Here is a 141358-nt window from a genome sequence, read left to right as displayed (position 1 = left end):
CCGAGAGGCCTAGGAGTCCTCAGACGTGTACTTCCTTTAAAGTAAAGCATATAAGGGACTAAGAACTCATGGAAACAGCTGCATGCCTCCCTTTCTGCACGGCTACTAAGGGCCTAACCTGGAGGCAAGTTTTCACGTTGAGATTCCCTTTAGCTCTAGAGCTTGTCAGGCTGACCACCACCGCGGCCATGGAAGCCCCTGGTTTAGACAGAGCAAACTCATTTTCTCCCCAGAAGCATTCTTACAGTGTTTACAGGCCTGTCAAGAGGAGGGAATGGCAGGCACTTTCAATGCAGCGTGAACGCTGCCTTCAAAACGGGAAAGCAAGGCTAGTTCCAGCAGGTCCCCTTTTCCAGGGGCACACTCAGCATGCACCCCTGTGGCTTCTAAGAAGTCCGAGGAGACACAGGTTACCCTGTGTTTCCTTCCCTGACTCAACTTCTCGAAGTAGGGTGTTCTGCATCATGCGAACTGCCTCAACCAAGGAACGCCGTAAGCTGCTCCTCTGGGCCTGTGGCTATTCGAAAGCCTGCAGTGCCACAGGAAGAACAGGACTTCAACTGCAGTAAGAACGCAAGCTGACTTCCTCTAGGAGGCACGGTGACTTCAGGCAGGACGTCTTAGATGGAATGCGAAGACGAGGGTTACCCTGAGTGCAGCTCAGGCTAGGGCAACGCGTAAGACTTGCACGCCGTGTGGGACGTGCCAGAACGCTGTTCGTGAACGTGTGCGAGGGCTGAGGAAATGAAGCTGCTCCAAAAGAGAGGGCAGTGCGTTTCCCTACACCCGGCATGCACAGAGGGGCTGTAACGGGCTCCGGGTCTGGAAGTTGCTTAGCTGACCCAGGTGAGCCTGGGGTACTCAAGTGTTCCTGTGGGAATAGGGTGCCCAGGCTAGCGTCCTTGGTGTCCAGAAAACTGTGCTGCCGTTCAAGGAACGCAGAGCAGAGGCCGGCGCCTCATGGAAACTGCTGCACGCCTCTGCTTCTGCACGGCAAATCAGGGCCTTACTTCCAGGCATGTGTTCATGCTGGGTGTGCCGGTAGCGATATAGCAGGGTAAGATGCTGACTTTCTCCTCGAGCAGAGTGACTTCACGTACGAGGGCCTCGAAGTACTCCAAGCACAGTGTTCTCTCATGGCAGCTCACACAAGGACCATGAGAAGTTTCCTGTGCACTTCGGACTCACCAGCAATGTTGTCCTGAGGCCGTTCGAGGACTCTGGAAATGTAGCTCTCCTCAAGGAACGTACAGTGTGTTGCCCATCCCTGGGCACGCACAGAGGGCCTCCGAGGGATGCACCAATGGGCCTCGAACTTGCTCAGCCGGCCCACAGGTGTCTGGAGGTACTCAGTGAACTTGCAGGGAAAACGAGGTCTACCCGAGAGGCCTAGGTGTCCTCAGACGTGTACTTCCTTTAAAGTAAAGCATATAAGGGACTAAGAACTCATGGAAACAGCTGCATGCCTCCCTTTCTGCACGGCTACTAAGGGCCTAACCTGGAGGCAAGTTTTCACGTTGAGATTCCCTTTAGCTCTAGAGCTTGTCAGGCTGACCACCACCGCGGCCATGGAAGCCCCTGGTTTAAACAGAGCAAACTCATTTTCTCCCCAGAAGCATTCTTACAGTGTTTACAGGCCTGTCAAGAGGAGGGAATGGCAGGCACTTTCAATGCAGCGTGAACGCTGCCTTCAAAACGGGAAAGCAAGGCTAGTTCCAGCAGGTCCCCTTTTCCAGGGGCACACTCAGCATGCACCCCTGTGGCTTCTAAGAAGTCCGAGGAGACACAGGTTACCCTGTGTTTCCTTCCCTGACTCAACTTCTCGAAGTAGGGTGTTCTGCATCATGCGAACTGCCTCAACCAAGGAACGCCGTAAGCTGCTCCTCTGGGCCTGTGGCTATTCGAAAGCCTGCAGTGCCACAGGAAGAACAGGACTTCAACTGCAGTAAGAACGCAAGCTGACTTCCTCTAGGAGGCACGGTGACTTCAGGCAGGACGTCTTAGATGGAATGCGAAGACGAGGGTTACCCTGAGTGCAGCTCAGGCTAGGGCAACGCGTAAGACTTGCACGCCGTGTGGGACGTGCCAGAACGCTGTTCGTGAACGTGTGCGAGGGCTGAGGAAATGAAGCTGCTCCAAAAGAGAGGGCAGTGTGTTTCCCTACACCCGGCATGCACAGAGGGGCTGTAACGGGCTCCGGGTCTGGACGTTGCTTAGCTGACCCAGGTGAGCCTGGGGTACTCAAGTGTTCCTGCGGGAATAGGGTGCCCAGGCTAGCGTCCTAGGTGTCCAGAAAACTGTGCTGCCGTTCAAGGAACGCAGAGCAGAGGCCAGCGCCTCATGGAAACTGCTGCACGCCTCTGCTTCTGCACGGCAAATCAGGGCCTTACTTCCAGGCATGTGTTCATGCTGGGTGTGCCGGTAGCGATATAGCAGGGTAAGATGCTGACTTTCTCCTCGAGCAGAGTGACTTCACGTACGAGGGCCTCGAAGTACTCCAAGCACAGTGTTCTCTCATGGCAGCTCACACAAGGACCATGAGAAGTTTCCTGTGCACTTCGGACTCACCAGCAATGTGGTCCTGAGGCCGTTCGAGGACTCTGGAAATGTAGCTCTCCTCAAGGAACGTACAGTGTGTTGCCCATCACTGGGCACGCACAGAGGGCCTCCGAGGGATGCACCAATGGGCCTCGAACTTGCTCAGCCGGCCCACAGGGGTCTGGAGGTACTCAGTGAACTTGCAGGGAAAACGAGGTCTACCCGAGAGGCCTAGGAGTCCTCAGACGTGTACTTCCTTTAAAGTAAAGCATATAAGGGACTAAGAACTCATGGAAACAGCTGCATGCCTCCCTTTCTGCACGGCTACTAAGGGCCTAACCTGGAGGCAAGTTTTCACGTTGAGATTCCCTTTAGCTCTAGAGCTTGTCAGGCTGACCACCACCGCGGCCATGGAAGCCCCTGGTTTAAACAGAGCAAACTCATTTTCTCCCCAGAAGCATTCTTACAGTGTTTACAGGCCTGTCAAGAGGAGGGAATGGCAGGCACTTTCAATGCAGCGTGAACGCTGCCTTCAAAATGGGAAAGCAAGGCTAGTTCCAGCAGGTCCCCTTTTCCAGGGGCACACTCAGCATGCACCCCTGTGGCTTCTAAGAAGTCCGAGGAGACACAGGTTACCCTGTGTTTCCTTCCGTGACTCAACTTCTCGAGGAAGGGTTTTCTGCATCATGCGAACTGCCTCAACCAAGGAACGCCGTAAGCTGCTCCTCTGGGCCTGTGGCTATTCGAAAGCCTGCAGTGCCACAGGAAGAACAGGACTTCAACTGCAGTAAGAACGCAAGCTGACTTCCTCTAGGAGGCACGGTGACTTCAGGCAGGACGTCTTAGATGGAATGGAAGACGAGGGTTACCCTGAGTGCAGCTCAGGCTAGGGCAACGCGTAAGACTTGCACGCCGTGTGGGACGTGCCAGAACGCTGTTCGTGAACGTGTGCGAGGGCTGAGGAAATGAAGCTGCTCCAAAAGAGAGGGCAGTGCGTTTCCCTACACCCGGCATGCACAGAGGGGCTGTAACGGGCTCCGGGTCTGGACGTTGCTTAGCTGACCCAGGTGAGCCTGGGGTACTCAAGTGTTCCTGCGGGAATAGGGTGCCCAGGCTAGCGTCCTAGGTGTCCAGAAAACTGTGCTGCCGTTCAAGGAACGCAGAGCAGAGGCCAGCGCCTCATGGAGACTGCTGCACGCCTCTGCTTCTGCACGGCAAATCAGGGCCTTACTTCCAGGCATGTGTTCATGCTGGGTGTGCCGGTAGCGATATAGCAGGGTAAGATGCTGACTTTCTCCTCGAGCAGAGTGACTTCACGTACGAGGGCCTCGAAGTACTCCAAGCACAGTGTTCTCTCATTGCAGCTCACACAAGGACCATGAGAAGTTTCCTGTGCACTTCGGACTCACCAGCAATGTTGTCCTGAGGCCGTTCGAGGACTCTGGAAATGTAGCTCTCCTCAAGGAACGTACAGTGTGTTGCCCATCACTGGGCACGCACAGAGGGCCTCCGAGGGATGCACCAATGGGCCTCGAACTTGCTCAGCCGGCCCACAGGGGTCTGGAGGTGCTCAGTGAACTTGCAGGGAAAACGAGGCCTACCCGAGAGGCCTAGGAGTCCTCAGACGTGTACTTCCTTTAAAGTAAAGCATATAAGGGACTAAGAACTCATGGAAACAGCTGCATGCCTCCCTTTCTGCACGGCTACTAAGGGCCTAACCTGGAGGCAAGTTTTCACATTGAGATTCCCTTTAGCTCTAGAGCTTGTCAGGCTGACCACCACCGCGGCCATGGAAGCCCCTGGTTTAGACAGAGCAAACTCATTTTCTTCCCAGAAGCATTCTTACAGTGTTTACAGGCCTGTCAAGAGGAGGGAATGGCAGGCACTTTCAATGCAGCGTGAACGCTGCCTTCAAAACGGGAAAGCAAGGCTAGTTCCAGCAGGTCCCCTTTTCCAGGGGCACACTCAGCATGTACCCCTGTGGCTTCTAAGAAGTCCGAGGAGACACAGGTTACCCTGTGTTTCCTTCCCTGAGTCAACTTATCGAAGTAGGGTGTTCTGCATCATGCGAACTGCCTCAACCAAGGAACGCCGTAAGCTGCTCCTCTGGGCCTGTGGCTATTCGAAAGCCTGCAGTGCCACAGGAAGAACAGGACTTCAACTGCAGTAAGAACGCAAGCTGACTTCCTCTAGGAGGCACGGTGACTTCAGGCAGGACCTCTTAGATGGAATGCGAAGACGAGGGTTACCCTGAGTGCAGCTCAGGCTAGGGCAACGCGTAAGACTTGCACGCCGTGTGGGACGTGCCAGAACGCTGTTCGTGAACGTGTGCGAGGGCTGAGGAAATGAAGCTGCTCCCAAAGAGAGGGCAGTGCGTTTCCCTACACCCGGCATGCACAGAGGGGCTGTAACGGGCTCCGGGTCTGGACGTTGCTTAGCTGACCCAGGTGAGCCTGGGGTACTCAAGTGTTCCTGCGGGAATAGGGTGCCCAGGCTAGCGTCCTAGGTGTCCAGAAAACTGTGCTGCCCTTCAAGGAACGCAGAGCAGAGGCCAGCGCCTCATGGAAACTGCTGCACGACTCTGCTTCTGCACGGCAAATCAGGGCCTTACTTCCAGGCATGTGTTCATGCTGGGTGTGCCGGTAGCGATATAGCAGGGTAAGATGCTGACTTTCTCCTCGAGCAGAGTGACTTCACGTACGAGGGCCTCGAAGTACTCCAAGCACAGTGTTCTCTCATGGCAGCTCACACAAGGACCATGAGAAGTTTCCTGTGCACTTCGGACTCACCAGCAATGTTGTCCTGAGGCCGTTCGAGGACTCTGGAAATGTAGCTCTCCTCAAGGAACGTACAGTGTGTTGCCCATCACTGGGCACGCACAGAGGGCCTCCGAGGGATGCACCAATGGGCCTCGAAGTTGCTCAGCCGGCCCACAGGGGTCTGGAGGTGCTCAGTGAACTTGCAGGGAAAACGAGGCCTACCCGAGAGGCCTAGGAGTCCTCAGACGTGTACTTCCTTTAAAGTAAAGCATATAAGGGACTAAGAACTCATGGAAACAGCTGCATGCCTCCCTTTCTGCACGGCTACTAAGGGCCTAACCTGGAGGCAAGTTTTCACATTGAGATTCCCTTTAGCTCTAGAGCTTGTCAGGCTGACCACCACCGCGGCCATGGAAGCCCCTGGTTTAGACAGAGCAAACTCATTTTCTTCCCAGAAGCATTCTTACAGTGTTTACAGGCCTGTCAAGAGGAGGGAATGGCAGGCACTTTCAATGCAGCGTGAACGCTGCCTTCAAAACGGGAAAGCAAGGCTAGTTCCAGCAGGTCCCCTTTTCCAGGGGCACACTCAGCATGCACCCCTGTGGCTTCTAAGAAGTCCGAGGAGACACAGGTTACCCTGTGTTTCCTTCCCTGAGTCAACTTCTCGAAGTAGGGTGTTCTGCATCATGCGAACTGCCTCAACCAAGGAACGCCGTAAGCTGCTCCTCTGGGCCTGTGGCTATTCGAAAGCCTGCAGTGCCACAGGAAGAACAGGACTTCAACTGCAGTAAGAACGCAAGCTGACTTCCTCTAGGAGGCACCGTGACTTCAGGCAGGACGTCTTAGATGGAATGCGAAGACGAGGGTTACCCTGAGTGCAGCTCAGGCTAGGGCAACGCGTAAGACTTGCACGCCGTGTGGGACGTGCCAGAACGCTGTTCGTGAACGTGTGCGAGGGCTGAGGAAATGAAGCTGCTCCAAAAGAGAGGGCAGTGCGTTTCCCTACACCCGGCATGCACAGAGGGGCTGTAACGGGCTCTGGGTCTGGACGTTGCTTAGCTGACCCAGGTGAGCCTGGGGTACTCAAGTGTTCCTGCGGGAATAGGGTGCCCAGGCTAGCGTCCTAGGTGTCCAGAAAACTGTGCTGCCGTTCAAGGAACGCAGAGCAGAGGCCAGCGCCTCATGGAAACTGCTGCACGCCTCTGCTTCTGCACGGCAAATCAGGGCCTTACTTCCAGGCATGTGTTCATGCTGGGTGTGCCGGTAGCGATATAGCAGGGTAAGATGCTGACTTTCTCCTCGAGCAGAGTGACTTCACGTACGAGGGCCTCGAAGTACTCCAAGCACAGTGTTCTCTCATGGCAGCTCACACAAGGACCATGAGAAGTTTCCTGTGCACTTCGGACTCACCAGCAATGTTGTCCTGAGGCCGTTCGAGGACTCTGGAAATGTAGCTCTCCTCAAGGAACGTACAGTGTGTTGCCCATCACTGGGCACGCACAGAGGGCCTCCGAGGGATGCACCAATGGGCCTCGAAGTTGCTCAGCCGGCCCACAGGGGTCTGGAGGTGCTCAGTGAACTTGCAGGAAAACGAGGCCTACCCGAGAGGCCTAGGAGTCCTCAGACGTGTACTTCCTTTAAAGTAAAGCATATAAGGGACAAAGAACTCATGGAAACAGCTGCATGCCTCCCTTTCTGCACGGCTACTAAGGGCCTAACCTGGAGGCAAGTTTTCACGTTGAGATTCCCTTTAGCTCTAGAGCTTGTCAGGCTGACCACCACCGCGGCCATGGAAGCCCCTGGTTTAGACAGAGCAAACTCATTTTCTCCCCAGAAGCATTCTTACAGTGTTTACAGGCCTGTCAAGAGGAGGGAATGGCAGGCACTTTCAATGCAGCGTGAACGCTGCCTTCAAAATGGGAAAGCCAGGCTAGTTCCAGCAGGTCCCCTTTTCCAGGGGCACACTCAGCATGCACCCCTGTGGCTTCTAAGAAGTCCGAGGAGACACAGGTTACCCTGTGTTTCCTTCCCTGACTCAACTTCTCGAAGTAGGCTGTTCTGCATCATGCGAACTGCCTCAACGAAGGAACGCCGTAAGCTGCTCCTCTGGGCCTGTGGCTATTCGAAAGCCTGCAGTGCCACAGGAAAAACAGGACTTCAACTGCAGTAAGAACGCAAGCTGACTTCCTCTAGGAGGCACGGTGACTTCAGGCAGGACGTCTTAGATGGAATGCGAAGACGAGGGTTACCCTGAGTGCAGCTCAGGCTAGGGCAACGCGTAAGACTTGCACGCCGTGTGGGACGTGCCAGAACGCTGTTCGTGAACGTGTGCGAGGGCTGAGGAAATGAAGCTGCTCCAAAAGAGAGGGCAGTGCGTTTCCCTACACCCGGCATGCACAGAGGGGCTGTAACGGGCTCCGGGTCTGGACGTTGCTTAGCTGACCCAGGTGAGCCTGGGGTACTCAAGTGTTCCTGCGGGAATAGGGTGCCCAGGCTAGCGTCCTAGGTGTCCAGAAAACTGTGCTGCCGTTCAAGGAACGCAGAGCAGAGGCCAGCGCCTCATGGAAACTGCTGCACGCCTCTGCTTCTGCACGGCAAATCAGGGCCTTACTTCCAGGCATGTGTTCATGCTGGGTGTGCCGGTAGCGATATAGCAGGGTAAGATGCTGACTTTCTCCTCGAGCAGAGTGACTTCACGTACGAGGGCCTCGAAGTACTCCAAGCACAGTGTTCTCTCATGGCAGCTCACACAAGGACCATGAGAAGATTTCTGTGCACTTCGGACTCACCAGCAAAGTTGTCCTGAGGCCGTTCGAGGACTCTGGAAATGTAGCTCTCCTCAAGGAACGTACAGTGTGTTGCCCATCACTGGGCACGCACAGAGGGCCTCCGAGGGATGCACCAATGGGCCTCGAAGTTGCTCAGCCGGCCCACAGGGGTCTGGAGGTGCTCAGTGAACTTGCAGGAAAACGAGGCCTACCCGAGAGGCCTAGGAGTCCTCAGACGTGTACTTCCTTTAAAGTAAAGCATATAAGGGACAAAGAACTCATGGAAACAGCTGCATGCCTCCCTTTCTGCACGGCTACTAAGGGCCTAACCTGGAGGCAAGTTTTCACGTTGAGATTCCCTTTAGCTCTAGAGCTTGTCAGGCTGACCACCACCGCGGCCATGGAAGCCCCTGGTTTAGACAGAGCAAACTCATTTTCTCCCCAGAAGCATTCTTACAGTGTTTACAGGCCTGTCAAGAGGAGGGAATGGCAGGCACTTTCAATGCAGCGTGAACGCTGCCTTCAAAATGGGAAAGCAAGGCTAGTTCCAGCAGGTCCCCTTTTCCAGGGGCACACTCAGCATGCACCCCTGTGGCTTCTAAGAAGTCCGAGGAGACACAGGTTACCCTGTGTTTCCTTCCCTGACTCAACTTCTCGAAGTAGGGTGTTCTGCATCATGCGAACTGCCTCAACCAAGGAACGCCGTAAGCTGCTCCTCTGGGCCTGTGGCTATTCGAAAGCCTGCAGTGCCACAGGAAGAACAGGACTTCAACTGCAGTAAGAACGCAAGCTGACTTCCTCTAGGAGGCACGGTGACTTCAGGCAGGACGTCTTAGGTGGAATGCGAAGACGAGGGTTACCCTGAGTGCAGCTCAGGCTAGGGCAACGCGTAAGACTTGCACGCCGTGTGGGACGTGCCAGAACGGTGTTCGTGAACGTGTGCGAGGGCTGAGGAAATGAAGCTGCTCCCAAAGAGAGGGCAGTGCGTTTCCCTACACCCGGCATGCACAGAGGGGCTGTAACGGGCTCCGGGTCTGGACGTTGCTTAGCTGACCCAGGTGAGCCTGTGGTACTCAAGTGTTCCTGCGGGAATAGGGTGCCCAGGTTAGCGTCCTAGGTGTCCAGAAAACTGTGCTGCCGTTCAAGGAACGCAGAGCAGAGGCCAGCGCCTCATGGAAACTGCTGCACGCCTCTGCTTCTGCACGGCAAATCAGGGCCTTACTTCCAGGCATGTGTTCATGCTGGGTGTGCCGGTAGCGACATAGCAGGGTAAGATGCTGACTTTCTCCTCGAGCAGAGTGACTTCACGTACGAGGGCCTCGAAGCACTCCAAGCACAGTGTTCTCTCATGGCAGCTCACACAAGGACCATGAGAAGTTTCCTGTGCACTTCGGACTCACCAGCAATGTTGTCCTGAGGCCGTTCGAGGACTCTGGAAATGTAGCTCTCCTCAAGGAACGTACAGTGTGTTGCCCATCACTGGGCACGCACAGAGGGCCTCCGAGGGATGCACCAATGGGCCTCGAACTTGCTCAGCCGGCCCACAGGGGTCTGGAGGTGCTCAGTGAACTTGCAGGAAAACGAGGCCTAGCCGAGAGGCCTAGGAGTCCTCAGACGTGTACTTCCTTTAAAGTAAAGCATATAAGGGACTAAGAACTCATGGAAACAGCTGCATGCCTCCCTTTCTGCACGGCTACTAAGGGCCTAACCTGGAGGCAAGTTTTCACGTTGAGATTCCCTTTAGCTCTAGAGCTTGTCAGGCTGACCACCACCGCGGCCATGGAAGCCCCTGGTTTAGACAGAGCAAACTCATTTTCTCCCCAGAAGCATTCTTACAGTGTTTACAGGCCTGTCAAGAGGAGGGAATGGCAGGCACTTTCAATGCAGCGTGAACGCTGCCTTCAAAACGGGAAAGCAAGGCTAGATCCAGCAGGTCCCCTTTTCCAGGGGCACACTCAGCATGCACCCCTGTGGCTTCTAAGAAGTCCGAGGAGACACAGGTTACCCTGTGTTTCCTTCCCTGACTCAACTTCTCGAAGTAGGGTTTTCTGCATCATGCGAACTGCCTCAACCAAGGAACGCCGTAAGCTGCTCCTCTGGGCCTGTGGCTATTCGAAAGCCTGCAGTGCCACAGGAAGAACAGGACTTCAACTGCAGTAAGAACGCAAGCTGACTTCCTCTAGGAGGCACGGTGACTTCAGGCAGGACGTCTTAGATGGAATGCGAAGACGAGGGTTACCCTGAGTGCAGCTCAGGCTAGGGCAACGCGTAAGACTTGCACGCCGTGTGGGACGTGCCAGAACGCTGTTCGTGAACGTGTGCGAGGGCTGAGGAAATGAAGCTGCTCCAAAAGAGAGGGCAGTGCGTTTCCCTACACCCGGCATGCACAGAGGGGCTGTAACGGGCTCCGGGTCTGGACGTTGCTTAGCTGACCCAGGTGAGCCTGTGGTACTCAAGTGTTCCTGCGGGAATAGGGTGCCCAGGCTAGCGTCCTAGGTGTCCAGAAAACTGTGCTGCCGTTCAAGGAACGCAGAGCAGAGGCCAGCGCCTCATGGAAACTGCTGCACGCCTCTGCTTCTGCACGGCAAATCAGGGCCTTACTTCCAGGCATGTGTTCATGCTGGGTGTGCCGGTAGCGACATAGCAGGGTAAGATGCTGACTTTCTCCTCGAGCAGAGTGACTTCACGTACGAGGGCCTCGAAGCACTCCAAGCACAGTGTTCTCTCATGGCAGCTCACACAAGGACCATGAGAAGTTTCCTGTGCACTTCGGACTCACCAGCAATGTTGTCCTGAGGCCGTTCGAGGACTCTGGAAATGTAGCTCTCCTCAAGGAACGTACAGTGTGTTGCCCATCACTGGGCACGCACAGAGGGCCTCCGAGGGATGCACCAATGGGCCTCCAAGTTGCTCAGCCGGCCCACAGGGGTCTGGAGGTGCTCAGTGAACTTGCAGGGAAAACGAGGGCTAGCCGAGAGGCCTAGGAGTCCTCAGACGTGTACTTCCTTTAAAGTAAAGCATATAAGGGACTAAGAACTCATGGAAACAGCTGCATGCCTCCCTTTCTGCACGGCTACTAAGGGCCTAACCTGGAGGCAAGTTTTCACGTTGAGATTCCCTTTAGCTCTAGAGCTTGTCAGGCTGACCACCACCGCGGCCATGGAAGACCCTGGTTTAGACAGAGCAAACTCATTTTCTCCCCAGAAGCATTCTTACAGTGTTTACAGGCCTGTCAATAGGAGGGAATGGCAGGCACTTTCAATGCAGCGTGAACGCTGCCTTCAAAACGGGAAAGCAAGGCTAGATCCAGCAGGTCCCCTTTTCCAGGGGCACACTCAGCATGCACCCCTGTGGCTTCTAAGAAGTCCGAGGAGACACAGGTTACCCTGTGTTTCCTTCCCTGACTCAACTTCTCGAAGTAGGGTTTTCTGCATCATGCGAACTGCCTCAACCAAGGAACGCCGTAAGCTGCTCCTCTGGGCCTGTGGCTATTCGAAAGCCTGCAGTGCCACAGGAAGAACAGGACTTCAACTGCAGTAAGAACGCAAGCTGACATCCTCTAGGAGGCACGGTGACTTCAGGCAGGACGTCTTAGATGGAATGCGAAGACGAGGGTTACCCTGAGTGCAGCTCAGGCTAGGGCAACGCGTAAGACTTGCACACCGTGTGGGACGTGCCAGAACGCTGTTCTTGAACGTGTGCGAGGGCTGAGGAAATGAAGCTGCTCCAAAAGAGAGGGCAGTGCGTTTCCCTACACCCGGCATGCACAGAGGGGCTCTAACGGGCTCCGGGTCTGGACGTTGCTTAGCTGACCCAGGTGAGCCTGGGGTACTCAAGTGTTCCTGCGGGAATAGGGTGCCCAGGCTAGCGTCCTAGGTGTCCAGAAAACTGTGCTGTCGTTCAAGGAACGCAGAGCAGAGGCCAGCGCCTCATGGAAACTGCTGCACGCCTCTGCTTCTGCACGGCAAATCAGGGCCTTACTTCCAGGCATGGGTTCATGCTGGGTGTGCCGGTAGCGATATAGCAGGGTAAGATGCTGACTTTCTCCTCGAGCAGAGTGACTTCACGTACGAGGGCCTCGAAGTACTCCAAGGACAGTGTTCTCTCATGGCAGCTCACACAAGGACCATGAGAAGTTTCCTGTGCACTTCGGACTCACCAGCAATGTTGTCCTGAGGCCGTTCGAGGACTCTGGAAATGTAGCTCTCCTCAAGGAACGTACAGTGTGTTGCCCATCACTGGGCACGCACAGAGGGCCTCCGAGGGATGCACCAATGGGCCTCGAAGTTGCTCAGCCGGCCCAGAGGGGTCTGGAGGTGCTCAGTGAACTTTCAGGGAAAACGAGGCCTACCCGAGAGGCCTAGGAGTCCTCAGACGTGTACTTCCTTTAAAGTAAAGCATATAAGGGGCTAAGAACTCATGGAAACAGCTGCATGCCTCCCTTTCTGCACGGCTACTAAGGGCCACCCTGGAGGCAAGTTTTCACGTTGAGATTCCCTTTAGCTCTAGAGCTTGTCAGGCTGACCACCACCGCGGCCATGGAAGCCCCTGGTTTAGACAGAGCAAACTCATTTTCTCCCCAGAAGCATTCTTACAGTGTTTACAGGCCTGTCAAGAGGAGGGAATGGCAGGCACTTTCAATGCAGCGTGAACGCTGCCTTCAAAATGGGAAAGCAAGGCTAGTTCCAGCAGGTCCCCTTTTCCAGGGGCACACTCAGCATGCACCCCTGTGGCTTCTAAGAAGTCCGAGGAGACACAGGTTACCCTGTGTTTCCTTCCCTGACTCAACTTCTCGAAGTAGGGTGTTCTGCATCATGCGAACTGCCTCAACCAAGGAACGCCGTAAGCTGCTCCTCTGGGCCTGTGGCTATTCGAAAGCCTGCAGTGCCACAGGAAGAACAGGACTTCAACTGCAGTAAGAACGCAAGCTGACTTCCTCTAGGAGGCACGGTGACTTCAGGCAGGACGTCTTAGATGGAATGCGAAGACGAGGGTTACCCTGAGTGCAGCTCAGGCTAGGGCAACGCGTAAGACTTGCACGCCGTGTGGGACGTGCCAGAACGCTGTTCGTGAACGTGTGCGAGGGCTGAGGAAATGAAGCTGCTCCAAAAGAGAGGGCAGTGCGTTTCCCTACACCCGGCATGAACAGAGGGGCTGTAACGGGCTCCGGGTCTGGACGTTGCTTAGCTGACCCAGGTGAGCCTGGGGTACTCAAGTGTTCCTGCGGGAATAGGGTGCCCAGGCTAGCGTCCTAGGTGTCCAGAAAACTGTGCTGCCGTTCAAGGAACGCAGAGCAGAGGCCAGCGCCTCATGCAAACTGCTGCACGCCTCTGCTTCTGCACGGCAAATCAGGGCCTTACTTCCAGGCATGTGTTCATGCTGGGTGTGCCGGTAGCGATATAGCAGGGTAAGATGCTGACTTTCTCCTCGAGCAGAGTGACTTCACGTACGAGGGCCTCGAAGTACTCCAAGCACAGTGTTCTCTCATGGCAGCTCACACAAGGACCATGAGAAGTTTCCTGTGCACTTCGGACTCAACAGCAAAGTTGTCCTGTGGCCGTTCGAGGACTCTGGAAATGTAGCTCTCCTCAAGGAACGTACAGTGTGTTGCCCATCACTGGGCACGCACAGAGGGCCTCCGAGGGATGCACCAATGGGCCTTGAAGTTGCTCAGCCGGCCCACAGGGGTCTGGAGGTACTCAGTGAACATGCAGGGAAAACGAGGCCTACCCGAGAGGCCTAGGAGTCCTCAGACGTGTACTTCCTTTAAAGTAAAGCATATAAGGGACTAAGAACTCATGGAAACAGCTGCATGCCTCCCTTTCTGCACGGCTACTAAGGGCCTAACCTGGAGGCAAGTTTTCACGTTGAGATTCCCTTTAGCTCTAGAGCTTGTCAGGCTGACCACCACCGCGGCCATGGAAGCCCCTGGTTTAGACAGAGCAAACTCATTTTCTCCCCAGAAGCATTCTTACAGTGTTTACAGGCCTGTCAAGAGGAGGGAATGGCAGGCACTTTCAATGCAGCGTGAACGCTGCCTTCAAAACGGGAAAGCAAGGCTAGTTCCAGCAGGTCCCCTTTTCCAGGGGCACACTCAGCATGCACCCCTGTGGCTTCTAAGAAGTCCGAGGAGACACAGGTTACCCTGTGTTTCCTTCCCTGACTCAACTTCTCGAAGTAGGGTGTTCTGCATCATGCGAACTGCCTCAACCAAGGAACGCCGTAAGCTGCTCCTCTGGGCCTGTGGCTATTCGAAAGCCTGCAGTGCCACAGGAAGAACAGGACTTCAACTGCAGTAAGAACGCAAGCTGACTTCCTCTAGGAGGCACGGTGACTTCAGGCAGGACGTCTTAGATGGAATGCGAAGACGAGGGTTACCCTGAGTGCAGCTCAGGCTAGGGCAACGCGTAAGACTTGCACGCCGTGTGGGACGTGCCAGAACGGTGTTCGTGAACGTGTGCGAGGGCTGAGGAAATGAAGCTGCTCCCAAAGAGAGGGCAGTGCGTTTCCCTACACCCGGCATGCACAGAGGGGCTGTAACGGGCTCCGGGTCTGGACGTTGCTTAGCTGACCCAGGTGAGCCTGGGGTACTCAAGTGTTCCTGCGGGAATAGGGTGCCCAGGCTAGCGTCCTAGGTGTCCAGAAAACTGTGCTGCCGTTCAAGGAACGCAGAGCAGAGGCCAGCGCCTCATGGAAACTGCTGCACGCCTCTGCTTCTGCACGGCAAATCAGGGCCTTACTTCCAGGCATGTGTTCATGCTGGGTGTGCCGGTAGCGATATAGCAGGGTAAGATGCTGACTTTCTCCTCGAGCAGAGTGACTTCACGTACGAGGGCCTCGAAGTACTCCAAGCACAGTGTTCTCTCATGGCAGCTCACACAAGGACCATGAGAAGTTTCCTGTGCACTTCGGACTCACCAGCAATGTTGTCCTGAGGCCGTTCGAGGACTCTGGAAATGTAGCTCTCCTCAAGGAACGTACAGTGTGTTGCCCATCACTGGGCACGCACAGAGGGCCTCCGAGGGATGCACCAATGGGCCTCGAAGTTGCTCAGCCGGCCCACAGGGGTCTGGAGGTACTCAGTGAACTTGCAGGGAGAACGAGGCCTACCCGAGAGGCCTAGGAGTCCTCAGACGTGTACTTCCTTTAAAGTAAAGCATATAAGGGACTAAGAACTCATGGAAACAGCTGCATGCCTCCCTTTCTGCACGGCTACTAAGGGCCTAACCTGGAGGCAAGTTTTCACGTTGAGATTCCCTTTAGCTCTAGAGCTTGTCAGGCTGACCACCACCGCGGCCATGGAAGCCCCTGGTTTAGACAGAGCAAACTCATTTTCTCCCCAGAAGCATTCTTACAGTGTTTACAGGCCTGTCAAGAGGAGGGAATGGCAGGCACTTTCAATGCAGCGTGAACGCTGCCCTCAAAACGGGAAAGCAAGGTTAGTTCCAGCAGGTCCCCTTTTCCAGGGGCACACTCAGCATGCACCCCTGTGACTTCTAAGAAGTCCGAGGAGACACAGGTTACCCTGTGTTTCCTTCCCTGACTCAACTTCTCGAAGTAGGGTGTTCTGCATCATGCGAACTGCCTCAACCAAGGAACGCCATAAGCTGCTCATCTGGGCCTGTGGCTATTCGAAAGCCTGCAGTGCCACAGGAAGAACAGGACTTCAACTGCAGTAAGAACGCAAGCTGACTTCCTCTAGGAGGCACGGTGACTTCAGGCAGGACGTCTCAGATGGAATGCGAAGACGAGGGTTACCCTGAGTGCAGCTCAGGCTAGGGCAACGCGTAAGACTTGCACGCCGTGTGGGACGTGCCAGAACGCTGTTCGTGAACGTGTGCGAGGGCTGAGGAAATGAAGCTGCTCCAAAAGAGAGGGCAGTGCGTTTCCCTACACCCGGCATGCACAGAGGGGTTGTAACGGGCTCCGGGTCTGGACGTTGCTTAGCTGACCCAGGTGAGCCTGGGGTACTCAAGTGTTCCTGCGGGAATAGGGTGCCCAGGCTAGCGTCCTAGGTGTCCAGAAAACTGTGCTGCCGTTCAAGGAACGCAGAGCAGAGGCCAGCGCCTCATGGAAACTGCTGCACGCCTCTGCTTCTGCACGGCAAATCAGGGCCTTACTTCCAGGCATGTGTTCATGCTGGGTGTGCCGGTAGCGATATAGCAGGGTAAGATGCTGACTTTCTCCTCGAACAGAGTGACTTCACGTACGAGGGCCTCGAAGTACTCCAAGCACAGTGTTCTCTCATGGCAGCTCACACAAGGACCATGAGAAGTTTCCTGTGCACTTCGGACTCACCAGCAATGTTGTCCTGAGGCCGTTCGAGGACTCTGGAAATGTAGCTCTCCTCAAGGAACGTACAGTGTGTTGCCCATCACTGGGCACGCACAGAGGGCCTCCGAGGGATGCACCAATGGGCCTCGAAGTTGCTCAGCCGGCCCACAGGGGTCTGGAGGTGCTCAGTGAACTTTCAGGGAAAACGAGGCCTACCCGAGAGGCCTAGGAGTCCTCAGACGTGTACTTCCTTTAAAGTAAAGCATATAAGGGACTAAGAACTCATGGAAACAGCTGCATGCCTCCCTTTCTGCACGGCTACTAAGGGCCTAACCTGGAGGCAAGTTTTCACGTTGAGATTCCCTTTAGCTCTAGAGCTTGTCAGGCTGACCACCACCGCGGCCATGGAAGCCCCTGGTTTAGACAGAGCAAACTCATTTTCTCCCCAGAAGCATTCTTACAGTGTTTACAGGCCTGTCAAGAGGAGGGAATGGCAGGCACTTTCAATGCAGCGTGTACGCTGCCTTCAAAACGGGAAAGCAAGGCTAGTTCCAGCAGGTCCCCTTTTCCAGGGGCACACTCAGCATGCACCCCTGTGACTTCTAAGAAGTCCGAGGAGACACAGGTTACCCTGTGTTTCCTTCCCTGACTCAACTTCTCGAAGTAGGGTGTTCTGCATCATGCGAACTGCCTCAACCAAGGAACGCCATAAGCTGCTCATCTGGGCCTGTGGCTATTCGAAAGCCTGCAGTGCCACAGGAAGAACAGGACTTCAACTGCAGTAAGAACGCAAGCTGACTTCCTCTAGGAGGCACGGTGACTTCAGGCAGGACGTCTCAGATGGAATGCGAAGACGAGGGTTACCCTGAGTGCAGCTCAGGCTAGGGCAACGCGTAAGACTTGCACGCCGTGTGGGACGTGCCAGAACGCTGTTCGTGAACGTGTGCGAGGGCTGAGGAAATGAAGCTGCTCCAAAAGAGAGGGCAGTGCGTTTCCCTACACCCGGCATGCACAGAGGGGTTGTAACGGGCTCCGGGTCTGGACGTTGCTTAGCTGACCCAGGTGAGCCTGGGGTACTCAAGTGTTCCTGCGGGAATAGGGTGCCCAGGCTAGCGTCCTAGGTGTCCAGAAAACTGTGCTGCCGTTCAAGGAACGCAGAGCAGAGGCCAGCGCCTCATGGAAACTGCTGCACGCCTCTGCTTCTGCACGGCAAATCAGGGCCTTACTTCCAGGCATGTGTTCATGCTGGGTGTGCCGGTAGCGACATAGCAGGGTAAGATGCTGACTTTCTCCTCGAGCAGAGTGACTTCACGTACGAGGGCCTCGAAGTACTCCAAGCACAGTGTTCTCTCATGGCAGCTCACACAAGGACCATGAGAAGTTTCCTGTGCACTTCGGACTCACCAGCAATATTGTCCTGAGGCCGTTCGAGGACTCTGGAAATGTAGCTCTCCTCAAGGAACGTACAGTGTGTTGCCCATCACTGGGCACGCACAGAGTGCCTCCGAGGGATGCACCAATGGGCCTCGAAGTTGCTCAGCCGGCCCACAGGGGTCTGGAGGTGCTCAGTGAACTTGCAGGGAAAACGAGGCCTACCCGAGAGGCCTAGGAGTCCTCAGACGTGTACTTCCTTTAAAGTAAAGCATATAAGGGACTAAGAACTCATGGAAACAGCTGCATGCCTCCCTTTCTGCACGGCTACTAAGGGCCTAACCTGGAGGCAAGCTTTCCCGTTGAGATTCCCTTTAGCTCTAGAGCTTGTCAGGCTGACCACCACCGCGGCCATGGAAGCCCCTGGTTTAGACAGAGCAAACTCATTTTCTCCCCAGAAGCATTCTTACAGTGTTTACAGGCCTGTCAAGAGGAGGGAATGGCAGGCACTTTCAATGCAGCGTGAACGCTGCCTTCAAAACGGGAAAGCAAGGCTAGTTCCAGCAGGTCCCCTTTTCCAGGGGCACACTCAGCATGCACCCCTGTGGCTTCTAAGAAGTCCGAGGAGACACAGGTTACCCTGTGTTTCCTTCCCTGACTCAACTTCTCGAAGTAGGCTGTTCTGCATCATGCGAACTGCCTCAACCAAGGAACGCCGTAAGCTGCTCCTCTGGGCCTGTGGCTATTCGAAAGCCTGCAGTGCCACAGGAAGAACAGGACTTCAACTGCAGTAAGAACGCAAGCTGACTTCCTCTAGGAGGCACGGTGACTTCAGGCAGGACGTCTTAGATGGCATGCGAAGACGAGGGATACCCTGTGTGCAGCTCAGGCTAGGGCAACGCGTAAGACTTGCACGCCGTGTGGGACGTGCCAGAACGCTGTTCGTGAACGTGTGCGAGGACTGAGGAAATGAAGCTGCTCCAAAAGAGAGGGCAGTGCGTTTCCCTACACCCGGCATGCACAGAGGGGCTGTAACGGGCTCCGGGTCTGGACGTTGCTTAGCTGACCCAGGTGAGCCTGGGGTACTCAAGTGTTCCTGCGGGAATAGGGTGCCCAGGCTAGCGTCCTAGGTGTCCAGAAAACTGTGCTGCCGTTCAAGGAACGCAGAGCAGAGGCCAGCGCCTCATGGAAACTGCTGCACGCCTCTGCTTCTGCACGGCAAATCAGGGCCTTACTTCCAGGCATGTGTTCATGCTGGGTGTGCCGGTAGCGATATAGCAGGGTAAGATGCTGACTTTCTCCTCGAGCAGAGTGACTTCACGTACGAGGGCCTCGAAGTACTCCAAGCACAGTGTTCTCTCATGGCAGCTCACACAAGGACCATGAGAAGTTTCCTGTGCACTTCGGACTCACCAGCAATGTTGTCCTGAGGCCGTTCGAGGACTCTGGAAATGTAGCTCTCCTCAAGGAACGTACAGTGTGTTGCCCATCACTGGGCACGCACAGAGGGCCTCCGAGGGATGCACCAATGGGCCTCGAACTTGCTCAGCCGGCCCACAGGGGTCTGGAGGTGCTCAGTGAACTTGCAGGGAAAACGAGGCCTACCCGAGAGGCCTAGGAGTCCTCAGACGTGTACTTCCTTTAAAGTAAAGCATATAAGGGACTAAGAACTCATGGAAACAGCTGCATGCCTCCCTTTCTGCACGGCTACTAAGGGCCTAACCTGGAGGCAAGTTTTCACGTTGAGATTCCCTTTAGCTCTAGAGCTTGTCAGGCTGACCACCATCGCGGCCATGGAAGCCCCTGGTTTAGACAGAGCAAACTCATTTTCTCCCCAGAAGCATTCTTACATAGTTTACAGGCCTGTCAATAGGAGGGAATGGCAGGCACTTTCAATGCAGCGTGAACGCTGCCTTCAAAATGGGAAAGCAAGGCTAGTTCCAGCAGGTCCCCTTTTCCAGGGGCACACTCAGCATGCACCCCTGTGGCTTCTAAGAAGTCCGAGGAGACACAGGTTACCCTGTGTTTCCTTCCCTGACTCAACTTCTCGAAGTAGGGTGTTCTGCATCATGCGAACTGCCTCAACCAAGGAACGCCGTAAGCTGCTCCTCTGGGCCTGTGGCTATTCGAAAGCCTGCAGTGCCACAGGAAGAACAGGACTTCAACTGCAGTAAGAACGCAAGCTGACTTCCTCTAGGAGGCACGGTGACTTCAGGCAGGACGTCTTAGATGGAATGCGAAGACGAGGGTTACCCTGAGTGCAGCTCAGGCTAGGGCAACGCGTAAGACTTGCACGCCGTGTGGGACGTGCCAGAACGCTGTTCGTGAACGTGTGCGAGGGCTGAGGAAATGAAGCTGCTCCAAAAGAGAGGGCAGTGCGTTTCCCTACACCCGGCATGAACAGAGGGGCTGTAACGGGCTCCGGGTCTGGACGTTGCTTAGCTGACCCAGGTGAGCCTGTGGTACTCAAGTGTTCCTGCGGGAATAGGGTGCCCAGGCTAGCGTCCTAGGTGTCCAGAAAACTGTGCTGCCGTTCAAGGAACGCAGAGCAGAGGCCAGCGCCTCATGCAAACTGCTGCACGCCTCTGCTTCTGCACGGCAAATCAGGGCCTTACTTCCAGGCATGTGTTCATGCTGGGTGTGCCGGTAGCGATATAGCAGGGTAAGATGCTGACTTTCTCCTCGAGCAGAGTGACTTCACGTACGAGGGCCTCGAAGTACTCCAAGCACAGTGTTCTCTCATGGCAGCTCACACAAGGACCATGAGAAGTTTCCTGTGCACTTCGGACTCACCAGCAAAGTTGTCCTGTGGCCGTTCGAGGACTCTGGAAATGTAGCTCTCCTCAAGGAACGTACAGTGTGTTGCCCATCACTGGGCACGCACAGAGGGCCTCCGAGGGATGCACCAATGGGCCTTGAAGTTGCTCAGCCGGCCCACAGGGGTCTGGAGGTACTCAGTGAACATGCAGGGAAAACGAGGCCTACCCGAGAGGCCTAGGAGTCCTCAGACGTGTACTTTCTTTAAAGTAAAGCATATAAGGGACTAAGAACTCATGGAAACAGCTGCATGCCTCCCTTTCTGCACGGCTACTAAGGGCCTAACCTGGAGGCAAGTTTTCCCGTTGAGATTCCCTTTAGCTCTAGAGCTTGTCAGGCTGACCACCACCGCGGCCATGGAAGCCCCTGGTTTAGACAGAGCAAACTCATTTTCTCCCCAGAAGCATTCTTACAGTGTTTACAGGCCTGTCAAGAGGAGGGAATGGCAGGCACTTTCAATGCAGCGTGAACGCTGCCTTCAAAATGGGAAAGCAAGGCTAGTTCCAGCAGGTCCCCTTTTCCAGGGGCACACACAGCATGCACCCCTGTGGCTTCTAAGAAGTCCGAGGAGACACAGGTTACCCTGTGTTTCCTTCCCTGACTCAACTTCTCGAAGTAGGGTGTTCTGCATCATGCGAACTGCCTCAACCAAGGAACGCCGTAAGCTGCTCCTCTGGGCCTGTGGCTATTCGAAAGCCTGCAGTGCCACAGGAAGAACAGGACTTCAACTGCAGTAAGAACGCAAGCTGACTTCCTCTAGGAGGCACGGTGACTTCAGGCAGGACGTCTTAGATGGAATGCGAAGACGAGGGTTACCCTGAGTGCAGCTCAGGCTAGGGCAACGCGTAAGACTTGCACGCCGTGTGGGACGTGCCAGAACGCTGTTCGTGAACGTGTGCGAGGGCTGAGGAAATGAAGCTGCTCCAAAAGAGAGGGCAGTGCGTTTCCCTACACCCGGCATGCACAGAGGGGCTGTAACGGGCTCCGGGTCTGGACGTTGCTTAGCTGACCCAGGTGAGCCTGGGGTACTCAAGTGTTCCTGCGGGAATAGGGTGCCCAGGCTAGCGTCCTAGGTGTCCAGAAAACTGTGCTGCCGTTCAAGGAACGCAGAGCAGAGGCCAGCGCCTCATGGAAACTGCTGCACGCCTCTGCTTCTGCACGGCAAATCAGGGCCTTACTTCCAGGCATGTGTTCATGCTGGGTGTGCCGGTAGCGACATAGCAGGGTAAGATGCTGACTTTCTCCTCGAGCAGAGTGGCTTCACGTACGAGGGCCTCGAAGCACTCCAAGCACAGTGTTCTCTCATGGCAGCTCACACAAGGACCATGAGAAGTTTCCTGTGCACTTCGGACTCACCAGCAATGTTGTCCTGAGGCCGTTCGAGGACTCTGGAAATGTAGCTCTCCTCAAGGAACGTACAGTGTGTTGCCCATCACTGGGCACGCACAGAGGGCCTCCGAGGGATGCACCAATGGGCCTCGAAGTTGCTCAGCCGGCCCACAGGGGTCTGGAGGTGCTCAGTGAACTTGCAGGGAAAACGAGGCCTACCCGAGAGGCCTAGGAGTCCTCAGACGTGTACTTCCTTTAAAGTAAAGCATATAAGGGACTAAGAACTCATGGAAACAGCTGCATGCCTCCCTTTCTGCACGGCTACTAAGGGCCTAACCTGGAGGCAAGTTTTCCCGTTGAGATTCCCTTTAGCTCTAGAGCTTGTCAGGCTGACCACCACCGCGGCCATGGAAGCCCCTGGTTTAGACAGAGCAAACTCATTTTCTACCCAGAAGCATTCTTACAGTGTTTACAGGCCTGTCGAGAGGAGGGAATGGCAGGCACTTTCAATGCAGCGTGAACGCTGCCTTCAAAATGGGAAAGCAAGGCTAGTTCCAGCAGGTCCCCTTTTCCAGGGGCACACTCAGCATGCACCCCTGTGGCTTCTAAGAAGTCCGAGGAGACACAGGTTACCCTGTGTTTCCTTCCCTGACTCAACTTCTCGAAGTAGGGTGTTCTGCATCATGCGAACTGCCTCAACCAAGGAACGCCGTAAGCTGCTCCTCTGGGCCTGTGGCTATTCGAAAGCCTGCAGTGCCACAGGAAGAACAGGACTTCAACTGCAGTAAGAACGCAAGCTGACTTCCTCTAGGAGGCACGGTGACTTCAGGCAGGACGTCTTAGATGGAATGCGAAGACGAGGGTTACCCTGAGTGCAGCTCAGGCTAGGGCAACGCGTAAGACTTGCACGCCGTGTGGGACGTGCCAGAACGCTGTTCGTGAACGTGTGCGAGGGCTGAGGAAATGAAGCTGCTCCAAAAGAGAGGGCAGTGCGTTTCCCTACACCCGGCATGCACAGAGGGGCTGTAACGGGCTCCGGGTCTGGACGTTGCTTAGCTGACCCAGGTGAGCCTGGGGTACTCAAGTGTTCCTGCGGGAATAGGGTGCCCAGGCTAGCGTCCTAGGTGTCCAGAAAACTGTGCTGCCGTTCAAGGAACGCAGAGCAGAGGCCAGCTCCTCATGGAGACTGCTGCACGCCTCTGCTTCTGCACGGCAAATCAGGGCCTTACTTCCAGGCATGTGTTCATGCTGGGTGTGCCGGTAGCGACATAGCAGGGTAAGATGCTGACTTTCTGCTCGAGCAGAGTGACTTCACGTACGAGGGCCTCGAAGTACTCCAAGCACAGTGTTCTCTCATGGCAGCTCACACAAGGACCATGAGAAGTTTCCTGTGCACTTCGGACTCACCAGCAATGTTGTCCTGAGGCCGTTCGAGGACTCTGGAAATGTAGCTCTCCTCAAGGAACGTACAGTGTGTTGCCCATCACTGGGCACGCACAGAGGGCCTCCGAGGGATGCACCAATGGGCCTCGAAGTTGCTCAGCCGGCCCACAGGGGTCTGGAGGTGCTCAGTGAACTTGCAGGGAAAACGAGGCCTACCCGAGAGGCCTAGGAGTCCTCAGACGTGTACTTCCTTTAAAGTAAAGCATATAAGGGACTAAGAACTCATGGAAACAGCTGCATGCCTCCCTTTCTGCACGGCTACTAAGGGCCTAACCTGGAGGCAAGTTTTCACGTTGAGATTCCCTTTAGCTCTAGAGCTTGTCAGGCTGACCACCACCGCGGCCATGGAAGCCCCTGGTTTAGACAGAGCAAACTCATTTTCTCCCCAGAAGCATTCTTACAGTGTTTACAGGCCTGTCAAGAGGAGGGAATGGCAGGCACATTCAATGCAGCGTGAACGCTGCCTTCAAAACGGGAAAGCAAGGCTAGTTCCAGCAGGTCCCCTTTTCCAGGGGCACACTCAGCATGCACCCCTGTGACTTCTAAGAAGTCCGAGGAGACACAGGTTACCCTGTGTTTCCTTCCCTGACTCAGCTTCTCGAAGTAGGGTGTTCTGCATCATGCGAACTGCCTCAACCAAGGAACGCCATAAGCTGCTCCTCTGGGCCTGTGGCTATTCGAAAGCCTGCAGTGCCACAGGAAGAACAGGACTTCAACTGCAGTAAGAACGCAAGCTGACTTCCTCTAGGAGGCACGGTGACTTCAGGCAGGACGTCTCAGATGGAATGCGAAGACGAGGGTTACCCTGAGTGCAGCTCAGGCTAGGGCAACGCGTAAGACTTGCACGCCGTGTGGGACGTGCCAGAACGCTGTTCGTGAACGTGTGCGAGGGCTGAGGAAATGAAGCTGCTCCAAAAGAGAGGGCAGTGCGTTTCCCTACACCCGGCATGCACAGAGGGGCTGTAACGGGCTCCGGGTCTGGACGTTGCTTAGCTGACCCAGGTGAGCCTGGGGTACTCAAGTGTTCCTGCGGGAATTGGGTGCCCAGGCTAGCGTCCTAGGTGTCCAGAAAACTGTGCTGCCGTTCAAGGAACGCAGAGCAGAGGCCAGCGCCTCATGGAAACTGCTGCACGCCTCTGCTTCTGCACGGCAAATCAGGGCCTTACTTCCAGGCATGTGTTCATGCTGGGTGTGCCGGTAGCGACATAGCAGGGTAAGATGCTGACTTTCTCCTCGAGCAGAGTGACTTCACGTACGAGGGCCTCGAAGTACTCCAAGCACAATGTTCTCTCATGGCAGCTCACACAAGGACCATGAGAAGTTTTCTGTGCACTTCGGACTCACCAGCAATGTTGTCCTGAGGCCGTTCGAGGACTCTGGAAATGTAGCTCTCCTCAAGGAACGTACAGTGTGTTGCCCATCACTGGGCACGCACAGAGTGCCTCCGAGGGATGCACCAATGGGCCTCGAAGTTGCTCAGCCGGCCCACAGGGGTCTGGAGGTGCTCAGTGAACTTGCAGGGAAAACGAGGCCTACCCGAGAGGCCTAGGAGTCCTCAGACGTGTACTTCCTTTAAAGTAAAGCATATAAGGGACTAAGAACTCATGGAAACAGCTGCATGCCTCCCTTTCTGCACGGCTACTAAGGGCCTAACCTGGAGGCAAGTTTTCACGTTGAGATTCCCTTTAGCTCTAGAGCTTGTCAGGCTGACCACCACCGCGGCCATGGAAGCCCCTGGTTTAGACAGAGCAAACTCATTTTCTCCCCAGAAGCATTCTTACAGTGTTTACAGGCCTGTCAAGAGGAGGGAATGGCAGGCACTTTCAATGCAGCGTGAACGCTGCCTTCAAAACGGGAAAGCAAGGCTAGTTCCAGCAGGTCCCCTTTTCCAGGGGCACACTCAGCATGCACCCCTGTGGCTTCTAAGAAGTCCGAGGAGACACAGGTTACCCTGTGTTTCCTTCCCTGACTCAACTTCTCGAAGTAGGCTGTTCTGCATCATACGAACTGCCTTAACCAAGGAACGCCGTAAGCTGCTCCTCTGGGCCTGTGGCTATTCGAAAGCCTGCAGTGCCACAGGAAGAACAGGACTTCAACTGCAGTAAGAACGCAAGCTGACTTCCTCTAGGAGGCACGGTGACTTCAGGCAGGACGTCTTAGATGGAATGCGAAGACGAGGGTTACCCTGAGTGCAGCTCAGGCTAGGGCAACGCGTAAGACTTGCACGCCGTGTGGGACGTGCCAGAACGGTGTTCGTGAACGTGTGCGAGGGCTGAGGAAATGAAGCTGCTCCAAAAGATAGGGCAGTGCGTTTCCCTACACCCGGCATGCACAGAGGGGCTGTAACGGGCTCCGGGTCTGGACGTTGCTTAGCTGACCCAGGTGAGCCTGGGGTACTCAAGTGTTCCTGCGGGAATAGGGTGCCCAGGCTAGCGTCCTAGGTGTCCAAAAAACTGTGCTGCCGTTCAAGGAACGCAGAGCAGAGGCCAGTGCCTCATGGAAACTGCTGCACGCCTCTGCTTCTGCACGGCAAATCAGGGCCTTACTTCCAGGCATGTGTTCATGCTGGGTGTGCCGGTAGCGACATAGCAGGGTAAGATGCTGACTTTCTCCTCGAGCAGAGTGACTTCACGTACGAGGGCCTCGAAGTACTCCAAGCACAATGTTCTCTCATGGCAGCTCACACAAGGACCATGAGAAGTTTTCTGTGCACTTCGGACTCACCAGCAATGTTGTCCTGAGGCCGTTCGAGGACTCTGGAAATGTAGCTCTCCTCAAGGAACGTACAGTGTGTTGCCCATCACTGGGCACGCACAGAGGGTCTCCGAGGGATGCACCAATGGGCCTCGAAGTTGCTCAGCCGGCCCACAGGGGTCTGGAGGTGCTCAGTGAACTTGCAGGGAAAACGAGGCCTACCCGAGAGGCCTAGGAGTCCTCAGACGTGTACTTCCTTTAAAGTAAAGCATATAAGGGACTAAGAACTCATGGAAACTGCTGCATGCCTCCCTTTCTGCACGGCTACTAAGGGCCTAACCTGGAGGCAAGTTTTCACGTTGAGATTCCCTTTAGCTCTAGAGCTTGTCAGGCTGACCACCACCGCGGCCATGGAAGCCCCTGGTTTAGACAGAGCAAACTCATTTTCTCCCCAGAAGCATTCTTACAGTGTTTACAGGCCTGTCAAGAGGAGGGAATGGCAGGCACTTTCAATGCAGCGTGAACGCTGCCTTCAAAATGGGAAAGCAAGGCTAGTTCCAGCAGGTCCCCTTTTCCAGGGGCACACTCAGCATGCACCCCTGTGGCTTCTAAGAAGTCCGAGGAGACACAGTTTTCCCTGTGTTTCCTTCCCTGACTCAACTTCTCGAAGTAGGCTGTTCTGCATCATGCGAACTGCCTCAACCAAGGAAGGCCGTAAGATGCTCCTCTGGGCCTGTGGCTATTCGAAAGCCTGCAGTGCCACAGGAAGAACAGGACTTCAACTGCAGTAAGAACGCAAGCTGACTTCCTCTAGGAGGCACGGTGACTTCAGGCAGGACGTCTTAGATGGAATGCGAAGACGAGGGTTACCCTGAGTGCAGCTCAGGCTAGGGCAACGCGTAAGACTTGCACGCCGTGTGGGACGTGCCAGAACGCTGTTCGTGAACGTGTGCGAGGGCTGAGGAAATGAAGCTGCTCCAAAAGAGAGGGCAGTGCGTTTCCCTACACCCGGCATGCACAGAGGGGCTGTAACGGGCTCCGGGTCTGGACGTTGCTTAGCTGACCCAGGTGAGCCTGGGGTACTCAAGTGTTCCTGCGGGAATAGGGTGCCCAGGCTAGCGTCCTAGGTGTCCAGAAAACTGTGCTGCCGTTCAAGGAACGCAGAGCAGAGGCCAGAGCCTCATGGAAACTGCTGCACGCCTCTGCTTCTGCACGGCAAATCAGGGCCTTACTTCCAGGCATGTGTTCATGCTGGGTGTGCCGGTAGCGACATAGCAGGGTAAGATGCTGACTTTCTCCTCGAGCAGAGTGACTTCACGTACGAGGGCCTCGAAGTACTCCAAGCACAGTGTTCTCTCATGGCAGCTCACACAAGGACCATGAGAAGTTTCCTGTGCACTTCGGACTCACCAGCAATGTTGTCCTGAGGCCGTTCGAGGACTCTGGAAATGTAGCTCTCCTCAAGGAACGTACAGTGTGTTGCCCATCACTGGGCACGCACAGAGGGCCTCCGAGGGATGCACCAATGGGCCTCGAAGTTGCTCAGCCGGCCCACAGGGGTCTGGAGGTGCTCAGTGAACTTGCAGGGAAAACGAGGCCTACCCGAGAGGCCTAGGAGTCCTCAGACGTGTACTTCCTTTAAAGTAAAGCATATAAGGGACTAAGAACTCATGGAAACAGCTGCATGCCTCCCTTTCTGCACGGCTACTAAGGGCCTAACCTGGAGGCAAGTTTTCACGTTGAGATTCCCTTTAGCTCTAGAGCTTGTCAGGCTGACCACCACCGCGGCCATGGAAGCCCCTGGTTTAGACAGAGCAAACTCATTTTCTCCCCAGAAGCATTCTTACAGTGTTTACAGGCCTGTCAAGAGGAGGGAATGGCAGGCACTTTCAATGCAGCGTGAACGCTGCCTTCAAAACGGGAAAGCAAGGCTAGTTCCAGCAGGTCCCCTTTTCCAGGGGCACACTCAGCATGCACCCCTGTGGCTTCTAAGAAGTCCGAGGAGACACAGGTTACCCTGTGTTTCCTTCCCTGACTCAACTTCTCGAAGTAGGGTGTTCTGCATCATGCGAACTGCCTCAACCAAGGAACGCCGTAAGCTGCTCCTCTGGGCCTGTGGCTATTCGAAAGCCTGCAGTGCCACAGGAAGAACAGGACTTCAACTGCAGTAAGAACGCAAGCTGACTTCCTCTAGGAGGCACGGTGACTTCAGGCAGGACGTCTCAGATGGAATGCGAAGACGAGGGTTACCCTGAGTGCAGCTCAGGCTAGGGCAACGCGTAAGACTTGCACGCCGTGTGGGACGTGCCAGAACGCTGTTCGTGAACGTGTGCGAGGGCTGAGGAAATGAAGCTGCTCCAAAAGAGAGGGCAGTGCGTTTCCCTACACCCGGCATGCACAGAGGGGCTGTAACGGGCTCCGGGTCTGGACGTTGCTTAGCTGACCCAGGTGAGCCTGGGGTACTCAAGTGTTCCTGCGGGAATAGGGTGCCCAGGCTAGCGTCCTAGGTGTCCAGAAAACTGTGCTGCCGTTCAAGGAACGCAGAGCAGAGGCCAGCGCCTCATGGAAACTGCTGCACGCCTCTGCTTCTGCACGGCAAATCAGGGCCTTACTTCCAGGCATGTGTTCATGCTGGGTGTGCCGGTAGCGATATAGCAGGGTAAGATGCTGACTTTCTCCTCGAGCAGAGTGACTTCACGTACGAGGGCCTCGAAGTACTCCAAGCACAGTGCTCTCTCATGGCAGCTCACACAAGGTCCATGAGAAGTTTCCTGTGCACTTCGGACTCACCAGCAATGTTGTCCTGAGGCCGTTCGAGGACTCTGGAAATGTAGCTCTCCTCAAGGAACGTGCAGTGTGTTGCCCATCACTGGGCACACACAGAGGGCCTCCGAGGGATGCACCAATGGACCTCGAAGTTGCTCAGCCGGCCCACAGGGGTCTGGAGGTGCTCAGTGAACTTGCAGGGAAAACGAGGCCTACCCGAGAGGCTTAGGAATCCTCAGACGTGTACTTCCTTTAAGGTAAAGCATATAAGGGACTAAGAACTCATGGAAACAGCTGCATGCCTCCCTTTCTGCACGGCTACTAAGGGCCTAACCTGGAGGCAAATTTTCACATTGAGATTCCCTTTAGCTCAAGAGCTTGTCAGGCTGACGACCACCGCGGCCATGGAAGCCCCTGGTTTAGACAGAGCAAACTCATTTTCTCCCCAGAAGCATTCTTACAGTGTTTACAGGCCTGTCAAGAGGAGGGAATGGCAGGCACTTTCAATGCAGCGTGAACGCTGCCTTCAAAATGGGAAAGCAAGGCTAGTTCCAGCAGGTCCCCTTTTCCAGGGGCACACTCAGCATGCACCCCTGTGGCTTCTAACAAGTCCAAGGAGACACAGGTTACCCTGTGTTTCCTTCCCTGACTCAACTTCTCGAATTAGGGTGTTCTGCATCATGCGAACTGCCTCAACCAAGGAACGCCGTAAGCTGCTCCTCTGGGCCTGTGGCTATTCGAAAGCCTGCAGTGCCACAGGAAGAACAGGACTTCAACTGCAGTAAGAACGCAAGCTGACTTCCTCTAGGAGGCACGGTGACTTCAGGCAGGATGTCTTAGATGGAATGCGAAGACGAGGGTTACCCTGAGTGCAGCTCAGGCTAGGTCAACGCGTAAGACTTGCACGCCGTGTGGGACGTGCCAGAACGCTGTTCGTGAACGTGTGCGAGGGCTGAGGAAATGAAGCTGCTCCCAAAGAGAGGGCAGTGCGTTTCCCTACACCCGGCATGCACAGAGGGGCTGTAACGGGCCCCGGGTCTGGACGTTGCTTAGCTGACCCAGGTGAGCCTGGGGTACTCAAGTGTTCCTGCGGGAATAGGGTGCCCAGGCTAGCGTCCTAGGTGTCCAGAAAACTGTGCTGCCGTTCAAGGAACGCAGAGCAGAGGCCAGCCCTCATGGAAACTGCTGCACGCCTCTGCTTCTGCACGGCAAATCAGGGCCTTACTTCCAGGCATGTGTTCATGCTGGGTGTGCCGGTAGCGATATAGCAGGGTAAGATGCTGACTTTCTCCTCGAGCAGAGTGACTTCACGTACGAGGGCCTCGAAGTACTCCAAGCACAGTGTTCTCTCATGGCAGCTCACACAAGGACCATGAGAAGTTTCCTGTGCACTTCGGACTCACCAGCAATGTTGTCCTGAGGCCGTTCGAGGACTCTGGAAATGTAGCTCTCCTTAAGGAACGTACAGTGTGTTGCCCATCACTGGGCACGCACAGAGGGCCTCCGAGGGATGCACCAATGGGCCTCGAAGTTGCTCAGCCGGCCCACAGTGGTCTGGAGGTACTCAGTGAACTTGCAGGGAAAACGAGGCCTACCCGAGAGGCCTAGGAGTCCTCAGACGTGTACTTCCTTTAAAGTAAAGCATATAAGGGACTAAGAACTCATGGAAACAGCTGCATGCCTCCCTTTCTGCACGGCTACTAAGGGCCTAACCTGGAGGCAAGTTTTCACGTTGAGATTCCCTTTAGCTCTAGAGCTTGTCAGGCTGACCACCACCGCGGCCATGGAAGCCCCTGGTTTAGACAGAGCAAACTCATTTTCTCCCCAGAAGCATTCTTACAGTGTTTACAGGCCTGTCAAGAGGAGGGAATGGCAGGCACTTTCAATGCAGCGTGAACGCTGCCTTCAAAATGGGAAAGCAAGGCTAGTTCCAGCAGGTCCCCTTTTCCAGGGGCACACTCAGCATGCACCTCTGTGGCTTCTAAGAAGTCCGAGGAGACACAGGTTACCCTGTGTTTCCTTCCCTGACTCAACTTCTCGAAGTAGGGTGTTCTGCATCATGCGAACTGCCTCAACCAAGGAACGCCGTAAGCTGCTCCTCTGGGCCTGTGGCTATTCGAAAGCCTGCAGTGCCACAGGAAGAACAGGACTTCAACTGCAGTAAGAACGCAAGCTGACTTCCTCTAGGAGGCACGGTGACTTCAGGCAGGACGTCTTAGATGGAATGCGAAGACGAGGGTTACCCTGAGTGCAGCTCAGGCTAGGTCAACGCGTAAGACTTGCACGCCGTGTGGGACGTGCCAGAACGGTGTTCGTGAACGTGTGCGAGGGCTGAGGAAATGAAGCTGCTACCAAAGAGAGGGCAGTGCGTTTCCCTACACCCGGCATGCACAGAGGGGCTGTAACGGGCTCCGGGTCTGGACGTTGCTTAGCTGACCCAGGTGAGCCTGGGGTACTCAAGTGTTCCTGCGGGAATAGGGTGCCCAGGCTAGCGTCCTAGGTGTCCAGAAAACTGTGCTGCCGTTCAAGGAACGCAGAGCAGAGGTCAGCGCCTCATGGAAACTGCTGCACGCCTCTGCTTCTGCACGGCAAATCAGGGCCTTACTTCCAGGCATGTGTTCATGCTGGGTGTGCCGGTAGCGATATAGCAGGGTAAGATGCTGACTTTCTCCTCGAGCAGAGTGACTTCACGTACGAGGGCCTCGAAGTACTCCAAGCACAGTGTTCTCTCATGGCAGCTCACACAAGGACCATGAGAAGTTGCCTGTGCACTTCGGACTCACCAGCAATGTTGTCCTGAGGCCGTTCGAGGACTCTGGAAATGTAGCTCTCCTCAAGGAACGTACAGTGTGTTGCCCATCACTGGGCATGCAAAGAGGGTCTCCGAGGGATGCACCAATGGGCCTCGAAGTTGCTCAGCCGGCTCACAGTGGTCTGGAGGTACTCAGTGTACTTGCAGGGAAAACGAGGCCTACCCGAGATGCCGAGGAGTCCTCAGACGTGTACTTCCTTTAAAGTAAATCATATAAGGGACTAAGAACTCATGGAAACAGCTGCATGCCTCCCTTTCTGCACGGCTACTAAGGGCCTAACCTGGAGGCAAGTTTTCACGTTGAGATTCCCTTTAGCTCTAGAGCTTGTCAGGCTGACGACCACCGCGGCCATGGAAGCCCCTGGTTTAGACAGAGCAAACTCATTTTCTCCCCAGAAGCATTCTTACAGTGTTTACAGGCCTGTCAAGAGGAGGGAATGGCAGGCACTTTCAATGCAGCGTGAACGCTGCCTTCAAAATGGGAAAGCAAGGCTAGTTCCAGCAGGTCCCCTTTTCCAGGGGCACACTCAGCATGCACCCCTGTGGCTTCTAACAAGTCCGAGGAGACACAGGTTACCCTGTGTTTCCTTCCCTGACTCAACTTCTCGAAGTAGGCTGTTCTGCATCATGCGAACTGCCTCAACCAAGGAACGCCGTAAGCTGCTCCTCTGGGCCTGTGGCTATTCGAAATTCTGCAGTGCCACAGGAAGAACAGGACTTCAACTGCAGTAAGAACGCAAGCTGACTTGTTCTCGGAGGCCCGGTGACTTCAGGCAGGACGTCTTATATGGAATGCGAAGACGAGGGTTACCCTGAGTGCAGCACAGGCTAGGGCAACGCGGAAGACTTGCACGCCGTGTGGGACGTGCCAGAACGCTGTTCGTGAACGTGTGCGAGGGCTGAGGAAATGAAGCTGCTCCAAAAGAGAGGGCAGTGCGTTTCCCTACACCCGGCATGCACAGAGGGGTTGTAACGGGCTCCGGGTCTGGACGTTGCTTAGCTGACCCAGGTGAGCCTGGGGTACTCAAGTGTTCCTGCGGGAATAGGGTGCCCAGGCTAGCGTCCTAGGTGTCCAGAAAACTGTGCTGCCGTTCAAGGAACGCAGAGCAGAGGCCAGAGCCTCATGGAAACTGCTGCACGCCTCTGCTTCTGCACGGCAAATCAGGGCCTTACTTCCAGGCATGTGTTCATGCTGGGTGTGCCGGTAGCGATATAGCAGGGTAAGATGCTGACTTTCTCCTCGAGCAGAGTGACTTCACGTACGAGGGCCTCGAAGTACTCCAAGCACAGTGTTCTCTCATGGCAGCTCTCACAAGGACCATGAGAAGTTTTCTGTGCACTTCGGACTCACCAGCAAAGTTGTCCTGTGGCCGTTCGAGGACTCTGGAAATGTAGCTCTCCTCAAGGAACGTACAGTGTGTTGCCCATCACTGGGCACGCACAGAGGGCCTCCGAGGGATGCACCAATGGGCCTCGAAGTTGCTCAGTCGGCTCACAGTGGTCTGGAGGTACTCAGTGTACTTGCAGGGAAAACGAGGCCTACCCGAGATGCCGAGGAGTCCTCAGACGTGTACTTCCTTTAAAGTAAAGCATATAAGGGACTAAGAACTCATGGAAACAGCTGCATGCCTCCCTTTCTGCACCCCTACTAAGGGCGTAACCTGGAGGCAAGTTTTCACGTTGAGATTCCCTTTAGCTCTAGAGCTTGTCAGGCTGACCACCACCGCGGCCATGGAAGCCCCTGGTTTAGACAGAGCAAACTCATTTTCTCCCCAGAAGCATTCTTACAGTGTTTACAGGCCTGTCAAGAGGAGGGAATGGCAGGCACTTTCAATGCAGCGTGAACGCTGCCTTCAAAACGGAAAAGCAAGGCTAGTTCCAGCAGGCCCCCTTTTCCAGGGGCACACTCAGCATGCACCCCTGTGGCTTCTAACAAGTCCGAGGAGACACAGGTTACCCTGTGTTTCCTTCCCTGACTCAACTTCTCGAAGTAGGCTGTTCTGCATCATGCGAACTGCCTCAACCAAGGAACGCCGTAAGCTGCTCCTCTGGGCCTGTGGATATTCGAAAGTCTGCAGTGCCACAGGAAGAACAGGACTTCAACTGCAGTAAGAACGCAAGCTGACTTGTTCTCGGAGGCCCGGTGACTTCAGGCAGGACGTCTTATATGGAATGCGAAGACGAGGGTTACCCTGAGTGCAGCACAGGCTAGGGCAACGCGTAAGACTTGCACGCCGTGTGGGACGTGCCAGAACGCTGTTCGTGAACGTGTGCGAGGGCTGAGGAAATGAAGCTGCTCCAAAAGAGAGGGCAGTGCGTTTCCCTACACCCGGCATGCACAGAGGGGCTGTAACGGGCTCCGGGTCTGGACGTTGCTTAGCTGACCCAGGTGAGCCTGGGGTACTCAAGTGTTCCTGCGGGAATAGGGTGCCCAGGCTAGCGTCCTAGGTGTCCAGAAAACTGTGCTGCCGTTCAAGGAACGCAGAGCAGAGGCCAGCGCCTCATGAAAACTGCTGCACGCCTCTGCTTCTGCACGGCAAATCAGGGCCTTACTTCCAGGCATGTGTTCATGCTGGGTGTGCCGGTAGCGATATAGCAGGGTAAGATGCTGACTTTCTCCTCGAGCAGAGTGACTTCACGTACGAGGGCCTCGAAGTACTCCAAGCACAGTGTTCTCTCATGGCAGCTCACACAAGGACCATGAGAAGTTTCCTGTGCACTTCGGACTCACCAGCAATGTGGTCCTGAGGCCGTTCGAGGACTCTGGAAATGTAGCTCTCCTCAAGGAACGTACAGTGTGTTGCCCATCACTGGGCACGCACAGAGGGCCTCCGAGGGATGCACCAATGGGCCTCGAACTTGCTCAGCCGGCCCACAGGGGTCTGGAGGTACTCAGTGAACTTGCAGGGAAAACGAGGTCTACCCGAGAGGCCTAGGAGTCCTCAGACGTGTACTTCCTTTAAAGTAAAGCATATAAGGGACTAAGAACTCATGGAAACAGCTGCATGCCTCCCTTTCTGCACGGCTACTAAGGGCCTAACCTGGAGGCAAGTTTTCACGTTGAGATTCCCTTTAGCTCTAGAGCTTGTCAGGCTGACCACCACCGCGGCCATGGAAGCCCCTGGTTTAAACAGAGCAAACTCATTTTCTCCCCAGAAGCATTCTTACAGTGTTTACAGGCCTGTCAAGAGGAGGGAATGGCAGGCACTTTCAATGCAGCGTGAACGCTGCCTTCAAAACGGGAAAGCAAGGCTAGTTCCAGCAGGTCCCCTTTTCCAGGGGCACACTCAGCATGCACCCCTGTGGCTTCTAAGAAGTCCGAGGAGACACAGGTTACCCTGTGTTTCCTTCCCTGACTCAACTTCTCGAAGTAGGGTGTTCTGCATCATGCGAACTGCCTCAACCAAGGAACGCCGTAAGCTGCTCCTCTGGGCCTGTGGCTATTCGAAAGCCTGCAGTGCCACAGGAAGAACAGGACTTCAACTGCAGTAAGAACGCAAGCTGACTTCCTCTAGGAGGCACGGTGACTTCAGGCAGGACGTCTTAGATGGAATGCGAAGACGAGGGTTACCCTGAGTGCAGCTCAGGCTAGGGCAACGCGTAAGACTTGCACGCCGTGTGGGACGTGCCAGAACGCTGTTCGTGAACGTGTGCGAGGGCTGAGGAAATGAAGCTGCTCCAAAAGAGAGGGCAGTGCGTTTCCCTACACCCGGCATGCACAGAGGGGCTCTAACGGGCTCCGGGTCTGGACGTTGCTTAGCTGACCCAGGTGAGCCTGGGGTACTCAAGTGTTCCTGCGGGAATAGGGTGCCCAGGCTAGCGTCCTAGGTGTCCAGAAAACTGTGCTGCCGTTCAAGGAACGCAGAGCAGAGGCCAGCGCCTCATGGAGACTGCTGCACGCCTCTGCTTCTGCACGGCAAATCAGGGCCTTACTTCCAGGCATGTGTTCATGCTGGGTGTGCCGGTAGCGATATAGCAGGGTAAGATGCTGACTTTCTCCTCGAGCAGAGTGACTTCACGTACGAGGGCCTCGAAGTACTCCAAGCACAGTGTTCTCTCATGGCAGCTCACACAAGGACCATGAGAAGTTTCCTGTGCACTTCGGACTCACCAGCAATGTGGTCCTGAGGCCGTTCGAGGACTCTGGAAATGTAGCTCTCCTCAAGGAACGTACAGTGTGTTGCCCATCACTGGGCACGCACAGAGGGCCTCCGAGGGATGCACCAATGGGCCTCGAACTTGCTCAGCCGGCCCACAGGTGTCTGCAGGTACTCAGTGAACTTGCAGGGAAAACGAGGTCTACCCGAGAGGCCTAGGAGTCCTCAGACGTGTACTTCCTTTAAAGTAAAGCATATAAGGGACTAAGAACTCATGGAAACAGCTGCATGCCTCCCTTTCTGCACGGCTACTAAGGGCCTAACCTGGAGGCAAGTTTTCACGTTGAGATTCCCTTTAGCTCTAGAGCTTGTCAGGCTGACCACCACCGCGGCCATGGAAGCCCCTGGTTTAAACAGAGCAAACTCATTTTCTCCCCAGAAGCATTCTTACAGTGTTTACAGGCCTGTCAAGAGGAGGGAATGGCAGGCACTTTCAATGCAGCGTGAACGCTGCCTTCAAAACGGGAAAGCAAGGCTAGTTCCAGCAGGTCCCCTTTTCCAGGGGCACACTCAGCATGCACCCCTGTGGCTTCTAAGAAGTCCGAGGAGACACAGGTTACCCTGTGTTTCCTTCCCTGACTCAACTTCTCGAAGTAGGGTGTTCTGCATCATGCGAACTGCCTCAACCAAGGAACGCCGTAAGCTGCTCCTCTGGGCCTGTGGCTATTCGAAAGCCTGCAGTGCCACAGGAAGAACAGGACTTCAACTGCAGTAAGAACGCAAGCTGACTTCCTCTAGGAGGCACGGTGACTTCAGGCAGGACGTCTTAGATGGAATGCGAAGACGAGGGTTACCCTGAGTGCAGCTCAGGCTAGGGCAACGCGTAAGACTTGCACGCCGTGTGGGACGTGCCAGAACGCTGTTCGTGAACGTGTGCGAGGGCTGAGGAAATGAAGCTGCTCCAAAAGAGAGGGCAGTGCGTTTCCCTACACCCGGCATGCACAGAGGGGCTGTAACGGGCTCCGGGTCTGGACGTTGCTTAGCTGACCCAGGTGAGCCTGGGGTACTCAAGTGTTCCTGCGGGAATAGGGTGCCCAGGCTAGCGTCCTAGGTGTCCAGAAAACTGTGCTGCCGTTCAAGGAACGCAGAGCAGAGGCCAGCGCCTCATGGAGACTGCTGCACGCCTCTGCTTCTGCACGGCAAATCAGGGCCTTACTTCCAGGCATGTGTTCATGCTGGGTGTGCCGGTAGCGATATAGCAGGGTAAGATGCTGACTTTCTCCTCGAGCAGAGTGACTTCACGTACGAGGGCCTCGAAGTACTCCAAGCACAGTGTTCTCTCATGGCAGCTCACACAAGGACCATGAGAAGTTTCCTGTGCACTTCGGACTCACCAGCAATGTGGTCCTGAGGCCGTTCGAGGACTCTGGAAATGTAGCTCTCCTCAAGGAACGTACAGTGTGTTGCCCATCACTGGGCACGCACAGAGGGCCTCCGAGGGATGCACCAATGGGCCTCGAACTTGCTCAGCCGGCCCACAGGGGTCTGGAGGTACTCAGTGAACTTGCAGGGAAAACGAGGTCTACCCGAGAGGCCTAGGAGTCCTCAGACGTGTACTTCCTTTAAAGTAAAGCATATAAGGGACTAAGAACTCATGGAAACAGCTGCATGCCTCCCTTTCTGCACGGCTACTAAGGGCCTAACCTGGAGGCAAGTTTTCACGTTGAGATTCCCTTTAGCTCTAGAGCTTGTCAGGCTGACCACCACCGCGGCCATGGAAGCCCCTGGTTTAAACAGAGCAAACTCATTTTCTCCCCAGAAGCATTCTTACAGTGTTTACAGGCCTGTCAAGAGGAGGGAATGGCAGGCACTTTCAATGCAGCGTGAACGCTGCCTTCAAAACGGGAAAGCAAGGCTAGTTCCAGCAGGTCCCCTTTTCCAGGGGCACACTCAGCATGCACCCCTGTGGCTTCTAAGAAGTCCGAGGAGACACAGGTTACCCTGTGTTTCCTTCCCTGACTCAACTTCTCGAAGTAGGGTGTTCTGCATCATGCGAACTGCCTCAACCAAGGAACGCCGTAAGCTGCTCCTCTGGGCCTGTGGCTATTCGAAAGCCTGCAGTGCCACAGGAAGAACAGGACTTCAACTGCAGTAAGAACGCAAGCTGACTTCCTCTAGGAGGCACGGTGACTTCAGGCAGGACGTCTTAGATGGAATGCGAAGACGAGGGTTACCCTGAGTGCAGCTCAGGCTAGGGCAACGCGTAAGACTTGCACGCCGTGTGGGACGTGCCAGAACGCTGTTCGTGAACGTGTGCGAGGGCTGAGGAAATGAAGCTGCTCCAAAAGAGAGGGCAGTGCGTTTCCCTACACCCGGCATGCACAGAGGGGCTGTAACGGGCTCCGGGTCTGGACGTTGCTTAGCTGACCCAGGTGAGCCTGGGGTACTCAAGTGTTCCTGCGGGAATAGGGTGCCCAGGCTAGCGTCCTAGGTGTCCAGAAAACTGTGCTGCCGTTCAAGGAACGCAGAGCAGAGGCCAGCGCCTCATGGAAACTGCTGCACGCCTCTGCTTCTGCACGGCAAATCAGGGCCTTACTTCCAGGCATGTGTTCATGCTGGGTGTGCCGGTAGCGATATAGCAGGGTAAGATGCTGACTTTCTCCTCGAGCAGAGTGACTTCACGTACGAGGGCCTCGAAGTACTCCAAGCACAGTGTTCTCTCATGGCAGCTCACACAAGGACCATGAGAAGTTTCCTGTGCACTTCGGACTCACCAGCAATGTTGTCCTGAGGCCGTTCGAGGACTCTGGAAATGTAGCTCTCCTCAAGGAACGTACAGTGTGTTGCCCATCACTGGGCACGCACAGAGGGCCTCCGAGGGATGCACCAATGGGCCTCGAACTTGCTCAGCCGGCCCACAGGTGTCTGCAGGTACTCAGTGAACTTGCAGGGAAAACGAGGTCTACCCGAGAGGCCTAGGAGTCCTCAGACGTGTACTTCCTTTAAAGTAAAGCATATAAGGGACTAAGAACTCATGGAAACAGCTGCATGCCTCCCTTTCTGCACGGCTACTAAGGGCCTAACCTGGAGGCAAGTTTTCACGTTGAGATTCCCTTTAGCTCTAGAGCTTGTCAGGCTGACCACCACCGCGGCCATGGAAGCCCCTGGTTTAAACAGAGCAAACTCATTTTCTCCCCAGAAGCATTCTTACAGTGTTTACAGGCCTGTCAAGAGGAGGGAATGGCAGGCACTTTCAATGCAGCGTGAACGCTGCCTTCAAAACGGGAAAGCAAGGCTAGTTCCAGCAGGTCCCCTTTTCCAGGGGCACACTCAGCATGCACCCCTGTGGCTTCTAAGAAGTCCGAGGAGACACAGGTTACCCTGTGTTTCCTTCCCTGACTCAACTTCTCGAAGTAGGGTGTTCTGCATCATGCGAACTGCCTCAACCAAGGAACGCCGTAAGCTGCTCCTCTGGGCCTGTGGCTATTCGAAAGCCTGCAGTGCCACAGGAAGAACAGGACTTCAACTGCAGTAAGAACGCAAGCTGACTTCCTCTAGGAGGCACGGTGACTTCAGGCAGGACGTCTTAGATGGAATGCGAAGACGAGGGTTACCCTGAGTGCAGCTCAGGCTAGGGCAACGCGTAAGACTTGCACGCCGTGTGGGACGTGCCAGAACGCTGTTCGTGAACGTGTGCGAGGGCTGAGGAAATGAAGCTGCTCCAAAAGAGAGGGCAGTGCGTTTCCCTACACCCGGCATGCACAGAGGGGCTGTAACGGGCTCCGGGTCTGGACGTTGCTTAGCTGACCCAGGTGAGCCTGGGGTACTCAAGTGTTCCTGCGGGAATAGGGTGCCCAGGCTAGCGTCCTAGGTGTCCAGAAAACTGTGCTGCCGTTCAAGGAACGCAGAGCAGAGGCCAGCGCCTCATGGAAACTGCTGCACGCCTCTGCTTCTGCACGGCAAATCAGGGCCTTACTTCCAGGCATGTGTTCATGCTGGGTGTGCCGGTAGCGATATAGCAGGGTAAGATGCTGACTTTCTCCTCGAGCAGAGTGACTTCACGTACGAGGGCCTCGAAGTACTCCAAGCACAGTGTTCTCTCATGGCAGCTCACACAAGGACCATGAGAAGTTTCCTGTGCACTTCGGACTCACCAGCAATGTGGTCCTGAGGCCGTTCGAGGACTCTGGAAATGTAGCTCTCCTCAAGGAACGTACAGTGTGTTGCCCATCACTGGGCACGCACAGAGGGCCTCCGAGGGATGCACCAATGGGCCTCGAAGTTGCTCAGCCGGCCCACAGGGGTCTGGAGGTACTCAGTGAACTTGCAGGGAAAACGAGGTCTACCCGAGAGGCCTAGGAGTCCTCAGACGTGTACTTCCTTTAAAGTAAAGCATATAAGGGACTAAGAACTCATGGAAACAGCTGCATGCCTCCCTTTCTGCACGGCTACTAAGGGCCTAACCTGGAGGCAAGTTTTCACGTTGAGATTCCCTTTAGCTCTAGAGCTTGTCAGGCTGACCACCACCGCGGCCATGGAAGCCCCTGGTTTAAACAGAGCAAACTCATTTTCTCCCCAGAAGCATTCTTACAGTGTTTACAGGCCTGTCAAGAGGAGGGAATGGCAGGCACTTTCAATGCAGCGTGAACGCTGCCTTCAAAACGGGAAAGCAAGGCTAGTTCCAGCAGGTCCCCTTTTCCAGGGGCACACTCAGCATGCACCCCTGTGGCTTCTAAGAAGTCCGAGGAGACACAGGTTACCCTGTGTTTCCTTCCCTGACTCAACTTCTCGAAGTAGGGTGTTCTGCATCATGCGAACTGCCTCAACCAAGGAACGCCGTAAGCTGCTCCTCTGGGCCTGTGGCTATTCGAAAGCCTGCAGTGCCACAGGAAGAACAGGACTTCAACTGCAGTAAGAACGCAAGCTGACTTCCTCTAGGAGGCACGGTGACTTCAGGCAGGACGTCTTAGATGGAATGCGAAGACGAGGGTTACCCTGAGTGCAGCTCAGGCTAGGGCAACGCGTAAGACTTGCACGCCGTGTGGGACGTGCCAGAACGCTGTTCGTGAACGTGTGCGAGGGCTGAGGAAATGAAGCTGCTCCAAAAGAGAGGGCAGTGCGTTTCCCTACACCCGGCATGCACAGAGGGGCTGTAACGGGCTCCGGGTCTGGACGTTGCTTAGCTGACCCAGGTGAGCCTGGGGTACTCAAGTGTTCCTGCGGGAATAGGGTGCCCAGGCTAGCGTCCTAGGTGTCCAGAAAACTGTGCTGCCGTTCAAGGAACGCAGAGCAGAGGCCAGCGCCTCATGGAGACTGCTGCACGCCTCTGCTTCTGCACGGCAAATCAGGGCCTTACTTCCAGGCATGTGTTCATGCTGGGTGTGCCGGTAGCGATATAGCAGGGTAAGATGCTGACTTTCTCCTCGAGCAGAGTGACTTCACGTACGAGGGCCTCGAAGAACTCCAAGCACAGTGTTCTCTCATGGCAGCTCACACAAGGACCATGAGAAGTTTTCTGAGCACTTCGGACTCACCAGCAAAGTTTTCCTGTGGCCGTTCGAGGACTCTGGAAATGTAGCTCTCCTCAAGGATCGTACAGTGTGTTGCCCATCACTGGGCACGCACAGAGGGCCTCCGAGGGATGCACCAATGGGCCTCGAATTTGCTCAGCCGGCCCACAGGGGTCTGGAGGTACTCAGTGAACTTGCAGGGAAAACGAGGCCTACCCGAGAGGCCTAGGAGTCCTCAGACGTGTACTTCCTTTAAAGTAAAGCATATAAGGGACTAAGAACTCATGGAAACAGCTGCATGCCTCCCTTTCTGCACGGCTACTAAGGGCCTAACCTGGAGGCAAGTTTTCACTTTGAGATTCCCTTTAGCTCTAGAGCTTGTCAGGCTGACCACCACCGCGGCCATGGAAGCCCCTGGTTTAGACAGAGCAAACTCATTTTCTCCCCAGAAGCATTCTTACAGTGTTTACAGGCCTGTCAAGAGGAGGGAATGGCAGGCACTTTCAATGCAGCGTGAACGCTGCCTTCAAAACGGGAAAGCAAGGCTAGTTCCAGCAGGTCCCCTTTTCCAGGGGCACACTCAGCATGCACCCCTGTGGCTTCTAAGAAGTCCGAGGAGACACAGGTTACCCTGTGTTTCCTTCCCTGACTCAACTTCTCGAAGTAGGGTGTTCTGCATCATGCGAACTGCCTCAACCAAGGAACGCCGTAAGCTGCTCCTCTGGGCCTGTGGCTATTCGAAAGCCTGCAGTGCCACAGGAAGAACAGGACTTCAACTGCAGTAAGAACGCAAGCTGACTTCCTCTAGGAGGCACGGTGACTTCAGGCAGGACGTCTTAGATGGAATGCGAAGACGAGGGTTACCCTGAGTGCAGCTCAGGCTAGGGCAACGCGTAAGACTTGCACGCCGTGTGGGACGTGCCAGAACGCTGTTCGTGAACGTGTGCGAGGGCTGAGGAAATGAAGCTGCTCCAAAAGAGAGGGCAGTGCGTTTCCCTACACCCGGCATGCACAGAGGGGCTGTAACGGGCTCCGGGTCTGGACGTTGCTTAGCTGACCCAGGTGAGCCTGGGGTACTCAAGTGTTCCTGCGGGAATAGGGTGCCCAGGCTAGCGTCCTAGGTGTCCAGAAAACTGTGCTGCCGTTCAAGGAACGCAGAGCAGAGGCCAGCGCCTCATGGAAACTGCTGCACGCCTCTGCTTCTGCACGGCAAATCAGGGCCTTACTTCCAGGCATGTGTTCATGCTGGGTGTGCCGGTAGCGATATAGCAGGGTAAGATGCTGACTTTCTCCTCGAGCAGAGTGACTTCACGTACGAGGGCCTCGAAGTACTCCAAGCACAGTGTTCTCTCATGGCAGCTCACACAAGGACCATGAGAAGTTTTCTGTGCACTTCGGACTCACCAGCAAAGTTGTCCTGAGGCCGTTCGAGGACTCTGGAAATGTAGCTCTCCTCAAGGAACGTACAGTGTGTTGCCCATCACTGGGCACGCACAGAGGGCCTCCGAGGGATGCACCAATGGGCCTCGAAGTTGCTCAATCGGCCCACAGGGGTCTGGAGGTGCTCAGTGAACTTGCAGGGAAAACGAGGCCTACCCGAGAGGCCTAGGAGTCCTCAGACGTGTACTTCCTTTAAAGTAAAGCATATAAGGGACTAAGAACTCATGGAAACAGCTGCATGCCTCCCTTTCTGCACGGCTACTAAGGGCCTAACCTGGAGGCAAGTTTTCACGTTGAGATTCCCTTTAGCTCTAGAGCTTGTCAGGCTGACCACCACCGCGGCCATGGAAGCCCCTGGTTTAGACAGAGCAAACTCATTTTCTCCCCAGAAGCATTCTTACAGTGTTTACAGGCCTGTCAAGAGGAGGGAATGGCAGGAACTTTCAATGCAGCGTGAACGCTGCCTTCAAAACGGGAAAGCAAGGCTAGTTCCAACAGGTCCCCTTTTCCAGGGGCACACTCAGCATGCACCCCTGTGCTTCTAACAAGTCCGAGGAGACACAGGTTACCCTGTGTTTCCTTCCCTGACTCAACTTCTCGAAGTAGGGTGTTCTGCATCATGCGAAGTGCCTCAACCAAGGAACGCCGTAAGCTGCTCCTCTGGGTCTGTGGCTATTCGAAAGCCTGCAGTGCCACAGGAAGAACAGGACTTCAACTGCAGTAAGAACGCAAGCTGACTTCCTCTAGGAGGCACGGTGACTTCAGGCAGGACGTCTTAGATGGAATGCGAAGACGAGGGTTACCCTGAGTGCAGCTCAGGCTAGGGCAACGCGTAAGACTTGCACGCCGTGTGGGACGTGCCAGAACGCTGTTCGTGAACGTGTGCGAGGGCTGAGGAAATGAAGCTGCTCCAAAAGAGAGGGCAGTGCGTTTCCCTACACCCGGCATGCACAGAGGGGCTGTAACGGGCTCCGGGTCTGGACGTTGCTTAGCTGACCCAGGTGAGCCTGGGGTACTCAAGTGTTCCTGCGGGAATAGGGTGCCCAGGCTAGCGTCCTAGGTGTCCAGAAAACTGTGATGCCGTTTAAGGAACGCAGAGCAGAGGCCAGCGCCTCATGGAAACTGCTGCACGCCTCTGCTTCTGCACGGCAAATCAGGGCCTTACTTCCAGGCATGTGTTCATGCTGGGTGTGCCGGTAGCGATATAGCAGGGTAAGATGCTGACTTTCTCCTCGAGCAGAGTGACTTCACATACGAGGGCCTCGAAGTACTCCAAGCACAGTGTTCTCTCATGGCAGCTCACACAAGGACCATGAGAAGTTTCCTGTGCACTTCGGACTCACCAGCAAAGTTGTCCTGAGGCCGTTCGAGGACTCTGGAAATGTAGCTCTCCTCAAGGATCGTACAGTGTGTTGCCCATCACTGGGCACGCACAGAGGGCCTCCGAGGGATGCACCAATGGGCCTCGAACTTGCTCAACCGGCCCACAGGGGTCTGGAGGTGCTCAGTGAACTTTCAGGAAAACGAGGCCTACCCGAGAGGCCTAGGAGTCCTCAGACGTGTACTTCCTTTAAAATGAAGCATATAAGGGACTAAGAACTCATGGAAACAGCTGCATGCCTCCCTTTCTGCACGGCTACTAAGGGCCTAACCTGGAGGCAAGTTTTCACGTTGAGATTCCCTTTAGCTCTAGAGCTTGTCAGGCTGACCACCACCGCGACCATGGAAGCCCCTGGTTTAGACAGAGCAAACTCATTTTCTCCCCAGAAGCATTCTTACAGTGTTTACAGGCCTGTCAAGAGGAGGGAATGGCAGGCACTTTCAATGCAGCGTGAACGCTGCCTTCAAAATGGGAAAGCAAGGCTAGTTCCAGCAGGTCCCCTTTTCCAGGGGCACACTCAGCATGCACCCCTGTGGCTTCTAACAAGTCCGAGGAGACACAGGTTACCCTGTGTTTCCTTCCCTGACTCAACTTCTCGAAGTAGGGTGTTCTGCATCATGCGAACTGCCTCAACCAAGGAACGCCGTAAGCTGCTCCTCTGGGCCTGTGGCTATTCGAAAGCCTGCAGTGCCACAGGAAGAACAGGACTTCAACTGCAGTAAGAACGCAAGCTGACTTCCACTAGGAGGCACGGTGACTTCAGGCAGGACGTCTTAGATGGAATGCGAAGACGAGGGTTACCCTGAGTGCAGCTCAGGCTAGGGCAACGCGTAAGACTTGCACGCCGTGTGGGACGTGCCAGAACGCTGTTCGTGAACGTGTGCGAGGGCTGAGGAAATGAAGCTGCTCCAAAAGAGAGGGCAGTGCGTTTCCCTACACCCGGCATGCACAGAGGGGCTGTAACGGGCTCCGGGTCTGGACGTTGCTTAGCTGACCCAGGTGAGCCTGGGGTACTCAAGTGTTCCTGCGGGAATAGGGTGCCCAGGCTAGCGTCCTAGGTGTCCAGAAAACTGTGCTGCCGTTCAAGGAACGCAGAGCAGAGGCCAGCGCCTCATGGAAACTGCTGCACGCCTCTGCTTCTGCACGGCAAATCAGGGCCTTACTTCCAGGCATGTGTTCATGCTGGGTGTGCCGGTAGCGATATAGCAGGGTAAGATGCTGACTTTCTCCTCGAGCAGAGTGACTTCACGTACGAGGGCCTCGAAGTACTCCAAGCACAGTGTTCTCTCATGGCAGCTCACACAAGGACCATGAGAAGTTTTCTGTGCACTTCGGACTCACCAGCAAAGTTGTCCTGTGGCCGTTCGAGGACTCTGGAAATGTAGCTCTCCTCAAGGAACGTACAGTGTGTTGCCCATCACTGGGCACGCACAGAGGGCCTCCGAGGGATGCACCAATGGGCCTCGAACTTGCTCAGCCGGCCCACAGGGGTCTGGAGGTACTCAGTGAATTTGCAGGGAAAACGAGGCCTACCCGAGAGGCCTAGGAGTCCTCAGACGTGTACTTCCTTTAAAGTAAAGCATATAAGGGACTAAGAACTCATGGAAACAGCTGCATGCCTCCCTTTCTGCACGGCTACTAAGGGCCTAACCTGGAGGCAAGTTTTCACGTTGAGATTCCCTTTAGCTCTAGAGCTTGTCAGGCTGACCACCACCGCGGCCATGGAAGCCCCTGGTTTAGACAGAGCAAACTCATTTTCTCCCCAGAAGCATTCTTACAGTGTTTACAGGCCTGTCAAGAGGAGGGAATGGCAGGCACTTTCAATGCAGCGTGAACGCTGCCTTCAAAACGGGAAAGCAAGGCTAGTTCCAGCAGGTCCCCTTTTCCAGGGGCACACTCAGCATGCACCCCTGTGGCTTCTAAGAAGTCCGAGGAGACACAGGTTACCCTGTGTTTCCTTCCCTGACTCAACTTCTCGAAGTAGGGTGTTCTGCATCATGCGAACTGCCTCAACCAAGGAACGCCGTAAGCTGCTCCTCTGGGCCTGTGGCTATTCGAAAGCCTGCAGTGCCACAGGAAGAACAGGACTTCAACTGCAGTAAGAACGCAAGCTGACTTCCTCTAGGAGGCACGGTGACTTCAGGCAGGACGTCTTAGATGGAATGCGAAGACGAGGGTTACCCTGAGTGCAGCTCAGGCTAGGGCAACGCGTAAGACTTGCACGCCGTGTGGGACGTGCCAGAACGCTGTTCGTGAACGTGTGCGAGGGCTGAGGAAATGAAGCTGCTCCAAAAGAGAGGGCAGTGCGTTTCCCTACACCCGGCATGCACAGAGGGGCTGTAACGGGCTCCGGGTCTGGAAGTTGCTTAGCTGACCCAGGTGAGCCTGGGGTACTCAAGTGTTCCTGTGGGAATAGGGTGCCCAGGCTAGCGTCCTTGGTGTCCAGAAAACTGTGCTGCCGTTCAAGGAACGCAGAGCAGAGGCCGGCGCCTCATGGAAACTGCTGCACGCCTCTGCTTCTGCACGGCAAATCAGGGCCTTACTTCCAGGCATGTGTTCATGCTGGGTGTGCCGGTAGCGATATAGCAGGGTAAGATGCTGACTTTCTCCTCGAGCAGAGTGACTTCACGTACGAGGGCCTCGAAGTACTCCAAGCACAGTGTTCTCTCATGGCAGCTCACACAAGGACCATGAGAAGTTTCCTGTGCACTTCGGACTCACCAGCAATGTTGTCCTGAGGCCGTTCGAGGACTCTGGAAATGTAGCTCTCCTCAAGGAACGTACAGTGTGTTGCCCATCCCTGGGCACGCACAGAGGGCCTCCGAGGGATGCACCAATGGGCCTCGAACTTGCTCAGCCGGCCCACAGGTGTCTGGAGGTACTCAGTGAACTTGCAGGGAAAACGAGGCCTACCCGAGAGGCCTAGGAGTCCTCAGACGTGTACTTCCTTTAAAGTAAAGCATATAAGGGACTAAGAACTCATGGAAACAGCTGCATGCCTCCCTTTCTGCACGGCTACTAAGGGCCTAACCTGGAGGCAAGTTTTCACATTGCGATTCCCTTTAGCTCTAGAGCTTGTCAGGCTGACCACCACCGCGGCCATGGAAGCCCCTGGTTTAGACAGAGCCAACTCATTTTCTCCCCAGAAGCATTCTTACAGTGTTTACAGGCCTGTCAAGAGGAGGGAATGGCAGGCACTTTCAATGCAGCGTGAACGCTGCCTTCAAAATGGGAAAGCAAGGCTAGTTCCAGCAGGTCCCCTTTTCCAGGGGCACACTCAGCATGCACCCCTGTGGCTTCTAAGAAGTCCGAGGAGACACAGGTTACCCTGTGTTTCCTTCCCTGACTCAACTTCTCGAAGTAGGGTGTTCTGCATCATGCGAACTGCCTCAACCAAGGAACGCCGTAAGCTGCTCCTCTGGGCCTGTGGCTATTCGAAAGCCTGCAGTGCCACAGGAAGAACAGGACTTCAACTGCAGTAAGAACGCAAGCTGACTTCCTCTAGGAGGCACGGTGACTTCAGGCAGGACGTCTTAGATGGAATGCGAAGACGAGGGTTACCCTGAGTGCAGCTCAGGCTAGGGCAATGCGTAAGACTTGCACGCCGTGTGGGACGTGCCAGAACGCTGTTCGTGAACGTGTGCGAGGGCTGAGGAAATGAAGCTGCTCCAAAAGAGAGGGCAGTGCGTTTCCCTACACCCGGCATGCACAGAGGGGCTGTAACGGGCTCCGGGTCTGGACGTTGCTTAGCTGACCCAGGTGAGCCTGGGGTACTCAAGTGTTCCTGCGGGAATAGGGTGCCCAGGCTAGCGTCCTAGGTGTCCAGAAAACTGTGCTGCCGTTTAAGGAACGCAGAGCAGAGGCCAGCGCCTCATGGAAACTGCTGCACACCTCTGCTTCTGCACGGCAAATCAGGGCCTTACTTCCAGGCATGTGTTCATGCTGGGTGTGCCGGTAGCGATATAGCAGGGTAAGATGCTGACTTTCTCCTCGAGCAGAGTGACTTCACGTACGAGGGCCTCGAAGTACTCCAAGCACAGTGTTCTCTCATGGCAGCTCACACAAGGACCATGAGAAGTTTTCTGTGCACTTCGGACTCACCAGCAAAGTTGTCCTGTGGCCGTTCGAGGACTCTGGAAATGTAGCTCTCCTCAAGGAACGTACAGTGTGTTGCCCATCACTGGGCACGCACAGAGGGCCTCCGAGGGATGCACCAATGGGCCTCGAACTTGCTCAGCCGGCCCACAGGGGTCTGGAGGTACTCAGTGAACTTGCAGGGAAAACGAGGCCTACCCGAGAGGCCTAGGAGTCCTCAGACGTGTACTTCCTTTAAAGTAAAGCATATAAGGGACTAAGAACTCATGGAAACAGCTGCATGCCTCCCTTTCTGCACGGCTACTAAGGGCCTAACCTGGAGGCAAGTTTTCACATTGCGATTCCCTTTAGCTCTAGAGCTTGTCAGGCTGACCACCACCGCGGCCATGGAAGACCCTGGTTTAGACAGAGCCAACTCATTTTCTCCCCAGAAGCATTCTTACAGTGTTTACAGGCCTGTCAAGAGGAGGGAATGGCAGGCACTTTCAATGCAGCGTGAACGCTGCCTTCAAAATGGGAAAGCAAGGCTAGTTCCAGCAGGTCCCCTTTTCCAGGGGCACCCTCAACATGCACCCCTGTGGCTTCTAAGAAGTCCGAGGAGACACAGGTTACCCTGTGTTTCCTTCCCTGACTCAACTTCTCGAAGTAGGGTGTTCTGCATCATGCGAACTGCCTCAACCAAGGAACGCCGTAAGCTGCTCCTCTGGGCCTGTGGCTATTCGAAAGCCTGCAGTGCCACAGGAAGAACAGGACTTCAACTGCAGTAAGAACGCAAGCTGACTTCCTCTAGGAGGCACGGTGACTTCAGGCAGGACGTCTTAGATGGAATGCGAAGACGAGGGTTACCCTGAGTGCAGCTCAGGCTAGGGCAATGCGTAAGACTTGCACGCCGTGTGGGACGTGCCAGAACGCTGTTCGTGAACGTGTGCGAGGGCTGAGGAAATGAAGCTGCTCCAAAAGAGAGGGCAGTGCGTTTCCCTACACCCGGCATGCACAGAGGGGCTGTAACGGGCTCCGGGTCTGGACGTTGTTTAGCTGACCCAGGTGAGCCTGGGGTACTCAAGTGTTCCTGCGGGAATAGGGTGCCCAGGCTAGCGTCCTAGGTGTCCAGAAAACTGTGCTGCCGTTTAAGGAACGCAGAGCAGAGGCCAGCGCCTAATGGAAACTGCTGCACACCTCTGCTTCTGCACGGCAAATCAGGGCCTTACTTCCAGGCATGTGTTCATGCTGGGTGTGCCGGTAGCGATATAGCAGGGTAAGATGCTGACTTTCTCCTCGAGCAGAGTGACTTCACGTACGAGGGCCTCGAAGTACTCCAAGCACAGTGTTCTCTCATGGCAGCTCACACAAGGACCATGAGAAGTTTTCTGTGCACTTCGGACTCACCAGCAAAGTTGTCCTGTGGCCGTTCGAGGACTCTGGAAATGTAGCTCTCCTCAAGGAACGTACAGTGTGTTGCCCATCACTGGGCACGCACAGAGGGCCTCCGAGGGATGCACCAATGGGCCTCGACGTTGCTCAGCCGGCCCACAGGGGTCTGGAGGTACTCAGTGAACTTGCAGGGAAAACGAGGCCTACCCGAGAGGCCTAGGAGTCCTCAGACGTGTACTTCCTTTAAAGTAAAGCATATAAGGGACTAAGAACTCATGGAAACAGCTGCATGCCTCCCTTTCTGCACGGCTACTAAGGGCCTAACCTGGAGGCAAGTTTTCACGTTGAGATTCCCTTTAGCTCTAGAGCTTGTCAGGCTGACCACCACCGCGGCCATGGAAGCCCCTGGTTTAGACAGAGCAAACTCATTTTCTCCCCAGAAGCATTCTTACAGTGTTTACAGGCCTGTCAAGAGGAGGGAATGGCAGGCACTTTCAATGCAGCGTGAACGCTGCCTTCAAAACGGGAAAGTAAGGCTAGTTCCAGAAGGTCCCCTTTTCCAGGGGAACACTCAGCATGCACCCCTGTGGCTTCTAAGAAGTCCGAGGAGACACAGGTTACCCTGTGTTTCCTTCCCTGACTCAACTTCTCGAAGTAGGGTGTTCTGCATCATGCGAACTGCCTCAACCAAGGAACGCCGTAAGCTGCTCCTCTGGGCCTGTGGCTATTCGAAAGCCTGCAATGCCACAGGAAGAACAGGACTTCAACTGCAGTAAGAACGCAAGCTGACTTCCTCTAGGAGGCACGGTGACTTCAGGCAGGACGTCTTAGATGGAATGCGAAGACGAGGGTTACCCTGAGTGCAGCTCAGGCTAGGGCAACGCGTAAGACTTGCACGCCGTGTGGGACGTGCCAGAACGCTGTTCGTGAACGTGTGCGAGGGCTGAGGAAATGAAGCTGCTCCAAAAGAGAGGGCAGTGCGTTTCCCTACACCCGGCATGCACAGAGGGGCTGTAACGGGCTCCGGGTCTGGACGTTGCTTAGCTGACCCAGGTGAGCCTGGGGTACTCAAGTGTTCCTGCGGGAATAGGGTGCCCAGGCTAGCGTCCTAGGTGTCCAGAAAACTGTGCTGCCGTTCAAGGAACGCAGAGTAGAGGCCAGCGCCTCATGGAAACTGCTGCACGCCTCTGCTTCTGCACGGCAAATCAGGGCCTTACTTCCAGGCATGTGTTCATGCTGGGTGTGCCGGTAGCGATATAGCAGGGTAAGATGCTGACTTTCTCCTCGAGCAGAGTGACTTCACGTACGAGGGCCTCGAAGTACTCCAAGCACAGTGTTCTCTCATGGCAGCTCACACAAGGACCATGAGAAGTTTCCTGTGCACTTCGGACTCACCAGCAATGTTGTCCTGAGGCCGTTCGAGGACTCTGGAAATGTAGCTCTCCTCAAGGAACGTACAGTGTGTTGCCCATCACTGGTCACGCACAGAGGGCCTCCGAGGGATGCACCAATGGGCCTCGAAGTTGCTCAGCCGGCCCACAGGGGTCTGGAGGTACTCAGTGAACTTGCAGGGAAAACGAGGCCTACCCGAGAGGCCTAGGAGTCCTCAGACGTGTACTTCCTTTAAAGTAAAGCATATAAGGGACTAAGAACTCATGGAAACAGCTGCATGCCTCCCTTTCTGCACGGCTACTAAGGGCCTAACCTGGAGGCAAGTTTTCACGTTGAGATTCCCTTTAGCTCTAGAGCTTGTCAGGCTGACCACCACCGCGGCCATGGAAGCCCCTGGTTTAGACAGAGCAAACTCATTTTCTCCCCAGAAGCATTCTTACAGTGTTTACAGGCCTGTCAAGAGGAGGGAATGGCAGGCACTTTCAATGCAGCGTGAACGCTGCCTTCAAAACGGGAAAGCAAGGCTAGTTCCAGCAGGTCCCCTTTTCCAGGGGCACACTCAGCATGCACCCCTGTGGCTTCTAAGAAGTCCGAGGAGACACAGGTTACCCTGTGTTTCCTTCCCTGACTCAACTTCTCGAAGTAGGGTGTTCTGCATCATGCGAACTGCCTCAACCAAGGAACGCCGTAAGCTGCTCCTCTGGGCATGTGGCTATTCGAAAGCCTGCAGTGCCACAGGAAGAACAGGACTTCAACTGCAGTAAGAACGCAAGCTGACTTCCTCTAGGAGGCACGCTGACTTCAGGCAGGACGTCTTAGATGGAATGCGAAGACGAGGGTTACCCTGAGTGCAGCTCAGGCTAGGGCAACGCGTAAGACTTGCACGCCGTGTGGGACGTTCCAGAACGCTGTTCGTGAACGTGTGCGAGGGCTGAGGAAATGAAGCTGCTCCAAAAGAGAGGGCAGTGCGTTTCCCTACACCCGGCATGCACAGAGGGGCTGTAACGGGCTCCGGGTCTGGACGTTGCTTAGCTGACCCAGGTGAGCCTGGGGTACTCAAGTGTTCATGCGGGAATAGGGTGCCCAGGCTAGCGTCCTAGGTGTCCAGAAAACTGTGCTGCCGTTCAAGGAACGCAGAGCAGAGGCCAGCGCCTCATGGAAACTGCTGCACGCCTCTGCTTCTGCACGGCAAATCAGGGCCTTACTTACAGGCATGTGTTCATGCTAGGTGTGCCGGTAGCGATATAGCAGGGTAAGATGCTGACTTTATCCTCGAGCAGAGTGACTTCACGTACGAGGGCCTCGAAGTACTCCAAGCACAGTGTTCTCTCATGGCAGCTCACACAAAGACCATGAGAAGTTTCCTGTGCACTTCGGACTCACCAGCAATGTGGTCCTGAGGCCGTTCGAGGACTCTGGAAATGTAGCTCTCCTCAAGGAACGTACAGTGTGTTGCCCATCAGTGGGCACGCACAGAGGGCCTCCGAGGGATGCACCAATGGGCCTCGAAGTTGCTCAGCCGGCCCACAGGGGTCTGGAGGTACTCAGTGAACTTGCAGGGAAAACGAGGCCTACCCGAGAGGCCTAGGAGTCCTCAGACGTGTACTTCCTTTAAAGTAAAGCATATAAGGGACTAAGAACTCATGGAAACAGCTGCATGCCTCCCTTTCTGCACGGCTACTAAGGGCCTAACCTGGAGGCAAGTTTTCACGTTGAGATTCCCTTTAGCTCTAGAGCTTGTCAGGCTGACCACCACCGCGGCCATGGAAGCCCCTGGTTTAAACAGAGCAAACTCATTTTCTCCCCAGAAGCATTCTTACAGTGTTTACAGGCCTGTCAACAGGAGGGAATGGCAGGCACTTTCAATGCAGCGTGAACGCTGCCTTCAAAACGGGAAAGCAAGGCTAGTTCCAGCAGGTCCCCTTTTCCAGGGGCACACTCAGCATGCACCCCTGTGGCTTCTAAGAAGTCCGAGGAGACACAGGTTACCCTGTGTTTCCTTCCCTGACTCAACTTCTCGAAGTAGGGTGTTCTGCATCATGCGAACTGCCTCAACCAAGGAACGCCGTAAGCTGCTCCTCTGGGCCTGTGGCTATTCGAAAGCCTGCAGTGCCACAGGAAGAACAGGACTTCAACTGCAGTAAGAACGCAAGCTGACTTCCTCTAGGAGGCACGGTGACTTCAGGCAGGACGTCTTAGATGGAATGCGAAGACGAGGGTTACCCTGAGTGCAGCTCAGGCTAGGGCAACGCGTAAGACTTGCACGCCGTGTGGGACGTGCCAGAACGGTGTTCGTGAACGTGTGCGAGGGCTGAGGAAATGAAGCTGCTCCAAAAGAGAGGGCAGTGCGTTTCCCTACACCCGGCATGCACAGAGGGGCTGTAACGGGCTCCGGGTCTGGACGTTGCTTAGCTGACCCAGGTGAGCCTGGGGTACTCAAGTGTTCCTGCGGGAATAGGGTGCCCAGGCTAGCGTCCTAGGTGTCCAGAAAACTGTGCTGCCGTTCAAGGAACGCAGAGCAGAGGCCAGCGCCTCATGGAGACTGCTGCACGCCTCTGCTTCTGCACGGCAAATCAGGGCCTTACTTCCAGGCATGTGTTCATGCTGGGTGTGCCGGTAGCGATATAGCAGGGTAAGATGCTGACTTTCTCCTCGAGCAGAGTGACTTCACGTACGAGGGCCTCGAAGTACTCCAAGCACAGTGTTCTCTCATGGGAGCTCACACAAGGACCATGAGAAGTTTTCTGTGCACTTCGGAATCACCAGCAAAGTTGTCCTGAGGCCGTTCGAGGACTCTGGAAATGTAGCTCTCCTCAAGGATCGTACAGTGTGTTGCCGATCACTGGGCACGCACAGAGGGCCTCCGAGGGATGCACCAATGGGCCTCGAAGTTGCTCAACCGACCCACAGGGGTCTGGAGGTACTCAGTGAACTTGCAGGGAAAACGAGGTCTACCCGAGAGGCCTAGGAGTCCTCAGACGTGTACTTCCTTTAAAGTAAAGCATATAAGGGACTAAGAACTCATGGAAACAGCTGCATGCCTCCCTTTCTGCACGGCTACTAAGGGCCTAACCTGGAGGCAAGTTTTCACGTTGAGATTCCCTTTAGCTCTAGAGCTTGTCAGGCTGACCACCACCGCGGCCATGGAAGCCCCTGGTTTAAACAGAGCAAACTCATTTTCTCCCCAGAAGCATTCTTACAGTGTTTACAGGCCTGTCAAGAGGAGGGAATGGCAGGCACTTTCAATGCAGCGTGAACGCTGCCTTCAAAACGGGAAAGCAAGGCTAGTTCCAGCAGGTCCCCTTTTCCAGGGGCACACTCAGCATGCACCCCTGTGGCTTCTAAGAAGTCCGAGGAGACACAGGTTACCCTGTGTTTCCTTCCCTGACTCAACTTCTCGAAGTAGGCTGTTCTGCATCATGCGAACTGCCTCAACCAAGGAACGCCGTAAGCTGCTCCTCTGGGCCTGTGGCTATTCGAAAGCCTGCAGTGCCACAGGAAGAACAGGACTTCAACTGCAGTAAGAACGCAAGCTGACTTCCTCTAGGAGGCACGGTGACTTCAGGCAGGACGTCTTAGATGGAATGCGAAGACGAGGGTTACCCTGAGTGCAGCTCAGGCTAGGGCAACGCGTAAGAATTGCACGCCGTGTGGGACGTGCCAGAACGCTGTTCGTGAACGTGTGCGAGGGCTGAGGAAATGAAGCTGCTCCAAAAGAGAGGGCAGTGCGTTTCCCTACACCCGGCATGCACAGAGGGGCTGTAACGGGCTCCGGGTCTGGACGTTGCTTAGCTGACCCAGGTGAGCCTGGGGTACTCAAGTGTTCCTGCGGGAATAGGGTGCCCAGGCTAGCGTCCTTGGTGTCCAGAAAACTGTGCTGCCGTTCAAGGAACGCAGAGCAGAGGCCAGCGCCTCATGGAGACTGCTGCACGCCTCTGCTTCTGCACGGCAAATCAGGGCCTTACTTCCAGGCATGTGTTCATGCTGGGTGTGCCGGTAGCGATATAGCAGGGTAAGATGCTGACTTTCTCCTCGAGCAGAGTGACTTCACGTACGAGGGCCTCGAAGTACTCCAAGCACAGTGTTCTCTCATGGCAGCTCACACAAGGACCATGAGAAATTTCCTGTGCACTTCGGACTCACCAGCAATGTTGTCCTGAGGCCGTTCGAGGACTCTGGAAATGTAGCTCTCCTCAAGGAACGTACAGTGTGTTGCCCATCACTGGGCACGCACAGAGGGCCTCCGAGGGATGCACCAATGGGCCTCGAACTTGCTCAGCCGGCCCACAGGGGTCTGGAGGTACTCAGTGAACTTGCAGGGAAAACGAGGTCTACCCGAGAGGCCTAGGAGTCCTCAGACGTGTACTTCCTTTAAAGTAAAGCATATAAGGGACTAAGAACTCATGGAAACAGCTGCATGCCTCCCTTTCTGCACGGCTACTAAGGGCCTAACCTGGAGGCAAGTTTTCACGTTGAGATTCCCTTTAGCTCTAGAGCTTGTCAGGCTGACCACCACCGCGGCCATGGAAGCCCCTGGTTTAAACAGAGCAAACTCATTTTCTCCCCAGAAGCATTCTTACAGTGTTTACAGGCCTGTCAAGAGGAGGGAATGGCAGGCACTTTCAATGCAGCGTGAACGCTGCCTTCAAAACGGGAAAGCAAGGCTAGTTCCAGCAGGTCCCCTTTTCCAGGGGCACACTCAGCATGCACCCCTGTGGCTTCTAAGAAGTCCGAGGAGACACAGGTTACCCTGTGTTTCCTTCCCTGACTCAACTTCTCGAAGTAGGCTGTTCTGCATCATGCGAACTGCCTCAACCAAGGAACGCCGTAAGCTGCTCCTCTGGGCCTGTGGCTATTCGAAAGCCTGCAGTGCCACAGGAAGAACAGGACTTCAACTGCAGTAAGAACGCAAGCTGACTTCCTCTAGGAGGCACGGTGACTTCAGGCAGGACGTCTTAGATGGAATGCGAAGACGAGGGTTACCCTGAGTGCAGCTCAGGCTAGGGCAACGCGTAAGACTTGCACGCCGTGTGGGACGTGCCAGAACGCTGTTCGTGAACGTGTGCGAGGGCTGAGGAAATGAAGCTGCTCCAAAAGAGAGGGCAGTGCGTTTCCCTACACCCGGCATGCACAGAGGGGCTGTAACGGGCTCCGGGTCTGGACGTTGCTTAGCTGACCCAGGTGAGCCTGGGGTACTCAAGTGTTCCTGCGGGAATAGGGTGCCCAGGCTAGCGTCCTAGGTGTCCAGAAAACTGTGCTGCCGTTCAAGGAACGCAGAGCAGAGGCCAGCGCCTCATGGAGACTGCTGCACGCCTCTGCTTCTGCACGGCAAATCAGGGCCTTACTTCCAGGCATGTGTTCATGCTGGGTGTGCCGGTAGCGATATAGCAGGGTAAGATGCTGACTTTCTCCTCGAGCAGAGTGACTTCACGTACGAGGGCCTCGAAGTACTCCAAGCACAGTGTTCTCTCATGGCAGCTCACACAAGGACCATGAGAAGTTTCCTGTGCACTTCGGACTCACCAGCAATGTGGTCCTGAGGCCGTTCGAGGACTCTGGAAATGTAGCTCTCCTCAAGGAACGTACAGTGTGTTGCCCATCACTGGGCACGCACAGAGGGCCTCCGAGGGATGCACCAATGGGCCTCGAACTTGCTCAGCCGGCCCACAGGGGTCTGGAGGTACTCAGTGAACTTGCAGGGAAAACGAGGTCTACCCGAGAGGCCTAGGAGTCCTCAGACGTGTACTTCCTTTAAAGTAAAGCATATAAGGGACTAAGAACTCATGGAAACAGCTGCATGCCTCCCTTTCTGCACGGCTACTAAGGGCCTAACCTGGAGGCAAGTTTTCACGTTGAGATTCCCTTTAGCTCTAGAGCTTGTCAGGCTGACCACCACCGCGGCCATGGAAGCCCCTGGTTTAAACAGAGCAAACTCATTTTCTCCCCAGAAGCATTCTTACAGTGTTTACAGGCCTGTCAAGAGGAGGGAATGGCAGGCACTTTCAATGCAGCGTGAACGCTGCCTTCAAAACGGGAAAGCAAGGCTAGTTCCAGCAGGTCCCCTTTTCCAGGGGCACACTCAGCATGCACCCCTGTGGCTTCTAAGAAGTCCGAGGAGACACAGGTTACCCTGTGTTTCCTTCCCTGACTCAACTTCTCGAAGTAGGGTGTTCTGCATCATGCGAACTGCCTCAACCAAGGAACGCCGTAAGCTGCTCCTCTGGGCCTGTGGCTATTCGAAAGCCTGCAGTGCCACAGGAAGAACAGGACTTCAACTGCAGTAAGAACGCAAGCTGACTTCCTCTAGGAGGCACGGTGACTTCAGGCAGGACGTCTTAGATGGAATGCGAAGACGAGGGTTACCCTGAGTGCAGCTCAGGCTAGGGCAACGCGTAAGACTTGCACGCCGTGTGGGACGTGCCAGAACGCTGTTCGTGAACGTGTGCGAGGGCTGAGGAAATGAAGCTGCTCCAAAAGAGAGGGCAGTGCGTTTCCCTACACCCGGCATGCACAGAGGGGCTGTAACGGGCTCCGGGTCTGGACGTTGCTTAGCTGACCCAGGTGAGCCTGGGGTACTCAAGTGTTCCTGCGGGAATAGGGTGCCCAGGCTAGCGTCCTAGGTGTCCAGAAAACTGTGCTGCCGTTCAAGGAACGCAGAGCAGAGGCCAGCGCCTCATGGAAACTGCTGCACGCCTCTGCTTCTGCACGGCAAATCAGGGCCTTACTTCCAGGCATGTGTTCATGCTGGGTGTGCCGGTAGCGATATAGCAGGGTAAGATGCTGACTTTCTCCTCGAGCAGAGTGACTTCACGTACGAGGGCCTCGAAGTACTCCAAGCACAGTGTTCTCTCATGGCAGCTCACACAAGGACCATGAGAAGTTTCCTGTGCACTTCGGACTCACCAGCAATGTTGTCCTGAGGCCGTTCGAGGACTCTGGAAATGTAGCTCTCCTCAAGGAACGTACAGTGTGTTGCCCATCACTGGGCACGCACAGAGGGCCTCCGAGGGATGCACCAATGGGCCTCGAACTTGCTCAGCCGGCCCACAGGGGTCTGGAGGTACTCAGTGAACTTGCAGGGAAAACGAGGTCTACCCGAGAGGCCTAGGAGTCCTCAGACGTGTACTTCCTTTAAAGTAAAGCATATAAGGGACTAAGAACTCATGGAAACAGCTGCATGCCTCCCTTTCTGCACGGCTACTAAGGGCCTAACCTGGAGGCAAGTTTTCACGTTGAGATTCCCTTTAGCTCTAGAGCTTGTCAGGCTGACCACCACCGCGGCCATGGAAGCCCCTGGTTTAAACAGAGCAAACTCATTTTCTCCCCAGAAGCATTCTTACAGTGTTTACAGGCCTGTCAAGAGGAGGGAATGGCAGGCACTTTCAATGCAGCGTGAACGCTGCCTTCAAAATGGGAAAGCAAGGCTAGTTCCAGCAGGTCCCCTTTTCCAGGGGCACACTCAGCATGCACCCCTGTGGCTTCTAAGAAGTCCGAGGAGACACAGGTTACCCTGTGTTTCCTTCCCTGACTCAACTTCTCGAAGTAGGGTGTTCTGCATCATGCGAACTGCCTCAACCAAGGAACGCCGTAAGCTGCTCCTCTGGGCCTGTGGCTATTCGAAAGCCTGCAGTGCCACAGGAAGAACAGGACTTCAACTGCAGTAAGAACGCAAGCTGACTTCCTCTAGGAGGCACGGTGACTTCAGGCAGGACGTCTTAGATGGAATGCGAAGACGAGGGTTACCCTGAGTGCAGCTCAGGCTAGGGCAACGCGTAAGACTTGCACGCCGTGTGGGACGTGCCAGAACGCTGTTCGTGAACGTGTGCGAGGGCTGAGGAAATGAAGCTGCTCCAAAAGAGAGGGCAGTGCGTTTCCCTACACCCGGCATGCACAGAGGGGCTGTAACGGGCTCCGGGTCTGGACGTTGCTTAGCTGACCCAGGTGAGCCTGGGGTACTCAAGTGTTCCTGCGGGAATAGGGTGCCCAGGCTAGCGTCCTAGGTGTCCAGAAAACTGTGCTGCCGTTTAAGGAACGCAGAGCAGAGGCCAGCGCCTCATGGAAACTGCTGCACGTCTCTGCTTCTGCACGGCAAATCAGGGCCTTACTTCCAGGCATGTGTTCATGCTGGGTGTGCCGGTAGCGATATAGCAGGGTAAGATGCTGACTTTCTCCTCGAGCAGACTGACTTCACGTACGAGGGCCTCGAAGAACTCCAAGCACAGTGTTCTCTCATGGCAGCTCACACAAGGACCATGAGAAGTTTTCCGTGCACTTCGGACTCACCAGCAAAGTTTTCCTGTGGCCGTTCGAGGACTCTGGAAATGTAGCTCTCCTCAAGGAACGTACAGTGTGTTGCCCATCACTGGGCACGCACAGAGGGCCTCCGAGGGATGCACCAATGGGCCTCGAAGTTGCTCAGCCGGCCCACAGGGGTCTGGAGGTACTCAGTGAACTTGCAGGGAAAACGAGGCCTACCCGAGAGGCCTAGGAGTCCTCAGACGTGTACTTCCTTTAAAGTAAAGCATATAAGGGACTAAGAACTCATGGAAACAGCTGCATGCCTCCCTTTCTGCACGGCTACTAAGGGCCTAACCTGGAGGCAAGTTTTCACATTGCGATTCCCTTTAGCTCTAGAGCTTGTCAGGCTGACCACCACCGCGGCCATGGAAGCCCCTGGTTTAGACAGAGCCAACTCATTTTCTCCCCAGAAGCATTCTTACAGTGTTTACAGGCCTGTCAAGAGGAGGGAATGGCAGGCACTTTCAATGCAGCGTGAACGCTGCCTTCAAAATGGGAAAGCAAGGCTAGTTCCAGCAGGTCCCCTTTTCCAGGGGCACCCTCAACATGCACCCCTGTGGCTTCTAAGAAGTCCGAGGAGACACAGGTTACCCTGTGTTTCCTTCCCTGACTCAACTTCTCGAAGTAGGGTGTTCTGCATCATGCGAACTGCCTCAACCAAGGAACGCCGTAAGCTGCTCCTCTGGGCCTGTGGCTATTCGAAAGCCTGCAGTGCCACAGGAAGAACAGGACTTCAACTGCAGTAAGAACGCAAGCTGACTTCCTCTAGGAGGCACGGTGACTTCAGGCAGGACGTCTTAGATGGAATGCGAAGACGAGGGTTACCCTGAGTGCAGCTCAGGCTAGGGCAACGCGTAAGACTTGCACGCCGTGTGGGACGTGCCAGAACGCTGTTCGTGAACGTGTGCGAGGGCTGAGGAAATGAAGCTGCTCCAAAAGAGAGGGCAGTGCGTTTCCCTACACCCGGCATGCACAGAGGGGCTGTAACGGGCTCCGGGTCTGGACGTTGCTTAGCTGACCCAGGTGAGCCTGGGGTACTCAAGTGTTCCTGCGGGAATAGGGTGCCCAGGCTAGCGTCCTAGGTGTCCAGAAAACTGTGCTGCCGTTTAAGGAACGCAGAGCAGAGGCCAGCGCCTCATGGAAACTGCTGCACACCTCTGCTTCTGCACGGCAAATCAGGGCCTTACTTCCAGGCATGTGTTCATGCTGGGTGTGCCGGTAGCGATATAGCAGGGTAAGATGCTGACTTTCTCCTCGAGCAGAGTGACTTCACGTACGAGGGCCTCGAAGTACTCCAAGCACAGTGTTCTCTCATGGCAGCTCACACAAGGACCATGAGAAGTTTTCTGTGCACTTCGGACTCACCAGCAAAGTTGTCCTGTGGCCGTTCGAGGACTCTGGAAATGTAGCTCTCCTCAAGGAACGTACAGTGTGTTGCCCATCACTGGGCACGCACAGAGGGCCTCCGAGGGATGCACCAATGGGCCTCGACGTTGCTCAGCCGGCCCACAGGGGTCTGGAGGTACTCAGTGAACTTGCAGGGAAAACGAGGCCTACCCGAGAGGCCTAGGAGTCCTCAGACGTGTACTTCCTTTAAAGTAAAGCATATAAGGGACTAAGAACTCATGGAAACAGCTGCATGCCTCCCTTTCTGCACGGCTACTAAGGGCCTAACCTGGAGGCAAGTTTTCACGTTGAGATTCCCTTTAGCTCTAGAGCTTGTCAGGCTGACCACCACCGCGGCCATGGAAGCCCCTGGTTTAGACAGAGCAAACTCATTTTCTCCCCAGAAGCATTCTTACAGTGTTTACAGGCCTGTCAAGAGGAGGGAATGGCAGGCACTTTCAATGCAGCGTGAACGCTGCCTTCAAAACGGGAAAGTAAGGCTAGTTCCAGAAGGTCCCCTTTTCCAGGGGCACACTCAGCATGCACCCCTGTGGCTTCTAAGAAGTCCGAGGAGACACAGGTTACCCTGTGTTTCCTTCCCTGACTCAACTTCTCGAAGTAGGGTGTTCTGCATCATGCGAACTGCCTCAACCAAGGAACGCCGTAAGCTGCTCCTCTGGGCCTGTGGCTATTCGAAAGCCTGCAATGCCACAGGAAGAACAGGACTTCAACTGCAGTAAGAACGCAAGCTGACTTCCTCTAGGAGGCACGGTGACTTCAGGCAGGACGTCTTAGATGGAATGCGAAGACGAGGGTTACCCTGAGTGCAGCTCAGGCTAGGGCAACGCGTAAGACTTGCACGCCGTGTGGGACGTGCCAGAACGCTGTTCGTGAACGTGTGCGAGGGCTGAGGAAATGAAGCTGCTCCAAAAGAGAGGGCAGTGCGTTTCCCTACACCCGGCATGCACAGAGGGGCTGTAACGGGCTCCGGGTCTGGACGTTGCTTAGCTGACCCAGGTGAGCCTGGGGTACTCAAGTGTTCCTGCGGGAATAGGGTGCCCAGGCTAGCGTCCTAGGTGTCCAGAAAACTGTGCTGCCGTTCAAGGAACGCAGAGCAGAGGCCAGCGCCTCATGGAAACTGCTGCACGCCTCTGCTTCTGCACGGCAAATCAGGGCCTTACTTCCAGGCATGTGTTCATGCTGGGTGTGCCGGTAGCGATATAGCAGGGTAAGATGCTGACTTTCTCCTCGAGCAGAGTGACTTCACGTACGAGGGCCTCGAAGTACTCCAAGCACAGTGTTCTCTCATGGCAGCTCACACAAAGACCATGAGAAGTTTCCTGTGCACTTCGGACTCACCAGCAATGTGGTCCTGAGGCCGTTCGAGGACTCTGGAAATGTAGCTCTCCTCAAGGAACGTACAGTGTGTTGCCCATCACTGGGCACGCACAGAGGGCCTCCGAGGGATGCACCAATGGGCCTCGAAGTTGCTCAGCCGGCCCACAGGGGTCTGGAGGTACTCAGTGAACTTGCAGGGAAAACGAGGTCTACCCGAGAGGCCTAGGAGTCCTCAGACGTGTACTTCCTTTAAAGTAAAGCATATAAGGGACTAAGAACTCATGGAAACAGCTGCATGCCTCCCTTTCTGCACGGCTACTAAGGGCCTAACCTGGAGGCAAGTTTTCACGTTGAGATTCCCTTTAGCTCTAGAGCTTGTCAGGCTGACCACCACCGCGGCCATGGAAGCCCCTGGTTTAAACAGAGCAAACTCATTTTCTCCCCAGAAGCATTCTTACAGTGTTTACAGGCCTGTCAAGAGGAGGGAATGGCAGGCACTTTCAATGCAGCGTGAACGCTGCCTTCAAAACGGGAAAGCAAGGCTAGTTCCAGCAGGTCCCCTTTTCCAGGGGCACACTCAGCATGCACCCCTGTGGCTTCTAAGAAGTCCGAGGAGACACAGGTTACCCTGTGTTTCCTTCCCTGACTCAACTTCTCGAAGTAGGGTGTTCTGCATCATGCGAACTGCCTCAACCAAGGAACGCCGTAAGCTGCTCCTCTGGGCCTGTGGCTATTCGAAAGCCTGCAGTGCCACAGGAAGAACAGGACTTCAACTGCAGTAAGAACGCAAGCTGACTTCCTCTAGGAGGCACGGTGACTTCAGGCAGGACGTCTTAGATGGAATGCGAAGACGAGGGTTACCCTGAGTGCAGCTCAGGCTAGGGTAACGCGTAAGACTTGCACGCCGTGTGGGACGTGCCAGAACGCTGTTCGTGAACGTGTGCGAGGGCTGAGGAAATACAGCTGCTCCAAAAGAGAGGGCAGTGCGTTTCCTTACACCCGGCATGCACAGAGGGGCTGTAACGGGCTCCGGGTCTGGACGTTGCTTAGCTGACCCAGGTGAGCCTGGGGTACTCAAGTGTTCCTGCGGGAATAGGGTGCCCAGGCTAGCGTCCTTGGTGTCCAGAAAACTGTGCTGCCGTTCAAGGAACGCAGAGCAGAGGCCAGCGCCTCATGGAAACTGCTGCACGCCTCTGCTTCTGCACGGCAAATCAGGGCCTTACTTCCAGGCATGTGTTCATGCTGGGTGTGCCGGTAGCGATATAGCAGGGTAAGATGCTGACTTTCTCCTCGAGCAGAGTGACTTCACGTACGAGGGCCTCGAAGTACTCCAAGCACAGTGTTCTCTCATGGCAGCTCACACAAGGACCATGAGAAGTTTTCCGTGCACTTCGGAATCACCAGCAAAGTTGTCCTGAGGCCGTTCGAGAACTCTGGAAATGTAGCTCTCCTTAAGGATCGTACAGTGTGTTGCCGATCACTGGGCACGCACAGAGGGCCTCCGAGGGATGCACCAATGGGCCTCGAAGTTGCTCAACCGGCCCACAGGGTTGTGGAGGTGCTCAGTGAACTTGCAGGAAAACGAGGCCTACCCGAGAGGCCTAGGAGTCCTCAGACGTGTACTTCCTTTAAAATAAAGCATATAAGGGACTAAGAACTCATGGAAACAGCTGCATGCCTCCCTTTCTGCACGGCTACTAAGGGCCTAACCTGGAGGCAAGTTTTCACGTTGAGATTCCCTTTAGCTCTAGAGCTTGTCAGGCTGACCACCACCGCGGCCATGGAAGCCCCTGGTTTAGACAGAGCAAACTCATTTTCTCCCCAGAAGCATTCTTACAGTGTTTACAGGCCTGTCAAGAGGAGGGAATGGCAGGCACTTTCAATGCAGCGTGAACGCTGCCTTCAAAACGGGAAAGCAAGGCTAGTTCCAGCAGGTCCCCTTTTCCAGGGGCACACTCAGCATGCACCCCTGTGGCTTCTAAGAAGTCCGAGGAGACACAGGTTACCCTGTGTTTCCTTCCCTGACTCAACTTCTCGAAGTAGGGTGTTCTGCATCATGCGAACTGCCTCAACCAAGGAACGCCGTAAGCTGCTCCTCTGGGCCTGTGGCTATTCGAAAGCCTGCAGTGCCACAGGAAGAACAGGACTTCAACTGCAGTAAGAACGCAAGCTGACTTCCTCTAGGAGGCACGGTGACTTCAGGCAGGACGTCTTAGATGGAATGCGAAGACGAGGGTTACCCTGAGTGCAGCTCAGGCTAGGGCAACGCGTAAGACTTGCACGCCGTGTGGGACGTGCCAGAACGCTGTTCGTGAACGTGTGCGAGGGCTGAGGAAATGAAGCTGCTCCAAAAGAGAGGGCAGTGCGTTTCCCTACACCCGGCATGCACAGAGGGGCTGTAACGGGCTCCGGGTCTGGACGTTGCTTAGCTGACCCAGGTGAGCCTGGGGTACTCAAGTGTTCCTGCGGGAATAGGGTGCCCAGGCTAGCGTCCTAGGTGTCCAGAAAACTGTGCTGCCGTTCAAGGAACGCAGAGCAGAGGCCAGCGCCTCATGGAAACTGCTGCACGCCTCTGCTTCTGCACGGCAAATCAGGGCCTTACTTCCAGGCACGTGTTCATGCTGGGTGTGCCGGTAGCGATATAGCAGGGTAAGATGCTGACTTTATCCTCGAGCAGAGTGACTTCACGTACGAGGGCCTCGAAGTACTCCAAGCACAGTGTTCTCTCATGGCAGCTCACACAAAGACCATGAGAAGTTTCCTGTGCACTTCGGACTCACCAGCAATGTGGTCCTGAGGCCGTTCGAGGACTCTGGAAATGTAGCTCTCCTCAAGGAACGTACAGTGTGTTGCCCATCACTGGGCACGCACAGAGGGCCTCCGAGGGATGCACCAATGGGCCTCGAACTTGCTCAGCCGGCCCACAGGGGTCTGGAGGTACTCAGTGAACTTGCAGGGAAAACGAGGTCTACCCGAGAGGCCTAGGAGTCCTCAGACGTGTACTTCCTTTAAAGTAAAGCATATAAGGGACTAAGAACTCATGGAAACAGCTGCATGCCTCCCTTTCTGCACGGCTACTAAGGGCCTAACCTGGAGGCAAGTTTTCACGTTGAGATTCCCTTTAGCTCTAGAGCTTGTCAGGCTGACCACCACCGCGGCCATGGAAGACCCTGGTTTAAACAGAGCAAACTCATTTTCTCCCCAGAAGCATTCTTACAGTGTTTACAGGCCTGTCAACAGGAGGGAATGGCAGGCACTTTCAATGCAGCGTGAACGCTGCCTTCAAAACGGGAAAGCAAGGCTAGTTCCAGCAGGTCCCCTTTTCCAGGGGCACACTCAGCATGCACCCCTGTGGCTTCTAAGAAGTCCGAGGAGACACAGGTTACCCTGTGTTTCCTTCCCTGACTCAACTTCTCGAAGTAGGGTGTTCTGCATCATGCGAACTGCCTCAACCAAGGAACGCCGTAAGCTGCTCCTCTGGGCCTGTGGCTATTCGAAAGCCTGCAATGCCACAGGAAGAACAGGACTTCAACTGCAGTAAGAACGCAAGCTGACTTCCTCTAGGAGGCACGGTGACTTCAGGCAGGACGTCTTAGATGGAATGCGAAGACGAGGGTTACCCTGAGTGCAGCTCAGGCTAGGGCAACGCGTAAGACTTCCACGCCGTGTGGGACGTGCCAGAACGCTGTTCGTGAACGTGTGCGAGGGCTGAGGAAATGAAGCTGCTCCAAAAGAGAGGGCAGTGCGTTTCCCTACACCCGGCATGCACAGAGGGGCTGTAACGGGCTCCGGGTCTGGACGTTGCTTAGCTGACCCAGGTGAGCCTGGGGTACTCAAGTGTTCCTGCGGGAATAGGGTGCCCAGGCTAGCGTCCTAGGTGTCCAGAAAACTGTGCTGCCGTTCAAGGAACGCAGAGCAGAGGCCAGCGCCTCATGGAGACTGCTGCATGCCTCTGCTTCTGCACGGCAAATCAGGGCCTTACTTCCAGGCATGTGTTCATGCTGGGTGTGCCGGTAGCGATATAGCAGGGTAAGATGCTGACTTTCTCCTCGAGCAGAGTGACTTCACGTACGAGGGCCTCGAAGTACTCCAAGCACAGTGTTCTCTCATGGCAGCTCACACAAGGACCATGAGAAGTTTCCTGTGCACTTCGGACTCACCAGCAATGTGGTCCAGAGGCCGTTCGAGGACTCTGGAAATGTAGCTCTCCTCAAGGAACGTACAGTGTGTTGCCCATCACTGGGCACGCACAGAGGGCCTCCGAGGGATGCACCAATGGGCCTCGAACTTGCTCAGCCGGCCCACAGGGGTCTGGAGGTACTCAGTGAACTTGCAGGGAAAACGAGGTCTACCCGAGAGGCCTAGGAGTCCTCAGACGTGTACTTCCTTTAAAGTAAAGCATATAAGGGACTAAGAACTCATGGAAACAGCTGCATGCCTCCCTTTCTGCACGGCTACTAAGGGCCTAACCTGGAGGCAAGTTTTCACGTTGAGATTCCCTTTAGCTCTAGAGCTTGTCAGGCTGACCACCACCGCGGCCATGGAAGCCCCTGGTTTAAACAGAGCAAACTCATTTTCTCCCCAGAAGCATTCTTACAGTGTTTACAGGCCTGTCAAGAGGAGGGAATGGCAGGCACTTTCAATGCAGCGTGAACGCTGCCTTCAAAACGGGAAAGCAAGGCTAGTTCCAACAGGTCCCCTTTTCCAGGGGCACACTCAGCATGCACCCCTGTGCTTCTAAAAAGTCCGAGGAGACACAGGTTACCCTGTGTTTCCTTCCCTGACTCAACTTTTCGAAGTAGGGTGTTCTGCATCATGCGAAGTGCCTCAACCAAGGAACGCCGTAAGCTGCTCCTCTGGGTCTGTGGCTATTCGAAAGCCTGCAGTGCCACAGGAAGAACAGGACTTCAACTGCAGTAAGAACGCAAGCTGACTTCCTCTAGGAGGCACGGTGACTTCAGGCAGGACGTCTTAGATGGAATGCGAAGACGAGGGTTACCCTGAGTGCAGCTCATGCTAGGGCAACGCGTAAGACTTGCACGCCGTGTGGGACGTGCCAGAACGCTGTTCGTGAACGTGTGCGAGGGCTGAGGAAATGAAGCTGCTCCAAAAGAGAGGGCAGTGCGTTTCCCTACACCAGGCATGCACAGAGGGGCTGTAACGGGCTCCGGGTCTGGACGTTGCTTAGCTGACCCAGGTGAGCCTGGGGTACTCAAGTGTTCCTGCGGGAATAGGGTGCCCAGGCTAGCGTCCTAGGTGTCCAGAAAACTGTGCTGCCGTTCAAGGAACGCAGAGCAGAGGCCAGCGCCTCATGGAAACTGCTGCACGCCTCTGCTTCTGCACAGCAAATCAGGGCCTTACTTCCAGGCATGTGTTCATGCTGGGTGTGCCGGTAGCGATATAGCAGGGTAAGATGCTGACTTTCTCCTCGAGCAGAGTGACTTCACGTACGAGGGCCTCGAAGTACTCCAAGCACAGTGTTCTCTCATGGCAGCTCACACAAGGACCATGAGAAGTTTTCTGTGCACTTCGGACTCACCAGCAAAGTTGTCCTGAGGCCGTTCGAGGACTCTGGAAATGTAGCTCTCCTCAAAGAACGTACAGTGTGTTGCCCATCACTGGGCACGCACAGAGGGCCTCCGAGGGATGCACCAATGGGCCTCGAATTTGCTCAATCGGCCCACAGGGGTCTGGAGGTGCTCAGTGAACTTGCAGGGAAAACGAGGCCTACCCGAGAGGCCTAGGAGTCCTCAGACGTGTACTTCCTTTAAAGTAAAGCATATAAGGGACTAAGAACTCATGGAAACAGCTGCATGCCTCCCTTTCTGCACGGCTACTAAGGGCCTAACCTGGAGGCAAGTTTTCACGTTGAGATTCCCTTTAGCTCTAGAGCTTGTCAGGCTGACCACCACCGCGGCCATGGAAGCCCCTGGTTTAAACAGAGCAAACTCATTTTCTCCCCAGAAGCATTCTTACAGTGTTTACAGGCCTGTCAAGAGGAGGGAATGGCAGGCACTTTCAATGCAGCGTGAACGCTGCCTTCAAAACGGGAAAGCAAGGCTAGTTCCAGCAGGTCCCCTTTTCCAGGGGCACACTCAGCATGCACCCCTGTGGCTTCTAAGAAGTCCGAGGAGACACAGGTTACCCTGTGTTTCCTTCCCTGACTCAACTTCTCGAAGTAGGGTGTTCTGCATCATGCGAACTGCCTCAACCAAGGAACGCCGTAAGCTGCTCCTCTGGGCCTGTGGCTATTCGAAAGCCTGCAGTGCCACAGGAAGAACAGGACTTCAACTGCAGTAAGAACGCAAGCTGACTTCCTCTAGGAGGCACGGTGACTTCAGGCAGGACGTCTTAGATGGAATGCGAAGACGAGGGTTACCCTGAGTGCAGCTCAGGCTAGGGCAACGCGTAAGACTTGCACGCCGTGTGGGACGTGCCAGAACGCTGTTCGTGAACGTGTGCGAGGGCTGAGGAAATGAAGCTGCTCCAAAAGAGAGGGCAGTGCGTTTCCCTACACCCGGCATGCACAGAGGGGCTGTAACGGGCTCCGGGTCTGGACGTTGCTTAGCTGACCCAGGTGAGCCTGGGGTACTCAAGTGTTCCTGCGGGAATAGGGTGCCCAGGCTAGCGTCCTAGGTGTCCAGAAAACTGTGCTGCCGTTCAAGGAACGCAGAGCAGAGGCCAGCGCCTCATGGAGACTGCTGCACGCCTCTGCTTCTGCACGGCAAATCAGGGCCTTACTTCCAGGCATGTGTTCATGCTGGGTGTGCCGGTAGCGATATAGCAGGGTAAGATGCTGACTTTCTCCTCGAGCAGAGTGACTTCACGTACGAGGGCCTCGAAGTACTCCAAGCACAGTGTTCTCTAATGGCAGCTCACACAAGGACCATGAGAAGTTTTCTGTGCACTTCGGACTCACCAGCAAATTTGTCCTGAGGCCGTTCGAGGACTCTGGAAATGTAGCTCTCCTCAAGGAACGTACAGTGTGTTGCCCATCACTGGGCACGCACAGAGGGCCTCCGAGTGATGCACCAATGGGCCTCGAACTTGCTCAGCCGGCCCACAGGGGTCTGGAGGTACTCAGTGAACTTGCAGGGAAAACGAGGTCTACCCGAGAGGCCTAGGAGTCCTCAGACGTGTACTTCCTTTAAAGTAAAGCATATAAGGGACTAAGAACTCATGGAAACAGCTGCATGCCTCCCTTTCTGCACGGCTACTAAGGGCCTAACCTGGAGGCAAGTTTTCACGTTGAGATTCCCTTTAGCTCTAGAGCTTGTCAGGCTGACCACCACCGCGGCCATGGAAGCCCCTGGTTTAGATAGAGCAAACTCATTTTCTCCCCAGAAGCATTCTTACAGTGTTTACAGGCCTGTCAAGAGGAGGGAATGGCAGGCACTTTCAATGCAGCGTGAACGCTGCCTTCAAAACGGGAAAGCAAGGCTAGTTCCAGCAGGTCCCCTTTTCCAGGGGCACACTCAGCATGCACCCCTGTGGCTTCTAAGAAGTCCGAGGAGACACAGGTTACCCTGTGTTTCCTTCCCTGACTCAACTTCTCGAGGAAGGGTTTTCTGCATCATGCGAACTGCCTCAACCAAGGAACGCCGTAAGCTGCTCCTCTGGGCCTGTGGCTATTCGAAAGCCTGCAGTGCCACAGGAAGAACAGGACTTCAACTGCAGTAAGAACGCAAGCTGACTTCCTCTAGGAGGCACGGTGACTTCAGGCAGGACGTCTTAGATGGAATGCGAAGACGAGGGTTACCCAGAGTGCAGCTCAGGCTAGGGCAACGCGTAAGACTTGCACGCCGTGTGGGACGTGCCAGAACGCTGTTCGTGAACGTGTGCGAGGGCTGAGGAAATGAAGCTGCTCCAAAAGAGAGGGCAGTACGTTTCCCTACACCCGGCATGCACAGAGGGGCTGTAACGGGCTCCGGGTCTGGACGTTGCTTAGCTGACCCAGGTGAGCCTGGGGTACTCAAGTGTTCCTTCGGGAATAGGGTGCCCAGGATAGCGTCCTAGGTGTCCATAAAACTGTGCTGCCGTTTAAGGAACGCAGAGCAGAGGCCAGCACCTCATGGAAACTGCTGCACGTCTCTGCTTCTGCACGGCAAATCAGGGCCTTACTTCCAGGCATGTGTTCATGCTGGGTGTGCCGGTAGCGATATAGCAGGGTAAGATGCTGACTTTCTCCTCGAGCAGACTGACTTCACGTACGAGGGCCTCGAAGAACTCCAAGCACAGTTTTCTCTCATGGCAGCTCACACAAGGACCATGAGAAGTTTTCTGTGCACTTCGGACTCACCAGCAAAGTTGTCCTGTGGCCGTTCGAGGACTCTGGAAATGTAGCTCTCCTCAAGGAACGTACAGTGTGTTGCCCATCACTGGGCACGCACAGAGGGCCTCCGAGGGATGCACCAATGGGCCTCGAAGTTGCTCAGCCGGCCCACAGGGGTCTGGAGGTACTCAGTGAACTTGCAGGGAAAACGAGGCCTACCCGAGAGGCCTAGGAGTCCTCAGACGTGTACTTCCTTTAAAGTAAAGCATATAAGGGACTAAGAACTCATGGAAACAGCTGCATGCCTCCCTTTCTGCACGGCTACTAAGGGCCTAACCTGGAGGCAAGTTTTCACGTTGAGATTCCCTTTAGCTCTAGAGCTTGTCAGGCTGACCACCACCGCGGCCATGGAAGACCCTGGTTTAGACAGAGCAAACTCATTTTCTCCCCAGAAGCATTCTTACAGTGTTTACAGGCCTGTCAAGAGGAGGGAATGGCAGGCACTTTCAATGCAGCGTGAACGCTGCCTTCAAAACGGGAAAGTAAGGCTAGTTCCAGAAGGTCCCCTTTTCCAGGGGCACACTCAGCATGCACCCCTGTGGCTTCTAAGAAGTCCGAGGAGACACAGGTTACCCTGTGTTTCCTTCCCTGACTCAACTTCTCGAAGTAGGGTGTTCTGCATCATGCGAACTGCCTCAACCAAGGAACGCCGTAAGCTGCTCCTCTGGGCCTGTGGCTATTCGAAAGCCTGCAGTGCCACAGGAAGAACAGGACTTCAACTGCAGTAAGAACGCAAGCTGACTTCCTCTAGGAGGCACGGTGACTTCAGGCAGGACGTCTTAGATGGAATGCGAAGACGAGGGTTACCCTGAGTGCAGCTCAGGCTAGGGCAACGCGTAAGACTTGCACGCCGTGTGGGACGTGCCAGAACGCTGTTCGTGAACGTGTGCGAGGGCTGAGGAAATGAAGCTGCTCCAAAAGAGAGGGCAGTGCGTTTCCCTACACCCGGCATGCACAGAGGGGCTGTAACGGGCTCCGGGTCTGGACGTTGCTTAGCTGACCCAGGTGAGCCTGGGGTACTCAAGTGTTCCTGCGGGAATAGGGTGCCCAGGCTAGCGTCCTAGGTGTCCAGAAAACTGTGCTGCCGTTCAAGGAACGCAGAGTAGAGGCCAGCGCCTCATGGAAACTGCTGCACGCCTCTGCTTCTGCACGGCAAATCAGGGCCTTACTTCCAGGCATGTGTTCATGCTGGGTGTGCCGGTAGCGATATAGCAGGGTAAGATGCTGACTTTCTCCTCGAGCAGAGTGACTTCACGTACGAGGGCCTCGAAGTACTCCAAGCACAGTGTTCTCTCATGGCAGCTCACACAAGGACCATGAGAAGTTTCCTGTGCACTTCGGACTCACCAGCAATGTTGTCCTGAGGCCGTTCGAGGACTCTGGAAATGTAGCTCTCCTCAAGGAACGTACAGTGTGTTGCCCATCACTGGGCACGCACAGAGGGCCTCCGAGGGATGCACCAATGGGCCTCGAAGTTGCTCAGCCGGCCCACAGGGGTCTGGAGGTACTCAGTGAACTTGCAGGAAAACGAGGCCTACCCGAGAGGCCTAGGAGTCCTCAGACGTGTACTTCCTTTAAAATAAAGCATATAAGGGACTAAGAACTCATGGAAACAGCTGCATGCCTCCCTTTCTGCACGGCTACTAAGGGCCTAACCTGGAGGCAAGTTTTCACGTTGAGATTCCCTTTAGCTCTAGAGCTTGTCAGGCTGACCACCACCGCGGCCATGGAAGCCCCTGGTTTAGACAGAGCAAACTCATTTTCTCCCCAGAAGCATTCTTACAGTGTTTACAGGCCTGTCAAGAGGAGGGAATGGCAGGCACTTTCAATGCAGCGTGAACGCTGCCTTCAAAACGGGAAAGCAAGGCTAGTTCCAAAAGGTCCCCTTTTCCAGGGGCACACTCAGCATGCACCCCTGTGGCTTCTAAGAAGTCCGAGGAGACACAGGTTACCCTGTGTTTCCTTCCCTGACTCAACTTCTCGAAGTAGGGTGTTCTGCATCATGCGAACTGCCTCAACCAAGGAACGCCGTAAGCTGCTCCTCTGGGCCTGTGGCTATTCGAAAGCCTGCAGTGCCACAGGAAGAACAGGACTTCAACTGCAGTAAGAACGCAAGCTGACTTCCTCTAGGAGGCACGGTGACTTCAGGCAGGACGTCTTAGATGGAATGCGAAGACGAGGGTTACCCTGAGTGCAGCTCAGGCTAGGGCAACGCGTAAGACTTGCACGCCGTGTGGGACGTGCCAGAACGCTGTTCGTGAACGTGTGCGAGGGCTGAGGAAATGAAGCTGCTCCAAAAGAGAGGGCAGTGCGTTTCCCTACACCCGGCATGCACAGAGGGGCTGTAACGGGCTCCGGGTCTGGACGTTGCTTAGCTGACCCAGGTGAGCCTGGGGTACTCAAGTGTTCCTGCGGGAATAGGGTGCCCAGGATAGAGTCCTAGGTGTCCAGAAAACTGTGCTGCCGTTTAACGAACGCAGAGCAGAGGCCAGCACCTCATGGAAACTGCTGCACGCCTCTGCTTCTGCACGGCAAATCAGGGCCTTACTTCCAGGCATGTGTTCATGCTGGGTGTGCCGGTAGCGATATAGCAGGGTAAGATGCTGACTTTCTCCTCGAGCAGGCTGACTTCACGTACGAGGGCCTCGAAGTACTCCAAGCACAGTGTTCTCTCATGGCAGCTCACACAAGGACCATGAGAAGTTTTCTGTGCACTTCGGACTCACCAGCAAAGTTGTCCTGAGGCCGTTCGAGGACTCTGGAAATGTAGCTCTCCTCAAGGAACGTACAGTGTGTTGCCCATCACTGGGCACGCACAGAGGGCCTTCGAGGGATGCACCAATGGGCCTCGAAGTTGCTCAGCCGGCCCACAGGGGTCTGGAGGTACTCAGTGAATTTGCAGGGAAAACGAGGTCTACCCGAGAGGCCTAGGAGTCCTCAGACGTGTACTTCCTTTAAAATGAAGCATATAAGGGACTAAGAACTCATGGAAACAGCTGCATGCCTCCCTTTCTGCACGGCTACTAAGGGCCTAACCTGGAGGCAAGTTTTCACGTTGAGATTCCCTTTAGCTCTAGAGCTTGTCAGGCTGACCACCACCGCGACCATGGAAGCCCCTGGTTTAGACAGAGCAAACTCATTTTCTCCCCAGAAGCATTCTTACAGTGTTTACAGGCCTGTCAAGAGGAGGGAATGGCAGGCACTTTCAATGCAGCGTGAACGCTGCCTTCAAAATGGGAAAGCAAGGCTAGTTCCAAAAGGTCCCCTTTTCCAGGGGCACACTCAGCATGCACCCCTGTGGCTTCTAACAAGTCCGAGGAGACACAGGTTACCCTGTGTTTCCTTCCCTGACTCAACTTCTCGAAGTAGGGTGTTCTGCATCATGCGAACTGCCTCAACCAAGGAACGCCGTAAGCTGCTCCTCTGGGCCTGTGGCTATTCGAAAGCCTGCAGTGCCACAGGAAGAACAGGACTTCAACTGCAGTAAGAACGCAAGCTGACTTCCTCTAGGAGGCACGGTGACTTCAGGCAGGACGTCTTAGATGGAATGCGAAGACGAGGGTTACCCTGAGTGCAGCTCAGGCTAGGGCAACGCGTAAGACTTGCACGCCGTGTGGGACGTGCCAGAACGCTGTTCGTGAACGTGTGCGAGGGCTGAGGAAATGAAGCTGCTCCAAAAGAGAGGGCAGTGCGTTTCCCTACACCCGGCATGCACAGAGGGGCTGTAACGGGCTCCGGGTCTGGACGTTGCTTAGCTGACCCAGGTGAGCCTGGGGTACTCAAGTGTTCCTGCGGGAATAGGGTGCCCAGGCTAGCGTCCTAGGTGTCCAGAAAACTGTGCTGCCGTTCAAGGAACGCAGAGCAGAGGCCAGCGCCTCATGGAAACTGCTGCACGCCTCTGCTTCTGCACGGCAAATCAGGGCCTTACTTCCAGGCATGTGTTCATGCTGGGTGTGCCGGTAGCGATATAGCAGGGTAAGATGCTGACTTTCTCCTCGAGCAGAGTGACTTCACGTACGAGGGCCTCGAAGTACTCCAAGCACAGTGTTCTCTCATGGCAGCTCACACAAGGACCATGAGAAGTTTTCTGTGCACTTCGGACTCACCAGCAAAGTTGTCCTGTGGCCGTTCGAGGACTCTGGAAATGTAGCTCTCCTCAAGGAACGTACAGTGTGTTGCCCATCACTGGGCACGCACAGAGGGCCTCCGAGGGATGCACCAATGGGCCTCGAAGTTGCTCAGCCGGCCCACAGGGGTCTGGAGGTACTCAGTGAATTTGCAGGGAAAACGAGGCCTACCCGAGAGGCCTAGGAGTCCTCAGACGTGTACTTCGTTTAAAGTAAAGCATATAAGGGACTAAGAACTCATGGAAACTGCTGCATGCCTCCCTTTCTGCACGGCTACTAAGGGCCTAACCTGGAGGCAAGTTTTCACGTTGAGATTCCCTTTAGCTCTAGAGCTTGTCAGGCTGACCACCACCGCGGCCATGGAAGCCCCTGGTTTAGACAGAGCAAACTCATTTTCTCCCCAGAAGCATTCTTACAGTGTTTACAGGCCTGTCAAGAGGAGGGAATGGCAGGCACTTTCAATGCAGCGTGAACGCTGCCTTCAAAACGGGAAAGCAAGGCTAGTTCCAGCAGGTCCCCTTTTCCAGGGGCACACTCAGCATGCACCCCTGTGGCTTCTAAGAAGTCCGAGGAGACACAGGTTACCCTGTGTTTCCTTCCCTGACTCAACTTCTCGAAGTAGGGTGTTCTGCATCATGCGAACTGCCTCAACCAAGGAACGCCGTAAGCTGCTCCTCTGGGCATGTGGCTATTCGAAAGCCTGCAGTGCCACAGGAAGAACAGGACTTCAACTGCAGTAAGAACGCAAGCTGACTTCCTCTAGGAGGCACGGTGACTTCAGGCAGGACGTCTTAGATGGAATGCGAAGACGAGGGTTACCCTGAGTGCAGCTCAGGCTAGGGCAACGCGTAAGACTTGCACGCCGTGTGGGACGTGCCAGAACGCTGTTCGTGAACGTGTGCGAGGGCTGAGGAAATGAAGCTGCTCCAAAAGAGAGGGCAGTGCGTTTCCCTACACCCGGCATGCACAGAGGGGCTGTAACGGGCTCCGGGTCTGGACGTTGCTTAGCTGACCCAGGTGAGCCTGGGGTACTCAAGTGTTCCTGCGGGAATAGGGTGCCCAGGCTAGCGTCCTAGGTGTCCAGAAAACTGTGCTGCCGTTCAAGGAACGCAGAGCAGAGGCCAGCGCCTCATGGAGACTGCTGCACGCCTCTGCTTCTGCACGGCAAATCAGGGCCTTACTTCCAGGCATGTGTTCATGCTGGGTGTGCCGGTAGCGATATAGCAGGGTAAGATGCTGACTTTCTCCTCGAGCAGAGTGACTTCACGTACGAGGGCCTCGAAGTACTCCAAGCACAGTGTTCTCTAATGGCAGCTCACACAAGGACCATGAGAAGTTTTCTGTGCACTTCGGACTCACCAGCAAAGTTGTCCTGAGGCCGTTCGAGGACTCTGGAAATGTAGCTCTCCTCAAGGAACGTACAGTGTGTTGCCCATCACTGGGCACGCACAGAGGGCCTCCGAGTGATGCACCAATGGGCCTCGAACTTGCTCAGCCGGCCCACAGGGGTCTGGAGGTACTCAGTGAACTTGCAGGGAAAACGAGGTCTACCCGAGAGGCCTAGGAGTCCTCAGACGTGTACTTCCTTTAAAGTAAAGCATATAAGGGACTAAGAACTCATGGAAACAGCTGCATGCCTCCCTTTCTGCACGGCTACTAAGGGCCTAACCTGGAGGCAAGTTTTCACGCTGAGATTCCCTTTAGCTCTAGAGCTTGTCAGGCTGACCACCACCGCGGCCATGGAAGCCCCTGGTTTAGATAGAGCAAACTCATTTTCTCCCCAGAAGCATTCTTACAGTGTTTACAGGCCTGTCAAGAGGAGGGAATGGCAGGCACTTTCAATGCAGCGTGAACGCTGCCTTCAAAACGGGAAAGCAAGGCTAGTTCCAGCAGGTCCCCTTTTCCAGGGGCACACTCAGCATGCACCCCTGTGGCTTCTAAGAAGTCCGAGGAGACACAGGTTACCCTGTGTTTCCTTCCCTGACTCAACTTCTCGAGGAAGGGTTTTCTGCATCATGCGAACTGCCTCAACCAAGGAACGCCGTAAGCTGCTCCTCTGGGCCTGTGGCTATTCGAAAGCCTGCAGTGCCACAGGAAGAACAGGACTTCAACTGCAGTAAGAACGCAAGCTGACTTCCTCTAGGAGGCACGGTGACTTCAGGCAGGACGTCTTAGATGGAATGCGAAGACGAGGGTTACCCAGAGTGCAGCTCAGGCTAGGGCAACGCGTAAGACTTGCACGCCGTGTGGGACGTGCCAGAACGCTGTTCGTGAACGTGTGCGAGGGCTGAGGAAATGAAGCTGCTCCAAAAGAGAGGGCAGTACGTTTCCCTACACCCGGCATGCACAGAGGGGCTGTAACGGGCTCCGGGTCTGGACGTTGCTTAGCTGACCCAGGTGAGCCTGGGGTACTCAAGTGTTCCTTCGGGAATAGGGTGCCCAGGATAGCGTCCTAGGTGTCCATAAAACTGTGCTGCCGTTTAAGGAACGCAGAGCAGAGGCCAGCACCTCATGGAAACTGCTGCACGTCTCTGCTTCTGCACGGCAAATCAGGGCCTTACTTCCAGGCATGTGTTCATGCTGGGTGTGCCGGTAGCGATATAGCAGGGTAAGATGCTGACTTTCTCCTCGAGCAGACTGACTTCACGTACGAGGGCCTCGAAGAACTCCAAGCACAGTTTTCTCTCATGGCAGCTCACACAAGGACCATGAGAAGTTTTCTGTGCACTTCGGACTCACCAGCAAAGTTGTCCTGTGGCCGTTCGAGGACTCTGGAAATGTAGCTCTCCTCAAGGAACGTACAGTGTGTTGCCCATCACTGGGCACGCACAGAGGGCCTCCGAGGGATGCACCAATGGGCCTCGAAGTTGCTCAGCCGGCCCACAGGGGTCTGGAGGTACTCAGTGAACTTGCAGGGAAAACGAGGCCTACCCGAGAGGCCTAGGAGTCCTCAGACGTGTACTTCCTTTAAAGTAAAGCATATAAGGGACTAAGAACTCATGGAAACAGCTGCATGCCTCCCTTTCTGCACGGCTACTAAGGGCCTAACCTGGAGGCAAGTTTTCACGTTGAGATTCCCTTTAGCTCTAGAGCTTGTCAGGCTGACCACCACCGCGGCCATGGAAGACCCTGGTTTAGACAGAGCAAACTCATTTTCTCCCCAGAAGCATTCTTACAGTGTTTACAGGCCTGTCAAGAGGAGGGAATGGCAGGCACTTTCAATGCAGCGTGAACGCTGCCTTCAAAACGGGAAAGTAAGGCTAGTTCCAGAAGGTCCCCTTTTCCAGGGGCACACTCAGCATGCACCCCTGTGGCTTCTAAGAAGTCCGAGGAGACACAGGTTACCCTGTGTTTCCTTCCCTGACTCAACTTCTCGAAGTAGGGTGTTCTGCATCATGCGAACTGCCTCAACCAAGGAACGCCGTAAGCTGCTCCTCTGGGCCTGTGGCTATTCGAAAGCCTGCAGTGCCACAGGAAGAACAGGACTTCAACTGCAGTAAGAACGCAAGCTGACTTCCTCTAGGAGGCACGGTGACTTCAGGCAGGACGTCTTAGATGGAATGCGAAGACGAGGGTTACCCTGAGTGCAGCTCAGGCTAGGGCAACGCGTAAGACTTGCACGCCGTGTGGGACGTGCCAGAACGCTGTTCGTGAACGTGTGCGAGGGCTGAGGAAATGAAGCTGCTCCAAAAGAGAGGGCAGTGCGTTTCCCTACACCCGGCATGCACAGAGGGGCTGTAACGGGCTCCGGGTCTGGACGTTGCTTAGCTGACCCAGGTGAGCCTGGGGTACTCAAGTGTTCCTGCGGGAATAGGGTGCCCAGGCTAGCGTCCTAGGTGTCCAGAAAACTGTGCTGCCGTTCAAGGAACGCAGAGTAGAGGCCAGCGCCTCATGGAAACTGCTGCACGCCTCTGCTTCTGCACGGCAAATCAGGGCCTTACTTCCAGGCATGTGTTCATGCTGGGTGTGCCGGTAGCGATATAGCAGGGTAAGATGCTGACTTTCTCCTCGAGCAGAGTGACTTCACGTACGAGGGCCTCGAAGTACTCCAAGCACAGTGTTCTCTCATGGCAGCTCACACAAGGACCATGAGAAGTTTCCTGTGCACTTCGGACTCACCAGCAATGTTGTCCTGAGGCCGTTCGAGGACTCTGGAAATGTAGCTCTCCTCAAGGAACGTACAGTGTGTTGCCCATCACTGGGCACGCACAGAGGGCCTCCGAGGGATGCACCAATGGGCCTCGAAGTTGCTCAGCCGGCCCACAGGGGTCTGGAGGTACTCAGTGAACTTGCAGGAAAACGAGGCCTACCCGAGAGGCCTAGGAGTCCTCAGACGTGTACTTCCTTTAAAATAAAGCATATAAGGGACTAAGAACTCATGGAAACAGCTGCATGCCTCCCTTTCTGCACGGCTACTAAGGGCCTAACCTGGAGGCAAGTTTTCACGTTGAGATTCCCTTTAGCTCTAGAGCTTGTCAGGCTGACCACCACCGCGACCATGGAAGCCCCTGGTTTAGACAGAGCAAACTCATTTTCTCCCCAGAAGCATTCTTACAGTGTTTACAGGCCTGTCAAGAGGAGGGAATGGCAGGCACTTTCAATGCAGCGTGAACGCTGCCTTCAAAACGGGAAAGCAAGGCTAGTTCCAAAAGGTCCCCTTTTCCAGGGGCACACTCAGCATGCACCCCTGTGGCTTCTAAGAAGTCCGAGGAGACACAGGTTACCCTGTGTTTCCTTCCCTGACTCAACTTCTCGAAGTAGGGTGTTCTGCATCATGCGAACTGCCTCAACCAAGGAACGCCGTAAGCTGCTCCTCTGGGCCTGTGGCTATTCGAAAGCCTGCAGTGCCACAGGAAGAACAGGACTTCAACTGCAGTAAGAACGCAAGCTGACTTCCTCTAGGAGGCACGGTGACTTCAGGCAGGACGTCTTAGATGGAATGCGAAGACGAGGGTTACCCTGAGTGCAGCTCAGGCTAGGGCAACGCGTAAGACTTGCACGCCGTGTGGGACGTGCCAGAACGCTGTTCGTGAACGTGTGCGAGGGCTGAGGAAATGAAGCTGCTCCAAAAGAGAGGGCAGTGCGTTTCCCTACACCCGGCATGCACAGAGGGGCTGTAACGGGCTACGGGTCTGGACGTTGCTTAGCTGACCCAGGTGAGCCTGGGGTACTCAAGTGTTCCTGCGGGAATAGGGTGCCCAGGATAGAGTCCTAGGTGTCCAGAAAACTGTGCTGCCGTTTAACGAACGCAGAGCAGAGGCCAGCACCTCATGGAAACTGCTGCACGCCTCTGCTTCTGCACGGCAAATCAGGGCCTTACTTCCAGGCATGTGTTCATGCTGGGTGTGCCGGTAGCGATATAGCAGGGTAAGATGCTGACTTTCTCCTCGAGCAGGCTGACTTCACGTACGAGGGCCTCGAAGTACTCCAAGCACAGTGTTCTCTCATGGCAGCTCACACAAGGACCATGAGAAGTTTTCTGTGCACTTCGGACTCACCAGCAAAGTTGTCCTGAGGCCGTTCGAGGACTCTGGAAATGTAGCTCTCCTCAAGGAACGTACAGTGTGTTGCCCATCACTGGGCACGCACAGAGGGCCTTCGAGGGATGCAGCAATGGGCCTCGAAGTTGCTCAATCGGCCCACAGGGGTCTGGAGGTGCTCAGTGAACTTGCAGGGAAAACGAGGCCTACCCGAGAGGCCTAGGAGTCCTCAGACGTGTACTTCCTTTAAAGTAAAGCATATAAGGGACTAAAAACTCATGGAAACAGCTGCATGCCTCCCTTTCTGCACGGCTACTAAGGGCCTAACCTGGAGGCAAGTTTTCACGTTGAGATTCCCTTTAGCTCTAGAGCTTGTCAGGCTGACCACCACCGCGGCCATGGAAGCCCCTGGTTTAGACAGAGCAAACTCATTTTCTCCCCAGAAGCATTCTTACAGTGTTTACAGGCCTGTCAAGAGGAGGGAATGGCAGGCACTTTCAATGCAGCGTGAACGCTGCCTTCAAAACGGGAAAGCAAGGCTAGTTCCAACAGGTCCCCTTTTCCAGGGGCACACTCAGCATGCACCCCTGTGCTTCTAACAAGTCCGAGGAGACACAGGTTACCCTGTGTTTCCTTCCCTGACTCAACTTTTCGAAGTAGGGTGTTCTGCATCATGCGAAGTGCCTCAACCAAGGAACGCCGTAAGCTGCTCCTCTGGGTCTGTGGCTATTCGAAAGCCTGCAGTGCCACAGGAAGAACAGGACTTCAACTGCAGTAAGAACGCAAGCTGACTTCCTCTAGGAGGCACGGTGACTTCAGGCAGGACGTCTTAGATGGAATGCGAAGACGAGGGTTACCCTGAGTGCAGCTCAGGCTAGGGCAACGCGTAAGACTTGCACGCCGTGTGGGACGTGCCAGAACGCTGTTCGTGAACGTGTGCGAGGACTGAGGAAATGAAGCTGCTCCAAAAGAGAGGGCAGTGCGTTTCCCTACACCCGGCATGCACAGAGGGGCTGTAACGGGCTCCGGGTCTGGACGTTGCTTAGCTGACCCAGGTGAGCCTGGGGTACTCAAGTGTTCCTGCGGGAATAGGGTGCCCAGGCTAGCGTCCTAGGTGTCCAGAAAACTGTGCTGCCGTTCAAGGAACGCAGAGCAGAGGCCAGCGCCTCATGGAAACTGCTGCACGCCTCTGCTTCTGCACGGCAAATCAGGGCCTTACTTCCAGGCATGTGTTCATGCTGGGTGTGCCGGTAGCGATATAGCAGGGTAAGATGCTGACTTTCTCCTCGAGCAGAGTGACTTCACGTACGAGGGCCTCGAAGTACTCCAAGCACAGTGTTCTCTCATGGCAGCTCACACAAGGACCATGAGAAGTTTTCTGTGCACTTCGGACTCACCAGCAAAGTTGTCCTGTGGCCGTTCGAGGACTCTGGAAATGTAGCTCTCCTCAAGGAACGTACAGTGTGTTGCCCATCACTGGGCACGCACAGAGGGCCTCCGAGGGATGCACCAATGGGCCTCGAAGTTGCTCAGCCGGCCCACAGGGGTCTGGAGGTACTCAGTGAATTTGCAGGGAAAACGAGGTCTACCCGAGAGGCCTAGGAGTCCTCAGACGTGTACTTCCTTTAAAGTAAAGCATATAAGGGACTAAGAACTCATGGAAACAGCTGCATGCCTCCCTTTCTGCACGGCTACTAAGGGCCTAACCTGGAGGCAAGTTTTCACGTTGAGATTCCCTTTAGCTCTAGAGCTTGTCAGGCTGACCACCACCGCGGCCATGGAAGCCCCTGGTTTAAACAGAGCAAACTCATTTTCTCCCCAGAAGCATTCTTACAGTGTTTACAGGCCTGTCAAGAGGAGGGAATGGCAGGCACTTTCAATGCAGCGTGAACGCTGCCTTCAAAACGGGAAAGCAAGGCTAGTTCTAGCAGGTCCCCTTTTCCAGGGGCACACTCAGCATGCACCCCTGTGGCTTCTAAGAAGTCCGAGGAGACACAGGTTACCCTGTGTTTCCTTCCCTGACTCAACTTCTCGAAGTAGGGTGTTCTGCATCATGCGAACTGCCTCAACCAAGGAACGCCGTAAGCTGCTCCTCTGGGCCTGTGGCTATTCGAAAGCCTGCAGTGCCACAGGAAGAACAGGACTTCAACTGCAGTAAGAACGCAAGCTGACTTCCTCTAGGAGGCACGCTGACTTCAGGCAGGACGTCTTAGATGGAATGCGAAGACGAGGGTTACCCTGAGTGCAGCTCAGGCTAGGGCAACGCGTAAGACTTGCACGCCGTGTGGGACGTGCCAGAACGCTGTTCGTGAACGTGTGCGAGGGCTGAGGAAATGAAGCTGCTCCAAAAGAGAGGGCAGTGCGTTTCCCTACACCCGGCATGCACAGAGGGGCTGTAACGGGCTCCGGGTCTGGACGTTGCTTAGCTGACCCAGGTGAGCCTGGGGTACTCAAGTGTTCCTGCGGGAATAGGGTGCCCAGGCTAGCGTCCTAGGTGTCCAGAAAACTGTGCTGCCGTTCAAGGAACGCAGAGCAGAGGCCAGCGCCTCATGGAAACTGCTGCACGCCTCTGCTTCTGCACGGCAAATCAGGGCCTTACTTCCAGGCATGTGTTCATGCTGGGTGTGCCGGTAGCGATATAGCAGGGTAAGATGCTGACTTTCTCCTCGAGCAGAGTGACTTCACGTACGAGGGCCTCGAAGTACTCCAAGCACAGTGTTCTCTCATGGCAGCTCACACAAGGACCATGAGAAGTTTCCTGTGCACTTCGGACTCACCAGCAATGTTGTCCTGAGGCCGTTCGAGGACTCTGGAAATGTAGCTCTCCTCAAGGATCGTACAGTGTGTTGCCCATCACTGGGCACGCACAGAGGGCCTCCGAGGGATGCACCAATGGGCCTCGAAGTTGCTCAACCGGCCCACAGGGGTCTGGAGGTGCTCAGTGAACTTTCAGGAAAACGAGGCCTACCCGAGAGGCCTAGGAGTCCTCAGACGTGTACTTCCTTTAAAATGAAGCATATAAGGGACTAAGAACTCATGGAAACAGCTGCATGCCTCCCTTTCTGCACGGCTACTAAGGGCCTAACCTGGAGGCAAGTTTTCACGTTGAGATTCCCTTTAGCTCTAGAGCTTGTCAGGCTGACCACCACCGCGGCCATGGAAGCCCCTGGTTTAGACAGAGCAAACTCATTTTCTCCCCAGAAGCATTCTTACAGTGTTTACAGGCCTGTCAAGAGGAGGGAATGGCAGGCACTTTCAATGCAGCGTGAACGCTGCCTTCAAAATGGGAAAGCAAGGCTAGTTCCAGCAGGTCCCCTTTTCCAGGGGCACACTCAGCATGCACCCCTGTGGCTTCTAACAAGTCCGAGGAGACACAGGTTACCCTGTGTTTCCTTCCCTGACTCAACTTCTCGAAGTAGGGTGTTCTGCATCATGCGAACTGCCTCAACCAAGGAACGCCGTAAGCTGCTCCTCTGGGCCTGTGGCTATTCGAAAGCCTGCAGTGCCACAGGAAGAACAGGACTTCAACTGCAGTAAGAACGCAAGCTGACTTCCACTAGGAGGCACGGTGACTTCAGGCAGGACGTCTTAGATGGAATGCGAAGACGAGGGTTACCCTGAGTGCAGCTCAGGCTAGGGCAACGCGTAAGACTTGCACGCTGTGTGGGACGTGCCAGAACGCTGTTCGTGAACGTGTGCGAGGGCTGAGGAAATGAAGCTGCTCCAAAAGAGAGGGCAGTGCGTTTCCCTACACCCGGCATGCACAGAGGGGCTGTAACGGGCTCCGGGTCTGGACGTTGCTTAGCTGACCCAGGTGAGCCTGGGGTACTCAAGTGTTCCTGCGGGAATAGGGTGCCCAGGCTAGCGTCCTAGGTGTCCAGAAAACTGTGCTGCCGTTCAAGGAACGCAGAGCAGAGGCCAGCGCCTCATGGAGACTGCTGCACGCCTCTGCTTCTGCACGGCAAATCAGGGCCTTTATTCCAGGCATGTGTTCATGCTGGGTGTGCCGGTAGCGATATAGCAGGGTAAGATGCTGACTTTCTCCTCGAGCAGAGTGACTTCACGTACGAGGGCCTCGAAGTACTCCAAGCACAGTGTTCTCTCATGGCAGCTCACACAAGGACCATGAGAAGTTTCCTGTGCACTTCGGACTCACCAGCAATGTGGTCCTGAGGCCGTTCGAGGACTCTGGAAATGTAGCTCTCCTCAAGGAACGTACAGTGTGTTGCCCATCACTGGGCACGCACAGAGGGCCTCCGAGTGATGCACCAATGGGCCTCGAACTTGCTCAGCCGGCCCACAGGGGTCTGGAGGTACTCAGTGAACTTGCAGGGAAAACGAGGTCTACCCGAGAGGCCTAGGAGTCCTCAGACGTGTACTTCCTTTAAAGTAAAGCATATAAGGGACTAAGAACTCATGGAAACAGCTGCATGCCTCCCTTTCTGCACGGCTACTAAGGGCCTAACCTGGAGGCAAGTTTTCACGTTGAGATTCCCTTTAGCTCTAGAGCTTGTCAGGCTGACCACCACCGCGGCCATGGAAGCCCCTGGTTTAAACAGAGCAAACTCATTTTCTCCCCAGAAGCATTCTTACAGTGTTTACAGGCCTGTCAAGAGGAGGGAATGGCAGGCACTTTCAATGCAGCGTGAACGCTGCCTTCAAAACGGGAAAGCAAGGCTAGTTCCAGCAGGTCCCCTTTTCCAGGGGCACACTCAGCATGCACCCCTGTGGCTTCTAAGAAGTCCGAGGAGACACAGGTTACCCTGTGTTTCCTTCCCTGACTCAACTTCTCGAAGTAGGGTGTTCTGCATCATGCGAACTGCCTCAACCAAGGAACGCCGTAAGCTGCTCCTCTGGGCCTGTGGCTATTCGAAAGCCTGCAGTGCCACAGGAAGAACAGGACTTCAACTGCAGTAAGAACGCAAGCTGACTTCCTCTAGGAGGCACGGTGACTTCAGGCAGGACGTCTTAGATGGAATGCGAAGACGAGGGTTACCCTGAGTGCAGCTCAGGCTAGGGCAACGCGTAAGACTTGCACGCCGTGTGGGACGTGCCAGAACGCTGTTCGTGAACGTGTGCGAGGGCTGAGGAAATGAAGCTGCTCCAAAAGAGAGGGCAGTGCGTTTCCCTACACCCGGCATGCACAGAGGGGCTGTAACGGGCTCCGGGTCTGGACGTTGCTTAGCTGACCCAGGTGAGCCTGGGGTACTCAAGTGTTCCTGCGGGAATAGGGTGCCCAGGCTAGCGTCCTAGGTGTCCAGAAAACTGTGCTGCCGTTCAAGGAACGCAGAGCAGAGGCCAGCGCCTCATGGAGACTGCTGCACGCCTCTGCTTCTGCACGGCAAATCAGGGCCTTACTTCCAGGCATGTGTTCATGCTGGGTGTGCCGGTAGCGATATAGCAGGGTAAGATGCTGACTTTCTCCTCGAGCAGAGTGACTTCACGTACGAGGGCCTCGAAGTACTCCAAGCACAGTGTTCTCTAATGGCAGCTCACACAAGGACCATGAGAAGTTTTCTGTGCACTTCGGACTCACCAGCAAAGTTGTCCTGAGGCCGTTCGAGGACTCTGGAAATGTAGCTCTCCTCAAGGAACGTACAGTGTGTTGCCCATCACTGGGCACGCACAGAGGGCCTCCGAGTGATGCACCAATGGGCCTCGAACTTGCTCAGCCGGCCCACAGGGGTCTGGAGGTACTCAGTGAACTTGCAGGGAAAACGAGGTCTACCCGAGAGGCCTAGGAGTCCTCAGACGTGTACTTCCTTTAAAGTAAAGCATATAAGGGACTAAGAACTCATGGAAACAGCTGCATGCCTCCCTTTCTGCACGGCTACTAAGGGCCTAACCTGGAGGCAAGTTTTCACGTTGAGATTCCCTTTAGCTCTAGAGCTTGTCAGGCTGACCACCACCGCGGCCATGGAAGCCCCTGGTTTAAACAGAGCAAACTCATTTTCTCCCCAGAAGCATTCTTACAGTGTTTACAGGCCTGTCAAGAGGAGGGAATGGCAGGCACTTTCAATGCAGCGTGAACGCTGCCTTCAAAACGGGAAAGCAAGGCTAGTTCCAGCAGGTCCCCTTTTCCAGGGGCACACTCAGCATGCACCCCTGTGGCTTCTAAGAAGTCCGAGGAGACACAGGTTACCCTGTGTTTCCTTCCCTGACTCAACTTCTCGAAGTAGGGTGTTCTGCATCATGCGAACTGCCTCAACCAAGGAACGCCGTAAGCTGCTCCTCTGGGCCTGTGGCTATTCGAAAGCCTGCAGTGCCACAGGAAGAACAGGACTTCAACTGCAGTAAGAACGCAAGCTGACTTCCTCTAGGAGGCACGGTGACTTCAGGCAGGACGTCTTAGATGGAATGCGAAGACGAGGGTTACCCTGAGTGCAGCTCAGGCTAGGGCAACGCGTAAGACTTGCACGCCGTGAGGGACGTGCCAGAACGCTGTTCGTGAACGTGTGCGAGGGCTGAGGAAATGAAGCTGCTCCAAAAGAGAGGGCAGTGCGTTTCCCTACACCCGGCATGCACAGAGGGGCTGTAACGGGCTCCGGGTCTGGACGTTGCTTAGCTGACCCAGGTGAGCCTGGGGTACTCAAGTGTTCCTGCGGGAATAGGGTGCCCAGGCTACCGTCCTAGGTGTCCAGAAAACTGTGCTGCCGTTCAAGGAACGCAGAGCAGAGGCCAGGGCCTCATGGAGACTGCTGCACGCCTCTGCTTCTGCACGGCAAATCAGGGCCTTACTTCCAGGCATGTGTTCATGCTGGGTGTGCCGGTAGCGATATAGCAGGGTAAGATGCTGACTTTCTCCTCGAGCAGAGTGACTTCACGTACGAGGGCCTCGAAGTACTCCAAGCACAGTGTTCTCTCATGGCAGCTCACACAAGGACCATGAGAAGTTTCCTGTGCACTTCGGACTCACCAGCAATGTTGTCCTGAGGCCGTTCGAGGACTCTGGAAATGTAGCTCTCCTCAAGGATCGTACAGTGTGTTGCCCATCACTGGGCACGCACAGAGGGCCTCCGAGGGATGCACCAATGGGCCTCGAAGTTGCTCAACCGGCCCACAGGGGTCTGGAGGTGCTCAGTGAACTTTCAGGAAAACGAGGCCTACCCGAGAGGCCTAGGAGTCCTCAGACGTGTACTTCCTTTAAAATGAAGCATATAAGGGACTAAGAACTCATGGAAACAGCTGCATGCCTCCCTTTCTGCACGGCTACTAAGGGCCTAACCTGGAGGCAAGTTTTCACGTTGAGATTCCCTTTAGCTCTAGAGCTTGTCAGGCTGACCACCACCGCGACCATGGAAGCCCCTGGTTTAGACAGAGCAAACTCATTTTCTCCCCAGAAGCATTCTTACAGTGTTTACAGGCCTGTCAAGAGGAGGGAATGGCAGGCACTTTCAATGCAGCGTGAACGCTGCCTTCAAAATGGGAAAGCAAGGCTAGTTCCAGCAGGTCCCCTTTTCCAGGGGCACACTCAGCATGCACCCCTGTGGCTTCTAACAAGTCCGAGGAGACACAGGTTACCCTGTGTTTCCTTCCCTGACTCAACTTCTCGAAGTAGGGTGTTCTGCATCATGCGAACTGCCTCAACCAAGGAACGCCGTAAGCTGCTCCTCTGGGCCTGTGGCTATTCGAAAGCCTGCAGTGCCACAGGAAGAACAGGACTTCAACTGCAGTAAGAACGCAAGCTGACTTCCACTAGGAGGCACGGTGACTTCAGGCAGGACGTCTTAGATGGAATGCGAAGACGAGGGTTACCCTGAGTGCAGCTCAGGCTAGGGCAACGCGTAAGACTTGCACGCCGTGTGGGACGTGCCAGAACGCTGTTCGTGAACGTGTGCGAGGGCTGAGGAAATGAAGCTGCTCCAAAAGAGAGGGCAGTGCGTTTCCCTACACCCGGCATGCACAGAGGGGCTGTAACGGGCTCCGGGTCTGGACGTTGCTTAGCTGACCCAGGTGAGCCTGGGGTACTCAAGTGTTCCTGCGGGAATAGGGTGCCCAGGCTAGCGTCCTAGGTGTCCAGAAAACTGTGCTGCCGTTCAAGGAACGCAGAGCAGAGGCCAGCGCCTCATGGAGACTGCTGCACGCCTCTGCTTCTGCACGGCAAATCAGGGCCTTTATTCCAGGCATGTGTTCATGCTGGGTGTGCCGGTAGCGATATAGCAGGGTAAGATGCTGACTTTCTCCTCGAGCAGAGTGACTTCACGTACGAGGGCCTCGAAGTACTCCAAGCACAGTGTTCTCTCATGGCAGCTCACACAAGGACCATGAGAAGTTTCCTGTGCACTTCGGACTCACCAGCAATGTGGTCCTGAGGCCGTTCGAGGACTCTGGAAATGTAGCTCTCCTCAAGGAACGTACAGTGTGTTGCCCATCACTGGGCACGCACAGAGGGCCTCCGAGGGATGCACCAATGGGCCTCGAACTTGCTCAGCCGGCCCACAGGGGTCTGGAGGTACTCAGTGAACTTGCAGGGAAAACGAGGCCTACCCGAGAGGCCTAGGAGTCCTCAGACGTGTACTTCCTTTAAAGTAAAGCATATAAGGGACTAAGAACTCATGGAAACAGCTGCATGCCTCCCTTTCTGCACGGCTACTAAGGGCCTAACCTGGAGGCAAGTTTTCACGTTGAGATTCCCTTTAGCTCTAGAGCTTGTCAGGCTGACCACCACCGCGGCCATGGAAGCCCCTGGTTTAAACAGAGCAAACTCATTTTCTCCCCAGAAGCATTCTTACAGTGTTTACAGGCCTGTCAAGAGGAGGGAATGGCAGGCACTTTCAATGCAGCGTGAACGCTGCCTTCAAAACGGGAAAGCAAGGCTAGTTCCAGCAGGTCCCCTTTTCCAGGGGCACACTCAGCATGCACCCCTGTGGCTTCTAAGAAGTCCGAGGAGACACAGGTTACCCTGTGTTTCCTTCCCTGACTCAACTTCTCGAAGTAGGGTGTTCTGCATCATGCGAACTGCCTCAACCAAGGAACGCCGTAAGCTGCTCCTCTGGGCCTGTGGCTATTCGAAAGCCTGCAGTGCCACAGGAAGAACAGGACTTCAACTGCAGTAAGAACGCAAGCTGACTTCCTCTAGGAGGCACGGTGACTTCAGGCAGGACGTCTTAGATGGAATGCGAAGACGAGGGTTACCCTGAGTGCAGCTCAGGCTAGGGCAACGCGTAAGACTTGCACGCCGTGTGGGACGTGCCAGAACGCTGTTCGTGAACGTGTGCGAGGGCTGAGGAAATGAAGCTGCTCCAAAAGAGAGGGCAGTGCGTTTCCCTACACCCGGCATGCACAGAGGGGCTGTAACGGGCTCCGGGTCTGGACGTTGCTTAGCTGACCCAGGTGAGCCTGGGGTACTCAAGTGTTCCTGCGGGAATAGGGTGCCCAGGCTAGCGTCCTAGGTGTCCAGAAAACTGTGCTGCCGTTCAAGGAACGCAGAGCAGAGGCCAGCGCCTCATGGAGACTGCTGCACGCCTCTGCTTCTGCACGGCAAATCAGGGCCTTACTTCCAGGCATGTGTTCATGCTGGGTGTGCCGGTAGCGATATAGCAGGGTAAGATGCTGACTTTCTCCTCGAGCAGAGTGACTTCACGTACGAGGGCCTCGAAGTACTCCAAGCACAGTGTTCTCTAATGGCAGCTCACACAAGGACCATGAGAAGTTTTCTGTGCACTTCGGACTCACCAGCAAAGTTGTCCTGAGGCCGTTCGAGGACTCTGGAAATGTAGCTCTCCTCAAGGAACGTACAGTGTGTTGCCCATCACTGGGCACGCACAGAGGGCCTCCGAGTGATGCACCAATGGGCCTCGAACTTGCTCAGCCGGCCCACAGGGGTCTGGAGGTACTCAGTGAACTTGCAGGGAAAACGAGGTCTACCCGAGAGGCCTAGGAGTCCTCAGACGTGTACTTCCTTTAAAGTAAAGCATATAAGGGACTAAGAACTCATGGAAACAGCTGCATGCCTCCCTTTCTGCACGGCTACTAAGGGCCTAACCTGGAGGCAAGTTTTCACGTTGAGATTCCCTTTAGCTCTAGAGCTTGTCAGGCTGACCACCACCGCGGCCATGGAAGCCCCTGGTTTAAACAGAGCAAACTCATTTTCTCCCCAGAAGCATTCTTACAGTGTTTACAGGCCTGTCAAGAGGAGGGAATGGCAGGCACTTTCAATGCAGCGTGAACGCTGCCTTCAAAACGGGAAAGCAAGGCTAGTTCCAGCAGGTCCCCTTTTCCAGGGGCACACTCAGCATGCACCCCTGTGGCTTCTAAGAAGTCCGAGGAGACACAGGTTACCCTGTGTTTCCTTCCCTGACTCAACTTCTCGAAGTAGGGTGTTCTGCATCATGCGAACTGCCTCAACCAAGGAACGCCGTAAGCTGCTCCTCTGGGCCTGTGGCTATTCGAAAGCCTGCAGTGCCACAGGAAGAACAGGACTTCAACTGCAGTAAGAACGCAAGCTGACTTCCTCTAGGAGGCACGGTGACTTCAGGCAGGACGTCTTAGATGGAATGCGAAGACGAGGGTTACCCTGAGTGCAGCTCAGGCTAGGGCAACGCGTAAGACTTGCACGCCGTGTGGGACGTGCCAGAACGCTGTTCGTGAACGTGTGCGAGGGCTGAGGAAATGAAGCTGCTCCAAAAGAGAGGGCAGTGCGTTTCCCTACACCCGGCATGCACAGAGGGGCTGTAACGGGCTCCGGGTCTGGACGTTGCTTAGCTGACCCAGGTGAGCCTGGGGTACTCAAGTGTTCCTGCGGGAATAGGGTGCCCAGGCTACCGTCCTAGGTGTCCAGAAAACTGTGCTGCCGTTCAAGGAACGCAGAGCAGAGGCCAGGGCCTCATGGAGACTGCTGCACGCCTCTGCTTCTGCACGGCAAATCAGGGCCTTACTTCCAGGCATGTGTTCATGCTGGGTGTGCCGGTAGCGATATAGCAGGGTAAGATGCTGACTTTCTCCTCGAGCAGAGTGACTTCACGTACGAGGGCCTCGAAGTACTCCAAGCACAGTGTTCTCTAATGGCAGCTCACACAAGGACCATGAGAAGTTTTCTGTGCACTTCGGACTCACCAGCAAAATTGTCCTGAGGCCGTTCGAGGACTCTGGAAATGTAGCTCTCCTCAAGGATCGTACAGTGTGTTGCCCATCACTGGGCACGCACAGAGGGCCTCCGAGGGATGCACCAATGGGCCTCGAAGTTGCTCAACCGGCCCACAGGGGTCTGGAGATGCTCAGTGAACTTGCAGGAAAACGAGGCCTACCCGAGAGGCCTAGGAGTCCTCAGACGTGTACTTCCTTTAAAATGAAGCATATAAGGGACTAAGAACTCATGGAAACAGCTGCATGCCTCCCTTTCTGCACGGCTACTAAGGGCCTAACCTGGAGGCAAGTTTTCACGTTGAGATTCCCTTTAGCTCTAGAGCTTGTCAGGCTGACCACCACCGCGGCCATGGAAGCCCCTGGTTTAGATAGAGCAAACTCATTTTCTGCCCAGAAGCATTCTTACAGTGTTTACAGGCCTGTCAAGAGGAGGGAATGGCAGGCACTTTCAATGCAGCGTGAACGCTGCCTTCAAAACGGGAAAGCAAGGCTAGTTCCAGCAGGTCCCCTTTTCCAGGGGCACACTCAGCATGCACCCCTGTGGCTTCTAAGAAGTCCGAGGAGACACAGGTTACCCTGTGTTTCCTTCCCTGACTCAACTTCTCGAGGAAGGGTTTTCTGCATCATGCGAACTGCCTCAACCAAGGAACGCCGTAAGCTGCTCCTCTGGGCCTGTGGCTATTCGAAAGCCTGCAGTGCCACAGGAAGAACAGGACTTCAACTGCAGTAAGAACGCAAGCTGACTTCCTCTAGGAGGCACGGTGACTTCAGGCAGGACGTCTTAGATGGAATGCGAAGACGAGGGTTACCCAGAGTGCAGCTCAGGCTAGGGCAACGCGTAAGACTTGCACGCCGTGTGGGACGTGCCAGAACGCTGTTCGTGAACGTGTGCGAGGGCTGAGGAAATGAAGCTGCTCCAAAAGAGAGGGCAGTACGTTTCCCTACACCCGGCATGCACAGAGGGGCTGTAACGGGCTCCGGGTCTGGACGTTGCTTAGCTGACCCAGGTGAGCCTGGGGTACTCAAGTGTTCCTTCGGGAATAGGGTGCCCAGGATAGCGTCCTAGGTGTCCATAAAACTGTGCTGCCGTTTAAGGAACGCAGAGCAGAGGCCAGCACTTCATGGAAACTGCTGCACGTCTCTGCTTCTGCACGGCAAATCAGGGCCTTACTTCCAGGCATGTGTTCATGCTGGGTGTGCCGGTAGCGATATAGCAGGGTAAGATGCTGACTTTCTCCTCGAGCAGACTGACTTCACGTACGAGGGCCTCGAAGAACTCCAAGCACAGTGTTCTCTCATGGCAGCTCACACAAGGACCATGAGAAGTTTTCTGTGCACTTCGGACTCACCAGCAAAGTTGTCCTGTGGCCGTTCGAGGACTCTGGAAATGTAGCTCTCCTCAAGGAACGTACAGTGTGTTGCCCATCACTGGGCACGCACAGAGGGCCTCCGAGGGATGCACCAATGGGCCTCGAAGTTGCTCAGCCGACCCACAGGGGTCTGCAGGTACTCAGTGAACTTGCAGGGAAAACGAGGCCTACCCGAGAGGCCTAGGAGTCCTCAGACGTGTACTTCCTTTAAAGTAAAGCATATAAGGGACTAAGAACTCATGGAAACAGCTGCATGCCTCCCTTTCTGCACGGCTACTAAGGGCCTAACCTGGAGGCAAGTTTTCACGTTGAGATTCCCTTTAGCTCTAGAGCTTGTCAGGCTGACCACCACCGCGGCCATGGAAGACCCTGGTTTAGACAGAGCCAACTCATTTTCTCCCCAGAAGCATTCTTACAGTGTTTACAGGCCTGTCAAGAGGAGGGAATGGCAGGCACTTTCAATGCAGCGTGAACGCTGCCTTCAAAATGGGAAAGCAAGGCTAGTTCCAGCAGATCCCCTTTTCCAGGGGCACACTCAGCATGCACCCCTGTGGTTTCTAAGAAGTCCGAGGAGACACAGGTTACCCTGTGTTTCCTTCCCTGACTCAACTTCTCGAGGAAGGGTTTTCTGCATCATGCGAACTGCCTCAACCAAGGAACGCCGTAAGCTGCTCCTCTGGGCCTGTGGCTATTCGAAAGCCTGCAGTGCCACAGGAAGAACAGGACTTCAACTGCAGTAAGAACGCAAGCTGACTTCCTCTAGGAGGCACGGTGACTTCAGGCAGGACGTCTTAGATGGAATGCGAAGACGAGGGTTACCCTGAGTGCAGCTCAGGCTAGGGCAACGCGTAAGACTTGCACGCCGTGTGGGACGTGCCAGAACGCTGTTCGTGAACGTGTGCGAGGGCTGAGGAAATGAAGCTGCTCCAAAAGAGAGGGCAGTGCGTTTCCCTACACCCGGCATGCACAGAGGGGCTGTAACGGGCTACGGGTCTGGACGTTGCTTAGCTGACCCAGGTGAGCCTGGGGTACTCAAGTGTTCCTGCGGGAATAGGGTGCCCAGGATAGAGTCCTAGGTGTTCAGAAAACTGTGCTGCCGTTTAAGGAACGCAGAGCAGAGGCAAGCACCTCATGGAAACTGCTGCACGCCTCTGCTTCTGCACGGCAAATCAGGGCCTTACTTCCAGGCATGTGTTCATGCTGGGTGTGCCGGTAGCGATATAGCAGGGTAAGATGCTGACTTTCTCCTCGAGCAGGCTGACTTCACGTACGAGGGCCTCGAAGTACTCCAAGCACAGTGTTCTCTCATGGCAGCTCACACAAGGACCATGAGAAGTTTTCTGTGCACTTCGGACTCACCAGCAAAGTTGTCCTGAGGCCGTTCGAGGACTCTGGAAATGTAGCTCTCCTCAAGGAACGTACAGTGTGTTGCCCATCACTGGGCACGCACAGAGGGCCTTCGAGGGATGCACCAATGGGCCTCGAAGTTGCTCAACCGGCCCACAGGGGTCTGGAGGTGCTCAGTGAACTTTCAGGAAAACGAGGCCTACCCGAGAGGCCTAGGAGTCCTCAGACGTGTACTTCCTTTAAAATGAAGCATATAAGGGACTAAGAACTCATGGAAACAGCTGCATGCCTCCCTTTCTGCACGGCTACTAAGGGCCTAACCTGGAGGCAAGTTTTCACGTTGAGATTCCCTTTAGCTCTAGAGCTTGTCAGGCTGACCACCACCGCGACCATGGAAGCCCCTGGTTTAGACAGAGCAAACTCATTTTCTCCCCAGAAGCATTCTTACAGTGTTTACAGGCCTGTCAAGAGGAGGGAATGGCAGGCACTTTCAATGCAGCGTGAACGCTGCCTTCAAAATGGGAAAGCAAGGCTAGTTCCAGCAGGTCCCCTTTTCCAGGGGCACACTCAGCATGCACCCCTGTGGCTTCTAACAAGTCCGAGGAGACACAGGTTACCCTGTGTTTCCTTCCCTGACTCAACTTCTCGAAGTAGGGTGTTCTGCATCATGCGAACTGCCTCAACCAAGGAACGCCGTAAGCTGCTCCTCTGGGCCTGTGGCTATTCGAAAGCCTGCAGTGCCACAGGAAGAACAGGACTTCAACTGCAGTAAGAACGCAAGCTGACTTCCACTAGGAGGCACGGTGACTTCAGGCAGGACGTCTTAGATGGAGTGCGAAGACGAGGGTTACCCTGAGTGCAGCTCAGGCTAGGGCAACGCGTAAGACTTGCACGCCGTGTGGGACGTGCCAGAACGCTGTTCGTGAACGTGTGCGAGGGCTGAGGAAATGAAGCTGCTCCAAAAGAGAGGGCAGTGCGTTTCCCTACACCCGGCATGCACAGAGGGGCTGTAACGGGCTCCGGGTCTGGACGTTGCTTAGCTGACCCAGGTGAGCCTGGGGTACTCAAGTGTTCCTGCGGGAATAGGGTGCCCAGGCTAGCGTCCTAGGTGTCCAGAAAACTGTGCTGCCGTTCAAGGAACGCAGAGCAGAGGCCAGCGCCTCATGGAAACTGCTGCACGCCTCTGCTTCTGCACGGCAAATCAGGGCCTTACTTCCAGGCATGTGTTCATGCTGGGTGTGCCGGTAGCGATATAGCAGGGTAAGATGCTGACTTTCTCCTCGAGCAGAGTGACTTCACGTACGAGGGCCTCGAAGTACTCCAAGCACAGTGTTCTCTCATGGCAGCTCACACAAGGACCATGAGAAGTTTTCTGTGCACTTCGGACTCACCAGCAAAGTTGTCCTGTGGCCGTTCGAGGACTCTGGAAATGTAGCTCTCCTCAAGGAACGTACAGTGTGTTGCCCATCACTGGGCACGCACAGAGGGCCTCCGAGGGATGCACCAATGGGCCTCGAAGTTGCTCAGCCGGCCCACAGGGGTCTGGAGGTACTCAGTGAATTTGCAGGGAAAACGAGGCCTACCCGAGAGGCCTAGGAGTCCTCAGACGTGTACTTCGTTTAAAGTAAAGCATATAAGGGACTAAGAACTCATGGAAACTGCTGCATGCCTCCATTTCTGCACGGCTACTAAGGGCCTAACCTGGAGGCAAGTTTTCACGTTGAGATTCCCTTTAGCTCTAGAGCTTGTCAGGCTGACCACCACCGCGGCCATGGAAGCCCCTGGTTTAGACAGAGCAAACTCATTTTCTCCCCAGAAGCATTCTTACAGTGTTTACAGGCCTGTCAAGAGGAGGGAATGGCAGGCACTTTCAATGCAGCGTGAACGCTGCCTTCAAAACGGGAAAGCAAGGCTAGTTCCAGCAGGTCCCCTTTTCCAGGGGCACATTCAGCATGCACCCCTGTGGCTTCTAAGAAGTCCGAGGAGACACAGGTTACCCTGTGTTTCCTTCCCTGACTCAACTTCTCGAAGTAGGGTGTTCTGCATCATGCGAACTGCCTCAACCAAGGAACGCCGTAAGCTGCTCCTCTGGGCATGTGGCTATTCGAAAGCCTGCAGTGCCACAGGAAGAACAGGACTTCAACTGCAGTAAGAACGCAAGCTGACTTCCTCTAGGAGGCACGGTGACTTCAGGCAGGACGTCTTAGATGGAATGCGAAGACGAGGGTTACCCTGAGTGCAGCTCAGGCTAGGGCAACGCGTAAGACTTGCACGCCGTGTGGGACGTGCCAGAACGCTGTTCGTGAACGTGTGCGAGGGCTGAGGAAATGAAGCTGCTCCAAAAGAGAGGGCAGTACGTTTCCCTACACCCGGCATGCACAGAGGGGCTGTAACGGGCTCCGGGTCTGGACGTTGCTTAGCTGACCCAGGTGAGCCTGGGGTACTCAAGTGTTCCTGCGGGAATAGGGTGCCCAGGCTAGCGTCCTAGGTGTCCAGAAAACTGTGCTGCCGTTCAAGGAACGCAGAGCAGAGGCCAGCGCCTCATGGAAACTGCTGCACGCCTCTGCTTCTGCACGGCAAATCAGGGCCTTACTTCCAGGCATGTGTTCATGCTGGGTGTGCCGGTAGCGATATAGCAGGGTAAGATGCTGACTTTCTCCTCGAGCAGAGTGACTTCACGTACGAGGGCCTCGAAGTACTCCAAGCACAGTGTTCTCTCATGGCAGCTCACACAAGGACCATGAGAAGTTTTCTGTGCACTTCGGACTCACCAGCAAAGTTGTCCTGTGGACGTTCGAGGACTCTGGAAATGTAGCTCTCCTCAAGGAACGTACAGTGTGTTGCCCATCACTGGGCACGCACAGAGGGCCTCCGAGGGATGCACCAATGGGCCTCGAAGTTGCTCAGCCGGCCCACAGGGGTCTGGAGGTACTCAGTGAACTTGCAGGGAAAACGAGGTCTACCCGAGAGGCCTAGGAGTCCTCAGACGTGTACTTCCTTTAAAGTAAAGCATATAAGGGACTAAGAACTCATGGAAACAGCTGCATGCCTCCCTTTCTGCACGGCTACTAAGGGCCTAACCTGGAGGCAAGTTTTCACGTTGAGATTCCCTTTAGCTCTAGAGCTTGTCAGGCTGACCACCACCGCGGCCATGGAAGCCCCTGGTTTAAACAGAGCAAACTCATTTTCTCCCCAGAAGCATTCTTACAGTGTTTACAGGCCTGTCAAGAGGAGGGAATGGCAGGCACTTTCAATGCAGCGTGAACGCTGCCTTCAAAACGGGAAAGCAAGGCTAGTTCCAGCAGGTCCCCTTTTCCAGGGGCACACTCAGCATGCACCCCTGTGGCTTCTAAGAAGTCCGAGGAGACACAGGTTACCCTGTGTTTCCTTCCCTGACTCAATTTCTCGAAGTAGGCTGTTCTGCATCATGCGAACTGCCTCAACCAAGGAACGCCGTAAGCTGCTCCTCTGGGCCTGTGGCTATTCGAAAGCCTGCAGTGCCACAGGAAGAACAGGACTTCAACTGCAGTAAGAACGCAAGCTGACTTCCTCTAGGAGGCACGGTGACTTCAGGCAGGACGTCTTAGATGGAATGCGAAGACGAGGGTTACCCTGAGTGCAGCTCAGGCTAGGGCAACGCGTAAGACTTGCACGCCGTGTGGGACGTGCCAGAACGCTGTTCGTGAACGTGTGCGAGGGCTGAGGAAATGAAGCTGCTCCAAAAGAGAGGGCAGTGCGTTTCCCTACACCCGGCATGCACAGAGGGGCTGTAACGGGCTCCGGGTCTGGACGTTGCTTAGCTGACCCAGGTGAGCCTGGGGTACTCAAGTGTTCCTGCGGGAATAGGGTGCCCAGGCTAGCGTCCTAGGTGTCCAGAAAACTGTGCTGCCGTTCAAGGAACGCAGAGCAGAGGCCAGCGCCTCATGGAGACTGCTGCACGCCTCTGCTTCTGCACGGCAAATCAGGGCCTTTCTTCCAGGCATGTGTTCATGCTGGGTGTGCCGGTAGCGATATAGCAGGGTAAGATGCTGACTTTCTCCTCGAGCAGAGTGACTTCACGTACGAGGGCCTCGAAGTACTCCAAGCACAGTGTTCTCTCATGGCAGCTCACACAAGGACCATGAGAAGTTTCCTGTGCACTTCGGACTCACCAGCAATGTGGTCCTGAGGCCGTTCGAGGACTCTGGAAATGTAGCTCTCCTCAAGGAACGTACAGTGTGTTGCCCATCACTGGGCACGCACAGAGGGCCTCCGAGTGATGCACCAATGGGCCTCGAACTTGCTCAGCCGGCCCACAGGGGTCTGGAGGTACTCAGTGAACTTGCAGGGAAAACGAGGTCTACCCGAGAGGCCTAGGAGTCCTCAGACGTGTACTTCCTTTAAAGTAAAGCATATAAGGGACTAAGAACTCATGGAAACAGCTGCATGCCTCCCTTTCTGCACGGCTACTAAGGGCCTAACCTGGAGGCAAGTTTTCACGTTGAGATTCCCTTTAGCTCTAGAGCTTGTCAGGCTGACCACCACCGCGGCCATGGAAGCCCCTGGTTTAAACAGAGCAAACTCATTTTCTCCCCAGAAGCATTCTTACAGTGTTTACAGGCCTGTCAAGAGGAGGGAATGGCAGGCACTTTCAATGCAGCGTGAACGCTGCCTTCAAAACGGGAAAGCAAGGCTAGTTCCAGCAGGTCCCCTTTTCCAGGGGCACACTCAGCATGCACCCCTGTGGCTTCTAAGAAGTCCGAGGAGACACAGGTTACCCTGTGTTTCCTTCCCTGACTCAACTTCTCGAAGTAGGGTGTTCTGCATCATGCGAACTGCCTCAACCAAGGAACGCCGTAAGCTGCTCCTCTGGGCCTGTGGCTATTCGAAAGCCTGCAGTGCCACAGGAAGAACAGGACTTCAACTGCAGTAAGAACGCAAGCTGACTTCCTCTAGGAGGCACGGTGACTTCAGGCAGGACGTCTTAGATGGAATGCGAAGACGAGGGTTACCCTGAGTGCAGCTCAGGCTAGGGCAACGCGTAAGACTTGCACGCCGTGTGGGACGTGCCAGAACGCTGTTCGTGAACGTGTGCGAGGGCTGAGGAAATGAAGCTGCTCCAAAAGAGAGGGCAGTGCGTTTCCCTACACCCGGCATGCACAGAGGGGCTGTAACGGGCTCCGGGTCTGGACGTTGCTTAGCTGACCCAGGTGAGCCTGGGGTACTCAAGTGTTCCTGCGGGAATAGGGTGCCCAGGCTAGCGTCCTAGGTGTCCAGAAAACTGTGCTGCCGTTCAAGGAACGCAGAGCAGAGGCCAGCGCCTCATGGAGACTGCTGCACGCCTCTGCTTCTGCACGGCAAATCAGGGCCTTTCTTCCAGGCATGTGTTCATGCTGGGTGTGCCGGTAGCGATATAGCAGGGTAAGATGCTGACTTTCTCCTCGAGCAGAGTGACTTCACGTACGAGGGCCTCGAAGTACTCCAAGCACAGTGTTCTCTCATGGCAGCTCACACAAGGACCATGAGAAGTTTCCTGTGCACTTCGGACTCACCAGCAATGTGGTCCTGAGGCCGTTCGAGGACTCTGGAAATGTAGCTCTCCTCAAGGAACGTACAGTGTGTTGCCCATCACTGGGCACGCACAGAGGGCCTCCGAGTGATGCACCAATGGGCCTCGAACTTGCTCAGCCGGCCCACAGGGGTCTGGAGGTACTCAGTGAACTTGCAGGGAAAACGAGGTCTACCCGAGAGGCCTAGGAGTCCTCAGACGTGTACTTCCTTTAAAGTAAAGCATATAAGGGACTAAGAACTCATGGAAACAGCTGCATGCCTCCCTTTCTGCACGGCTACTAAGGGCCTAACCTGGAGGCAAGTTTTCACGTTGAGATTCCCTTTAGCTCTAGAGCTTGTCAGGCTGACCACCACCGCGGCCATGGAAGCCCCTGGTTTAAACAGAGCAAACTCATTTTCTCCCCAGAAGCATTCTTACAGTGTTTACAGGCCTGTCAAGAGGAGGGAATGGCAGGCACTTTCAATGCAGCGTGAACGCTGCCTTCAAAACGGGAAAGCAAGGCTAGTTCCAGCAGGTCCCCTTTTCCAGGGGCACACTCAGCATGCACCCCTGTGGCTTCTAAGAAGTCCGAGGAGACACAGGTTACCCTGTGTTTCCTTCCCTGACTCAACTTCTCGAAGTAGGGTGTTCTGCATCATGCGAACTGCCTCAACCAAGGAACGCCGTAAGCTGCTCCTCTGGGCCTGTGGCTATTCGAAAGCCTGCAGTGCCACAGGAAGAACAGGACTTCAACTGCAGTAAGAACGCAAGCTGACTTCCTCTAGGAGGCACGGTGACTTCAGGCAGGACGTCTTAGATGGAATGCGAAGACGAGGGTTACCCTGAGTGCAGCTCAGGCTAGGGCAACGCGTAAGACTTGCACGCCGTGTGGGACGTGCCAGAACGCTGTTCGTGAACGTGTGCGAGGGCTGAGGAAATGAAGCTGCTCCAAAAGAGAGGGCAGTGCGTTTCCCTACACCCGGCATGCACAGAGGGGCTGTAACGGGCTCCGGGTCTGGACGTTGCTTAGCTGACCCAGGTGAGCCTGGGGTACTCAAGTGTTCCTGCGGGAATAGGGTGCCCAGGCTAGCGTCCTAGGTGTCCAGAAAACTGTGCTGCCGTTCAAGGAACGCAGAGCAGAGGCCAGCGCCTCATGGAGACTGCTGCACGCCTCTGCTTCTGCACGGCAAATCAGGGCCTTACTTCCAGGCATGTGTTCATGCTGGGTGTGCCGGTAGCGATATAGCAGGGTAAGATGCTGACTTTCTCCTCGAGCAGAGTGACTTCACGTACGAGGGCCTCGAAGTACTCCAAGCACAGTGTTCTCTAATGGCAGCTCACACAAGGACCATGAGAAGTTTTCTGTGCACTTCGGACTCACCAGCAAAGTTGTCCTGAGGCCGTTCGAGGACTCTGGAAATGTAGCTCTCCTCAAGGAACGTACAGTGTGTTGCCCATCACTGGGCACGCACAGAGGGCCTCCGAGTGATGCACCAATGGGCCTCGAACTTGCTCAGCCGGCCCACAGGGGTCTGGAGGTACTCAGTGAACTTGCAGGGAAAACGAGGTCTACCCGAGAGGCCTAGGAGTCCTCAGACGTGTACTTCCTTTAAAGTAAAGCATATAAGGGACTAAGAACTCATGGAAACAGCTGCATGCCTCCCTTTCTGCACGGCTACTAAGGGCCTAACCTGGAGGCAAGTTTTCACGTTGAGATTCCCTTTAGCTCTAGAGCTTGTCAGGCTGACCACCACCGCGGCCATGGAAGCCCCTGGTTTAGATAGAGCAAACTCATTTTCTCCCCAGAAGCATTCTTACAGTGTTTACAGGCCTGTCAAGAGGAGGGAATGGCAGGCACTTTCAATGCAGCGTGAACGCTGCCTTCAAAACGGGAAAGCAAGGCTAGTTCCAGCAGGTCCCCTTTTCCAGGGGCACACTCAGCATGCACCCCTGTGGCTTCTAAGAAGTCCAAGGAGACACAGGTTACCCTGTGTTTCCTTCCCTGACTCAACTTCTCGAGGAAGGTTTTTCTGCATCATGCGAACTGCCTCAACCAAGGAACGCCGTAAGCTGCTCCTCTGGGCCTGTGGCTATTCGAAAGCCTGCAGTGCCACAGGAAGAACAGGACTTCAACTGCAGTAAGAACGCAAGCTGACTTCCTCTAGGAGGCACGGTGACTTCAGGCAGGACGTCTTAGATGGAATGCGAAGACGAGGGTTACCCTGAGTGCAGCTCAGGCTAGGGCAACGCGTAAGACTTGCACGCCGTGTGGGACGTGCCAGAACGCTGTTCGTGAACGTGTGCGAGGGCTGAGGAAATGAAGCTGCTCCAAAAGAGAGGGCAGTGCGTTTCCCTACACCCGGCATGCACAGAGGGGCTGTAACGGGCTCCGGGTCTGGACGTTGCTTAGCTGACCCAGGTGAGCCTGGGGTACTCAAGTGTTCCTTCGGGAATAGGGTGCCCAGGCTAGCGTCCTAGGTGTCCAGAAAACTGTGCTGCCGTTCAAGGAACGCAGAGTAGAGGCCAGCGCCTCATGGAAACTGCTGCACGCCTCTGCTTCTGCACGGCAAATCAGGGCCTTACTTCCAGGCATGTGTTCATGCTGGGTGTGCCGGTAGCGATATAGCAGGGTAAGATGCTGACTTTCTCCTCGAGCAGGCTGACTTCACGTACGAGGGCCTCGAAGTACTCCAAGCACAGTGTTCTCTCATGGCAGCTCACACAAGGACCATGAGAAGTTTTCTGTGCACTTCGGACTCACCAGCAAAGTTGTCCTGAGGCCGTTCGAGGACTCTGGAAATGTAGCTCTCCTCAAGGATCGTACAGTGTGTTGCCCATCACTGGGCACGCACAGAGGGCCTCCGAGGGATGCACCAATGGGCCTCGAAGTTGCTCAACCGGCCCACAGGGGTCTGGAGGTGCTCAGTGAACTTTCAGGAAAACGAGGCCTACCCGAGAGGCCTAGGAGTCCTCAGACGTGTACTTCCTTTAAAATGAAGCATATAAGGGACTAAGAACTCATGGAAACAGCTGCATGCCTCCCTTTCTGCACGGCTACTAAGGGCCTAACCTGGAGGCAAGTTTTCACGTTGAGATTCCCTTTAGCTCTAGAGCTTGTCAGGCTGACCACCACCGCGACCATGGAAGCCCCTGGTTTAGACAGAGCAAACTCATTTTCTCCCCAGAAGCATTCTTACAGTGTTTACAGGCCTGTCAAGAGGAGGGAATGGCAGGCACTTTCAATGCAGCGTGAACGCTGCCTTCAAAATGGGAAAGCAAGGCTAGTTCCAGCAGGTCCCCTTTTCCAGGGGCACACTCAGCATGCACCCCTGTGGCTTCTAACAAGTCCGAGGAGACACAGGTTACCCTGTGTTTCCTTCCCTGACTCAACTTCTCGAAGTAGGGTGTTCTGCATCATGCGAACTGCCTCAACCAAGGAACGCCGTAAGCTGCTCCTCTGGGCCTGTGGCTATTCGAAAGCCTGCAGTGCCACAGGAAGAACAGGACTTCAACTGCAGTAAGAACGCAAGCTGACTTCCACTAGGAGGCACGGTGACTTCAGGCAGGACGTCTTAGATGGAATGCGAAGACGAGGGTTACCCTGAGTGCAGCTCAGGCTAGGGCAACGCGTAAGACTTGCACGCCGTGTGGGACGTGCCAGAACGGTGTTCGTGAACGTGTGCGAGGGCTGAGGAAATGAAGCTGCTCCAAAAGAGAGGGCAGTGCGTTTCCCTACACCCGGCATGCACAGAGGGGCTGTAACGGGCTCCGGGTCTGGACGTTGCTTAGCTGACCCAGGTGAGCCTGGGGTACTCAAGTGTTCCTGCGGGAATAGGGTGCCCAGGCTAGCGTCCTAGGTGTCCAGAAAACTGTGCTGCCGTTCAAGGAACGCAGAGCAGAGGCCAGCGCCTCATGGAAACTGCTGCACGCCTCTGCTTCTGCACGGCAAATCAGGGCCTTACTTCCAGGCATGTGTTCATGCTGGGTGTGCCGGTAGCGATATAGCAGGGTAAGATGCTGACTTTCTCCTCGAGCAGAGTGACTTCACGTACGAGGGCCTCGAAGTACTCCAAGCACAGTGTTCTCTCATGGCAGCTCACACAAGGACCATGAGAAGTTTTCTGTGCACTTCGGACTCACCAGCAAAGTTGTCCTGTGGCCGTTCGAGGACTCTGGAAATGTAGCTCTCCTCAAGGAACGTACAGTGTGTTGCCCATCACTGGGCACGCACAGAGGGCCTCCGAGGGATGCACCAATGGGCCTCGAAGTTGCTCAGCCGGCCCACAGGGGTCTGGAGGTACTCAGTGAATTTGCAGGGAAAACGAGGCCTACCCGAGAGGCCTAGGAGTCCTCAGACGTGTACTTCGTTTAAAGTAAAGCATATAAGGGACTAAGAACTCATGGAAACTGCTGCATGCCTCCCTTTCTGCACGGCTACTAAGGGCCTAACCTGGAGGCAAGTTTTCACGTTGAGATTCCCTTTAGCTCTAGAGCTTGTCAGGCTGACCACCACCGCGGCCATGGAAGCCCCTGGTTTAGACAGAGCAAACTCATTTTCTCCCCAGAAGCATTCTTACAGTGTTTACAGGCCTGTCAAGAGGAGGGAATGGCAGGCACTTTCTATGCAGCGTGAACGCTGCCTTCAAAACGGGAAAGCAAGGCTAGTTCCAGCAGGTCCCCTTTTCCAGGGGCACACTCAGCATGCACCCCTGTGGCTTCTAAGAAGTCCGAGGAGACACAGGTTACCCTGTGTTTCCTTCCCTGACTCAACTTCTCGAGGAAGGGTTTTCTGCATCATGCGAACTGCCTCAACCAAGGAACGCCGTAAGCTGCTCCTCTGGGCCTGTGGCTATTCGAAAGCCTGCAGTGCCACAGGAAGAACAGGACTTCAACTGCAGTAAGAACGCAAGCTGACTTCCTCTAGGAGGCACGGTGACTTCAGGCAGGACGTCTTAGATGGAATGCGAAGACGAGGGTTACCCAGAGTGCAGCTCAGGCTAGGGCAACGCGTAAGACTTGCACGCCGTGTGGGACGTGCCAGAACGCTGTTCGTGAACGTGTGCGAGGGCTGAGGAAATGAAGCTGCTCCAAAAGAGAGGGCAGTACGTTTCCCTACACCCGGCATGCACAGAGGGGCTGTAACGGGCTCCGGGTCTGGACGTTGCTTAGCTGACCCAGGTGAGCCTGGGGTACTCAAGTGTTCCTTCGGGAATAGGGTGCCCAGGATAGCGTCCTAGGTGTCCATAAAACTGTGCTGCCGTTTAAGGAACGCAGAGCAGAGGCCAGCACCTCATGGAAACTGCTGCACGTCTCTGCTTCTGCACGGCAAATCAGGGCCTTACTTCCAGGCATGTGTTCATGCTGGGTGTGCCGGTAGCGATATAGCAGGGTAAGATGCTGACTTTCTCCTCGAGCAGACTGACTTCACGTACGAGGGCCTCGAAGAACTCCAAGCACAGTTTTCTCTCATGGCAGCTCACACAAGGACCATGAGAAGTTTTCTGTGCACTTCGGACTCACCAGCAAAGTTGTCCTGTGGCCGTTCGAGGACTCTGGAAATGTAGCTCTCCTCAAGGAACGTACAGTGTGTTGCCCATCACTGGGCACGCACAGAGGGCCTCCGAGGGATGCACCAATGGGCCTCGAAGTTGCTCAGCCGGCCCACAGGGGTCTGGAGGTACTCAGTGAACTTGCAGGGAAAACGAGGCCTACCCGAGAGGCCTAGGAGTCCTCAGACGTGTACTTCCTTTAAAGTAAAGCATATAAGGGACTAAGAACTCATGGAAACAGCTGCATGCCTCCCTTTCTGCACGGCTACTAAGGGCCTAACCTGGAGGCAAGTTTTCACGTTGAGATTCCCTTTAGCTCTAGAGCTTGTCAGGCTGACCACCACCGCGGCCATGGAAGACCCTGGTTTAGACAGAGCAAACTCATTTTCTCCCCAGAAGCATTCTTACAGTGTTTACAGGCCTGTCAAGAGGAGGGAATGGCAGGCACTTTCAATGCAGCGTGAACGCTGCCTTCAAAACGGGAAAGTAAGGCTAGTTCCAGAAGGTCCCCTTTTCCAGGGGCACACTCAGCATGCACCCCTGTGGCTTCTAAGAAGTCCGAGGAGACACAGGTTACCCTGTGTTTCCTTCCCTGACTCAACTTCTCGAAGTAGGGTGTTCTGCATCATGCGAACTGCCTCAACCAAGGAACGCCGTAAGCTGCTCCTCTGGGCCTGTGGCTATTCGAAAGCCTGCAGTGCCACAGGAAGAACAGGACTTCAACTGCAGTAAGAACGCAAGCTGACTTCCTCTAGGAGGCACGGTGACTTCAGGCAGGACGTCTTAGATGGAATGCGAAGACGAGGGTTACCCTGAGTGCAGCTCAGGCTAGGGCAACGCGTAAGACTTGCACGCCGTGTGGGACGTGCCAGAACGCTGTTCGTGAACGTGTGCGAGGGCTGAGGAAATGAAGCTGCTCCAAAAGAGAGGGCAGTGCGTTTCCCTACACCCGGCATGCACAGAGGGGCTGTAACGGGCTCCGGGTCTGGACGTTGCTTAGCTGACCCAGGTGAGCCTGGGGTACTCAAGTGTTCCTGCGGGAATAGGGTGCCCAGGCTAGCGTCCTAGGTGTCCAGAAAACTGTGCTGCCGTTCAAGGAACGCAGAGTAGAGGCCAGCGCCTCATGGAAACTGCTGCACGCCTCTGCTTCTGCACGGCAAATCAGGGCCTTACTTCCAGGCATGTGTTCATGCTGGGTGTGCCGGTAGCGATATAGCAGGGTAAGATGCTGACTTTCTCCTCGAGCAGAGTGACTTCACGTACGAGGGCCTCGAAGTACTCCAAGCACAGTGTTCTCTCATGGCAGCTCACACAAGGACCATGAGAAGTTTCCTGTGCACTTCGGACTCACCAGCAATGTTGTCCTGAGGCCGTTCGAGGACTCTGGAAATGTAGCTCTCCTCAAGGAACGTACAGTGTGTTGCCCATCACTGGGCACGCACAGAGGGCCTCCGAGGGATGCACCAATGGGCCTCGAAGTTGCTCAGCCGGCCCACAGGGGTCTGGAGGTACTCAGTGAACTTGCAGGAAAACGAGGCCTACCCGAGAGGCCTAGGAGTCCTCAGACGTGTACTTCCTTTAAAATAAAGCATATAAGGGACTAAGAACTCATGGAAACAGCTGCATGCCTCCCTTTCTGCACGGCTACTAAGGGCCTAACCTGGAGGCAAGTTTTCACGTTGAGATTCCCTTTAGCTCTAGAGCTTGTCAGGCTGACCACCACCGCGGCCATGGAAGCCCCTGGTTTAGACAGAGCAAACTCATTTTCTCCCCAGAAGCATTCTTACAGTGTTTACAGGCCTGTCAAGAGGAGGGAATGGCAGGCACTTTCAATGCAGCGTGAACGCTGCCTTCAAAACGGGAAAGCAAGGCTAGTTCCAAAAGGTCCCCTTTTCCAGGGGCACACTCAGCATGCACCCCTGTGGCTTCTAAGAAGTCCGAGGAGACACAGGTTACCCTGTGTTTCCTTCCCTGACTCAACTTCTCGAAGTAGGGTGTTCTGCATCATGCGAACTGCCTCAACCAAGGAACGCCGTAAGCTGCTCCTCTGGGCCTGTGGCTATTCGAAAGCCTGCAGTGCCACAGGAAGAACAGGACTTCAACTGCAGTAAGAACGCAAGCTGACTTCCTCTAGGAGGCACGGTGACTTCAGGCAGGACGTCTTAGATGGAATGCGAAGACGAGGGTTACCCTGAGTGCAGCTCAGGCTAGGGCAACGCGTAAGACTTGCACGCCGTGTGGGACGTGCCAGAACGCTGTTCGTGAACGTGTGCGAGGGCTGAGGAAATGAAGCTGCTCCAAAAGAGAGGGCAGTGCGTTTCCCTACACCCGGCATGCACAGAGGGGCTGTAACGGGCTACGGGTCTGGACGTTGCTTAGCTGACCCAGGTGAGCCTGGGGTACTCAAGTGTTCCTGCGGGAATAGGGTGCCCAGGATAGAGTCCTAGGTGTCCAGAAAACTGTGCTGCCGTTTAACGAACGCAGAGCAGAGGCCAGCACCTCATGGAAACTGCTGCACGCCTCTGCTTCTGCACGGCAAATCAGGGCCTTACTTCCAGGCATGTGTTCATGCTGGGTGTGCCGGTAGCGATATAGCAGGGTAAGATGCTGACTTTCTCCTCGAGCAGGCTGACTTCACGTACGAGGGCCTCGAAGTACTCCAAGCACAGTGTTCTCTCATGGCAGCTCACACAAGGACCATGAGAAGTTTTCTGTGCACTTCGGACTCACCAGCAAAGTTGTCCTGAGGCCGTTCGAGGACTCTGGAAATGTAGCTCTCCTCAAGGAACGTACAGTGTGTTGCCCATCACTGGGCACGCACAGAGGGCCTTCGAGGGATGCACCAATGGGCCTCGAAGTTGCTCAATCGGCCCACAAGGGTCTGGAGGTGCTCAGTGAACTTGCAGGGAAAACGAGGCCTACCCGAGAGGCCTAGGAGTCCTCAGACGTGTACTTCCTTTAAAGTAAAGCATATAAGGGACTAAAAACTCATGGAAACAGCTGCATGCCTCCCTTTCTGCACGGCTACTAAGGGCCTAACCTGGAGGCAAGTTTTCACGTTGAGATTCCCTTTAGCTCTAGAGCTTGTCAGGCTGACCACCACCGCGGCCATGGAAGCCCCTGGTTTAGACAGAGCAAACTCATTTTCTCCCCAGAAGCATTCTTACAGTGTTTACAGGCCTGTCAAGAGGAGGGAATGGCAGGCACTTTCAATGCAGCGTGAACGCTGCCTTCAAAACGGGAAAGCAAGGCTAGTTCCAACAGGTCCCCTTTTCCAGGGGCACACTCAGCATGCACCCCTGTGCTTCTAACAAGTCCGAGGAGACACAGGTTACCCTGTGTTTCCTTCCCTGACTCAACTTTTCGAAGTAGGGTGTTCTGCATCATGCGAAGTGCCTCAACCAAGGAACGCCGTAAGCTGCTCCTCTGGGTCTGTGGCTATTCGAAAGCCTGCAGTGCCACAGGAAGAACAGGACTTCAACTGCAGTAAGAACGCAAGCTGACTTCCTCTAGGAGGCACGGTGACTTCAGGCAGGACGTCTTAGATGGAATGCGAAGACGAGGGTTACCCTGAGTGCAGCTCAGGCTAGGGCAACGCGTAAGACTTGCACGCCGTGTGGGACGTGCCAGAACGCTGTTCGTGAACGTGTGCGAGGGCTGAGGAAATGAAGCTGCTCCAAAAGAGAGGGCAGTGCGTTTCCCTACACCCGGCATGCACAGAGGGGCTGTAACGGGCTCCGGGTCTGGACGTTGCTTAGCTGACCCAGGTGAGCCTGGGGTACTCAAGTGTTCCTGCGGGAATAGGGTGCCCAGGCTAGCGTCCTAGGTGTCCAGAAAACTGTGCTGCCGTTCAAGGAACGCAGAGCAGAGGCCAGCGCCTCATGGAAACTGCTGCACGCCTCTGCTTCTGCACGGCAAATCAGGGCCTTACTTCCAGGCATGTGTTCATGCTGGGTGTGCCGGTAGCGATATAGCAGGGTAAGATGCTGACTTTCTCCTCGAGCAGGCTGACTTCACGTACGAGGGCCTCGAAGTACTCCAAGCACAGAGTTCTCTCATGGCAGCTCACACAAGGACCATGAGAAGTTTTCTGTGCACTTCGGACTCACCAGCAAAGTTGTCCTGTGGACGTTCGAGGACTCTGGAAATGTAGCTCTCCTCAAGGAACGTACAGTGTGTTGCCCATCACTGGGCACGCACAGAGGGCCTCCGAGGGATGCACCAATGGGCCTCGAAGTTGCTCAGCCGGCCCACAGGGGTCTGGAGGTACTCAGTGAATTTGCAGGGAAAACGAGGCCTACCCGAGAGGCCTAGGAGTCCTCAGACGTGTACTTCGTTTAAAGTAAAGCATATAAGGGACTAAGAACTCATGGAAACTGCTGCATGCCTCCCTTTCTGCACGGCTACTAAGGGCCTAACCTGGAGGCAAGTTTTCACGTTGAGATTCCCTTTAGCTCTAGAGCTTGTCAGGCTGACCACCACCGCGGCCATGGAAGCCCCTGGTTTAGACAGAGCAAACTCATTTTCTCCCCAGAAGCATTCTTACAGTGTTTACAGGCCTGTCAAGAGGAGGGAATGGCAGGCACTTTCAATGCAGCGTGAACGCTGCCTTCAAAACGGGAAAGCAAGGCTAGTTCCAGCAGGTCCCCTTTTCCAGGGGCACACTCAGCATGCACCCCTGTGGCTTCTAAGAAGTCCGAGGAGACACAGGTTACCCTGTGTTTCCTTCCCTGACTCAACTTCTCGAAGTAGGGTGTTCTGCATCATGCGAACTGCCGCAACCAAGGAACGCCGTAAGCTGCTCCTCTGGGCATGTGGCTATTCGAAAGCCTGCAGTGCCACAGGAAGAACAGGACTTCAACTGCAGTAAGAACGCAAGCTGACTTCCTCTAGGAGGCACGGTGACTTCAGGCAGGACGTCTTAGATGGAATGCGAAGACGAGGGTTACCCTGAGTGCAGCTCAGGCTAGGGCAACGCGTAAGACTTGCACGCCGTGTGGGACGTGCCAGAACGCTGTTCGTGAACGTGTGCGAGGGCTGAGGAAATGAAGCTGCTCCAAAAGAGAGGGCAGTACGTTTCCCTACACCCGGCATGCACAGAGGGGCTGTAACGGGCTCCGGGTCTGGACGTTGCTTAGCTGACCCAGGTGAGCCTGGGGTACTCAAGTGTTCCTGCGCGAATAGGGTGCCCAGGCTAGCGTCCTAGGTGTCCAGAAAACTGTGCTGCCGTTCAAGGAACGCAGAGCAGAGGCCAGCGCCTCATGGAAACTGCTGCACGCCTCTGCTTCTGCACGGCAAATCAGGGCCTTACTTCCAGGCATGTGTTCATGCTGGGTGTGCCGGTAGCGATATAGCAGGGTAAGATGCTGACTTTCTCCTCGAGCAGAGTGACTTCACGTACGAGGGCCTCGAAGTACTCCAAGCACAGTGTTCTCTCATGGCAGCTCACACAAGGACCATGAGAAGTTTTCTGTGCACTTCGGACTCACCAGCAAAGTTGTCCTGTGGCCGTTCGAGGACTCTGGAAATGTAGCTCTCCTCAAGGAACGTACAGTGTGTTGCCCATCACTGGGCACGCACAGAGGGCCTCCGAGGGATGCACCAATGGGCCTCGAAGTTGCTCAGCCGGCCCACAGGGGTCTGGAGGTACTCAGTGAACTTGCAGGGAAAACGAGGTCTACCCGAGAGGCCTAGGAGTCCTCAGACGTGTACTTCCTTTAAAGTAAAGCATATAAGGGACTAAGAACTCATGGAAACAGCTGCATGCCTCCCTTTCTGCACGGCTACTAAGGGCCTAACCTGGAGGCAAGTTTTCACGTTGAGATTCCCTTTAGCTCTAGAGCTTGTCAGGCTGACCACCACCGCGGCCATGGAAGCCCCTGGTTTAAACAGAGCAAACTCATTTTCTCCCCAGAAGCATTCTTACAGTGTTTACAGGCCTGTCAAGAGGAGGGAATGGCAGGCACTTTCAATGCAGCGTGAACGCTGCCTTCAAAACGGGAAAGCAAGGCTAGTTCCAGCAGGTCCCCTTTTCCAGGGGCACACTCAGCATGTACCCCTGTGGCTTCTAAGAAGTCCGAGGAGACACAGGTTACCCTGTGTTTCCTTCCCTGACTCAATTTCTCGAAGTAGGCTGTTCTGCATCATGCGAACTGCCTGAACCAAGGAACGCCGTAAGCTGCTCCTCTGGGCCTGTGGCTATTCGAAAGCCTGCAGTGCCACAGGAAGAACAGGACTTCAACTGCAGTAAGAACGCAAGCTGACTTCCTCTAGGAGGCACGGTGACTTCAGGCAGGACGTCTTAGATGGAATGCGAAGACGAGGGTTACCCTGAGTGCAGCTCAGGCTAGGGCAACGCGTAAGACTTGCACGCCGTGTGGGACGTGCCAGAACGCTGTTCGTGAACGTGTGCGAGGGCTGAGGAAATGAAGCTGCTCCAAAAGAGAGGGCAGTGCGTTTCCCTACACCCGGCATGCACAGAGGGGCTGTAACGGGCTCCGGGTCTGGACGTTGCTTAGCTGACCCAGGTGAGCCTGGGGTACTCAAGTGTTCCTGCGGGAATAGGGTGCCCAGGCTAGCGTCCTAGGTGTCCAGAAAACTGTGCTGCCGTTCAAGGAACGCAGAGCAGAGGCCAGCGCCTCATGGAGACTGCTGCACGCCTCTGCTTCTGCACGGCAAATCAGGGCCTTACTTCCAGGCATGTGTTCATGCTGGGTGTGCCGGTAGCGATATAGCAGGGTAAGATGCTGACTTTCTCCTCGAGCAGAGTGACTTCACGTACGAGGGCCTCGAAGTACTCCAAGCACAGTGTTCTCTCATGGCAGCTCACACAAGGACCATGAGAAGTTTTCTGTGCACTTCGGACTCACCAGCAAAGTTGTCCTGAGGCCGTTCGAGGACTCTGGAAATGTAGCTCTCCTCAAGGAACGTACAGTGTGTTGCCCATCACTGGGCACGCACAGAGGGCCTCCGAGGGATGCACCAATGGGCCTCGAACTTGCTCAGCCGGCCCACAGGGGTCTGGAGGTACTCAGTGAACTTGCAGGGAAAACGAGGTCTACCCGAGAGGCCTAGGAGTCCTCAGACGTGTACTTCCTTTAAAGTAAAGCATATAAGGGACTAAGAACTCATGGAAACAGCTGCATGCCTCCCTTTCTGCACGGCTACTAAGGGCCTAACCTGGAGGCAAGTTTTCACGTTGAGATTCCCTTTAGCTCTAGAGCTTGTCAGGCTGACCACCAACGCGGCCATGGAAGCCCCTGGTTTAAACAGAGCAAACTCATTTTCTCCCCAGAAGCATTCTTACAGTGTTTACAGGCCTGTCAAGAGGAGGGAATGGCAGGCACTTTCAATGCAGCGTGAACGCTGCCTTCAAAACGGGAAAGCAAGGCTAGTTCCAGCAGGTCCCCTTTTCCAGGGGCACACTCAGCATGCACCCCTGTGGCTTCTAAGAAGTCCGAGGAGACACAGGTTACCCTGTGTTTCCTTCCCTGACTCAACTTCTCGAAGTAGGGTGTTCTGCATCATGCGAACTGCCTCAACCAAGGAACGCCGTAAGCTGCTCCTCTGGGCCTGTGGCTATTCGAAAGCCTGCAGTGCCACAGGAAGAACAGGACTTCAACTGCAGTAAGAACGCAAGCTGACTTCCTCTAGGAGGCACGGTGACTTCAGGCAGGACGTCTTAGATGGAATGCGAAGACGAGGGTTACCCTGAGTGCAGCTCAGGCTAGGGCAACGCGTAAGACTTGCACGCCGTGTGGGACGTGCCAGAACGCTGTTCGTGAACGTGTGCGAGGGCTGAGGAAATGAAGCTGCTCCAAAAGAGAGGGCAGTGCGTTTCCCTACACCCGGCATGCACAGAGGGGCTGTAACGGGCTCCGGGTCTGGACGTTGCTTAGCTGACCCAGGTGAGCCTGGGGTACTCAAGTGTTCCTGCGGGAATAGGGTGCCCAGGCTACCGTCCTAGGTGTCCAGAAAACTGTGCTGCCGTTCAAGGAACGCAGAGCAGAGGCCAGGGCCTCATGGAGACTGCTGCACGCCTCTGCTTCTGCACGGCAAATCAGGGCCTTACTTCCAGGCATGTGTTCATGCTGGGTGTGCCGGTAGCGATATAGCAGGGTAAGATGCTGACTTTCTCCTCGAGCAGAGTGACTTCACGTACGAGGGCCTCGAAGTACTCCAAGCACAGTGTTCTCTAATGGCAGCTCACACAAGGACCATGAGAAGTTTTCTGTGCACTTCGGACTCACCAGCAAAATTGTCCTGAGGCCGTTCGAGGACTCTGGAAATGTAGCTCTCCTCAAGGATCGTACAGTGTGTTGCCCATCACTGGGCACGCACAGAGGGCCTCCGAGGGATGCACCAATGGGCCTCGAAGTTGCTCAACCTGCCCACAGGGGTCTGGAGATGCTCAGTGAACTTGCAGGAAAACGAGGCCTACCCGAGAGGCCTAGGAGTCCTCAGACGTGTACTTCCTTTAAAATGAAGCATATAAGGGACTAAGAACTCATGGAAACAGCTGCATGCCTCCCTTTCTGCACGGCTACTAAGGGCCTAACCTGGAGGCAAGTTTTCACGTTGAGATTCCCTTTAGCTCTAGAGCTTGTCAGGCTGACCACCACCGCGGCCATGGAAGCCCCTGGTTTAGATAGAGCAAACTCATTTTCTGCCCAGAAGCATTCTTACAGTGTTTACAGGCCTGTCAAGAGGAGGGAATGGCAGGCACTTTCAATGCAGCGTGAACGCTGCCTTCAAAACGGGAAAGCAAGGCTAGTTCCAGCAGGTCCCCTTTTCCAGGGGCACACTCAGCATGCACCCCTGTGGCTTCTAAGAAGTCCGAGGAGACACAGGTTACCCTGTGTTTCCTTCCCTGACTCAACTTCTCGAGGAAGGGTTTTCTGCATCATGCGAACTGCCTCAACCAAGGAACGCCGTAAGCTGCTCCTCTGGGCCTGTGGCTATTCGAAAGCCTGCAGTGCCAAAGGAAGAACAGGACTTCAACTGCAGTAAGAACGCAAGCTGACTTCCTCTAGGAGGCACGGTGACTTCAGGCAGGACGTCTTAGATGGAATGCGAAGACGAGGGTTACCCAGAGTGCAGCTCAGGCTAGGGCAACGCGTAAGACTTGCACGCCGTGTGGGACGTGCCAGAACGCTGTTCGTGAACGTGTGCGAGGGCTGAGGAAATGAAGCTGCTCCAAAAGAGAGGGCAGTACGTTTCCCTACACCCGGCATGCACAGAGGGGCTGTAACGGGCTCCGGGTCTGGACGTTGCTTAGCTGACCCAGGTGAGCCTGGGGTACTCAAGTGTTCCTTCGGGAATAGGGTGCCCAGGATAGCGTCCTAGGTGTCCATAAAACTGTGCTGCCGTTTAAGGAACGCAGAGCAGAGGCCAGCACCTCATGGAAACTGCTGCACGTCTCTGCTTCTGCACGGCAAATCAGGGCCTTACTTCCAGGCATGTGTTCATGCTGGGTGTGCCGGTAGCGATATAGCAGGGTAAGATGCTGACTTTCTCCTCGAGCAGAGTGACTTCACGTACGAGGGCCTCGAAGAACTCCAAGCACAGTGTTCTCTCATGGCAGCTCACACAAGGACCATGAGAAGTTTTCTGTGCACTTCGGACTCACCAGCAAAGTTGTCCTGTGGCCGTTCGAGGACTCTGGAAATGTAGCTCTCCTCAAGGAACGTACAGTGTGTTGCCCATCACTGGGCACGCACAGAGGGCCTCCGAGGGATGCACCAATGGGCCTCGAAGTTGCTCAGCCGGCCCACAGGGGTCTGGAGGTACTCAGTGAACTTGCAGGGAAAACGAGGCCTACCCGAGAGGCCTAGGAGTCCTCAGACGTGTACTTCCTTTAAAGTAAAGCATATAAGGGACTAAGAACTCATGGAAACAGCTGCATGCCTCCCTTTCTGCACGGCTACTAAGGGCCTAACCTGGAGGCAAGTTTTCACGTTGAGATTCCCTTTAGCTCTAGAGCTTGTCAGGCTGACCACCACCGCGGCCATGGAAGACCCTGGTTTAGACAGAGCAAACTCATTTTCTCCCCAGAAGCATTCTTACAGTGTTTACAGGCCTGTCAAGAGGAGGGAATGGCAGGCACTTTCAATGCAGCGTGAACGCTGCCTTCAAAACGGGAAAGTAAGGCTAGTTCCAGAAGGTCCCCTTTTCCAGGGGCACACTCAGCATGCACCCCTGTGGCTTCTAAGAAGTCCGAGGAGACACAGGTTACCCTGTGTTTCCTTCCCTGACTCAACTTCTCGAAGTAGGGTGTTCTGCATCATGCGAACTGCCACAACCAAGGAACGCCGTAAGCTGCTCCTCTGGGCCTGTGGCTATTCGAAAGCCTGCAGTGCCACAGGAAGAACAGGACTTCAACTGCAGTAAGAACGCAAGCTGACTTCCTCTAGGAGGCACGGTGACTTCAGGCAGGACGTCTTAGATGGAATGCGAAGACGAGGGTTACCCTGAGTGCAGCTCAGGCTAGGGCAACGCGTAAGACTTGCACGCCGTGTGGGACGTGCCAGAACGCTGTTCGTGAACGTGTGCGAGGGCTGAGGAAATGAAGCTGCTCCAAAAGAGAGGGCAGTGCGTTTCCCTACACCCGGCATGCACAGAGGGGCTGTAACGGGCTCCGGGTCTGGACGTTGCTTAGCTGACCCAGGTGAGCCTGGGGTACTCAAGTGTTCCTGCGGGAATAGGGTGCCCAGGCTAGCGTCCTAGGTGTCCAGAAAACTGTGCTGCCGTTCAAGGAACGCAGAGTAGAGGCCAGCGCCTCATGGAAACTGCTGCACGCCTCTGCTTCTGCACGGCAAATCAGGGCCTTACTTCCAGGCATGTGTTCATGCTGGGTGTGCCGGTAGCGATATAGCAGGGTAAGATGCTGACTTTCTCCTCGAGCAGAGTGACTTCACGTACGAGGGCCTCGAAGTACTCCAAGCACAGTGTTCTCTCATGGCAGCTCACACAAGGACCATGAGAAGTTTCCTGTGCACTTCGGACTCACCAGCAATGTTGTCCTGAGGCCGTTCGAGGACTCTGGAAATGTAGCTCTCCTCAAGGAACGTACAGTGTGTTGCCCATCACTGGGCACGCACAGAGGGCCTCCGAGGGATGCACCAATGGGCCTCGAAGTTGCTTAGCCGGCCCACAGGGGTCTGGAGGTACTCAGTGAACTTGCAGGAAAACGAGGCCTACCCGAGAGGCCTAGGAGTCCTCAGACGTGTACTTCCTTTAAAATAAAGCATATAAGGGACTAAGAACTCATGGAAACAGCTGCATGCCTCCCTTTCTGCACGGCTACTAAGGGCCTAACCTGGAGGCAAGTTTTCACGTTGAGATTCCCTTTAGCTCTAGAGCTTGTCAGGCTGACCACCACCGCGGCCATGGAAGCCCCTGGTTTAGACAGAGCAAACTCATTTTCTCCCCAGAAGCATTCTTACAGTGTTTACAGGCCTGTCAAGAGGAGGGAATGGCAGGCACTTTCAATGCAGCGTGAACGCTGCCTTCAAAATGGGAAAGCAAGGCTAGTTCCAGCAGATCCCCTTTTCCAGGGGCACACTCAGCATGCACCCCTGTGGTTTCTAAGAAGTCCGAGGAGACACAGGTTACCCTGTGTTTCCTTCCCTGACTCAACTTCTCGAGGAAGGGTTTTCTGCATCATGCGAACTGCCTCAACCAAGGAACGCCGTAAGCTGCTCCTCTGGGCCTGTGGCTATTCGAAAGCCTGCAGTGCCACAGGAAGAACAGGACTTCAACTGCAGTAAGAACGCAAGCTGACTTCCTCTAGGAGGCACGGTGACTTCAGGCAGGACGTCTTAGATGGAATGCGAAGACGAGGGTTACCCTGAGTGCAGCTCAGGCTAGGGCAACGCGTAAGACTTGCACGCCGTGTGGGACGTGCCAGAACGCTGTTCGTGAACGTGTGCGAGGGCTGAGGAAATGAAGCTGCTCCAAAAGAGAGGGCAGTGCGTTTCCCTACACCCGGCATGCACAGAGGGGCTGTAACGGGCTACGGGTCTGGACGTTGCTTAGCTGACCCAGGTGAGCCTGGGGTACTCAAGTGTTCCTGCGGGAATAGGGTGCCCAGGATAGAGTCCTAGGTGTCCAGAAAACTGTGCTGCCGTTTAAGGAACGCAGAGCAGAGGCCAGCACCTCATGGAAACTGCTGCACGCCTCTGCTTCTGCACGGCAAATCAGGGCCTTACTTCCAGGCATGTGTTCATGCTGGGTGTGCCGGTAGCGATATAGCAGGGTAAGATGCTGACTTTCTCCTCGAGCAGGCTGACTTCACGTACGAGGGCCTCGAAGTACTCCAAGCACAGTGTTCTCTCATGGCAGCTCACACAAGGACCATGAGAAGTTTTCTGTGCACTTCGGACTCACCAGCAAAGTTGTCCTGAGGCCGTTCGAGGACTCTGGAAATGTAGCTCTCCTCAAGGAACGTACAGTGTGTTGCCCATCACTGGGCACGCACAGAGGGCCTCCGAGGGATGCACCAATGGGCCTCGAACTTGCTCAGCCGGCCCACAGGGGTCTGGAGGTACTCAGTGAACTTGCAGGGAAAACGAGGTCTACCCGAGAGGCCTAGGAGTCCTCAGACGTGTACTTCCTTTAAAGTAAAGCATATAAGGGACTAAGAACTCATGGAAACAGCTGCATGCCTCCCTTTCTGCACGGCTACTAAGGGCCTAACCTGGAGGCAAGTTTTCACGTTGAGATTCCCTTTAGCTCTAGAGCTTGTCAGGCTGACCACCACCGCGGCCATGGAAGCCCCTGGTTTAAACAGAGCAAACTCATTTTCTCCCCAGAAGCATTCTTACAGTGTTTACAGGCCTGTCAAGAGGAGGGAATGGCAGGCACTTTCAATGCAGCGTGAACGCTGCCTTCAAAACGGGAAAGCAAGGCTAGTTCCAGCAGGTCCCCTTTTCCAGGGGCACACTCAGCATGCACCCCTGTGGCTTCTAAGAAGTCCGAGGAGACACAGGTTACCCTGTGTTTCCTTCCCTGACTCAACTTCTCGAAGTAGGCTGTTCTGCATCATGCGAACTGCCTCAACCAAGGAACGCCGTAAGCTGCTCCTCTGGGCCTGTGGCTATTCGAAAGCCTGCAGTGCCACAGGAAGAACAGGACTTCAACTGCAGTAAGAACGCAAGCTGACTTCCTCTAGGAGGCACGGTGACTTCAGGCAGGACGTCTTAGATGGAATGCGAAGACGAGGGTTACCCTGAGTGCAGCTCAGGCTAGGGCAACGCGTAAGACTTGCACGCCGTGTGGGACGTGCCAGAACGCTGTTCGTGAACGTGTGCGAGGGCTGAGGAAATGAAGCTGCTCCAAAAGAGAGGGCAGTGCGTTTCCCTACACCCGGCATGCACAGAGGGGCTGTAACGGGCTCCGGGTCTGGACGTTGCTTAGCTGACCCAGGTGAGCCTGGGGTACTCAAGTGTTCCTGCGGGAATAGGGTGCCCAGGCTAGCGTCCTAGGTGTCCAGAAAACTGTGCTGCCGTTCAAGGAACGCAGAGCAGAGGCCAGCGCCTCATGGAAACTGCTGCACGCCTCTGCTTCTGCACGGCAAATCAGGGCCTTACTTCCAGGCATGTGTTCATGCTGGGTGTGCCGGTAGCGATATAGCAGGGTAAGATGCTGACTTTCTCCTCGAGCAGAGTGACTTCACGTACGAGGGCCTCGAAGTACTCCAAGCACAGTGTTCTCTCATGGCAGCTCACACAAGGACCATGAGAAGTTTTCTGTGCACTTCGGACTCACCAGCAAAGTTGTCCTGAGGCCGTTCGAGGACTCTGGAAATGTAGCTCTCCTCAAGGAACGTACAGTGTGTTGCCCATCACTGGGCACGCACAGAGGGCCTCCGAGGGATGCACCAATGGGCCTCGAAGTTGCTCAATCGGCCCACAGGGGTCTGGAGGTGCTCAGTGAACTTGCAGGGAAAACGAGGCCTACCCGAGAGGCCTAGGAGTCCTCAGACGTGTACTTCCTTTAAAGTAAAGCATATAAGGGACTAAGAACTCATGGAAACAGCTGCATGCCTCCCTTTCTGCACGGCTACTAAGGGCCTAACCTGGAGGCAAGTTTTCACGTTGAGATTCCCTTTAGCTCTAGAGCTTGTCAGGCTGACCACCACCGCGGCCATGGAAGCCCCTGGTTTAGACAGAGCAAACTCATTTTCTCCCCAGAAGCATTCTTACAGTGTTTACAGGCCTGTCAAGAGGAGGGAATGGCAGGAACTTTAAATGCAGCGTGAACGCTGCCTTCAAAACGGGAAAGCAAGGCTAGTTCCAACAGGTCCCCTTTTCCAGGGGCACACTCAGCATGCACCCCTGTGCTTCTAACAAGTCCGAGGAGACACAGGTTACCCTGTGTTTCCTTCCCTGACTCAACTTTTCGAAGTAGGGTGTTCTGCATCATGCGAAGTGCCTCAACCAAGGAACGCCGTAAGCTGCTCCTCTGGGTCTGTGGCTATTCGAAAGCCTGCAGTGTCACAGGAAGAACAGGACTTCAACTGCAGTAAGAACGCAAGCTGACTTCCTCTAGGAGGCACGGTGACTTCAGGCAGGACGTCTTAGATGGAATGCGAAGACGAGGGTTACCCTGAGTGCAGCTCAGGCTAGGGCAACGCGTAAGACTTGCACGCCGTGTGGGACGTGCCAGAACGCTGTTCGTGAACGTGTGCGAGGGCTGAGGAAATGAAGCTGCTCCAAAAGAGAGGGCAGTGCGTTTCCCTACACCCGGCATGCACAGAGGGGCTGTAACGGGCTCCGGGTCTGGACGTTGCTTACCTGACCCAGGTGAGCCTGGGGTACTCAAGTGTTCCTGCGGGAATAGGGTGCCCAGGCTAGCGTCCTAGGTGTCCAGAAAACTGTGATGCCGTTTAAGGAACGCAGAGCAGAGGCCAGCGCCTCATGGAAACTGCTGCACGCCTCTGCTTCTGCACGGCAAATCAGGGCCTTACTTCCAGGCATGTGTTCATGCTGGGTGTGCCGGTAGCGATATAGCAGGGTAAGATGCTGACTTTCTCCTCGAGCAGAGTGACTTCACGTACGAGGGCCTCGAAGTACTCCAAGCACAGTGTTCTCTCATGGCAGCTCACACAAGGACCATGAGAAGTTTCCTGTGCACTTCGGACTCACCAGCAAAGTTGTCCTGAGGCCGTTCGAGGACTCTGGAAATGTAGCTCTCCTCAAGGATCGTACAGTGTGTTGCCCATCACTGGGCACGCACAGAGGGCCTCCGAGGGATGCACCAATGGGCCTCGAAGTTGCTCAACCGGCCCACAGGGGTCTGGAGGTGCTCAGTGAACTTTCAGGAAAACGAGGCCTACCCGAGAGGCCTAGGAGTCCTCAGACGTGTACTTCCTTTAAAATGAAGCATATAAGGGACTAAGAACTCATGGAAACAGCTGCATGCCTCCCTTTCTGCACGGCTACTAAGGGCCTAACCTGGAGGCAAGTTTTCACGTTGAGATTCCCTTTAGCTCTAGAGCTTGTCAGGCTGACCACCACCGCGACCATGGAAGCCCCTGGTTTAGACAAAGCAAACTCATTTTCTCCCCAGAAGCATTCTTACAGTGTTTACAGGCCTGTCAAGAGGAGGGAATGGCAGGCACTTTCAATGCAGCGTGAACGCTGCCTTCAAAACGGGAAAGCAAGGCTAGTTCCAGCAGGTCCCCTTTTCCAGGGGCACACTCAGCATGCACCCCTGTGGCTTCTAACAAGTCCGTGGAGACACAGGTTACCCTGTGTTTCCTTCCCTGACTCAACTTCTCGAAGTAGGCTGTTCTGCATCATGCGAACTGCCTCAACCAAGGAACGCCGTAAGCTGCTCCTCTGGGCCTGTGGCTATTCGAAAGCCTGCAGTGCCACAGGAAGAACAGGACTTCAACTGCAGTAAGAACGCAAGCTGACTTCCTCTAGGAGGCACGGTGACTTCAGGCAGGACGTCTTAGATGGAATGCGAAGACGAGGGTTACCCTGAGTGCAGCTCAGGCTAGGGCAACGCGTAAGACTTGCACGCCGTGTGGGACGTGCCAGAACGCTGTTCGTGAACGTGTGCGAGGGCTGAGGAAATGAAGCTGCTCCAAAAGAGAGGGCAGTGCGTTTCCCTACACCCGGCATGCACAGAGGGGCTGTAACGGGCTCCGGGTCTGGACGTTGCTTAGCTGACCCAGGTGAGCCTGGGGTACTCAAGTGTTCCTGCGGGAATAGGGTGCCCAGGCTAGCGTCCTAGGTGTCCAGAAAACTGTGCTGCCGTTCAAGGAACGCAGAGCAGAGGCCAGCGCCTCATGGAAACTGCTGCACGCCTCTGCTTCTGCACGGCAAATCAGGGCCTTACTTCCAGGCATGTGTTCATGCTGGGTGTGCCGGTAGCGATATAGCAGGGTAAGATGCTGACTTTCTCCTCGAGCAGAGTGACTTCACGTACGAGGGCCTCGAAGTACTCCAAGCACAGTGTTCTCTCATGGCAGCTCACACAAGGACCATGAGAAGTTTTCTGTGCACTTCGGACTCACCAGCAAAGTTGTCCTGTGGCCGTTCGAGGACTCTGGAAATGTAGCTCTCCTCAAGGAACGTACAGTGTGTTGCCCATCACTGGGCACGCACAGAGGGCCTCCGAGGGATGCACCAATGGGCCTCGAAGTTGCTCAGCCGGCCCACAGGGGTCTGGAGGTACTCAGTGAATTTGCAGGGAAAACGAGGCCTACCCGAGAGGCCTAGGAGTCCTCAGACGTGTACTTCCTTTAAAGTAAAGCATATAAGGGACTAAGAACTCATGGAAACAGCTGCATGCCTCCCTTTCTGCACGGCTACTAAGGGCCTAACCTGGAGGCAAGTTTTCACATTGAGATTCCCTTTAGCTCTAGAGCTTGTCAGGCTGACCACCACCGCGGCCATGGAAGCCCCTGGTTTAGACAGAGCCAACTCATTTTCTCCCCAGAAGCATTCTTACAGTGTTTACAGGCCTGTCAAGAGGAGGGAATGGCAGGCACTTTCAAGGCAGCGTGAACGCTGCCTTCAAAATGGGAAAGCAAGGCTAGTTCCAGCAGGTCCCCTTTTCCAGGGGCACCCTCAGCATGCACCCCTGTGGCTTCTAAGAAGTCCGAGGAGACACAGGTTACCCTGTGTTTCCTTCCCTGACTCAACTTCTCGAAGTAGGGTGTTCTGCATCATGCGAACTGCCTCAACCAAGGAACGCCGTAAGCTGCTCCTCTGGGCCTGTGGCTATTCGAAAGCCTGCAGTGCCACAGGAAGAACAGGACTTCAACTGCAGTAAGAACGCAAGCTGACTTCCTCTAGGAGGCACGGTGACTTCAGGCAGGACGTCTTAGATGGAATGCGAAGACGAGGGTTACCCTGAGTGCAGCTCAGGCTAGGGCAACGCGTAAGACTTGCACGCCGTGTGGGACGTGCCAGAACGCTGTTCGTGAACGTGTGCGAGGGCTGAGGAAATGAAGCTGCTCCAAAAGAGAGGGCAGTGCGTTTCCCTACACCCGGCATGCACAGAGGGGCTGTAACGGGCTCCGGGTCTGGACGTTGCTTAGCTGACCCAGGTGAGCCTGGGGTACTCAAGTGTTCCTGCGGGAATAGGGTGCCCAGGCTAGCGTCCTAGGTGTCCAGAAAACTGTGATGCCGTTCAAGGAACGCAGAGCAGAGGCCAGCGCCTCATGGAAACTGCTGCACGCCTCTGCTTCTGCACGGCAAATCAGGGCCTTACTTCCAGGCATGTGTTCATGCTGGGTGTGCCGGTAGCGATATAGCAGGGTAAGATGCTGACTTTCTCCTCGAGCAGAGTGACTTCACGTACGAGGGCCTCGAAGTACTCCAAGCACAGTGTTCTCTCATGGCAGCTCACACAAGGACCATGAGAAGTTTTCTGTGCACTTCGGACTCACCAGCAAAGTTGTCCTGAGGCCGTTCGAGGACTCTGGAAATGTAGCTCTCCTCAAGGAACGTACAGTGTGTTGCCCATCACTGGGCACGCACAGAGGGCCTCCGAGGGATGCACCAATGGGCCTCGAAGTTGCTCAATCGGCCCACAGGGGTCTGGAGGTGCTCAGTGAACTTGCAGGGAAAACGAGGCCTACCCGAGAGGCCTAGGAGTCCTCAGACGTGTACTTCCTTTAAAGTAAAGCATATAAGGGACTAAGAACTCATGGAAACAGCTGCATGCCTCCCTTTCTGGACGGCTACTAAGGGCCTAACCTGGAGGCAAGTTTTCACGTTGAGATTCCCTTTAGCTCTAGAGCTTGTCAGGCTGACCACCACCAGGGCCATGGAAGCCCCTGGTTTAGACAGAGCAAACTCATTTTCTCCCCAGAAGCATTCTTACAGTGTTTACAGGCCTGTCAAGAGGAGGGAATGGCAGGAACTTTAAATGCAGCGTGAACGCTGCCTTCAAAACGGGAAAGCAAGGCTAGTTCCAACAGGTCCCCTTTTCCAGGGGCACACTCAGCATGCACCCCTGTGCTTCTAACAAGTCCGAGGAGACACAGGTTACCCTGTGTTTCCTTCCCTGACTCAACTTTTCGAAGTAGGGTGTTCTGCATCATGCGAAGTGCCTCAACCAAGGAACGCCGTAAGCTGCTCCTCTGGGTCTGTGGCTATTCGAAAGCCTGCAGTGTCACAGGAAGAACAGGACTTCAACTGCAGTAAGAACGCAAGCTGACTTCCTCTAGGAGGCACGGTGACTTCAGGCAGGACGTCTTAGATGGAATGCGAAGACGAGGGTTACCCTGAGTGCAGCTCAGGCTAGGGCAACGCGTAAGACTTGCACGCCGTGTGGGACGTGCCAGAACGCTGTTCGTGAACGTGTGCGAGGGCTGAGGAAATGAAGCTGCTCCAAAAGAGAGGGCAGTGCGTTTCCCTACACCCGGCATGCACAGAGGGGCTGTAACGGGCTCCGGGTCTGGACGTTGCTTACCTGACCCAGGTGAGCCTGGGGTACTCAAGTGTTCCTGCGGGAATAGGGTGCCCAGGCTAGCGTCCTAGGTGTCCAGAAAACTGTGCTGCCGTTCAAGGAACGCAGAGCAGAGGCCAGCGCCTCATGGAAACTGCTGCACGCCTCTGCTTCTGCACGGCAAATCAGGGCCTTACTTCCAGGCATGTGTTCATGCTGGGTGTGCCGGTAGCGATATAGCAGGGTAAGATGCTGACTTTCTCCTCGAGCAGAGTGACTTCACGTACGAGGGCCTCGAAGTACTCCAAGCACAGTGTTCTCTCATGGCAGCTCACACAAGGACCATGAGAAGTTTTCTGTGCACTTCGGACTCACCAGCAATGTTGTCCTGTGGCCGTTCGAGGACTCTGGAAATGTAGCTCTCCTCAAGGAACGTACAGTGTGTTGCCCATCACTGGGCACGCACAGAGGGCCTCCGAGGGATGCACCAATGGGCCTCGAAGTTGCTCAGCCGGCCCACAGGGGTCTGGAGGTACTCAGTGAATTTGCAGGGAAAACGAGGCCTACCCGAGAGGCCTAGGAGTCCTCAGACGTGTACTTCCTTTAAAGTAAAGCATATAAGGGACTAAGAACTCATGGAAACAGCTGCATGCCTCCCTTTCTGCACGGCTACTAAGGGCCTAACCTGGAGGCAAGTTTTCACATTGAGATTCCCTTTAGCTCTAGAGCTTGTCAGGCTGACCACCACCGCGGCCATGGAAGCCCCTGGTTTAGACAGAGCCAACTCATTTTCTCCCCAGAAGCATTCTTACAGTGTTTACAGGCCTGTCAAGAGGAGGGAATGGCAGGCACTTTCAAGGCAGCGTGAACGCTGCCTTCAAAATGGGAAAGCAAGGCTAGTTCCAGCAGGTCCCCTTTTCCAGGGGCACCCTCAGCATGCACCCCTGTGGCTTCTAAGAAGTCCGAGGAGACACAGGTTACCCTGTGTTTCCTTCCCTGACTCAACTTCTCGAAGTAGGGTGTTCTGCATCATGCGAACTGCCTCAACCAAGGAACGCCGTAAGCTGCTCCTCTGGGCCTGTGGCTATTCGAAAGCCTGCAGTGCCACAGGAAGAACAGGACTTCAACTGCAGTAAGAACGCAAGCTGACTTCCTCTAGGAGGCACGGTGACTTCAGGCAGGACGTCTTAGATGGAATGCGAAGACGAGGGTTACCCTGAGTGCAGCTCAGGCTAGGGCAACGCGTAAGACTTGCACGCCGTGTGGGACGTGCCAGAACGCTGTTCGTGAACGTGTGCGAGGGCTGAGGAAATGAAGCTGCTCCAAAAGAGAGGGCAGTGCGTTTCCCTACACCCGGCATGCACAGAGGGGCTGTAACGGGCTCCGGGTCTGGACGTTGCTTAGCTGACCCAGGTGAGCCTGGGGTACTCAAGTGTTCCTGCGGGAATAGGGTGCCCAGGCTAGCGTCCTAGGTGTCCAGAAAACTGTGCTGCCGTTCAAGGAACGCAGAGCAGAGGCCAGCGCCTCATGGAAACTGCTGCACGCCTCTGCTTCTGCACGGCAAATCAGGGCCTTACTTCCAGGCATGTGTTCATGCTGGGTGTGCCGGTAGCGATATAGCAGGGTAAGATGCTGACTTTCTCCTCGAGCAGAGTGACTTCACGTACGAGGGCCTCGAAGTACTCCAAGCACAGTGTTCTCTCATGGCAGCTCACACAAGGACCATGAGAAGTTTCCTGTGCACTTCGGACTCACCAGCAATGTTGTCCTGAGGCCGTTCGAGGACTCTGGAAATGTAGCTCTCCTCAAGGAACGTACAGTGTGTTGCCCATCACTGGGCACGCACAGAGGGCCTCCGAGGGATGCACCAATGGGCCTCGAACTTGCTCAGCCGGCCCACAGGGGTCTGGAGGTACTCAGTGAACTTGCAGGGAAAACGAGGTCTACCCGAGAGGCCTAGGAGTCCTCAGACGTGTACTTCCTTTAAAGTAAAGCATATAAGGGACTAAGAACTCATGGAAACAGCTGCATGCCTCCCTTTCTGCACGGCTACTAAGGGCCTAACCTGGAGGCAAGTTTTCACGTTGAGATTCCCTTTAGCTCTAGAGCTTGTCAGGCTGACCACCACCGCGGCCATGGAAGCCCCTGGTTTAAACAGAGCAAACTCATTTTCTCCCCAGAAGCATTCTTACAGTGTTTACAGGCCTGTCAAGAGGAGGGAATGGCAGGCACTTTCAATGCAGCGTGAACGCTGCCTTCAAAACGGGAAAGCAAGGCTAGTTCCAACAGGTCCCCTTTTCCAGGGGCACACTCAGCATGCACCCCTGTGGCTTCTAACAAGTCCGAGGAGACACAGGTTACCCTGTGTTTCCTTCCCTGACTCAACTTCTCGAAGTAGGGTGTTCTGCATCATGCGAAGTGCCTCAACCAAGGAACGCCGTAAGCTGCTCCTCTGGGTCTGTGGCTATTCGAAAGCCTGCAGTGCCACAGGAAGAACAGGACTTCAACTGCAGTAAGAACGCAAGCTGACTTCCTCTAGGAGGCACGGTGACTTCAGGCAGGACGTCTTAGATGGAATGCGAAGACGAGGGTTACCCTGAGTGCAGCTCAGGCTAGGGCAACGCGTAAGACTTGCACGCCGTGTGGGACGTGCCAGAACGCTGTTCGTGAACGTGTGCGAGGGCTGAGGAAATGAAGCTGCTCCCAAAGAGAGGGCAGTGCGTTTCCCTACACCCGGCATGCACAGAGGGGCTGTAACGGGCTCCGGGTCTGGACGTTGCTTAGCTGACCCAGGTGAGCCTGGGGTACTCAAGTGTTCCTGCGGGAATAGGGTGCCCAGGCTAGCGTCCTAGGTGTCCAGAAAACTGTGCTGCCGTTCAAGGAACGCAGAGCAGAGGCCAGCGCCTCATGGAAACTGCTGCACGCCTCTGCTTCTGCACGGCAAATCAGGGCCTTACTTCCAGGCATGTGTTCATGCTGGGTGTGCCGGTAGCGATATAGCAGGGTAAGATGCTGACTTTCTCCTCGAGCAGAGTGACTTCACGTACGAGGGCCTCGAAGTACTCCAAGCACAGTGTTCTCTCATGGCAGCTCACACAAGGACCATGAGAAGTTTCCTGTGCACTTCGGACTCACCAGCAAAGTTGTCCTGAGGCCGTTCGAGGACTCTGGAAATGTAGCTCTCCTCAAGGAACGTACAGTGTGTTGCCCATCACTGGGCACGCACAGAGGGCCTCCGAGGGATGCACCAATGGGCCTCGAAGTTGCTCAACCGGCCCACAGGGGTCTGGAGGTGCTCAGTGAACTTTCAGGAAAACGAGGCCTACCCGAGAGGCCTAGGAGTCCTCAGACGTGTACTTCCTTTAAAATAAAGCATATAAGGGACTAAGAACTCATGGAAACAGCTGCATGCCTCCCTTTCTGCACGGCTACTAAGGGCCTAACCTGGAGGCAAGTTTTCACGTTGAGATTCCCTTTAGCTCTAGAGCTTGTCAGGCTGACCACCACCGCGACCATGGAAGCCCCTGGTTTAGACAGAGCAAACTCATTTTCTCCCCAGAAGCATTCTTACAGTGTTTACAGGCCTGTCAAGAGGAGGGAATGGCAGGCACTTTCAATGCAGCGTGAACGCTGCCTTCAAAATGGGAAAGCAAGGCTAGTTCCAGCAGGTCCCCTTTTCCAGGGGCACACTCAGCATGCACCCCTGTGGCTTCTAAGAAGTCCGAGGAGACACAGGTTACCCTGTGTTTCCTTCCCTGACTCAACTTCTCGAAGTAGGGTGTTCTGCATCATGCGAACTGCCTCAACCAAGGAACGCCGTAAGCTGCTCCTCTGGGCCTGTGGCTATTCGAAAGCCTGCAGTGCCACAGGAAGAACAGGACTTCAACTGCAGTAAGAACGCAAGCTGACTTCCTCTAGGAGGCACGGTGACTTCAGGCAGGACGTCTTAGATGGAATGGAAGACGAGGGTTACCCTGAGTGCAGCTCAGGCTAGGGCAACGCGTAAGACTTGCACGCCGTGTGGGACGTGCCAGAACGCTGTTCGTGAACGTGTGCGAGGGCTGAGGAAATGAAGCTGCTCCAAAAGAGAGGGCAGTGCGTTTCCCTACACCCGGCATGCACAGAGGGGCTGTAACGGGCTCCGGGTCTGGACGTTGCTTAGCTGACCCAGGTGAGCCTGGGGTACTCAAGTGTTCCTGCGGGAATAGGGTGCCCAGGCTAGCGTCCTAGGTGTCCAGAAAACTGTGCTGCCGTTCAAGGAACGCAGAGCAGAGGCCAGCGCCTCATGGAAACTGCTGCACGCCTCTGCTTCTGCACGGCAAATCAGGGCCTTACTTCCAGGCATGTGTTCATGCTGGGTGTGCCGGTAGCGATATAGCAGGGTAAGATGCTGACTTTCTCCTCGAGCAGAGTGACTTCACGTACGAGGGCCTCGAAGTACTCCAAGCACAGTGTTCTCTCATGGCAGCTCACACAAGGACCATGAGAAGTTTTCTGTGCACTTCGGACTCACCAGCAAAGTTGTCCTGTGGCCGTTCGAGGACTCTGGAAATGTAGCTCTCCTCAAGGAACGTACAGTGTGTTGCCCATCACTGGGCACGCACAGAGGGCCTCCGAGGGATGCACCAATGGGCCTCGAACTTGCTCAGCCGGCCCACAGGGGTCTGGAGGTACTCAGTGAACTTTCAGGGAAAACGAGACCTACCCGAGAGGCCTAGGAGTCCTCAGACGTGTACTTCCTTTAAAGTAAAGCATATAAGGGACTAAGAACTCATGGAAACAGCTGCATGCCTCCCTTTCTGCACGGCTACTAAGGGCCTAACCTGGAGGCAAGTTTTCACGTTGAGATTCCCTTTAGCTCTAGAGCTTGTCAGGCTGACCACCACCGCGGCCATGGAAGCCCCTGGTTTAGACAGAGCAAACTCATTTTCTCCCCAGAAGCATTCTTACAGTGTTTACAGGCCTGTCAAGAGGAGGGAATGGCAGGCACTTTCAATGCAGCGTGAACGCTGCCTTCAAAATGGGAAAGCAAGGCTAGTTCCAGCAGGTCCCCTTTTCCAGGGGCACACTCAGCATGCACCCCTGTGGCTTCTAAGAAGTCCGAGGAGACACAGGTTACCCTGTGTTTCCTTCCCTGACTCAACTTCTCGAGGAAGGGTTTTCTGCATCATGCGAACTGCCTCAACCAAGGAACGCCGTAAGCTGCTCCTCTGGGCCTGTGGCTATTCGAAAGCCTGCAGTGCCACAGGAAGAACAGGACTTCAACTGCAGTAAAAAAGCAAGCTGTCTTCCTCTAGGAGGCACGGTGACTTCAGGCAGGACGTCTTAGATGGAATGCGAAGACGAGGGTTACCCTGAGTGCAGCTCAGGCTAGGGCAACGCGTAAGACTTGCACGCCGTGTGGGACGTGCCAGAACGCTGTTCGTGAACGTGTGCGAGGGCTGAGGAAATGAAGTTGCTCCAAAAGAGAGGGCAGTGCGTTTCCCTACACCCGGCATGCACAGAGGGGCTGTAACGGGCTCCGGGTCTGGACGTTGCTTAGCTGACCCAGGTGAGCCTGGGGTACTCAAGTGTTCCTGCGGGAATAGGGTGCCCAGGTTACCGTCCTAGGTGTCCAGAAAACTGTGATGCCGTTCAAGGAACGCAGAGCAGAGGCCAGCGCCTCATGGAAACTGCTGCACGCCTCTGCTTCTGCACGGCAAATCAGGGCCTTACTTCCAGGCATGTGTTCATGCTGGGTGTGCCGGTAGCGATATAGCAGGGTAAGATGCTGACTTTCTCCTCGAGCAGACTGACTTCACGTACGAGGGCCTCGAAGTACTCCAAGCACAGTGTTCTCTCATGGCAGCTCACACAAGGACCATGAGAAGTTTTCTGTGCACTTCGGACTCACCAGCAAAGTTGTCCTGTGGCCGTTCGAGGACTCTGGAAATGTAGCTCTCCTCAAGGAACGTACAGTGTGTTGCCCATCACTGGGCACGCACAGAGGGCCTCCGAGGGATGCACCAATGGGCCTCGAAGTTGCTCAGCCGGCCCACAGGGGTCTGGAGGTACTCAGTGAACTTGCAGGGAAAACGAGGCCTACCCGAGAGGCCTAGGAGTCCTCAGACGTGTACTTCCTTTAAAGTAAAGCATATAAGGGACTAAGAACTCATGGAAACAGCTGCATGCCTCCCTTTCTGCACGGCTACTAAGGGCCTAACCTGGAGGCAAGTTTTCACATTGAGATTCCCTTTAGCTCTAGAGCTTGTCAGGCTGACCACCACCGCGGCCATGGAAGACCCTGGTTTAGACAGAGCCAACTCATTTTCTCCCCAGAAGCATTCTTACAGTGTTTACAGGCCTGTCAAGAGGAGGGAATGGCAGGCACTTTCAATGCAGCGTGAACGCTGCCTTCAAAATGGGAAAGCAAGGCTAGTTCCAGCAGGTCCCCTTTTCCAGGGGCACCCTCAACATGCACCCCTGTGGCTTCTAAGAAGTCCGAGGAGACACAGGTTACCCTGTGTTTCCTTCCCTGACTCAACTTCTCGAAGTAGGGTGTTCTGCATCATGCGAACTGCCTCAACCAAGGAACGCCGTAAGCTGCTCCTCTGGGCCTGTGGCTATTCGAAAGCCTGCAGTGCCACAGGAAGAACAGGACTTCAACTGCAGTAAGAACGCAAGCTGACTTCCTCTAGGAGGCACGGTGACTTCAGGCAGGACGTCTTAGATGGAATGCGAAGACGAGGGTTACCCTGAGTGCAGCTCAGGCTAGGGCAACGCGTAAGACTTGCACGCCGTGTGGGACGTGCCAGAACGCTGTTCGTGAACGTGTGCGAGGGCTGAGGAAATGAAGCTGCTCCAAAAGAGAGGGCAGTGCGTTTCCCTACACCCGGCATGCACAGAGGGGCTGTAACGGGCTCCGGGTCTGGACGTTGCTTAGCTGACCCAGGTGAGCCTGGGGTACTCAAGTGTTCCTGCGGGAATAGGGTGCCCAGGCTAGCGTCCTAGGTGTCCAGAAAACTGTGCTGCCGTTCAAGGAACGCAGAGCAGAGGCCAGCGCCTCATGGAAACTGCTGCACGCCTCTGCTTCTGCACGGCAAATCAGGGCCTTACTTCCAGGCATGTGTTCATGCTGGGTGTGCCGGTAGCGATATAGCAGGGTAAGATGCTGACTTTCTCCTCGAGCAGAGTGACTTCACGTACGAGGGCCTCGAAGTACTCCAAGCACAGTGTTCTCTCATGGCAGCTCACACAAGGACCATGAGAAGTTTCCTGTGCACTTCGGACTCACCAGCAATGTTGTCCTGAGGCCGTTCGAGGACTCTGGAAATGTAGCTCTCCTCAAGGAACGTACAGTGTGTTGCCCATCACTGGGCACGCACAGTGGGCCTCCGAGGGATGCACCAATGGGCCTCGAACTTGCTCAGCCGGCCCACCGGTGTCTGCAGGTACTCAGTGAACTTGCAGGGAAAACGAGGCCTACCCGAGAGGCCTAGGAGTCCTCAGACGTGTACTTCCTTTAAAGTAAAGCATATAAGGGACAAAGAACTCATGGAAACAGCTGCATGCCTCCCTTTCTGCACGGCTACTAAGGGCCTAACCTGGAGGCAAGTTTTCACGTTGAGATTCCCTTTAGCTCTAGAGCTTGTCAGGCTGACCACCACCGCGGCCATGGAAGCCCCTGGTTTAGACAGAGCAAACTCATTTTCTCCCCAGAAGCATTCTTACAGTGTTTACAGGCCTGTCAAGAGGAGGGAATGGCAGGCACTTTCAATGCAGCGTGAACGCTGCCTTCAAAACGGGAAAGCAAGGCTAGTTCCAGCAGGTCCCCTTTTCCAGGGGCACACTCAGCATGCACCCCTGTGGCTTCTAAGAAGTCCGAGGAGACACAGGTTACCCTGTGTTTCCTTCCCTGACTCAACTTCTCGAAGTAGGCTGTTCTGCATCATGCGAACTGCCTCAACCAAGGAACGCCGTAAGCTGCTTCTCTGGGCCTGTGGCTATTCGAAAGCCTGCAGTGCCACAGGAAGAACAGGACTTCAACTGCAGTAATAAAGCAAGCTGACTTCCTCTAGGAGGCACGGTGACTTCAGGCAGGACGTCTTAGATGGAATGCGAAGACGAGGGTTACCCTGAGTGCAGCTCAGGCTAGGGCAACGCGTAAGACTTGCACGCCGTGTGGGACGTGCCAGAACGCTGTTCGTGAACGTGTGCGAGGGCTGAGGAAATGAAGCTGCTCCAAAAGAGAGGGCAGTGCGTTTCCCTACACCCGGCATGCACAGAGGGGCTGTAACGGGCTCCGGGTCTGGACGTTGCTTAGCTGACCCAGGTGAGCCTGGGGTACTCAAGTGTTCCTGCGGGAATAGGGTGCCCAGGCTAGCGTCCTAGGTGTCCAGAAAACTGTGATGCCGTTCAAGGAACGCAGAGCAGAGGCCAGCGCCTCATGGAAACTGCTGCACGCCTCTGCTTCTGCACGGCAAATCAGGGCCTTACTTCCAGGCATGTGTTCATGCTGGGTGTGCCGGTAGCGATATAGCAGGGTAAGATGCTGACTTTCTCCTCGAGCAGAGTGACTTCACGTACGAGGGCCTCGAAGTACTCCAAGCACAGTGTTCTCTCATGGCAGCTCACACAAGGACCATGAGAAGTTTTCTGTGCACTTCGGACTCACCAGCAAAGTTGTCCTGAGGCCGTTCGAGGACTCTGGAAATGTAGCTCTCCTCAAGGAACGTACAGTGTGTTGCCCATCACTGGGCACGCACAGAGGGCCTCCGAGGGATGCACCAATGGGCCTCGAAGTTGCTCAATCGGCCCACAGGGGTCTGGAGGTGCTCAGTGAACTTGCAGGGAAAACGAGGCCTACCCGAGAGGCCTAGGAGTCCTCAGACGTGTACTTCCTTTAAAGTAAAGCATATAAGGGACTAAGAACTCATGGAAACAGCTGCATGCCTCCCTTTCTGCACGGCTACTAAGGGCCTAACCTGGAGGCAAGTTTTCACATTGAGATTCCCTTTAGCTCTAGAGCTTGTCAGGCTGACCACCACCGCGGCCATGGAAGCCCCTGGTTTAGACAGAGCAAACTCATTTTCTCCCCAGAAGCATTCTTACAGTGTTTACAGGCCTGTCAAGAGGAGGGAATGGCAGGAACTTTAAATGCAGCGTGAACGCTGCCTTCAAAACGGGAAAGCAAGGCTAGTTCCAACAGGTCCCCTTTTCCAGGGGCACACTCAGCATGCACCCCTGTGCTTCTAACAAGTCCGAGGAGACACAGGTTACCCTGTGTTTCCTTCCCTGACTCAACTTCTCGAAGTAGGGTGTTCTGCATCATGCGAACTGCCTCAACCAAGGAACGCCGTAAGCTGCTCCTCTGGGCCTGTGGCTATTCGAAAGCCTGCAGTGCCACAGGAAGAACAGGACTTCAACTGCAGTAATAACGCAAGCTGACTTCCTCTAGGAGGCACGGTGACTTCAGGCAGGACGTCTTAGATGGAATGCGAAGACGAGGGTTACCCTGAGTGCAGCTCAGGCTAGGGCAACGCGTAAGACTTGCACGCCGTGTGGGACGTGCCAGAACGCTGTTCGTGAACGTGTGCGAGGGCTGAGGAAATGAAGCTGCTCCAAAAGAGAGGGCAGTGCGTTTCCCTACACCCGGCATGCACAGAGGGGCTGTAACGGGCTCCGGGTCTGGACGTTGCTTAGCTGACCCAGGTGAGCCTGGGGTACTCAAGTGTTCCTGCGGGAATAGGGTGCCCAGGCTAGCGTCCTAGGTGTCCAGAAAACTGTGCTGCCGTTCAAGGAACGCAGAGCAGAGGCCAGCGCCTCATGGAGACTGCTGCACGCCTCTGCTTCTGCACGGCAAATCAGGGCCTTACTTCCAGGCATGTGTTCATGCTGGGTGTGCCGGTAGCGATATAGCAGGGTAAGATGCTGACTTTCTCCTCGAGCAGAGTGACTTCACGTACGAGGGCCTCGAAGTACTCCAAGCACAGTGTTCTCTCATGGCAGCTCACACAAGGACCATGAGAAGTTTCCTGTGCACTTCGGACTCACCAGCAATGTTGTCCTGAGGCCGTTCGAGGACTCTGGAAATGTAGCTCTCCTCAAGGAACGTACAGTGTGTTGCCCATCACTGGGCACGCACAGAGGGCCTCCGAGGGATGCACCAATGGGCCTCGAACTTGCTCAGCCGGCCCACCGGTGTCTGCAGGTACTCAGTGAACTTGCAGGGAAAACGAGGCCTACCCGAGAGGCCTAGGAGTCCTCAGACGTGTACTTCCTTTAAAGTAAAGCATATAAGGGACAAAGAACTCATGGAAACAGCTGCATGCCTCCCTTTCTGCACGGCTACTAAGGGCCTAACCTGGAGGCAAGTTTTCACGTTGAGATTCCCTTTAGCTCTAGAGCTTGTCAGGCTGACCACCACCGCGGCCATGGAAGCCCCTGGTTTAGACAGAGCCAACTCATTTTCTCCCCAGAAGCATTCTTACAGTGTTTACAGGCCTGTCAAGAGGAGGGAATGGCAGGCACTTTCAATGCAGCGTGAACGCTGCCTTCAAAACGGGAAAGCAAGGCTAGTTCCAGCAGGTCCCCTTTTCCAGGGGCACACTCAGCATGCACCCCTGTGCTTCTAACAAGTCCGAGGAGACACAGGTTACCCTGTGTTTCCTTCCCTGACTCAACTTTTCGAAGTAGGGTGTTCTGCATCATGCGAAGTGCCTCAACCAAGGAACGCCGTAAGCTGCTCCTCTGGGTCTGTGGCTATTCGAAAGCCTGCAGTGTCACAGGAAGAACAGGACTTCAACTGCAGTAAGAACGCAAGCTGACTTCCTCTAGGAGGCACGGTGACTTCAGGCAGGACGTCTTAGATGGAATGCGAAGACGAGGGTTACCCTGAGTGCAGCTCAGGCTAGGGCAACGCGTAAGACTTGCACGCCGTGTGGGACGTGCCAGAACGCTGTTCGTGAACGTGTGCGAGGGCTGAGGAAATGAAGCTGCTCCAAAAGAGAGGGCAGTGCGTTTCCCTACACCCGGCATGCACAGAGGGGCTGTAACGGGCTCCGGGTCTGGACGTTGCTTACCTGACCCAGGTGAGCCTGGGGTACTCAAGTGTTCCTGCGGGAATAGGGTGCCCAGGCTAGCGTCCTAGGTGTCCAGAAAACTGTGATGCCGTTCAAGGAACGCAGAGCAGAGGCCAGCGCCTCATGGAAACTGCTGCACGCCTCTGCTTCTGCACGGCAAATCAGGGCCTTACTTCCAGGCATGTGTTCATGCTGGGTGTGCCGGTAGCGATATAGCAGGGTAAGATGCTGACTTTCTCCTCGAGCAGAGTGACTTCACGTACGAGGGCCTCGAAGTACTCCAAGCACAGTGTTCTCTCATGGCAGCTCACACAAGGACCATGAGAAGTTTTCTGTGCACTTCGGACTCACCAGCAAAGTTGTCCTGAGGCCGTTCGAGGACTCTGGAAATGTAGCTCTCCTCAAGGAACGTACAGTGTGTTGCCCATCACTGGGCACGCACAGAGGGCCTCCGAGGGATGCACCAATGGGCCTCGAAGTTGCTCAATCGGCCCACAGGGGTCTGGAGGTGCTCAGTGAACTTGCAGGGAAAACGAGGCCTACCCGAGAGGCCTAGGAGTCCTCAGACGTGTACTTCCTTTAAAGTAAAGCATATAAGGGACTAAGAACTCATGGAAACAGCTGCATGCCTCCCTTTCTGCACGGCTACTAAGGGCCTAACCTGGAGGCAAGTTTTCACATTGAGATTCCCTTTAGCTCTAGAGCTTGTCAGGCTGACCACCACCGCGGCCATGGAAGCCCCTGGTTTAGACAGAGCAAACTCATTTTCTCCCCAGAAGCATTCTTACAGTGTTTACAGGCCTGTCAAGAGGAGGGAATGGCAAGAACTTTAAATGCAGCGTGAAGGCTGCCTTCAAAACGGGAAAGCAAGGCTAGTTCCAACAGGTCCCCTTTTCCAGGGGTACACTCAGCATGCACCCCTGTGCTTCTAACAAGTCCGAGGAGACACAGGTTACCCTGTGTTTCCTTCCCTGACTCAACTTCTCGAAGTAGGCTGTTCTGCATCATGCGAAGTGCCTCAACCAAGGAACGCCGTAAGCTGCTCCTCTGGGTCTGTGGCTATTCGAAAGCCTGCAGTGTCACAGGAAGAACAGGACTTCAACTGCAGTAAGAACGCAAGCTGACTTCCTCTAGGAGGCACGGTGACTTCAGGCAGGACGTCTTAGATGGAATGCGAAGACGAGGGTTACCCTGAGTGCAGCTCAGGCTAGGGCAACGCGTAAGACTTGCACGCCGTGTGGGACGTGCCAGAACGCTGTTCGTGAACGTGTGCGAGGGCTGAGGAAATGAAGCTGCTCCAAAAGAGAGGGCAGTGCGTTTCCCTACACCCGGCATGCACAGAGGGGCTGTAACGGGCTCCGGGTCTGGACGTTGCTTACCTGACCCAGGTGAGCCTGGGGTACTCAAGTGTTCCTGCGGGAATAGGGTGCCCAGGCTAGCGTCCTAGGTGTCCAGAAAACTGTGATGCCGTTCAAGGAACGCAGAGCAGAGGCCAGCGCCTCATGGAAACTGCTGCACGCCTCTGCTTCTGCACGACAAATCAGGGCCTTACTTCCAGGCATGTGTTCATGCTGGGTGTGCCGGTAGCGATATAGCAGGGTAAGATGCTGACTTTCTCCTCGAGCAGAGTGACTTCACGTACGAGGGCCTCGAAGTACTCCAAGCACAGTGTTCTCTCATGGCAGCTCACACAAGGACCATGAGAAGTTTCCTGTGCACTTCGGACTCACCAGCAAAGTTGTCCTGAGGCCGTTCGAGGACTCTGGAAATGTAGCTCTCCTCAAGGATCGTACAGTGTGTTGCCCATCACTGGGCACGCACAGAGGGCCTCCGAGGGATGCACCAATGGGCCTCGAAGTTGCTCAATCGGCCCACAGGGGTCTGGAGGTGCTCAGTGAACTTTCAGGAAAACGAGGCCTACCCGAGAGGCCTAGGAGTCCTCAGACGTGTACTTCCTTTAAAATGAAGCATATAAGGGACTAAGAACTCATGGAAACAGCTGCATGCCTCCCTTTCTGCACGGCTACTAAGGGCCTAACCTGGAGGCAAGTTTTCACGTTGAGATTCCCTTTAGCTCTAGAGCTTGTCAGGCTGACCACCACCGCGGCCATGGAAGCCCCTGGTTTAGACAGAGCAAACTCATTTTCTCCCCAGAAGCATTCTTACAGTGTTTACAGGCCTGTCAAGAGGAGGGAATGGCAGGCACTTTCAATGCAGCGTGAACGCTGCCTTCAAAATGGGAAAGCAAGGCTAGTTCCAGCAGGTCCCCTTTTCCAGGGGCACACTCAGCATGCACCCCTGTGGCTTCTAAGAAGTCCGAGGAGACACAGGTTACCCTGTGTTTCCTTCCCTGACTCAACTTCTCGAGGAAGGGTTTTCTGCATCATGCGAACTGCCTCAACCAAGGAACGCCGTAAGCTGCTCCTCTGGGCCTGTGGCTATTCGAAAGCCTGCAGTGCCACAGGAAGAACAGGACTTCAACTGCAGTAAAAAAGCAAGCTGTCTTCCTCTAGGAGGCACGGTGACTTCAGGCAGGACGTCTTAGATGGAATGCGAAGACGAGGGTTACCCTGAGTGCAGCTCAGGCTAGGGCAACGCGTAAGACTTGCACGCCGTGTGGGACGTGCCAGAACGCTGTTCGTGAACGTGTGCGAGGGCTGAGGAAATGAAGTTGCTCCAAAAGAGAGGGCAGTGCGTTTCCCTACACCCGGCATGCACAGAGGGGCTGTAACGGGCTCCGGGTCTGGACGTTGCTTAGCTGACCCAGGTGAGCCTGGGGTACTCAAGTGTTCCTGCGGGAATAGGGTGCCCAGGTTACCGTCCTAGGTGTCCAGAAAACTGTGATGCCGTTCAAGGAACGCAGAGCAGAGGCCAGCGCCTCATGGAAACTGCTGCACGCCTCTGCTTCTGCACGGCAAATCAGGGCCTTACTTCCAGGCATGTGTTCATGCTGGGTGTGCCGGTAGCGATATAGCAGGGTAAGATGCTGACTTTCTCCTCGAGCAGACTGACTTCACGTACGAGGGCCTCGAAGAACTCCAAGCACAGTGTTCTCTCATGGCAGCTCACACAAGGACCATGAGAAGTTTTCTGTGCACTTCGGACTCACCAGCAAAGTTGTCCTGTGGCCGTTCGAGGACTCTGGAAATGTAGCTCTCCTCAAGGAACGTACAGTGTGTTGCCCATCACTGGGCACGCACAGAGGGCCTCCGAGGGATGCACCAATGGGCCTCGAAGTTGCTCAGCCGGCCCACAGGGGTCTGGAGGTACTCAGTGAACTTGCAGGGAAAACGAGGCCTACCCGAGAGGCCTAGGAGTCCTCAGACGTGTACTTCCTTTAAAGTAAAGCATATAAGGGACTAAGAACTCATGGAAACAGCTGCATGCCTCCCTTTCTGCACGGCTACTAAGGGCCTAACCTGGAGGCAAGTTTTCACATTGAGATTCCCTTTAGCTCTAGAGCTTGTCAGGCTGACCACCACCGCGGCCATGGAAGCCCCTGGTTTAGACAGAGCAAACTCATTTTCTCCCCAGAAGCATTCTTACAGTGTTTACAGGCCTGTCAAGAGGAGGGAATGGCAGGCACTTTAAATGCAGCGTGAACGCTGCCTTCAAAACGGGAAAGCAAGGCTAGTTCCAACAGGTCCCCTTTTCCAGGGGTACACTCAGCATGCACCCCTGTGCTTCTAACAAGTCCGAGGAGACACAGGTTACCCTGTGTTTCCTTCCCTGACTCAACTTCTCGAAGTAGGCTGTTCTGCATCATGCGAAGTGCCTCAACCAAGGAACGCCGTAAGCTGCTCCTCTGGGTCTGTGGCTATTCGAAAGCCTGCAGTGTCACAGGAAGAACAGGACTTCAACTGCAGTAAGAACGCAAGCTGACTTCCTCTAGGAGGCACGGTGACTTCAGGCAGGACGTCTTAGATGGAATGCGAAGACGAGGGTTACCCTGAGTGCAGCTCAGGCTAGGGCAACGCGTAAGACTTGCACGCCGTGTGGGACGTGCCAGAACGCTGTTCGTGAACGTGTGCGAGGGCTGAGGAAATGAAGCTGCTCCAAAAGAGAGGGCAGTGCGTTTCCCTACACCCGGCATGCACAGAGGGGCTGTAACGGGCTCCGGGTCTGGACGTTGCTTAGCTGACCCAGGTGAGCCTGGGGTACTCAAGTGTTCCTGCGGGAATAGGGTGCCCAGGCTAGCGTCCTAGGTGTCCAGAAAACTGTGATGCCGTTCAAGGAACGCAGAGCAGAGGCCAGCGCCTCATGGAAACTGCTGCACGCCTCTGCTTCTGCACGGCAAATCAGGGCCTTACTTCCAGGCATGTGTTCATGCTGGGTGTGCCGGTAGCGATATAGCAGGGTAAGATGCTGACTTTCTCCTCGAGCAGAGTGACTTCACGTACGAGGGCCTCGAAGTACTCCAAGCACAGTGTTCTCTCATGGCAGCTCACACAAGGACCATGAGAAGTTTTCTGTGCACTTCGGACTCACCAGCAAAGTTGTCCTGAGGCCGTTCGAGGACTCTGGAAATGTAGCTCTCCTCAAGGAACGTACAGTGTGTTGCCCATCACTGGGCACGCACAGAGGGCCTCCGAGGGATGCACCAATGGGCCTCGAAGTTGCTCAATCGGCCCACAGGGGTCTGGAGGTGCTCAGTGAACTTGCAGGGAAAACGAGGCCTACCCGAGAGGCCTAGGAGTCCTCAGACGTGTACTTCCTTTAAAGTAAAGCATATAAGGGACTAAGAACTCATGGAAACAGCTGCATGCCTCCCTTTCTGCACGGCTACTAAGGGCCTAACCTGGAGGCAAGTTTTCACATTGAGATTCCCTTTAGCTCTAGAGCTTGTCAGGCTGACCACCACCGCGGCCATGGAAGCCCCTGGTTTAGACAGAGCAAACTCATTTTCTCCCCAGAAGCATTCTTACAGTGTTTACAGGCCTGTCAAGAGGAGGGAATGGCAGGCACTTTAAATGCAGCGTGAACGCTGCCTTCAAAACGGGAAAGCAAGGCTAGTTCCAACAGGTCCCCTTTTCCAGGGGTACACTCAGCATGCACCCCTGTGCTTCTAACAAGTCCGAGGAGACACAGGTTACCCTGTGTTTCCTTCCCTGACTCAACTTCTCGAAGTAGGCTGTTCTGCATCATGCGAAGTGCCTCAACCAAGGAACGCCGTAAGCTGCTCCTCTGGGTCTGTGGCTATTCGAAAGCCTGCAGTGTCACAGGAAGAACAGGACTTCAACTGCAGTAAGAACGCAAGCTGACTTCCTCTAGGAGGCACGGTGACTTCAGGCAGGACGTCTTAGATGGAATGCGAAGACGAGGGTTACCCTGAGTGCAGCTCAGGCTAGGGCAACGCGTAAGACTTGCACGCCGTGTGGGACGTGCCAGAACGCTGTTCGTGAACGTGTGCGAGGGCTGAGGAAATGAAGCTGCTCCAAAAGAGAGGGCAGTGCGTTTCCCTACACCCGGCATGCACAGAGGGGCTGTAACGGGCTCCGGGTCTGGACGTTGCTTACCTGACCCAGGTGAGCCTGGGGTACTCAAGTGTTCCTGCGGGAATAGGGTGCCCAGGCTAGCGTCCTAGGTGTCCAGAAAACTGTGATGCCGTTCAAGGAACGCAGAGCAGAGGCCAGCGCCTCATGGAAACTGCTGCACGCCTCTGCTTCTGCACGGCAAATCAGGGCCTTACTTCCAGGCATGTGTTCATGCTGGGTGTGCCGGTAGCGATATAGCAGGGTAAGATGCTGACTTTCTCCTCGAGCAGAGTGACTTCACGTACGAGGGCCTCGAAGTACTCCAAGCACAGTGTTCTCTCATGGCAGCTCACACAAGGACCATGAGAAGTTTCCTGTGCACTTCGGACTCACCAGCAAAGTTGTCCTGAGGCCGTTCGAGGACTCTGGAAATGTAGCTCTCCTCAAGGATCGTACAGTGTGTTGCCCATCACTGGGCACGCACAGAGGGCCTCCGAGGGATGCACCAATGGGCCTCGAAGTTGCTCAACCGGCCCACAGGGGTCTGGAGGTGCTCAGTGAACTTTCAGGAAAACGAGGCCTACCCGAGAGGCCTAGGAGTCCTCAGACGTGTACTTCCTTTAAAATAAAGCATATAAGGGACTAAGAACTCATGGAAACAGCTGCATGCCTCCCTTTCTGCACGGCTACTAAGGGCCTAACCTGGAGGCAAGTTTTCACGTTGAGATTCCCTTTAGCTCTAGAGCTTGTCAGGCTGACCACCACCGCGGCCATGGAAGCCCCTGGTTTAGACAGAGCAAACTCATTTTCTCCCCAGAAGCATTCTTACAGTGTTTACAGGCCTGTCAAGAGGAGGGAATGGCAGGCACTTTCAATGCAGCGTGAACGCTGCCTTCAAAATGGGAAAGCAAGGCTAGTTCCAGCAGGTCCCCTTTTCCAGGGGCACACTCAGCATGCACCCCTGTGGCTTCTAAGAAGTCCGAGGAGACACAGGTTACCCTGTGTTTCCTTCCCTGACTCAACTTCTCGAGGAAGGGTTTTCTGCATCATGCGAACTGCCTCAACCAAGGAACGCCGTAAGCTGCTCCTCTGGGCCTGTGGCTATTCGAAAGCCTGCAGTGCCACAGGAAGAACAGGACTTCAACTGCAGTAAAAAAGCAAGCTGTCTTCCTCTAGGAGGCACGGTGACTTCAGGCAGGACGTCTTAGATGGAATG

This window comes from Delphinapterus leucas, chromosome 9 (assembly GCF_059928025.1).
Source record: "Delphinapterus leucas isolate spDelLeu-1000000601 "Yukka" chromosome 9, BTC_Dleu_Yukka2, whole genome shotgun sequence".
Taxonomy (NCBI): domain Eukaryota; kingdom Metazoa; phylum Chordata; class Mammalia; order Artiodactyla; family Monodontidae; genus Delphinapterus; species Delphinapterus leucas.
The sequence above is the reverse complement of the archived record's forward strand: the minus strand, read 5'-3'. Positions refer to the sequence as shown.